This window comes from Diplotaxodon limnothrissa, linkage group LG11 (genome assembly GCF_057381915.1).
Source record: "Diplotaxodon limnothrissa isolate DT_005_m linkage group LG11, D_limnothrissa_male_GT1.1, whole genome shotgun sequence".
Classification (NCBI taxonomy): domain Eukaryota; kingdom Metazoa; phylum Chordata; class Actinopteri; order Cichliformes; family Cichlidae; genus Diplotaxodon; species Diplotaxodon limnothrissa.
In genome coordinates this window covers 11118547-11261363 of record NC_140606.1, presented here as the reverse complement: position 1 = coordinate 11261363, position 142817 = coordinate 11118547, and the positions used below count along the sequence as shown (strand labels likewise).

General features: G+C 41.1%; 7 protein-coding genes across 11 annotated transcripts; 4 read left to right on the top strand and 3 right to left on the bottom strand.

The window, feature by feature from the left end:
* Positions 1-33448: 33448 nt before the first annotated feature.
* On the bottom strand, positions 33449-38811 carry prdm13 (PR domain containing 13). Its single transcript, XM_085365093.1, has 4 exons — positions 38644-38811; positions 37091-37222; positions 36853-36973; positions 33449-34938 (listed from the first exon to the last, which is right to left on the bottom strand). The coding sequence occupies exons 1-4, from the start codon at positions 38809-38811 to the stop codon at positions 33449-33451; spliced, it is 1911 nt and encodes a 636-aa protein (XP_085221219.1).
* A 6143-nt stretch (positions 38812-44954) lies between these two features.
* Positions 44955-48618, bottom strand: LOC146622382 (desmin). Its single transcript, XM_085365092.1, has 11 exons — positions 48392-48618; positions 48087-48246; positions 47793-47942; positions 47275-47394; positions 47078-47173; positions 46849-46983; positions 46652-46762; positions 46459-46569; positions 46189-46313; positions 45227-46090; positions 44955-45048 (listed from the first exon to the last, which is right to left on the bottom strand). Exons 1-11 carry the CDS (start codon positions 48616-48618, stop codon positions 44955-44957), a joined length of 2193 nt encoding a protein of 730 aa, XP_085221218.1.
* A 3257-nt stretch (positions 48619-51875) lies between these two features.
* On the bottom strand, positions 51876-60762 carry tstd3 (thiosulfate sulfurtransferase like domain containing 3). The gene is made up of 4 exons (XM_085365091.1): positions 60484-60762; positions 60232-60393; positions 59656-59815; positions 51876-52307 (listed from the first exon to the last, which is right to left on the bottom strand). The coding sequence occupies exons 1-4, from the start codon at positions 60620-60622 to the stop codon at positions 52247-52249; spliced, it is 522 nt and encodes a 173-aa protein (XP_085221217.1). The 5' UTR covers positions 60623-60762; the 3' UTR covers positions 51876-52246.
* Positions 60763-61023: 261 nt separating this feature from the next.
* usp45 (ubiquitin specific peptidase 45) lies at positions 61024-97162 on the top strand. 2 transcript variants are annotated; one of them, XM_085366187.1, is made up of 18 exons: positions 61024-61333; positions 62716-62826; positions 63033-63202; positions 64282-64382; positions 65572-65672; positions 74521-74666; positions 77330-77425; positions 77638-77768; positions 86741-86828; positions 89934-90015; positions 90474-90565; positions 91268-91324; positions 91550-91681; positions 92811-93471; positions 94008-94105; positions 94220-94306; positions 94480-94624; positions 95752-97162. In XM_085366187.1, exons 2-18 carry the CDS (start codon positions 62724-62726, stop codon positions 95880-95882), a joined length of 2421 nt encoding a protein of 806 aa, XP_085222313.1. In that variant the 5' UTR covers positions 61024-61333; positions 62716-62723; the 3' UTR covers positions 95883-97162. The 2 variants fall into 2 exon arrangements, with proteins under 2 accessions (XP_085222313.1, XP_085222312.1); XM_085366186.1 differs by having other exon boundaries at positions 74518-74666.
* A 4116-nt stretch (positions 97163-101278) lies between these two features.
* On the top strand, positions 101279-108533 carry pnisr (PNN-interacting serine/arginine-rich protein). 4 transcript variants are annotated; one of them, XM_085366185.1, is made up of 12 exons: positions 101279-101340; positions 101818-101926; positions 102054-102230; positions 102333-102568; positions 102927-103092; positions 103458-103648; positions 103766-103906; positions 104156-104255; positions 104853-104906; positions 106325-106516; positions 106601-107684; positions 108204-108533. In XM_085366185.1, exons 2-12 carry the CDS (start codon positions 101839-101841, stop codon positions 108235-108237), a joined length of 2463 nt encoding a protein of 820 aa, XP_085222311.1. In that variant the 5' UTR covers positions 101279-101340; positions 101818-101838; the 3' UTR covers positions 108238-108533. The 4 variants fall into 4 exon arrangements, with proteins under 4 accessions (XP_085222311.1, XP_085222308.1, XP_085222310.1 ...); XM_085366182.1 differs by having other exon boundaries at positions 106598-107684; XM_085366184.1 differs by having other exon boundaries at positions 106325-106519.
* Positions 108534-110477: 1944 nt separating this feature from the next.
* Positions 110478-120595, top strand: coq3 (coenzyme Q3 methyltransferase). The gene is made up of 6 exons (XM_085365090.1): positions 110478-110756; positions 113237-113374; positions 115113-115212; positions 116865-117116; positions 118342-118501; positions 118814-120595. Exons 1-6 carry the CDS (start codon positions 110563-110565, stop codon positions 118984-118986), a joined length of 1017 nt encoding a protein of 338 aa, XP_085221216.1. The 5' UTR covers positions 110478-110562; the 3' UTR covers positions 118987-120595.
* Positions 120596-124853: 4258 nt separating this feature from the next.
* Positions 124854-137015, top strand: faxcb (failed axon connections homolog, metaxin like GST domain containing b). The gene is made up of 6 exons (XM_085365089.1): positions 124854-125113; positions 129146-129281; positions 129766-129962; positions 133869-134086; positions 136167-136283; positions 136696-137015. The coding sequence occupies exons 1-6, from the start codon at positions 124854-124856 to the stop codon at positions 137013-137015; spliced, it is 1248 nt and encodes a 415-aa protein (XP_085221215.1).
* The last annotated feature ends 5802 nt before the right edge of the window (positions 137016-142817 follow it).

Genomic DNA, 142817 nt, shown 5'->3' with positions numbered 1-142817 from the left:
GTTTCTTCAGTGTGCCCATTAAAACTGAAGGCATGCCACCCTGTCTCCAGCCGGCCAGGGCTGCCATTGGCTCCCTGCCTCATTATGTAGATGCCAAACGTAAATAAATTATTTGCTACCCCCACCATTCTCCCCTCACCTACTCTCACCCTGTCCCTCTTCCCAAACTCCGGTTTTCTCTCTTCTCCCAGAGAAGGAAAAGGAGGACAGGATGGAGGGAGGGAAGGAAGGGAAAAGAGGAAAACGCAAAACCATCCAGTAAGCACCAAAACAATTTGCCTCTGCAGAGCAAAATAAATAATGCAAAGGTAGTAATTATAATAAGACATGTCCCCGACTTGAAAACCTGACGAAGCGCATTGATGTTGTTACAGCTGTGTATGTCTCCTGGCTTTCAGGACCTATCAGAATCAAACAGGGCTCTGTGTAATGTGGAGAGACCAAGAGGCAAGATGCGTAAGCGGGCGCCGGGCAAGGATGAACCAGTGACTGTGGTCACACGCTCGTGGATATGAGGGGGAACATCTGTGCATATCAGCAGCCTACCCTATCCCTGCATGTCCACCATGCCTTCTTGGGCCAGTCGCAGAGTCACAGAGAAAATGCTTTTGGTCACAAAACATTGTTTGCCAAAATCCATCTTCCATAAAGAAATCTAGTTCCAGCACGCCACACCTTCCCCTCTCATGAAAGGACTCCTGCTCTAAGAGGTTCTTTTTGTAATCTAAAGTACATCTGTAAAGAACATGTATGCATTCTTCCAAAAAACAGACACTACAGTATGTTATTCAAATAACTTAATAAATCAATAATATTAATAATGATAAAATAAAGTGTGAGGGGACTTTCAGCTTTTTAACAGCATCTTTAATGACTGCTCTGCAGCTGCAAAAGATAAGAGAGCCCAGGCTCTTTTAGAAAGCAGACAAAGATGTTGAATACTTGTTATTGCTTGAGTAACTTTATTGTTTTGCAGTGAAATACTTGGGAAACATGTAACATCTGCTAATCTGACAAACAGGAACAAGAAAAAAAAGAGCGTGCCATTATTACCTGAGAAGTTACAATAGATCTTCAGCATGTAGCCTGAATAAATCCAGTCCTTTGAGAAACATTACATGAAGCCGTGCGTGCTGTGTACACAATAGAGCTCAATTTTCAGATATGATAGAAACAGATATGATTAAAATTTGAATGCAAATTACATTTTTAAAAACTGCGCAATTGCGGTTTTTGGTGTGTTTAAATGGCCATTCGTGCTCTATATTAAACGAATTACCAGGGATGCACAGAAATGCACAGAAATGCTGAGCCTGTATTGATACCAATGTTTAAAATGAGCAAATGTCAGGTAAGGAATACTGATATTTTACCAACATTTTTTTTTAAGTTTATTGTGTTGTTTTTCTACTTTGTTCCAGGTTCCAGCTTCAGTAAAATAAATGACGTGTTTTAAAGTCACAGTAGTTTTTAATTTATAACAGGACAAAAAACTCAACTGATACACCTGAATAGTAGTGTAATATTGGCCAGTATATCAGTGTATCCTTAATTACTGATACACACTTAATTTAGTGTAATAGGGATCATTGCTGATTCTTTTTTCTTTTCTTTTCTTTTTTTTACAAGCGATTAACACATGATCAGCTTCTGCATGTCATTTTATCATCTGTATAAAATGTTCATATTTGTCATTTATTTACTGTTTTTTGTGCAGTTTTCTGCTCTATCCTAAGCCATGCCACAATATAAGCAGATGTACTGTTTTTGCTTGTGTGCATGTACTCAAGTTCAACTTGCATGACATGTAATACAATCGACAATCCAAAAGTTTCACATGGAATATTAGTTTTATTGATGTATGAATGACTGCAGATAGCAGAAGCCTCAAAGAGAACTGTACATGTTTTCAGCACGTAACCGAAAGAAAACGATCACAGCTGTCTACCTCCCGTCATATTTGCAGAAGGCTAACCAGCATCATTCTGTCATTTCTCCTTATTAGCACACATTAATGAGTTGACTGTGGCTGTGTTATGCACCCCCTGAAATTTAGTATTTTCTGATCAGCCTTCGTGTGATCGCGGCACTACCTCTGCCTTGACTCGGAGACATCATTATAATAATTACCACAAGCCCTAGTTGTTACAAGCAAATAATTCTGCTGGGTCCTTTTTTTTTTTTTATACCCCCACATTTTTCCTTCTTCATCCTTCCTTTTTTCTCCCCCCCTCTCTCTCTCTCTCTCTCTCTCTTTTTTTTTTTTTTTTGCTGCTGCTTCACAGTGGAGGGGAAAATTACATTTTTTTACCAAGCCTTTCTGTTGTCTGCATTGTGACAGCGGTCATACTCCATCACATAGCCCCTCTCTCAGCTACGAGTATCCCACAATCGGAGTAATGGTGAACACACACACACACACAATCCAAGCAGAGCAAACAGCGTATTAACCATGTAGTCTCATCCCACCTTTAGCTCGTGAATAGAAGAATGGGTTTAGTTCAATAGCTGCCTTTCATTTGCATTCATCTCAATGGTGATCATTTTTAATTAAATGAGTTTTGATTGAGGCGATCCAATTAATCTTTTGCAGGATTTTGCGTTGCCTCTTTTTCTTCGTCCCGGGAAGACAAAATCAGAATCTATCATTTGGCGATTTATGTTTAAAGCAGAAAATCTTGCTTTTGTGTCACACACTGCCCTCTGACCGGCACAGAAAACATGGTCGAAGCGTCTCTGGAGCTGCAGATCTTTTGACCTTTGAAGATGTGGTGCTGATGCGTGAACAGTTTGAGGTGCTGCAGGTATGAGGAGTTTGGAAATTCCAGTGGCTCACCTACATCAAGCTTCCTCCCAACCTCTAAGATCCTTAATGTTTTCTGAAAAATAACAACCAATGACAACAAAGGAAGAAGAAGAAAAAAGAAAGACTGCCAGCACTGCTTCAGCCTGCAAAGAATTTAAATGTAAATTATTTTTTCTTCCTCTCCTCCATGTCTCCGCTCTTACTGGTCAACATTATCATCTTTATTTATTAAATTTTTTTTCCCTCAGTGATCAGCGTGTCTGCACCAATTGATAGCAGTGCAATAACAAACCTAACTAGAAAGCGAAAATTTCTGAAGAAATTTTAAGTGTGCCTATGTGCGCTAATCAATATAGTTTGCCATTCAAACGGCTACAGAGAGCAAAACTCAGCAGAGCAGCCATTCTCCACCATGAACTATGGTAAAACCAAACACCGCTCGCGCCTCACAGATGACAGCTTACAGTTTTGTGTAAAGATGAGGTGACTTCGTACAGCCCCAATTTGTAGACGCTGTGCGCAGAGGTTCATAAGCAGACCCGACAATGTTTGCATGAACACACTTTGAAGCATTACGTTATGGACCACTTTTCACACATAGTTGCTGTACCCACACAGCCGGCTGTAGCTTTTCATCTCACAGCCCGACACATACACAAAAAAAAAAAAAAAAAAAAAGCAGAGAGAGCACAGACTTTACACCTGAGAGGCGTGATTGCAGATGCCGCTGAGGTGGGTCCACCTCCCCTGCAGCGGCACTGCAGACCACGCCCTGCCACACACATCAAACACGTAAAATAAATATTTATGCACTTTTCATTCACTTTTTGTTTTTTGTTATTTTTACACAGTGTTCTGAATGATTAACAATGGTCTACAGCCAATCTTGTGTATTATTATACAAACTTTGGTTGTAAGATTCAGATAACTATTTAATAAAAGCTAAATATTTTATATGAGAGTAAGAAAGAAAAGTATATCTTTGTCTCATACTCTCATCAGACAATACATGAACCTCTCAATAAACAAAATATATGCTCGGCTTAAATGACAAACCGCTATTTTACACAGTGGAACACTTATTTTTAAACAAAACCAATGCAGTTCGCCACTGACAGTGCTTACCTTTGCACATCACAGTAAACACTGAACCAAGATGGCGCCCACGCGAACGAGAAATCTGAACTACGGTGTCCTGCAGAGGACAAATGGTCAAAATTGCTAAAATTTACAACATATATGCAGCTCAACAGCGACACCTTGTGACTTATTCCAGTCACTACCTTACATATACATAACGTCTTACCTGACATTCAGTTCACCGGACACTCATACTGAATCACCAGCCCATATAAATGAAAAATAAGTCCAGCAGCCAACCAAGAGTCATCACGAAAGACTAGGGGTGACACGACAGCGTGAGCGGGCCTGGGTGTCAGCCAGCCCAGCCTGGGTGTCAGCCAGCCCGACCTGGGTGGCAGCCAAGCCGCGCTAGCCAGCTAGCCGGCTAGCTGCCATGCGGCGGTGAAACGTGAGCCGGCCTGGGTATCAGTCAGCCCGGCCTAGGTGTCAGCCAAGCCGCCCTAGCCAGCTAGCTGCCATGCGGCGCTAGCAGTAACATCGTGAGAGATATGGGACTTCTTGATAAAATATGGGACTTCTTGATAAAACGAGCAGATATTTGAAGTTTACACCCCTACATTCTCGCCTGAAAATAGGGGAGGCTGTCATAAAGTTCAACATCAGTAACTTAGCGCGCACAGCTGTATAGAAACTCCGTCGTGCTAGCTAGCAGCAGTACAGTTATTGTAACTGTCAGCACAACGAAAATAAACTACACCTAAACTCGGTTTATATCTGACCCAAATAGAGTGCAGTTAATAACGTCTTACCTGAAATTCAGTTCACCAGCCGCCTGCTTCTCCTGCATTGGGTTTCCCTTATCCACGATTGAGCTCCGCGTTAGCCACCACCGGTCGATCGGTGTTTCTTTCCCCGCATACGAGGGGAAGAGACATATACCGGTGGCTAACGCGGAGCTAGCTAGCCACCGGTATATGAACAACTCAGTTATTTTTTCCACATCGACCAGCATCATCGGCCCATATAAACGAAAAATAAGTCCAGCTAAGACAAAGACTGTTTGCGGAGCGATCGGGGGTGAAAGGAGTTAGAGACGCCTCACTGAAAGCCAAGCCTGGGTGCTTTTGAGCGAAGCGGCGCTAGCTAGCCAAGCTAGCTAGCCGGCTAGCCGGCCGGCCGAACTAGCTAGCCGGCTAGCAGCAACATCGTGAGAAATCTGTTGCTAATATGGGATGTTTTGACAAAACGAGCAGATATTTGACGTTTACACACCTACATTCTCACCTGAAAACCGGTCGATCGGCGGCCGCCTCACATGTTTCTTTCCCCACATATGAGGGGAAAGAGACACATACTGGTGGCTAGCTAGCTCCGCGTTAGCCACCACCAAACAACTCAGTTAGTTTTTCCTCATCGACCAGCATCATCGGCCCATATAAACGAAAAATAAGTCCAGCTAAGACAAAGACTGTTTGCGGAGCTATCGGGGATGAAAGGAGTTAGAGACGCCTCACTGAAAGCCAAGCCTGGGTGCTTTTGAGTGAAGCGGCGCTAGCCGGCTAGCTAGCCAACATCGTGAAAAATCTGTTGCCAATATGGGATGTTTTGACAAAACGAGCAGATATTTGACGTTTACACACCTACATTCTCACCTGAATATATCTTAAAAGTTTACTTTGTGACCTAGAAACACAAATAAGAGGAATATATTAAACCAAGTGGCAGCCGCCATTGTTTGACTGGTAGAGACGTGCTTTGAATTGTGGGATATGCAGTTTTCCACCAAGCATACACCCTTGCCGTTACCGTAACCATTCAATGCTTCGTGCAACCTTAAGAATTCCAATGGTTCCTGAAAGCACCGACGCTGTGCGCGCCGTTCATATTGTTGTCATTATGGTAATCCAAATACGGGGACATACCACTAGAGTGAGCCAACACACCACAAATTAAGTGAGTGAGCAAACACACCACAAAGTAAGTAAAGTTTCACTTTCGTTCGTTCCCATTCATTTGAATGGGCAAAAACTTGCATTAAAATATTCATATTTAAAAAACTATAGAAGTAATAAACACCAAAAGTCATAGCACACCATTCCTGATCCAGCCGCACAAAATGATATAACATATATGAAGCTTGTGTCAAAACTGTGGGATGAGTTACGCGCGGAAATTTCAGGCTGAAAAAGGAAAATAATAATAATAATAATAATAATAAGAATAATAAATCCGAGCAATAGTAATAAGTGTGCCTTTTGGCATAGGCACACTTAATTAACATAGCTTTTATTTTTCAAAATGATTTTTGATTAAGCACTAAAAACTGCACTTTGTCACTGTGCTGAAGTGTGCTTGAGTGTTAGCTTGCGTGCAACATTTCTGAAGTGCCATTGTCCTTCCTCACTTGTTGTGCGCCATACTAACTCTCTATTTAACGCGTGAACAATTAGGACAGATGCGATTAATGCAAAATGGATAAAGGAGAACTGGTGAAAAGAAAAGCATAAAGAAAACTGGGACAATAGTGGCATAATATTGGCTGATAAACACATTATATGGGCCTGAATATCAGCAACCACTTCACATACACACACACACACACACACACACACACACACACACAGCCATGGATCCATGACCACAGGAGACACTGAAGTGTATGTTTTCTGTCAAATGCATAAAACATACGAACTCTATGGTCCTACTCTTAATTTTTCAGCTGTAATTTTGGTGGGAGAGCCTGATTTTGGGGGTGGGCTAAAAAATGGAGAGTCATTTTTTTCCACTCTGTAATTAGGTATTCATCCTAAGACCACACTGGTCACTATCTGCATTCTTCTTCTCTAATTAGCACAAATTGAGCAATTTGTTTCTCCTTTTAAACCCCAAATCATCCTCTAATCTGCAAGTCATTTACATTCAGAGGAGTGATGGAAAATGACACCGATGGGCGTCCTTCTGCAGCTCTTCATTACACAAGTACATCTGAATTAAATTACAAAGTGCTGCTGATAATTGATGGAGAGGTAAAGGTGCTCACTGGGGCACTTTTTCATTCACGATAACAATACGTTCCCCAAATACCGTTTCTTTATGTTGATATTTGTTGCCTCTCTAACTACAAAATAAACGCTACATACTAATCCTAAATTCTCCATCAACACCGCACTTATAACTTATGTATGTATATGTATATTGTCACTTTGATTTCCAGGTTTTCCACCATGTTAAACAGATAATGTGATATGCTTCACAAAGTGAGCTGTTTCTCTCCTTTTCCACACTTTCAACTTGTTTTCATCTGTTGACAAAACTGTGCAGGTTCTATTAGAGGTTTTTCTGGCAAAGTGTCAAAGTGTCATCTGTCCTTTCAGTTTTTCAGTATAACCAGCTGTTAACATGGGCTGGAATGATCTGGAACAGCCTTTTGATTTTGTGTTATTCAACCTCTGCATGAAAATTATGGAGGTCTACTAAGCAGTGATGTAGCGTTTAAGTAAGCTAAACTGGTTAGTTTGCAGTATTGTGGTGAAATTTACAATAATGTACCATATTGGACTGGTTTACACCAAAGGTAGTAAGAATTCATTTACATTTAAGATGATGATGCTGATTAGATTCACTCACTGAATTCTATACTTATACTATCCTAATAGTGTCTAGGTGTAGGAAAATCAGCCATTCATATAATGCTTAGAAGACTTTATCTACCTACATCCAGGTTGGGCAGGGCTCAGGTCTTGACCAGGGTTGCCCCTGCCTCCTGTTCCAGCCAGCACACCTGTCTCTCATCAATTCATTACCCTTTGGCTGCATCAAGAATCCTTGACTGCAACCCAAGAAATCTCTGAGTTGTTTAATCTGAAAAGGAAGATCTTACCAGAAAAACTAAGCTGGCCATCGATCATAAAACCTGTGAATCCTCTGCCAATCTAATCTCCGATGTCACCACCACCTGGAAACTTCATCTGCCTTCTCCATCTGCAAGTTCCCAAGGAAAATAGATCCTCCAGTGTCCCCCCAGTTACAGGCAACAGTGTTAGCCACTCCACCACGATGCTGTCCAGCAGCTCTTTGGACCTTTTATTGTGAGTTTTCTGTGAACTTTCTAAACACAAATTCATCACTTGGAATTACTCCAGATTTTATGTCTGCTTAATTTGTCATGGAATAATGGAGGATCGTGCTCACCTGGAAATTAAATTTCTCTTTAGTCATTTGTCCAAATGTTTTTGAAAATGTCTATGTCTAAAAAAAGTTCTATAATTCCTAGAAAGTGCAAGTCTATTTCAAAAACCTTTGAATTAAAGCTGAAAGTCTGCTCTTTAATCACTCCTTAATTATTTGACTTAAAGTCCACTGTGGGTGTGTACACAAGTAAAACTACAAAAGCTGCATTTTGTCAACAAAACATATGAACATATCTTTAAGTATTACTACAGAATATGAAGTATATTTGTATAGAAATAGACATACTGAATGCTCTAGTTGTCAAGCTAACAGGCACAAGTCATTAGTGAGCTCCCTTTGGATTTCTCCTTCTTGATCCATGTATCCATCTAGGAACCATTAGATACACAGCTGCTCAGCGAACGTTAATAATCAAGTGTGTAGTTACTTTTGGACACTTGCAAGTCCATGACTATGTGTTAAAGGGCTGTAGCTTCCGCATAGTATTGCCTATCTTCATGGCAAAATGCTCAAATTAAAGCAAAAACTCAGCACTTCTAAGGTTCAATTTAATTAAGTTTTATTCATATAGCTCCAAATCACAAAAACAGTCACCCCGAGGTGCTGTATATTGCAAGATAAAAACCCTACAATAGCGCATTATCTCTTCTATTTCATTCAGAACAAAAAATGTGTGACTGGTTGGATTTCTGCATGGAGTGTCTGCAAACCCGAGATGAGCTGACTGTATGGAGGATAGCACCATGTTCAGACATCGCCATGGCACGGGTATGTACATATCGCCATTCAGAACCATTTAAACTGCAATCCAGCAGCAGAATCACCAAAACTTACGCAATGTGTGTTTAAAAAAGACAACTATCAGTATAATCCATTTACTTTACTCAAAAATGTATTTTTCATCATCCTTTAACTCTCACTCCTTTACATTCTTATATTTAACTAACAGCTAGCTACCTGGTATTTATACCTGTATAACTGGTATTTAACTTTTACCAACTCATTTCATTTTAAAGATTTTTAATGGAAGAAAAACATGGATGGCAGGTTATTGTTGGCACCAATCAAGTAACCTTGAGTACTGGGTTTTTCTGGCTTTTGTCTATCTAAGAAAGTATTATTCTGTTACTAAAAGGAATGATGAGTGCTGCCTCTTACCTCGATTTAACCATAACTCCATCCAAGTCTGTGGGCACTGAAAAACTGAGCCAAACTGAAGGTGACATAGTTGTTCATTTCCAAAGATGCAGTATATGAGTAAACCGAATGGAAGTGTGTGTGTGTGTGTGTGTGTGTGTGTGTGTGTGTGTGTGTGTGTGTGTGTGTGTGTGTGTGTGTGTGTGTGTGTGTGTGTGTGTGTGTGTGTGTGTGTGTGTGTGTGTGTGAGAGCGAGATAGTGACCTTTGCCCTGTTATTGACAACCACAGAATATTGCCACTGGTGCCTGTAATCACTATCTGTACTGTCCGGAAGGAAAGTGTGTGTCTGTTTCTCTTTGTGCATCTGTGTTAGTGTGTTTTCATTTGTGCACAGATTATAACTGAGGGAGTGCACGTGTCCTTGAGTGTGCGTGTGTGTAGGTAGTGTGTGAGCGGCAGCGTGTGTGGAACATGTGTTGGCGTTCTCAGAGGAACAGCAGGGCTCTAATAAGGACTAGTCCTGGATGGCAGCTGGTAAACTCTGTCCTCAGAATAGGTGTCCTTTATTCACGCACAAAGGAATGCAAATTAGTCCCAGCGCCGAGTGGACACTGAGAACTGATCCACATGGCGCGCACGATCGCTCTCGAACATGCATTGAGAATTGCACCGCAATGCAAGTTCCCGCAATCGAAAGACAAAACAGGCACAGCCAACGACAAGGCCCACCCGCACAGCTGTTTTGTTAGTTCGTGTGCAAATGCGTGTGTGTGAGAGAGAGAGTGTGCGCGACTGTGAGTCTAAGCACGTGCGGTGACCAGGGGTCACTTTCTGCTTTGGCAACAAAAAAGTCTGGTAGAAGTCTCAAGAGCTCAAACCACACCCACACACAATTAAAGCACTTCATTTTAAAACTCCACCTGAGAGATGAAGCTTGGAGTACCTACTGGTGACCCCCTCATTGCGCTCGTGTTATTTTTCAGATTCCTCTCAGTGCCTTTGTGTCACAACAGCGGCGCTAAGATGAATATCTTTTATCGGTTCAAACAATAAAGCTTTAGCCCTTCAGCTTGATTTTCAAGTTCATATCCATATGAGGTGTGCACCGTACTGGCAGGTCAAATGATGCCATTATTCCGGGAGCTTTCAAAAATTTTAATTTATACTAGAATTTGCCACTGTGTTGCAGTAATGTAAGTCCTCGTGGTGTATGTCAAGAAGCCAAGGCCTTGAAAACAAGTTCATTGGTTAAGAGGGAATGCATAGATATGTGCTTACATAATGGGAAATGAGCTCTTGAAACCACATACATTGTGTTATTGTACGAGTTGTGAGTGTACTTCAAGACTCATTATGAAAATATGAGGCGTCCATTCAGGAAACTGTATTAGATTTCAGAATGGCATATTACCAGAGCTTCAACAGGGCTATGTTATTGAGATGTGCTTAAACGTTTCCTTAAAGCTCCACTCACCCACATTTTATATAGATAATAGATAAAATCACCACGCATGCGATGAGCAGGATCACTTGGAAAGATTAACCCTTAGTTCCAGTACTGTGCAGAAGTCTTGAGTCACCCTTCATTTCTCTCGATTTTGCTTTGAATTTCTTGTCATTTTTTCAAGTGGTCCTTAGATGTGTTCCCTCATCTTTCAAAGTTTTTCTTTGGACATTGGTTGCTTTTTCACTCACTTTAAGTCAAAGGCTTATACTTCTGTATATTTACAATTTCTGTTATCTGTTTGTTGAGCCACTTATCACTACCCTATAAACAAGTCAACTCTAAATTGTATCTTTATGCACTGTGTTATTAGCAGCCCATTTCCTCAGTTGAATCTATAATCAATCAAAAGTAACATTTTTGTACCTACAAAATGATTCCCGAGGAGTGTTTTGCAACTTCCTAGGGCAATATTTTGGTCTTCAGCTCATATTAGCCCAAATTTTATTTCCCATTCATGTTTAAAAGTAAACGGCAATGATTGATAAGGTGCAGGCTAATAACAGTGTAAGCAGCGCTAGCCTTACAAATGTTTGGAGGGTTTGCAATTCTCAATAAAAAGGAATCCCCAAACCTACACTGCGTAAAACAATGAATTACTGAATATTAATGTGTCTACACGTCTGCTCCATATCAGCAACTTTAACATGTTAGCTTAATAACTTTAACCCACAACTTTTTATGACTTTTTTTTCAAAGAGTACTGTTCCAGGCCTGTTAGTCAGCAGCTTATTTCCTCAAAAAAGAAGTAATAAAGTCTCTTCCTCTGTGACGAATTATCCATCAACAATGGAAACAATAAACAGTTACCAGTTTTGGTGGGAGAACTCATCTTGATAGAATCTTTGATGTTGACCCATAGGCTAAAGTCAAAGTCACAGTCAAGGCAATTCTGTCATTTTGGTCCCTGCATGAGAACTATCACACTCCAGGTGTTAGGAAGCAGCACAGGAAGCCCATGATAAGAATTTCTATCATGGTGCCATACAGAAAATGATTTCAGCGTCCCAAGACTAGCTTGAATAGATACCCTGTCAGATGCAGCAGTGAAGGTGACCCAGTGAGCTGCCAGTCAGACATCAAAGGGTGCCAGCTGTTTTCTCAAACTGAGGGGGGTGGAAGAGAAGAACGAGTAGGACTGAAGAGGAAGATTGAGATGACACGTCGGATCTCCAGGAGTGTCACTTTGTGTAATGGGTGAGTGGCGGGTATTCATCTGCCTCGAGAGAAAGAGACGGAGAATACTCCACATGGACTTCAATGAGACTTCAGTAATTACTTATTACTGCACATATGGATGAGATGGGGCATGAGAGGACTTGAGGCGCGTGCAGCTCTTCCTCCATCTGAAAACCACCTCCGGGGTGACTTCAAGAACATCCCTATAATGCTCCAAGACAAAAGTCTCATTACAGGTAATTATGGATTGCCTATATCACCGCCTCTCTGCCCCCTCCTCTTTCTCCAAAAGCCTTCTGCCTCACCCTCACTACTTTTATCCTCTCATTCAACAGAAGTAGCAGCCTGGGAGAGGGAAGGAGTGATAGAAAGGGGGGAGGGAAAAGGCTATTACCTGGGAGCAGACGCTGATCATGGCCGCTGACGCTTTACTGCACTTCCATTCATGTGGAGTGGCTCACTTGTGGGCAGCAATTACCGACCAAATGATCCAAACTGGGCCTTGTAATGAAGGGGCTGGACTGACTGAGTGACTAGCTGCACTCTTCTGTGCTTGTGTGCAGAGTATCATCCTATGCTTTTAAACAGATTAGAGCTAGTGGGCTTGAAGGTATAGGTGTAAGCTTTATGCACACTTGTGCATCCTTTGCATGGACTAGCAGTAGTCTGAATTCCCTTTAAAAACACGTATCGGTCAAACTGAGCTCTGTTCTGCACACGTCCCTGCACGCTCGCCCCTGCTCCCCTCACACCATGCAATTGTCAATGTGGAGCTGGTGCAACAGGCAAGGCTGTCATCCACAGATCACAGACAACAACGGCGCCTTCCTCAGCCGCCTTTGAAAATGTCACTGTGGGAACAGCATAATCAACCCCATGTCACCACCAGCTGCTCCATTCGGACCACATTAGAATAAACAACAGGCAGGGAAGAAGCAGAGGTACAAAGAGTGGAGACAAGTGCGTACGGAAAGATGATGGTGCTCCATCTGTGGCCACTGGTGAACAAGGAGGCAGGAAGCACAACTTGAGCCAGTAACTGAAGGGTGGGAGGGGTATAAGGAACCTCTGAAATCCATCTGTGTGATGCATCACAGCCTTCAAGAGCAGAAACTGGTCATGCTATGCTCAGGGAAATCTTTAATTTTGTTTCTCTAATATTGTTCTCAAGATTACAGCACCTTGTGCTGCAGTGCAGGTTCTCCCTCACACTGCTGCCCTTAGTATTGGATACACTTTTTTTTTTTCATGTGCAAAAAATGTGTGGGAGCAGTTTACTTGCTACAGCGCCACATTTTCTTTACCAGTTTCTCCTTGGACCAAAAAGAACAAAGAAGCCAAGAGAAAGATGGATGAAAACAAAGAAAGTCCAAGTACCATGACCACAAGAGGTGTAATTGTTCTTTATAATGACAGATTTCAGGCAGGGATATAAAACAACAATGGAGCGTCCTTGGAAAACGCAGGCAGAATATGAATGGAGGTTTTGTCATCCTCTTTGACAAAAGACCAGTACAACCTGTACAGAGGAGGCTGTGCTTCCAATTTCTCCGAGGTCAAATGCATTTCATTGTCAAGCAGGCCAAAATGTAACATGCCGGGGTGATGATGGCTCCAAAAGCCCTAAAAGTCCCAAATTGTGCAAGTCATCCTAAACAAACACAGAGGGACAAAAAAAATCCCACCATCGTCTTCTATAGGCAGTAAATTACATTAAATATAGGTTGTGTAATGCATATACTGCTCCCTATTCATCCTGTTTGAAGTGCCCTCTCACTAGCCAAAATCTCTTCTCATCTCCAGTACCTGTGAATTATACAAAATGATGCGTTCGCCATTGATTTCATCAGTCCACTGTAGTCGCTAGTAATCCCATTATAACATGTCTGTTAGTACAATAGCTAGATATGGCCTGAATAAAGGAAGCCTTTCTTTGCCTTGTCAAAGGTAGGCTGTCTTCCAAATTACTTCTTCAGAAGTTAAAAGGCCCACTGCCTAATCAGTCTATTATACCAGACTAATAGATGACCAGTAATTGCAACTAATAACTTATTACTCATCTACACAAATATTCTAATAGCTTGTATTTAGAAGCCAATTTTTTTCAATGGACATAGTGAGAAGGAGGGGGTTCCTATTCAAAAGCCAGACACACAGAAACACAAAGAAATACTCCCACAAAGGAAGCTTAGAAAGCAACCTGTAGCATGTTTTTTCTTCTCTTAGCTGGATTAATATCTAACCTTATTCACAGGGATGTGAAACCTCAGCTCGTCTTCACCTCCAGAGATGTCTAGCACCAGGGCTTTGTTTGGTGCTCGGGCCCCTTTTGAGAGAGAGATAGAGATGGCGCATGGAATTATAAATAATGTCTTCTATCCTCTTCCCCTGCTAGCCTGCTAGGCCTCAGACACGGAGCTCAGTGGGGACTAGTGAGGCGGATGCACTGTACGTTATTTGAGCTTCGGAAGCCAGTAGTTCCAACAGGGCTCACGGGTGGAAACGCATTTACTCACAGCCAGGTGGCGAGGAGTTACCCGTGAGACGTAATAACAAAGTGGGTGCGCTACGTGGGACCCACGCTTCTTTTGTTACATTACATTTTGTTACAGGTCATTCTATAAGCAGAACTGAATGCATGAATTTGAAATGCACATTAAAACTAGAAATAAATGTCCACATCATTTATTTCCTGCTACATCAAATGGATGTAACTTAATTTTTGATGATGACCTTTTCTTTTCTTTTCTTTTTTTCTTTTCTTTTTTTTTTTCTTTTTTTTGAAGGAAAATATTGAACTTTCTGCACTCAGTCCTTTTTATCAGCTGGGGAAAACCTCCATGCTGAGCAATGTCCAATAATGTGTTTGACAGATAAGGGGTGATGCAAATCCAGAAAAGATTTGAGCACATCAAATGAATGAAACCTGCGTGAGCATTCAGATGACCTCTTGAAAACCAATGGTAAATGGCCTGCATTTGTATTGCGCTTTTCTAGTCCATAGGACCCCAAAGCGCTTTACACTACATTCAATCATCCATCCATTCACACACACATTCACACACTGGCGATAGCAAGCTACATTGTAGCCACAGCTGCCCTGGGGCACACTGACAGAGGCGAGGCTGCCGGACACAGGCGCCACCGGGCCCTCTGACCACCACCAATCCAACCTTTGGTTTTGCTGACCTCATTTTGTAGAAGTATGCAAATTTATTCAGAAATAATTCATAATTCCTTTGTAATCACTAATCATTAGTTGCTCAGCATGTAGGCATAGTAGTCGCTAGCTAAGTAAGCAGGTCTAGCTAATAAACAAATGACAGAGCAGACACTGTTCAAGTAACATCACATAAAAGATGCACTATTGTTTACCTTCTAAGGCATTGAAATACCTTTCAGAAACCAAACTAAGGGATAAAAAAAAATAATTTTACCGTAAAAATCTAAATTCATACCTTTTATTTTAGATACTGTCTTTCTAGCTTCATACCGTGTGGACTAAAAGGTCAAAGTATGAAAAAAACTATCTATTAATATAGCCAACTGAGTGTTTGGATCTCTATAAATGTGTTAGTACAGCAGACTACACATAGGCTTCACTTTAGATTTATTAATCTGAATGCTGCATTAGCCAAACTATTACACAGAATAAGAATGTAAGGTAGTGTCGATGTACTGCAAAGTATTTGACTCTTTTTGAATCATCTAACATTCATTAAAGTAGATTCTTTACTAATTACTGAAAAGCGCAAAAATGCAGTACTTGTTACTTTACTACATTAATCACCACATCTTAAAAAATATTTTAGCACCACATGTTACATCTTCATCTTATAATCAATGCTAATTGTCAGTAAAAAATAATACTTAACTAGGCCTTTAACCTTTTAATACTGTCACCTAGTCATGCGTCAGTGTAAACCTCTGCAATGGAAATGATTATTAGGTTGGTTTTTTAGAAACTTATATCTGTTGCCACTTTCTAATTCTTCATCAGACTATGTTAATGTAGCAACTATCTTCCTCTAACACCAACACAGAGAGAGAGAGAATTACTGGCTGTTTCTCCAAGCTGCATTTGTGTTTTACACCACATGACAAGCCTACAACACAAGCAGAGAAAGTAGCAAACTGCCAAGAATTAGCTCACAGACAGCTTCAGTTGGCTCTGTTGATCATGTGACTCTTGTCTTACAGGTTGTAGAAGTTCAAGATTCTCCCGTGATGTCTGTCCCCCCCGTCCTTGCAGCAGGCTGCCACTCTGTTAGCTGAGCACAGTGACATCAAGCCAGTATCAACTCTCCATTAAAATTCTATTGCGATTAAAAAGAAGTGTGAAAGACCACAGCATGCATCAGTTCCTTATCTATCAAAAGTTGCAGGTTTAACACGCGCACGATGAGTACATAAACACACACTCGACAGGATTTACGCCTGGGAGGAAGCATCATTAACAAATATGTTTATTAACCGCAACGCATTGAGGACACAATGGGCAGAGTACAATGGGAGTAGTTAAAGGGGCAGGACACACAAAAACCCACTGGGAGTATATAGCCCCCACTGATCAGTGACCTCATCCAGAGTCAGTTTCTCTTTCAAAGGCGGCGAGACCAAAGAGTAGTGGGGCCTTTTCAGCCGTGCAGATAACAAACCAACACCAGACACCCAATAAAGAGACTTCCACTTCATTTAAAAGCAATTAATATTCTTGGCTGGCCGGCGTGATCCCTTTGGTGTGGCAGGTCTGTACACGCCCCCTGCACTGTAATGGAGTTGACTGGTTAACTTTGAGTCTGTGGCCACAGTGCTGGCTGCCCGGGTGAGAGCGCTGATGCGCAGTGTGACACAGTGTTTAGATCGGACTGAATGGGCCTGTCTCACAGCCCAGTGCACTCCAAAGGAGCCTTCACTTCTCCATCTTTTTCTCTATACTATTCTCACTCTTTCCATCTTTAGCTTTTTCCGTCATTCCTTTCCTGTCCTCTTTCTCTTCTCCACGTTGTCTCCAAGTCTATATTGGCTATTGTTTCCTTTTTTCCTCCCTTTCTTCCTTTTTTTAAAAAACCTCTTCTTAAGTCGCTCTGAATTGGCTTTCAATAGGAGCAAGGGTTTAAATAGTTAGCTTTTGTAATGTTTGGTAATGATTGTCTCCTGGAGATGTGGAAAGAAAAAAAATGTTCATTTAAGCGCGCGCATATCCTAAATCCCTGCACCTAGTGGTACAATAGTTATGTTAAGCTATATTGCATATTTCCAACCATATCCATGATCACATACTGTGTATGGTACCGTTGTAAATAGTGTATTATCTTACTTTTTTTTTGAAAGTTAATTATACAGTGGGGCAAAAAAGTATTTAGTCAGCCACCGATTGTGCAAGTTCCCCCACCTAAAATGATGACAGAGGTCAGTAATTTGCACCAGAGGTACACTTCAACTGTGAGAGACAGAATGTGAAAAAAAAATCCATGAATCCACATGGTAGGATTTGTAAAGAATTTATTCGTAAATCAGGGTGGAAAATAAGTATTTGGTCAATAACAAAAATACAACTCAATACTTTGTAACATAACCTTTGTTGGCAATAACAGAGGTCAAACGTTTACTATAGGTCTTTACCAGGTTTGCACACACAGTAGCTGGTATTTTGGCCCATTCCTCCATGCAGATCTTCTCGAGAGCAGTGATGTTTTGGGGCTGTCGCCGAGCAACACGGACTTTCAACTCCCGCCACAGATTTTCTATGGGGTTGAGGTCTGGAGACTGGCTAGGCCACTCCAGGACTTTCAAATGCTTCTCACGGAGCCACTCCTTTGTTGCCCGGGCGGTGTGTTTTGGATCATTGTCATGTTGGAAGACCCAGCCTCGTTTCATCTTCAAAGTTCTCACTGATGGAAGGAGGTTTTGGCTCAAAATCTCACGATACATGGCCCCATTCATTCTGTCCTTAACACGGATCAGTCGTCCTGTCCCCTTGGCAGAAAAACAGCCCCATAGCATGATGTTTCCACCCCCATGCTTCACAGTAGGTATGGTGTTCTTGGGATGCAACTCAGTATTCTTCTTCCTCCAAACACGACGAGTTGAGTTTATACCAAAAAGTTCTACTTTGGTTTCATCTGACCACATGACATTCTCCCAATCCTCTGCTGTATCATCCATGTGCTCTCTGGCAAACTTCAGACGGGCCTGGACATGCACTGGCTTCAGCAGCGGAACACGTCTGGCACTGCGGGATTTGATTCCCTGCCGTTGTAGTGTGTTACTGATGGTGACCTTTGTTACTTTGGTCCCAGCTCTCTGCAGGTCATTCACCAGGTCCCCCCGTGTGGTTCTGGGATCTTTGCTCACCGTTCTCATGATCATTTTGACCCCACGGGATGAGATCTTGCGTGGAGCCCCAGATCGAGGGAGATTATCAGTGGTCATGTATGTCTTCCATTTTCTGATGATTGCTCCCACAGTTGATTTTTTTCACACCAAGCTGCTTGCCTATTGTAGATTCACTCTTCCCAGTCTGGTGCAGGTCTACAATACTTTTCCTGGTGTCCTTCGAAAGCTCTTTGGTCTTGGCCATGGCGGAGTTTGGAGTCTGACTGTTTGAGGTTGTGGACAGGTGTCTTTTATACAGATGATGAGTTCAAACAGGTGCCATTCATACAGGTAACGAGTGGGGGACAGAAAAGCTTCTTACAGAAGACGTTACAGGTCTGTGAGAGCCAGAGATTTTCCTTGTTTGAGGTGACCAAATACTTATTTTCCACCCTAATTTACGAATAAATTCTTTACAAATCCTACCATGTGGATTCATGGATTTTTTTTTCACATTCTGTCTCTCACAGTTGAAGTGTACCTCTGGTGCAAATTACTGACCTCTGTCATCATTTTAGGTGGGGGAACTTGCACAATCGGTGGCTGACTAAATACTTTTTTGCCCCACTGTATATTGGTGAAGTTTCAATCCATCAGTTTTCTATAACAATTAATCTGTTATGAATCACAGGGAACCTGGATTTTAGAAACTTGTTTCTATTCCCATTTCCTAGTTCTACCTAGTAAAGAGCTGTTTGAAACTGAGAGTTAGCAGATTGCACATTTTCATATTAGTGAGATATTTAATGGTGTGTAAAGGGAAAAACTCCTAAACAGGAAACGACTACAGCATCACAAAGAGGGCAAAAAATGTATTAAATGTAATCAGTCATTTGCAACTTTAGTATGTATGTTTGTTTTTTTTATCTAACTATGCATATAAGGAGAAATAAGCATCATTCTTAACTTGCGCAATGTCAGATGAGTGGGAAATATCAGGTTATGTTAGCAGGCATGACTACGGGATTTATTAAAATGTTCTTTACACTTTCACAGATATACAAGCCCACAGATGATGAAAAGTTTGGCTGTTTTGTAACTCATGGTGTGAATACAGCATTAGTCTAAATAGGAAATATTTTCACAAACTAATAAAGTGTACTTGTGCTAGTTTGATGTACTGCTTTACTGGCTTTTTTGACTCGAGTCAGAGTTCATTAGCACATTTCTTCTTCTTTTTTTAGTTCTATTTCTAATTTTAACCAGAACTTGAATCAGAACTATCTACAATGGCATCGGGGCATCTTTACTTAATTAGTACTTAAATCTGTTTGGCAGTTTTATCCAAAATACTGTCAAGCGAGTCCATTTTTCACGTGTTGCATCGTGGCATTGCTTTTAGCAGACAACATGGAGATGTTTGCTCAGTACTGAGAATTGCTGAGGGCTCTGGGTGGCACTATAGAATATGAGCAAGCATAGGGGGAGTAACATGCATGATTTACAGGTAATTTCAAATGTAACCCTAACCCAGGGGTCGGCAACCTGCGGCTCCGGAGCCGCATGTGGCTCTTTAGTCCTTATAGTGCGGCTCCGCGTGGTTTGGGAAAATAAATTTGTTTTTTTAAGTATTTAGCTGAAGTGTATTTTATTTATGTTTATTTATGTTCTTTTTAACTTGTAGTTCTAAATTGGAAGATTATTGTGATATTGAAATACAAAAAAATATATATTCTATTATTTTTTTCATCGCTCAAAATAAGCGTCACACTCGCGGAAGCCGGTATACCCGCCAAAACGCCATGCATTTACCAAGACTTTCAACCCCAGATAGGCCAATTATGGATCTTCGGATCCACATTATGTCAGCAGCTGTTCTCCACCGTGAACTATGTTAAAAACAAACACCGCTCACGCCTCACAGATGACAGCTTACAGTCCTGCGTAAAGATGAAAGTGACTTCGTACAGCCCTGATTTGCAGACGCTGTGCGCAGAGGTTCAGGAGCAGAAGTCCCATTGTAAACATATCACGGCAGACCCGACGATGTTTCCATGAACATGCTTTTCAGCATCTACCACTTTTCACACACGATTGCTGTACGCATACAGCCGGCTACAGCTTTTCAGCTCACAGCCCGACACCCACCAACACAACAGCATAGATGGCACAGACGTTAAGGCGGCGAGGCGTGTTTGCGGGTGCCGCTCAGGCGCGTCCACCCTGCACCCCACCACACACATTAACCAGGTAAAATACATATTTAGGCAGAATTTTGCAAATATCTATTTTTCATTTTTTTTGCAGCATAGTGCTTTTTTTCCCAATCATTTTGTTAAAAGTCAGGTCAAGGCTCCTAAAGCCCAAAGGCGATATAAGGGTGGCGGCTCACAGCAGTTTTTGTTTGCTACATGGATCATTTTAGTTCCTTTTGTTATATTTCTTTAAGAGTTCAAAATGTGTTAATTACATAAATCAAATGTAATTTTCTCTGTAGGACTTCATGGATTTCACAAGCAACACACCTTAGTTGTTCACACAAAGCATAAAGGTAAAAAACAATATATACAGTGTTATCTTCATTTTAGATGTCAAAAAGTATTTGCGGCTCCCAGAGTTTTCTTTTGTGTGGAAATCGCGTCCTAATGGCTCTTTGGGTGTTAAAGGTTGCTGACCCCTGACCTAACCCCTTTTGCCAGTAATGAAAATTACTTAATAATTATGTCAGTTGTCTCAGTTACTAATTACCTTCTATTGTTTTGGTAGCATTTGCATGCGTGTCATTCTGTCGGTAAACACAAGAGCACAAAATGTTTACTTGAACTCTGATAAAACTGTGTAGGGGTGTAGAGTGGTTTTATATTAACAATCCATTAAAATTTGTCTTACATCCAACAAGGTCTCCAAGGTCAACTCAACGATTTATTGGTTGGAAACTGACCCAAAAAAATCCTTAAAACTTAGAAACAAATTATGGTTATTGAAAGTGTAGTGCGTGTTGTCAACATAAAAAATGTACTGCATAAAAATTTAAAATGTGTCACATTTGACCTCTGACCTCTACCTCAAGGTTGATACATTATTTGGAAGGTTAAAATGATAGATACAGATATTTAAAACTAGCTTTGTCACTCTCACTTCCATTGTTTGCACTGACAATATATAGGCATACAGGAAATGATATGGGGAATCTAAAGATTATGTGACATTGGACCTTTGACCTCTTCTTCAAGGTCAATAGGGTCAAAGTTTCATAAAGTGTCTTTTATGTATTAAAACTGTGCTTAAAATTCTGCTGTCTTTGTTTTAATTGGCAACATTTATGAAACGATCCTGGTGTTCCTGGATTCTAAATATCACTTTATTGGTCACATTTGACCTCTGCTCTCATTTTCACATTTCACATATACTTTTCTTTCAAGTCAACCCAAACAGGCATTATTTTACTGCACCACAAACTTCTTTACATACATACATACATTAACAAAGAACAAAGAAAACAACTAACAATTAATATGTAGGTAAGAGATCGTGGAGTGAGCTGGCTTGGTGGAAGTTTGAGCTCTCTGAGTGCTTCTTGTTAGTTTATAAAACACACAAATGAAAACCAAATAAACGGAGTAATGCATATCTTTTCACAAGTTAAAGTCTGAATTTTGAAAGAGCTGCTGGAGCAGCGTGCTGAATATGAGCTTATCAAGACATAGCTTGGCGCTGCAAATGCAAACCCATTGACAAGAGTTTACTGTACCGGGAAGACAATATGTTTGAACACTGAGCTCTGAGGAATGTGTTTACTAGGTTTGCTATTTTTTGTGACTACTTGCCTGTAATGTCTTAGGCAGCAGTGTGTTGAACTGCCAGGGCCACCACACAATGTAGCATGGTTTTCAATGCAGAACAGCCAAAGAAATGCAAAACGAAACAAAAGGTCTCCTGCAGCAGTTTACTGTTATTTTCAGTCTGTAAAGTAAACTTGGCACTCACTGGGTACACAACAACACAGCAATGAATGCCCTTGAGGATCGAAGAGAAAGGTTTGCCTTCTGAGACCTTGGCCAGTATTCTAAATGGTAATGACTAGTGCATTAGCAGTCGCCTGGTTGTTTAGTAGGCTGAGGGTAATGAGGAAATCAATGGACCACATTCAACAAATATTTAGAGTCTTTTTTAGGAGTAGAACTTATTCACCCTCAGCTCAGTGAACATTGCCTCGGCAGTCAAATACCATTCACATAAGATTAGTTTGAGCACATTGATATAGCCATGACTTACCACAGATGTTAGATAATATGTTAACTCGTAGTCTCTTATGGACATAAACAGTCTATCGATAGTAACTTGTAGCAGCCTGTGGGCTTCAATTAAATCCAACTATTCACCCGCCAGTTAGTCGATGAGAGCTAGACCTGCTACTTTTGTGGCTCACACTTGTTCCCTGTCTGTTCGATCCATCTTCTTCCACAGCGCAGTCCAGATTGTCACGGTTCAGCCCCATTATTTCCAAAATGTCTTCACTTTGTTTTGGTATAACAGAACTCATTTAGGAGAAGATTTTTTTCTCAGTCAGAATTCACTGAAGAGTTGCTTTATTGTCACAGCATTGACTTTAATGTAGTAATGTAATGCATTACATTTATTAGTTTTTTTATTTGTCTTAAAAACCTTCAGTTATCTGCAAGATGAGCAGGTGGAAAGAAAAAAACTCACACAAGCATTTTTCCTGCACACTTATGCTAGCATCACCTGACTTCAGTTCATGTGCAGGAAGGAGTGGTCGAGCAGTTTACCACTGTTGAGGAGTGGCGATGTGGACATTACATTTTTCTCTGTAACATGAAAGGACAAGAGCACAATGGTAAGGTCCAATCTGTGCACTAGCAGAAAACAGCTATCCACTGCTGGCGACACAAGATTGAGTCTCTGCAAGCATCTGCGCAGACAGCATGCTAGCACAAAGCTAGCAAGAACCAGTGAAAAAGCTAAGTGTTTGCTGACACTAGTGGCACTGTAGACTCAATTTCTGCCTCTACCTTTTTCCGACACTGCATCACACACCATGTCAGTGTAATGAGTAGTGCAACAAATAACTTTTCCTGGGTAGTTTTAAAGTAGTGTATAGCATTATTTTTTTAAAGTACCAAGTAGTGTGTAATATCTTATTTATTTTAAATTTAAAATTGGTATTTATTTTAAATTTTAAATACCAATTTTTAATTTTAAATACCAATGCCAACAGTGGTCCACTCACAAATGTGTATATTCAGTTGGGGTCTTGCTCCAAAGTCAGGGCTTAAATCTAGAGGTGACCTCAGAGTTTGGACCTAGATACCATGGTATCTGTGACCTAGATGGACACAGAAACCATGACATCACCCACTGGTTTGCAGAAGTCTCACATGGAAAGCCTCAATTTCAGTGCTTTCACTATTTTATTGGGGGGTCAGAATCAGAATCAGGAGTGGATATGGCTATAAAGATGCTGCTTCATTGGCTGAGGACTTATCCACAAATCCTTATCCATTCAGGATACAACACGTTCTCACTCCCATAGCGTAACATTTTACACCAGGTGACAAATCGTCAACATATTACGTTTTCGGGCACCCAACACGTTCCTACATTACGACATCGGAAAACTGAGGACAGGCTAATCTTCCTTTTTGACACTTAGAACAACCACAATTTGCAAAATGGACTTTTTTAGTATCATCTTAAATAAAACTGAGCCTGTGTACTCAGTGGGAAAGTAATTACTGAGTTCGGGCCCAAAATACTTTTTTGCAAGTTTTTTTGCAACCACAGTGATGGTGACAGTCATTTAAAAAAAGGGCAGGTTTCATTTTAATATTGGATTCACTTTTCAGACCCGAGAACTACTCTATGTCCGTCTTTTATGCTGTCTGTGTTTGGAACATTCCTTTATATCTATTATTACTGTTACACTATCTCTTACCGTACATTACCAAATCTCCATTTGCACTATTTGCCCATTTGCACTACTCTGCCTGGTTTGCACTCAATGTCATTTACTCATTATATTGTATATTGTATAGCTTTCTTGTTATATGTAAAAATTGTATTGTATTTATTTATTTAAATTTTACTTTTTAATTATTTTACTTGCATTTTTAATCACTCTTATATTTAAATGTTCATTTGCTATTTTATCTAGGGATTGAGAGTAACGTAGTTTCTATTCTCTGTATGTCCTGTACATGTGGCAGAATTGACAATAAAGCTGACTTTGACTTTGACTTTGACTTATTATAACACATTTGTCATTTTACCAATAGTAATTTTAGTTTTTAAGACTTGTGTATTCTCTCTCTTCTGAGACATTCAGGTTTGTGGGTGTGTGCGTATACCAGCAGCTAGTACACTAACAGCAACCTTAGTTTTTTGTGAGCTTGGTGTTCTTCCTACATGCTCTTTATAATCACGTGTGTACGTCTCCTAAGTTTAGTTCATCTGCTCAGGGAGAGAAGGCTGCCAGCAGGACTTCACATCCACTTCATCAGATGTCCATCATGTCAAGGAGGAGCCTTGTGTGTGCACTGATGCTTAACATGCTGAGCATCAAAAGAAGACCACAGTTTATTTGACTTGGTAGCACAGTCAGTCTCACGTAGCCACAATATCTTCACTAAAACCTGTCATTAATGTGTATTTGAAACTTGCACATAAACAGACTCCCGAGCTCACAGAGCTGACTGCTTGATGTGAGAAGACTAAACAATAGGCATTATAGTTTTCAGAAACCTGCGCAAATGAAAATTCATCCTCATTATTCATGACATCAAACGGGGCTGGGGGCCCTGAGCAGGCTCATTTGCAGCTGAATGTGGGAGCCGGTGGAGACAGTGCCCTGTTTAGCATGTGTTTGTGTTGCAGAAGTGGTGGAGGGACAGAGGAGGAGAGGGTACCAGTGGGCCACAGCTGGTGTGCCACAGTCTAAACCTTCTACCTGCTGATATCACAACTGACAAGCTGGGCCGTGATCAGGGATTAATAGTCTCTCTCTGACTTAAGTTGAGGAAGTGGACTCCCACACAGCAGTCTGCCTGCTTGACCGACTGAGCCAAAGTTGTCAGCTTGTTTCACTGGCTGTACATCTCATGCTCGTCCATCTGTCCATTTTTCTGATTACAATTTGTGTCCCTCCTTTTACCTCTTTGTGCAACTCCCTACAGATATGTGCGTGCATGTCAACATGCATCATTTTCTTTCTGCGCTCCTTTATGTATGTCTTCTCACATGTGTGTATTTCTTCTCTCTCTGCAGCTCTGTGAAACCAGCTGTGTGTGTTTACTCTACCTGGTTTACCTGCTCCAGGAGAGCAAGCTGCCTGCAGCCACTCTGTCACTTGACATGCCGGCTGACAGACTCCCGTCATGGCTATGAGGCCTGCTCGTCTGCTACATGATTTTGCAGACATCATTTGTACAGCTAGGTGGTGTGCACACACGATTCTATTTGTTTGATCTCTTTCAAGCTCTGTCTGACCAGTTGTGCATGCTGGCTCTACCTGCTTTCATTTCCTGGTCTACCTGCTCCAGGAGAGCCAGCTGCCAGCAGTAGAGCAGTCAGGCAACATCAGCTCTGTCATGTTGAGAGACTGAGACAAACATTCGCTGTGTCCTTTTCAGAGACATGATTTGTTTTAGCAGCCATGCTTGACAACAAAAAATAACAGTATGCTGAAATATTCAGCTGTGCAGAAAACACACTTCTATTGCTACATGCTTTTTTTTTAAAAAAGTCTCAGCAGTGGATTTTTCCCTTTACAGACTGGTGAACATTAAAAAAAACGTGGGCCGTGGCCTTGAAATAACAAAACAGCAACATCACATTATGCTAGTATTTCTTTTTGCCTGTCTGTGCTTGTGGGAAAGGCAGGTGCTTCAGTAAAATAAAATAAATAAAACATTAATGGTATTGAAGAAAAACCTATTTCTTAATATTCGGTAATGAAAGCTGTTGTATGCTTCATCCAGTGGCTCCTGGAGACCAGGTTGCTCTTTGGTGTCTGTGCTGATTCTGACCCAGTTCCTTGCAGGTTTTATTCGTGCTATTGATTCTCTTTTACACATAACTGAGTGGCTGCCATCATGGAGCTGGATTTGAATGCCATTTGTGTAGGTGTTCCAAGACTACGTGCGTCTAGCGGGGATTTACTTTGTCCTCGATCTGAGCAGAACAGCTACTCAGATCAGATCTTCCGTCGAGAAATCAATAGATGTGTTTTTAAACCGACCTAAAATGTTCAGGGCCAAATTTTGAAACTGCCTCAGATTTTTGAGGCGGACTTCTTGGAGAGGAGTCCTTTATAAACGACACCTGGATTGTGCATCTCTCTCTATTGCCTCCATTATTGTAGGGTTTTTACAATACAATATAAAGCACCTAGAGGCAACCGTTGTTGTGATTTGGCGCTGTATAAATGAAGCCGAACTGAACTGTGATGTTGATGTTGGGATACACATGAAACCACTGGTTCAACGATACTGCACAAAAACTTTGTGTTGATCTGAGTGCCTGCTACAACCCCCGTATGTTGGAAAGGGATGGAATTTCATTCATGATGACTAAAGAATTGAAGAAAAAAACTTTAAAATATAAATGAAAGGTCTGCCCTGTGAAAATCTTCCAATTACCTTCTCGTGAACAGTATTCATCGGAACTTTTTACTTACTTGAAAATTCCAAAAGTGTTTTCAGAGTTCTGCAATTGTGAATCCACTGAATTGGGATTTAGGCAGACATCGCAAGAAACAATTTTTCAAAACCTGGTCAAATAAAACCAGACATTAGAGAAGGAAAGCTGTATTTTGGGTGTCCTGACACATTAATGAAGGCACACTCACTCAGCCCAATGCTTTGATCGAGCTACCACCTGATAGAGTTATCCTAAAACACTGCACTTTCCACTGTGACAATAAAAATCTGAAATACACTTAGCATCAAGTCGTTTACGCATCTGTCAGGTCTTACACTGTAGCAAGATTTTGCATGGTGTTTTCAGGGCTTAACACACCCAAGGTGTTCCGGCAGACAGGAAGGCAGGGCAGGTGTGAACAGCTGGTCTTGAGAGACATGATAACAGACCAAAGGAACGCAACAACCGGGGTGAGAGAACGCATAAACCCATTAAAAAAAACACAAAACTGCGAGAGAGATGTTTGTGATTTGAAGAGAAATTTTTAAAAATTCCTTTGCTATTCTCCAAAAAAAATAAGGCAGCCTTGAGATTTTTTAAACTTTATTTTGTTTTTGCCAGTAGGAAAAATCGGGCTCTTCAGTATTGTGTGGGCAAGTTGAACCTGTTATGGTGTGCAACACTGAATATAAGGAAAGGTCAAATAACACACAACAATTTTATTTTTGTAAACTGCTGAAATCATGAATCATAAAAGGGTCAAAGCATAATTTCTGTCTTTCTTTCTACTCGTTTTACTTCTTTCACTCTTATTATTTTTATCTTTAAGAATTATCAGATGCAGTGAAGGACTAGAATTGGTCACATCACATTACCACGTAAGCATACATGTTCAAATTTTATATTGACGCTTCAATGCAAGGCATGTTAGTATTGGGGTTGGCTGTAGCTCTGGTGGTAGAGCAGATCACCAACTAATCAGAAGGTTGGAGCTTTGATCCCCATCTGTTCCCACCTGCATGGCCAAGATACTAACCCCAAGTTCTCTGTCAGAGTGGGAATGTTGGATAGAAAGCACTTACATAGAAAGAGCATAGAGAGCAACTTGTGTAAAGTGCTTTGATACACATAAGAACCAACCCATTTACCATAGTTTTGCATTACGGCCATGTGGAAGCAACGTAGCTAAAAAAAAAAATTAAAGTTATGTGATCATGAGACATATTAGAGTTCCTTTTTGTTCAGAATAAACCCAATAATGGTAGATTGAGGGGAAAATAGGGGAAGGGGGATTCATCGTGTGGTGATTGTGAACATTCTGGTCAGCCAGTGTAATAGTTGCTGAGATAATTCACATTAAAGACTGTGGCGGTCTGACTGACAGACACTGCTGTCCATAGGGCCCAGTAGTGGCATAGCTAAACATCGTGTGAATTGTTCTTTCAAGAAAACGTCTAGCTCTTGATTAAAATGGTGTGATCTTTTAGTTCTTAAGGCGTTAAAGACTTTATTTTAGTACGTTTTACTTTTTTTTACTACAAGTAACAACAGATGTTTGACTGTTTGTTTGTTACTTGTAGTGTAGCTCTGTAACCTCATGCTAAAAGAGTGCCCTGTAGTTTCTTATTGACTCCAACTTTGACAGTGCTACAGCATAAACTATTAACCAGCTAATAGCCAACCTACTCTTCAGTTCAGTAACGTCCTCTAACATGACTGGAAAGAGGGCACGATCATGGACTGTGGAAAACAGAAGTATGACCTCTGGGCAGCGCTTGTGTCTTACAAATGTTTTTTTTCATGCAAGGATATGAGATGATGCTAGCACGATAGCATGCTAAACGTCAGCAGATATCTCAGCAACTGTTTATTCTTCATAATTATCTGGTGTTCAGTTCATTGTGCTTTTAACTTCCTTTAAACTAGCAGTCTTAAATGTCTATGCAAACTCCTGACAGGCCTGTTAGTTGCCAGGGTGGATGGTCATTTTTAGATAGCCTTCATCCTGGTATTTGCAATCACACTGTATTAACAATTCTCTGGCCTTCGATTGTCAGAAGCTGTTGAATAAAAGTGAAATTAATTCAGTCATTCCTGTAAGGGAAAAGCAAAGATAAAGGCACGGAACTTTAAGCTGTTTCAAATTTGTTATCACTGATGCTTTTTAAAGCATTTAAACGCTGCATTTATTTTGAAAATCCAAAAACAGGTGAGAAATAGACCCTCAAACTTATAATTGAAGATCTCCTCCAAGCAGTGCAGCTAGAGATTTCATTCAACTATCCATTCCAGTCCCTACTTAATAAATATATCCAGTCCAACATCACTTTTATTTCTCTTATGAAAGCGATGGATGGACACAGTCTTTGTGTCCTTGTTGTAATCATACTCTTTTTTTTCTGTACACTTGCCAAGAACGTTCTGTTTGTGTTATGGATGATAACCGGTGCTGAGTTTTGCATTGCTTTATATTCATCCTTTTGCAATGAGAGGGTGCAAAAAAAAAAACAATGCACTTCCATTTGAAATGATTAAAGATATTTAGATCACTTTTAAATCCATGAGTTTAAAATTGCATGTGTAACTTATTAATGCACAAAACTGCATGTTTAGAAGTTTAGATCAACAACATGGTTGTCGGCAGAGGTAAGCAGTTTAAAAAGGATTCCTAAAATTGGAAGAATGGACTGATGTAATCGAGGACATATATATAATGGAGAAAATGACCTACACTTTGAGACTGAAATCTGATAAACACCGAAAACAGTGGACAAAATGGATAGCCTATAAGACTCACTCAGCCCCATAGGGCAGGGACCTCTCCTCATTGTTGTTGTTTTTTTTTGTTTTGTTTTGTTTTTTCCCCCTTTTCCCCTCTTCCACAGATTGGGTGTCCTTTATTTTTTTTGGTTTGTTTCTTTTGTGTTCTTTTTTTTTTCGTGTTTTTTGTTTGCATGTACTATAAAATTGGAAAAAGCACAAAATAAAAAGTTAAAAAACAAAAAAAGGATTCCTGTGATCGAGGATACCTGCACCAAGCCTCTAGAAGAGGCTTAGCTGTAGCCTGGAAACAAGTCTGTCTGGAGTGGTGGTCAGCTTCCCAATGAAGGCGAGTTTTGGATCAAATTCTAGGCTGGGAGTCAAACCCCCCAGTCAAACTCTTTTTTTCCCTCACCGGTGTTCCCACTAATGAACGGCACTAATTGATTGAAAACGCTGGTGGGAGGGGATGAGCAAGCGGGGTTTGAGAGAGTGGGGTGGGGGGTGGATTGCAAACAGTGTCTGGATCAGATCCAGACTTATGCGGGGGCCCACAGTAATGAGCCCTGAGTATTGTGGGCTTAAACGGAGGAGGGACAATAATACAGGGTACAGTGAGCACAAGTGAACAGACACATAAAGGGGACATGTGATCCCTCCAGAAGCTGCAGCCCTGCTGAGTTTATTTTTAATTACATTAATTCCTGGAGGTCAAATCATGGTGTGCATTTGTGGCTAAATATAATGAGATTACATGTTCAGTATACATTCTGCTGAGAGTTTCATGTGCCTCACGCTGCCCCGTTGTTCTTCTTGTCTTAAACTATGCAAGTCCCAAGGAACGTAACTGCATCCAAAATAAAATCAGCAGCACAACGCTATGTCTTTATTTTAAAGATAATACACTGCAGCCAAGGGAGCTTTGGTATGCAATCACTAGGATTACAAGAGAAGCGAGTCACCTTCCCCCTTGGAAAAAAAATCTAATTGTATCTCTTGTATGTGCAATAGAATTCTTTCCGCCACTATCCAGGGCTCGTGACCAGCAGGTGAACCAAGATCAAGCACAAATCAAAAGCTTCTCTTTGTTGTTCATTTGTACCTTTACCGTCACGGAGGCCTGACTCACACTCAACCCCACCATCCATTTCACCTCACTAATGGAAAACTCTCCAGAAGCCTAGCACTGCTCCACTTTGGGCAGTTATTAGGTGGATGGAAAGAGTCACAGCTTTCACTCATATCCATTAAAGCATAACACATGGTGCTTGGATTGGAATAGTACTCGCTGATATGGAGTTTTCCTGTGTGCTGTGTGCTAAGACAAACAGTGTTGGGTTCACACTTCCACAGGTGTGATTGTGGAAGTGTGTGGTTGTCGCTCTGTGTTATGCCTGTGACGGATTGGCAACTTGTTCAGGGTGTACCCGGGATGTGATCTGGAACGGGTTTCAACCCCACTGCAACCTTCCGGGCCATGCTTTAATTTCAAAATGATGGGATGGACTCCAATCAACGGTGCTCATTTAAAATTAGCAGGAGGAAGTTGGTAAATTAACACGTAGCTCATGACGCATTTTTAAATACCGTGATTTATAAAAGAAAGCCACAACAAATGGATTTTATGTATTACTGAATTTCTGATTGTGATTGCTCTTATACTGGACACTGTCGCTCCTTAACCGAGGGGGACTGTGTGCAGAACAAAGGGGTGTAGCAATGTCCGCCCTGCTAGCAGGAAAAAAACAAACAACAAAAAAAGCTTGCCTCCGTCCAGAGCATCCACACGGGATGAAACCTTCACCCACTCTATGCAGTCGTGGGCCGGAGCAGACCTTTGGCTTTCGTTTAATTTTCGCGAAAAAAAATCCTCCAATTTATTCAATTTTGGTTTTTTTATGTTTAATTAATTTTACTCGATTTTATTTTCATTTAAATATTGTACGGTTATAAACCATTTCATTAGACGACAGCTACTTTAGAAAATGTCTTTATTGTGGCGCATATACAGAAACAAAATGCCTTCTTTAATGCAGCAAAGAGAATAAAATGCTGCTGACGCATGAATGCAACCGCTTTAACGATCTGCTAATACAATATGTAAAAGTGTGACAAATACAGGGGTCCGCTTTTTTGCTATTTTAATTGTAAATATTTCTAACATACCTTAGCTTACAAAGACGCGGGCCTACTGTCTTCCACCACGCAGGAGACGTCTTTAAACAAGTCCTTTTGGGAAGCCGGGTTTACCCAGTTGAAGTTGAGTGGCATTTTCTCTTCCGCTAGCTACTTGTTTGTTAATTTTTTTATTTATGTATATTTTAAAAAGAAATCCTGCTTTATTGTCACATATATTCTGCTTGTTTTAAGGGCAATATAGGGGCGACTCACTGCGCAGAGGAATTTACGCCCACTTTGAACGCCTCCAAAATCTGAGTAAATACAATAAAATAGATTAATAAATAAAAATGTATTTATTACCGTGTATTAGCTGAAGTTTTATGTCTGAAGTAGCAGATGATTATAAGACACACACACACAGCTTGTTTAAGAAAAAAAATTAAATTAAATTTATTTAAAAAGCAACCGACTCAATGACAGGAGTAAAACATTGTCCGTCGTGGACAAGATCACTTTGAAACGAACGTATACATCACTTCTCCACTGAAATTTGAAATATCATACTTTACAACTTCTTTACATAGGCTATAACTGCACTCAATACATACTCTTTGTCTAGACGTGATTCCTTAAATAAACTGGACGCTATCGGGTGCCTCAGCGAGAGGCGCGCGCCTCGGCAAGAAAGTGCAAGTTTAAGAACAGTGCGCGAGGCGCCGGTGTGTGTGTGTGTGTGAGTGAGTGAGTGAGTGAGTGAGTGAGTGAGTGAGTGAGAGAGAGAGTGGGAAGGAGGAGGAGGGTGCGGGTGAGGCTATAGATACAATATTCAAATCAATAATCAGCAGCTAATTAAGCAGCCGTGTCCTGGAGATGAAATGCCCATTGCTGTTTTTTTGTTTGCTTGTTTGTTAAAGTGCAACTGACAGTCCGAGGGAGGGGAAATACAACAATGATCATGTGTCTACATCCCGTGTTAGTGAATGTAACGCTAACCCCTCCTCTGGTGGGCCTTTAGTTAAGAACCAGTTCCAAACATGAAATTAATTGGCGAGGAGGGGGATGTGGGGGATTTTACAAGAGATAGTTTTACACTGCAAACCAAATCAAGGAGATGTGTTTTAGCGTCATATTCAGTCTTGTGAGCTTTTGTTTTTCTTGTGTGACTGAGGTTTGCTTGTTTTGCGCTGCTGCCTTCACGGTTTTGCTGAAATGTGAATATTTTTATTTATTTATTTTTTGAATCGCTGGCAGATGTGTTTTCGTCGGCATCAAAAGGAATGTGGAAAAGAGCGAGGATTGAAATAAAATTCGAAAGCTTCCTCGTTTGTTTTTCACTTTTGTTGTGGTTTGGTTTGCATGGCAAAAAACGCAACGATCATCTTTTTCTTTTTTCTTTATTTGTTTTTTGTTTTTCTTAAAGGGTTTTTAGGGGTCCGAAGTAGCCGGGAAACGTGAGAAAACTGAATACTAAGCCTAGCTCCCCACTTATTACTGAGATTAACAGCTAGGCTGTGGATTGTGACGTTTATTTCGAGGCCAGAAACATGTTTTCTTCATGTTTGTAGTTCGCGAGCCTTCCAGGCATCTAAAATATAAAAATGCAAGACTTCATACAAGACTAAATGACACGTGTTGCTGTGTACAATATTTAAAGACAATGCCAGTCTTTATGTGGCCGTGAAAACCATCTCAGTCGTTGTTTTTGCTCGACTCCTGGTCGCTCTGGTCATCGGTGAAGCACACGTCCACGTCGCTGTCATTGTCGCTCTTTTGCTCGGCTTCCTCGAACAGACCGCCCGGTTTGTCCTCCAGTTTCTTGACGGTCTGTCCGGGGTGTCTGGACTTGACGTGCCTCTCCAGGTCCCGCCTCCGCACCAGCACCTTTCCGCAGAAGTCACACCTGTAGGGCGTGTTTCCCTCAGCGTGGAGTCGGATGTGTTTGTTCAGGTTGCTGGGATCTCCGAAGGGCCTGAAGCACACCTTGCACTTGAGCGGCTTGTAGCCTGTGTGAGTCCTCATGTGGATTTTCAGGCCGTATTTCCTGGAGTACAGCTTGCCGCAGTAAAGACACAGATGTCCCTTTTTAGGCTTGCCAGAAGTGGTGTTGCTCGTGCTTCCAGCGGGGATGGAATCCAGCCGTGTCCGGTTCTTCTCTGCTGTGATCTCTGACAGCTGTTGTGTGTGCATGGCGATCTCCCGGTCAATGTTCGTGATCGACCCCAGGTCGTGGCTCAGCGAGGGTGCACCAAAGTATGACATGGATTCTGGGTACTTGAGGAGGTTGCTGAAGTGGAATTTCAGCGGATAGTAGGGGGAGCTGTATAAAAGCTCCCCGTTGTAGACAGTGAAGGGCATCAGGGGGATGTTACAGTCTCCACCGTAAGTCTTGACACCGTCGAAGTGAGGGAGGGAGAGTCTTTCAAAATGGAGACCAGGGGGCATTTGTGGGTAACGGGACGGGGACAGGCCGGAGTGGAAACTACTTTCTACGTGCTTGAAAGCTGAGGTCTCCTCCATGTGAGGCAGCAGCGGGAAACCTCGGATTGCGTTTGTGCACGGCACCATCGGAGATGTGGAGTCCATAATTGCAGGTGGGCACTTGGGAGGGTGGTTCCCTCCTGCGTTTAGACCCTCGCCCACGTTGCGGATTGGTTTCATGTTCCCAATGAGTTTGCTGAATCCCATAGAGCTCAGCTTTCCGTTGGCCTCCTCTCTGGAGCTCTCCGCTCCCGGGACTTTTGAGACACCAGTTGGCTTAAAGGCTGAGCGCACACCAGGATGGAAGCCCATGCTGCTTAGCATTGAAGTGGTGGCGCCCAGGCTGAGGAGATGCCCCTGGTTTCTGCCTGAAGTGACGCTCATGTCGAGGGCCCTGTCCTGCTCCTCGGAGCTGCTTTTCTTTGACAGTCCCGTTTTGTTCAAAAACGGGGACGAGGACACCGCCCGCCGACCCGAGTCTGTGATGGAGGAGTTACTGTGAGCGCTCCTCGGTGAGGCGGAGTTGTTGGGAATGTCTCCAGATTTTGGTGACCTGCTGAAGGTCTCTGTGCCCCTGGCCTGTTCGCTGCTCACAAACCCTCGCCCGTTGCTCAGTGCGCAGTGGAAGTGAACGTGAGCCTTGAGTGTGTTCGGGTATTTGAATATCCTCCAACAGTACCAGCAGATATAACGCTCCTCACCTACAGAGACAACACATACGACAACAACAGAGACATTAATGTGGAGCGTTAGACCCCGTGCGTAAAATGGCAATAACAGCCACTGTAACTTGTAAAAAAACAACAACAACAACAACAACTGTACATGTAACCACACACACACACACACAAAGTCAAACAAACATAAGCTTGGGCTGAAAGGATTGAAAAATCAGAAAATACACGTTTCCCATTCCCAACTACATTATCGCAAAAAAAAACCAACCTATAACATTAAAACCTATTTAAATATCCCATTTACTCTGACAGATTTTTATCAGTCACTGCTACACATCACCTGAAATTTCAATTCAAGCCTAATGGATATGATCCGGTTTCTAAGATCTGGTGCCAAATGGTAATAGACACATGGAGCCATCATAATGACCCCCAGTCCAGCACTCTGAGGTTAGGCCTAATATAGATGTAATGATTTTGTAATCCTCATACGGGCCATTGTTTATGATCACCATCAAAAGGGCAAACGCCCAGCCCAATCTGGCGCTCAGAAAACGACGCATTGAATGCGGGACTTTTCCTCTCTGTGCTCTTTCCCGTGGAAGTGACAGCAGCTGTTGCTTGAAATCGCAAGTCCCCGGAAACAATGGCGGCGGCCCATCTGTTGACGCCTCATAATGGAGGAGAGCGTATGTCCAGGAGCGCACACGGTGTGTTGGGCCGGAGAATCAGGGCAATATACACCCCACATAAAAGTTAGCATTCATTAGCCCACAATACCTTAACGCACCCACCTAATTTACCGTGAAGCACTTGTTTTTGAATTTATTTGCTTTTGAATACATGAATATTAATGGCGCGATGACATTTGTTAACCTCCAGTCTCGCGACTGAATCACCAGCCTCTTCTTTCTCCATGGTCGCCGAGGCGCGTCAGTTTCTGCTTTTAATTGCTTTTTTATTCTGTGTTTCAAGAACCGCAACTACTTTGTGGCAGAGTAAGAGCTTTAAAAAACATCTTGAATCAAGTTTGATATCATTTAAAGCTTCGCCGCTGTGCTTTTGGGAAGTATTCAAGAGGCCCTTCCAGCTCGAAATTAAATGTGCAAGATAAAATAATCGCCTGTTGATGGAATTTCCAATGAAGTATCGGTGGATAATCTTTTTTAAACCGATTAAATTCTTCTGAGCTTTTTTTTTTTTTAACCAAGATTAAGTGTTTAATCCCCGACGCGCAAACGCCTACTTTGCACCAATTTGGCCCGCACAAATTGATTATAAATTCGAAGACGGGCTGATGAAAAATCTTAACCCATCGAGAAATTATCTTTCACAAAACTGAAATCCTCTTGTGTTCTGTATTTTAATCTTAGCAAATCGAATCATTTCATCCTAGCATTTTATTCCAAAAAATGATTTGCGTTGATGACCTGTTATCCACTGTATCGTCTTCATCCGCCCACAAGAACTAGTTTTTAATAATTAAACACCACCCAAAATACAGCTAAAAGTTCAGTTTTCTCTCCCTTCACGAATCTTTTTATTCCAGTAGGCTATATTATTCTTCACTTGATTTCTTAACCACGATATTTTATTTAACGCGCGACATGAAGAATTGCAAATGAATAAATAATCCGCCTGCAGGGAAGCAAAAAACATCCAATTGATTTCCATCTCTGAGCGATAAAGCAGTCACATTATGGGGTATTGGCAGTCATTTAACTGCACGGTGATAAAAACCCTCAACATGTCGATGTGTCAGATCTGTAAATCGGAGGCCATGGCCACAGAAGGTAGTGTTCACGTGAAAACGACACACGCGTCCTTAGAAGGGAAAAAAAAGTCACAGATTTTTTATGATATTGTTATTATTGTTGTTGGATTAAAAATCGTTCAACTGTCCACGTTAGCAGCACCACTCTCTGCAGACTCGTTTACCTTTCTCGTCGTGCGTGGGAGTGGCCGTGGTGGGGATGTCGTACCACTGGGCCAGAGCGTTGGAGTACCACACACTAAGCTCCTCTCCTGCGGGGATTTCTCTCAGCACGCGGTAGAAAATCTCAAGAAAAAACAAAAGCAGTGTTAACTTAAGAGTCCATATAGAGGGGCAAGGAATTTGCTCATGAGAAACTTCACGAGGCCGTTAACTGTGATGTCACGGGCTTAAAATATTCACCTGTCCGCCAGGCAGGTCCGACAAAGCCTCCAGGTTCTGCTCTTGGCTGTTCCTGGCGGCGCGGATTAATCCGATCCAGTCCGGGACGGGACATCCTGACTCATCTACGAACTCCCCCCTTACCAAGCGGATCTGAGCCAGGGGGAAAAAGAGAAACACGATGAAGACAAACGTGAGCAGTGAGGGCCATTTTTGACCATCAGAAAAAGGAACATTTTTAAAAGAAAGGTCGCTGCCTTCTTTAAAAAAAAATGCAGTTTTGCTATTTTAGTCTTTTTTCACATTACAAAAAACGAAATTGCCACAAACGACTGTCTTCCAAGTCGAGCTACCTGAAGGGTTCAGCGGCCACTAATAATATTCCTTAAAACGCGCTTAATGCGTCTTTTTCCGCTCTGCTGATAATTCATTAAAGAGGATGACACACGGGCCTAATTGAGTTGATATGGGAAACGAATTTGAGGAGTGTCAGAGCGTTTCTAAACTGTTCAAGGACATTAAAGATCGAAGCGTGACATTTGACACAGAGATTGCACCTGATGATCGCCGGCAGCCCGGGGCCACGCATTTAGACACATCAATCACCCCCGATGACAGCTTCAACAATAACACGGCGCAGTTCAGTTAAAGATGCTCACAGAGCCGCAAAGTCTTCACTACTGCGCGTGTAAAAAAAAAGGGGGGGCAGATATATTGGTTTGCCCCCCCCCCCATACTTCCAGTCCGAAGTACTTAAAAAGTGCAAAAATGCTGGTCTTTGAATGGGCATCATTTAACCCCCAAGCTTCACTTAATTTAAATAATTAATTGCTGATAACGTGGGTCTAATTCATGTTTCACTGTTTCAATCTAGTTGTTTATTTATGTTTTTTTTAATTAATTTTATTTTCCTTTATTTTTGCTGATTTGTTTTAGGATGTTGTCTCAGTGGCATCTTTCTGTGGCCGGATTAGATTAAAATTAAACGGCTCATCGGAATAACAGGCCCGCCAGGCAGAGAAATGTGAGGCGGCTGAGGGGTTGAAATCCCACACAGCAGACCCGGGTCGCCCATTAGGCCGGTTAAGTAGAAGCACAGACTGACAAGTCAGCCGCTAATGGAACTCAATTATTTCCAACTTGACAGGCCAAACCAATTAAAAGCCTAACTCAAGGCCCGATGGAGTTTGACAGAGCAAGTTTAAAAAAATATACATCTAATTTCTAGTGTTGCTGGAGCTACTTATGTTTAAAAACATAAGATAATATACATAATTCTAATCACGTGTAAAATATACTATATAAATATAGTAAAATGCTTTAATGTATATTATATCAGCGAAAGAATAAAGCAGTTCCGATACAAACTTGGAATAACGAAAATGATTTTGAATAAAGGCAAGCTTACAAAAATAAATCAATCTTTATATCTTCCAAATTAATTTAAAAATAAAACCGTTATTAATAAAAAAAAATATATAACAAAAAAAAACTCGAAAATGCAAAGTAAAAACAAGAACTTTCCAGAAAGAGACAATTATTCCACGTTTCTTCTTTTAATGCTCTAAACTTACCTTTTTCTTGGGCCGTACTTCCTTGCGGTCCGACACGTACTTCCCGAGTTTGAAGATGCCCGGTACCGGTCCAATCCGGAGCCCGGCCGGGATGCTGCAGTCCGCAAACACACTGACGGTGGTGGACGCCCGGGTGGCTTGCATGGCGTGGGGTGAGATCAGAACCATGAAGACTGATGGAGACGGAAGTATGGAGAGCGCGCAGGGAAGGGGGATGAAGCGAGAGGAGATGATGAGGACAGGCCGATGTCCGCCCTCAAAGTGACGCGGTGGCGTTATGCTCTCCGGCTTTTCTAGTGATGGAGCAGAGTAAGTTTACCCCCCACCCTACCCCCAGCCACGCACCCACCCACCCACTCCTGTATCTGGGGATGCAAGTGTGTGAGGGTGTTTCAGATTGGGGGGATTGTAGCAAAGAGGTGATGCTGTGCTGTAAGGTAGGAGGGAGAGAAGGAGGAGGACGTGGTGGTGGGGGGTGGGAGCGGTCCTGAGTTTGTAGCAGCAGCGGTGACTGTGTGGAAGTGAGTGTGAGAGAGTTGGGCTCACCCAGCAGCTGTGTGGAGAGAGAAAACGGGCCGGCCTGGTCACATGGAGACTTTCCCTCACCCCGCTGTATAATGAATTGCTCCAAAACGGTCAAGAGACACAAAGGGCCAGGCGACCTTCCCATCCCCGAAATCCAATTTGTCAAGGCCAGAGAAAAGAGGGTGCAGAATCAAAGGTCCAGAGCGGCCATTAATCCTCAGCATGTGGCTTTGTCCTCCAGACAGTTCCGATATTTTAACTGACAAATCCACTGTATAATTTCTCCATAAATCCTCACCCTTTTCCATTCTTCCCTTTCAAGGCAGGTTTTTGGAAATCAGTGGCTACTTTAAATCTACTTGGCTGGCATTCTTTAGGCTTTGCATACTTCAAAGGGCTTTATTCTGCCTCCGCCTTTGTGTCCTTAGATTAACAAAAGGCGCAGGAAAGTTTAGAGGACTTGTTAACTTCTATTGACTCTCGGCGTGTGCCGGGTTGAGATCAGGCAGGTACTGAAAAGAGAGAACCACCAGCAGGAGGAGAGAGAAAGAAACAACCATCATCATCATCTTCACGACGCTCACACTTTGTTTGTTTGTGGCTCTCTTGGCTCAAGATACAACAGATTTTTTTTTTCTTTTTGGTTGCTCAGGGACACGAAGATAATAGAATTATTGCAGAATATATTTATTTATACCTTCATAAAAATACCATATATATATATATGGTATTTTATGAATGTATATATATGTAAACATGGAAAATCGTTTGTACAAAAGGCTGTTTCTTTTAACAAAGAAATATATTCTCAAAAAATATATTGTCATTGTTATTAATATTTTTATTATTATGACAAAAAGAAAAAAATATGCTCAGTCTGTCTCTCTTATTAAAAAGGCTAGAAATAGAAACGCTGGATTCAAGGTGATTCTACTGGCTGCTTCCTGTGGCTGGACTGACATAGTAATTGAACCTGTTGGTTGATTGAATGATTAATTGATTGATTAAAATAAATAAATAAATAAATAAAGTCAAATAACCATGGTAACATCGCTGCCCTATGAAAGCCATGTATCTCCAAAACTTTGCATGAGCTCACACAGGCAGGTCTGGCTATACAGTGTACTTCTTTTTTTCTTTTTCTTTTTTTTTTTTTTTGCGATGTTAAGTCATTTGAGAATGGATGTTAATATATTTTAATTATTATTTCCATATTCTTTCCAAAACTGTTATTTCTAACAACATTTTTCTTGGATCTGTAGCTCTTATGTGATGCCCACCAAAACCCACTTGTTTGGCGAACACAGTGTCTGTGTACTGGCAGACTTAGAATCACATTCACAATGAGGCTCCGCGCAGCAGGTTGTTTAAAGATACGGATGCTTTTTGATGCTGTCTATGAGTCTGAACTGAAAAAACAACAACTGGGTGATCAGTTCAGACCATGAACAAGTTGACCTCTGACCTGTCCACTGTGCACGTCTCCCTGTGTCTCTCTCTTACACACACACGCAATTAATGTAAAACATGTGGTACTAAAACTATCTTGGAAGGGGATTAGAGTGAGGAAAGACTGTGGGTATGCGACATTAGAACCAAAAAGATGGTGATAAATAAAGAGACCCCTCCCCCCCCCCCCCCCAAAAAAAAACCCCCAAATAAATAAATAAATAAATAAATAAATAATTTAAAAAATAAAATGAAATAAAAGCACTTCATTAGTGCATTTCCGCTAGTTATCTCTCCACAAAATGAAAATAAACTATTTCACACAAAATGAAAATAAACTATTTCAGGTACTATTTTCCCCCTTCGCCCCCACCTCCCTGCGCTCCTCCACAGTCCTGAACTACACGCGAACAATCTCGTCAATGTTTTTGCGCCCGGCTGTGCGGGGGAGTTATTTATTAACGCCTCGCCATTTGCGACTGGTTCCCATCCACCCCTGCTTTGCTTTAAAGGCCCGCACTTCTCCACAGTGAAATTAATTATTCTCTGAGGAGGAGGTGGGGTGAATGAAAGGAGGAAAGAAAACGAAGAAAAAAGAGGGGAAGACGTTGCCTTTCTGTTAGCGGAAAAAGTCGCCGGGGTGAATCCCCGCTCCGCTGTGCGCTCTGAAGCCCTGAAGAGTGGTCAAAAGGCTCGGTGTCAGAGTGACGGCAGTGTTGGAGGCAAATGGGATGGAAAATTAAATGAAATTAAATGGCTGGAGCGGCCTTATTGTGCCTCCTCCTATTCTTTTTTTTCTATTTTTTTTAAGAAAAACATTAATTACATAGTTGGATCTTTATTCAGAAACTATTGCGGATTCTGCGAGTGCTCTTTCTTTTTAATGAACTCTTCTTCTCTTTAATAAACTTAAATAACGACCTGAGAAGAATTGGTGCTCGGAAGAGGTGGGAGTCGGGTTTTTTCTTCTTTTTTATGGCCCTCTCTGCCTGCCTCTTGCCAGCCTTTTTTGGATTAAAACTGTCTAAACGGTGGGGCTCTCTCTGATTTAACTGGTTGGCCATTAATGACCCATGAATATAGAGGAACAACCTGTCTGCAAAGCAACGCGGTAAATACGGAGAGCAATGCCCCACCAGGGATCTCCATTCATGCGCCCTGACTATACTTCAGGGGTGCCAAGGGTTCACCACCACCTCTCCTGGACTGGTTTCAATGGTCTAACCATTGAAGACCCCTCTGAGTGCAGAAGAAAACACATTTTTTATGTCGACCCATAAACTTTCTTTGGGTCTATTCAGGGGAGGGAGGGGGGAGAGAGCCCAATCATTGTCCCACTTAGCAATGTGGCCTATTTCTCACAGATTCCCACGTTTTAGAAATGACTTTGTTTTCCTCTAAATCCATTTATTTCTCCGCGTGTAAGCCAGCACATCTTGTGTAGCCCACCTCTCGCATTCAGTCGGTCACACTTAAATTTTGATTCAAGAAAAAAAAGGAGAAGACGAAAGAAAGAAAACTGAAATCCTCGCGCGTATGGCTCTCTGGCCCCTCCGAATCCCACCCAGCAAAACAATCATTATTATTCCTTTCAGATTCGTGCCTGCTCTCAGAGCAGACCGTCCATCTTCTCCGTGCTTTTCTTTGCTTTTGCAGAAACACCCTCCCCTGCTCATCTATGAGGTGTTTCACACTCTGAGAAACCTGGAGAAAGATGCAAGCTGCACCGTGGGCAGACCAGCTGCCTTGATGCGGGTGGGACATTTGAGACGCGTTTGAATAGTAATTGTGCTTGTATGGGACTCCCACCAGATGACATGATTGGGATTTTAACCCAGACTAATATTCAAAATCGCATTAGAGAGGAGCCGAATAAATGGCATCCGATTCAGCGCTGTTCATGCGTGATTGCATTCAAAAAAAATCCCTACTCAAAAGTGGGCTGCAGCGTTTTGGTATTCAAAGTCTCAACAAAGTTTTTTTTTTTTTTTTTGGAAGGCCACTTTTCCCTGACTTCAACTCACTTTGTCTCGCGTGAGAAGACGCGGATAAAGGCGCGTGAAGTTCCGTGAATTGATATGTTTCGGTGTACCTTATAAATTCATACCTTTTCTCACTCGACCGCCTCAGAAAGAAAGTGTCACTCAGGCCGATTTTCTCTGCTGTCCGGCGCATTTAGCAGCAGATCTATTTGAGGAGTTCATTCCTAGGCAAATGTATGCAGGCAGGGTCGCCCGTGAATAGAGCAGCGTGTCAGCCGACCCTAATTGGGATTTAGCTACCCAAAGCATATGCGCCGAAGTGACAGAGAATCACCGGCTTCAAAGAAAGTCGCAACTTTTGCCCTTCTCGGTGAATCTGAGGAGCTCTTTCCCTCGCCCCGAGCAAAAGCGCATTTTTTCTCCCAGGATGAAGGTTAGTGACCCACTTCGGCGGGTTTGTCTCTGCAAGCTGGCAATGTGAGACAAACAAATATAAAGGCAAAGAGCACGCTTAAAGACATGATACCTTGACTCGCCTGCATGGCTGAATATGGTTAGACATTTTTAGCGAACTTCACGGTTATTATCTCAACAAGGAGGTCAATATTTTCTAACATTTTTCTGCGACAAGTTAAACGTTAAAAGAATTTAAAAAAAACAACCCAACATTTAATTCAGTCTCGTATTTTTTTACATCCTAAAAGGAAATTGCAACTAATAATAAACATAAGCGATAAAAATATCAATGATCAGGTACACTGTCTTTGAGGGTTTTTTTAAAAATATATATTTTAAAGGAGCGCATTTTGCCTCTTTGTTTTATATGCTGTGGAATTCAGAATATTTATTTATTTATTTATTTATCATATTTAAATAAAAATGTACTCACTTTTTCCCCCAATGAGTTTTCTCAGTGTGAAGACGGAAGCACCATGGAGAGCTCCACACATTTAAAAAAAACACGTGAGGCTATCGATAATAAATGCTTTCCTGTTTCATTCTCACATGAGCGTCATATTTTCGACGGACAGCTTCGGGTTCAAACTAATTTCTCCTCCGTGTTTGAGTGGACTGAGCTCGTGAAAATGACGTGAGTTTAAAATGAAGTCAGTGCATATTATTCAGATAAATAATTTGTGCAGCAAGAAATACGGGGTTACACACTAAAATACTTGACTAAGTCTAATTTACTAATTTTCTTCTCTGTTCTTTTCCCCCTTTTTCTTTGTTTTGCTTTGACTGTTTTTGCTATTTTAAAATGTATTTATTGATCTTTTAATTAACTCACTCATATTTATCCCACGTGTATCACTGTTTCTGGTTTTCCTTTTTAAGTTATTTACTCAGAAAAAATAATAATAATTGTCTATTGACATATATCCACTCTAAAGCTGCCAATGAAACATCAAAAAATCTTCAATCAAACAACTAAAAGTTCCATTGAAGCCTTATTACGTTGAACTGAGGAAGCCTTTCTGGGTTTCCATCCACCGAGAATTATTTGTTTTATTTATTTACTTGCTATCTTTCCTGAGATGTGCCAAATTATAATAATAATGGTACAGTAATGTTACTGCTGCCATGACAGCACAGGACCACCGGTTCTACTCCAGTCTTTGTTGCGCTTTCTGTCTCTGATTGGTGTGTTGCATGTCTTCACTCTCTGCCCCTGAGCAGGACACTGAGCGTGTTTGGCATCTGCTGGCCACATCCAATCTCTCCCGATCAGCCGCAGTGGGAAAAGGTGTGGAAATGGATGGAATGAGGACAGGAAACGGCTGTGTGCAGTCACTCTGCTGCAGGACCGCATTTGAGTGACGGATTCCTCAGCCCTGCAGAAAGTGTCAGGGCAACCATCTCGACCCTCAGGTGACTCTGTCCATTTCCCCCTCTCTTTCTCTGTTTTGCTGTTCCCTCATGACTTCCTTTTCCCTTTTTCACTCTGCATCATTTCAAGCCAAAGCCAGGATTCTAAGGAGCATTTCTTTGTGCTAAGCAAAACATGAGGTTTAACCAGCATTGAATTATTGCTGAATGACGTTCTCTATCCTCATATAAACTCTTCAAAAGGACACAAAATAAAAGAGCAACAAGGTAATTCAATGCTGATAGCTTTATTTGTGGCATGTAGGAAAAAAAAGGGGGGGGGGGTCACAAAAGTTTAGAGAATATGTTGAGTTGTCTAGTGAGGCATAGTTAAAGCCCCTGATTTGAAGCAAAAGGGTCAGTCATGGTCTTCTTGTCTGGGGCAAAAGGGCAAAGGTCAGTGTCCAAACACGGGGCTTGGTCAGTGCAAAGCTCAGAGGGGCGTGGAGGTTTAAGGGTGAGAGGAGGTCACTTGGGAATTCGTGTTGCTCACTCGTTGTCCGACTCATCGGCCGCCCCGGTGATGGTGTAGGTCTGTTCTTGGTGGTCCATTTCCAGCACATCATCCTCATTTTTGACTGTTCTGTAGAGAGACAGAGAGACAAAGTGACTGAAACAAGCATGTTAAACCACACCCGACTCTGTCACAGACCAGGTTAAGTCATTGTTTCTTAATGAAGGGTAGTGTTTGGTTGTACTTTCTGGGTGTGAGTGCTTGTCCTGTTTGAAAGAACTGCAAAAACACCTGATGGTACCTTTACCTAATGAGCACCGTCCTCCTCTCCGTCAGCTCCACAGCCTGCTCTGCATAGGCCTCGATGTTCTTATCATGTCCATCTGAGCCATATGTAGTCCCGGTGCCACTAATGCCACCCTTTCCTCCACCTGTCTTCCCCATGCCACTAGCAGCTGACAGAGCAGCATCGTCACTACCCACACCCCCACTTCCTCCACTGCCTCCAACTCCACCACCCATTCCACGGGCTACACTACCCTCTTCACTTATTCCTCCAGCAAGTCCACCACTCTTTCCTACAACTACACCACCATTTCCTCCACCAAACCCAGTGCCAGTTCCACCCATCCCACCTGAACCTCCAGTTTTACCACCTCCACCCATTCCAGTCCCACCTATGCTGCTGTCACTCTTGCCTCCAGTACCGAATCCCAGGTTTCCCACACCTCCAGCACCAGAACCACTTGTTCCTCCAGTGCCCATTGCTCTGCTGCCATTGCCTTTGCCCACAACCCCACCATTAGCTTCAGTACCTACACCTACACCCCCAGCTCCTAATCCATGACTACCAGTAAAGTCTGCCCCAGCTGATGTACCAGCAGGACCTTTTTTACCACTGGCTCCCTCAGCACCCATTCTTCCACCTAAACCTGCAATTCCTGGACCTGTTCCCATGCCTCCTGCATCTATGCCCCCACCCATTCCTACTCTGCCCCCAATGTCTCCCCCACCACCACGTCCTATCAGTCCACCACCCATTCCACCTGCACCTCCCATGCCTCCTCCACTGATGCTCATCCCGGCACCAATGGCGCTCATGCTACAGCTAGTGAGAGATAAGGTTTGCATCATGCCAGAAAGCCGCAGGTCCTCGCCCTCGATCAATTTTCTGCAGAGGAAAAAAAAGACAAAAAATTACCAAATTTATTAATATTCACTCAAAGACACAACCCAAAAATCATTTTCAGGTGGCTATTTTTCACTTACCTGTAAGTTGTGATCTCAATCTCCAGAGCCATCTTGATATTCAGAAGCTCCTGGTACTCACGCAGGTGCAGCGCAATTTTCTCCTTGGTGGATTTCAGCTCGAGCTGCAGGGCCTCAATCCGAGCCTATCAGGAAATCGGGGTTATAAAATGAATGTGTTGTTGTAGTGGCTTTGTGTTTGCATGTATGAATGTGAGAGCATGTGTGTATTTATGACTGACTCTGGTGGGATCAGGTGTGCACCCTGGGACAACATGAGCCGACATTTACCTGCAGGTCTTCCAGTTCTTTTCTGTACTTCTCTTGTGTCTCACGGATCTGAGCTTCAAGAGCCTCGTTTCTGGTCCGCATGGCATCCAAATCTCGTTCTTTACTTTGGATCTAGGGACAGTTTCAGCCCAATTATAGACACTCAATATTAATAAACGGTTCTTACATATTAATTTTCACTTGTAATACTCACATCTTTTTTGGCACTGGCTATTTCTTCTCTAACGCTTCGAACTTTATCAACATGCCTCGACGTCTTCTGGGTTAGATCTTCAAATTTGCTTTTATACCACGAATCCATTTCCTAACAGTGGAGAATGATAACGTTACAGAAGACTCAACTGTGTACTTTTCATCATCTGGAAGCGGTTTTGTGTGATATTTTTGTACCTGGAGATTTTTGGCTGCGATATCGTCATACTGGGTTTGAATTTGTTTCAAAGCAGCAGCCAAGTCGGGCAGAGTGAACGCACTCTGGGCTGAGACGTGAGCGGCGTAGATCTGTTTCATGAGTTCATCAATTTCCTAAACCAAAAAAAAAAAAGAGAGGCCTTTAGGAATCATTAAAAATAAAAGGCAAACTTGGAATAGCTAATTCCTACGTAAAGATGTCACCCACCTGCTGATGGATTCGTTTAAGGAATTCAATTTCAACCTCTAACTGCTCCAGCTTCTTCTCCAAGGCAATGCGGGAGGAGGTGGCTTTGTCCACATCCTGAAAAATAAACAGAAGTGTTATCATGTATGTCTGCCCCTGAGAAATAATGTGTAGGCGACATTCACACCCAGGACAGTGGCTAATTTAATGTCACTCACTGGACGGAAGGCCTCAATGTCTAACTCGGCTTTCTTCCTCAGCTCCACCGCCTCCTCATATTTGACTTTGATTGCCTTTAGTTGAGCAGCTGCAGACTCTTTGGACGCCAAGGAAATGTCCTGAAAACCAAGAACGCATAAGTAAGACGCCTGTCTGCTAGATTTGAAGGTGAACACAAGGGTGTGCGCAAAATCTAGCTGAGCCTTTTGCATTTTATATTTCAGCTTCATTCTTGTGTGTGTGCCTGCCAGCACATTATCAAGTCATCTCATCTGTGCATAAAACACATCTGACAACAGCTGTAGTCTGACACCCAAATACGGTCAGGATCCCCCTCAAATTGCCTGCCAGAAATGAGCTTGTTACCAGGTAAAGAACTTTGAAAACACCAAGTTGACGTCTTGTATCGTTGTTTGGGTGGATCTTCTACAGATCGGTGAGGTGTAAACTTAATGCCCTCTTGAGTGTCTAAGCAAAGGAAGAGCAGAGGCAGGATCCGGGAGATTTCTCGTCTCACCCTCTGAACTCTCATTTGTTCAGCAATCTTCTTCAGCTCTTTCAGCTGTTCCTCATAGAGCAGGCGCAGACCCACAGGCTTCTCAAACCGGTTCTGATAGGCCTCAATCTCAGTTTCCAGTAGCTTGTTCTGCTGCTCGAGCGATCGCACCTGTAAGGACACGAAAACTCAGTCTAAACCACACTCCACAAGATGAGAATTACTCCTGTGCAACATGTTTGAGTTCAGTGTGATATCTGCTTTTCGCTGCGCCTATCAAAATAAGTAAAATCGAGTTGAAAAAGGTTGTTTCACCTTGTCGATGTATACGGCCAGTCTGTCGTTGAGAACGATCATCTCCTGTCTTTCGCTTGTCCGGGTGCTGAGGAATTCCTGGTTTTCAGCTGAAGCCACATCCAGGTCTATGGCAGGCTCTCCGCTCGGCCCAACGCACACCATGGCACCTGCACTCACACTGAAATGACTGATACAAGTTAACCTACAGCCACAGGCACCAAAATATGTTCCTTTAAGTGATTAAAATTATTCCTAAAGACAGCCTGTAGAAGAAGAATTTATTTTCGCGGCCTCGCCTGTAAAACAAAAATCCAATGGCTTACCCTGCTCCTACCATGCGAGACCTGCGTGCTGCAGACATGGTCCTTCGTCCCACTGAGTCCACACGCATGCTGCTGGCCCCGGCTCTAGAGGAGAAGCAGCCGGTGGAGGCACGACGGGCCTCTCTCCTGGTGGGGGATGGGCTCGACACCCTGATCTGGTAGGACGAGCTGCTGCTGTCCTCAAAGTGACGGCGGTAGGACGAGATCCTCTCTGGGCTGAAGCTCATGGCAGCGGTTTCTATGTGGCTTTGGTTCTGTGAAGGGAAACAGTCAGTGGTTTGCTGCACTTTACTGCTCCTGAACCTTCCTTTGTTGCACTCTCTGGTTGTCAGCACAGTCTGAGGTTTTATACTCCCCATTGACAGTCATGCTCCTGCTCTGTTCAAAACAGCCCAGGTCATGAGCCGACGCATGCGGAATCTTGAACCTCCGTACTAAAGCAGGCTTGACCTGCCTCTCAGATATGTATCAGCAGCTTGTGAGAAGCAGAAATGGGCTGGGATCATGGCTGTGGGCACAAGTCTCTCAGACTCCTTATTTTATCCAAATCATAATGGGTTTTTGCCTGGGTTACAACACATCCACCACCTTAATGTCCGGCATCAGAGGACAAGCAGGGAGACAGGCAGGCAGGCAATGAGGCAGGGTCCAGTAAGTCATTGCAGCCAGTAGGTGCATCTCTGATGTGATGTGCTCTGATGGGACGAGGGACTTTAATTGAATGCTGAGCAGAAGCTAGAGGGTGACCTGATGAGGCTGTGGCTGCAGAGGAACAAAAGAGCGCTGGCAAGATTTTGACGTAAATTAGTACTTATTAGTCTGCTCTGTTTTCAACATATTAAAACTGGAGTATGCAGAAAAAAGAAAATGGAATTAACTGCTTCAGCGGGAAGATGAGGAAGCGGAAGAAAAGGAGGGGGGAGATTACAGTCTGGAGTTTACGGATGACATGACACAGTGATAAAAGGGCATAAATGCCAGTCAGCCCTGTTCATGGTTTACATTGACACCTACAGAATCACATGGGCAGGGGTTGGACGATATTACAATGAGCTCAATTATAAAAAAGAAGGTACCACAGCAACATGGTAAACCACAAAAAAACTCAAAATATGCATAAAGCCGATGTTGGTTTAGTCCGCTTAGAACATTAAAATCCAACTTATGAGATGATTTATTCACAGTTCCATGTGAAAACTTGCCGTGATGGATTAAGTGAGCATCTATTCTCTCCTACTGACCTCACATCTTGCAGCCGCATGGGACTTTTGGGAAGAGCCGGAATGTTTCAGTCATGTGAATAGTCATCTCTCTACTAAGCTGCTTGTTTCACGTTCCACCAACCGTTGTTCACTATGATGATGCTTTCTGTTACAGTATTTATAAAACCTCACTTCATTTACTAAGACCACAAACTCTTATACATCATTGTGTGGTATTATAACTTTTTTTGCCTGATACTCATTTAAATATTTAATTATTACTTATTAAAATGGATGATAATATTGAACTAAAAATGCTTTGTTATTATCATTATTATTATTGGTGTTAAATGACAAATACCAGATAATTATATTATATTTAGAGGGTGGTGGCATTTGCTATGAAAGACGCCCTTGTGGCAGCAGAGAACGTTCAGCAAACTGATTGAATAAATGTATTATTTAATAATAAATTTAGTTAATAAATAAAGTTAAGACTACTTTAAGATACTCCTTTACTAGATGGAGTATCTCAAGGTAGTGGTTTTCTGTATGACATTATCAGTCCGTCAAATGTCAAACAGATGGCCTTATATTTGACTCTACAGTACTTTGGTATACAGAGTTCATTGTCAACTGAGTGACTGTAAGGTACCCAGGTCCTGTAGCTGCAAAACAAGCCCAGATCATCACCCATCCACCACCATGCTGGCAGCATGTTTGAGGTGTTTGTGTTGATATATTGTGTTTAGTTTTTACAAAATGTAGCACGGAGCATTATAGCCAAACATCTCCATGTTGGTGTTATCTGTTCAATGGACATTGTTCCAGAAATCTTGTGGTTTCTTCAGATGTAACTTTGTAAACATAATCTTCCATGTTCTTTCTCCTGGCAACCACTGCAAGCAAGACTGGTCTGTGTTTTTCTAACTGTCATGAACTTTAACATGCTAACTGAGCCTGTAGAGTCTGAGATGTTACCCTTGGGTTTTTTGCAGTTTTTGAGCGCAGTCTGACCTTGGGGTGGGGATTTGCTAGGATGTCCACTCCTGGAAAGCTTGTGGTATTGAATGCTCCAGACCAGCAAACTGCCAAAACGTCTCTTTTGATGGAGATGTTCACACATGCTGATGATCATTTGATCAAGTGCAATTACCAGTAACCATATGGATGCACATAGTTTTTCACAGAGCTATTAAGTCCTGTGAAAACTTAATTTTTTACAACGTTGTGTAAAGATTATTCTGTCTTGAATACCATGCAAAGCTTTGCTGTCAATTAATAGAATTTTTCACAAATTCTTGACAAATTTACCAATGGAACTGCTCATACAATATATATGCATCAATATATGGTATTAAATATGTTTAAGTGTTCATAAAACTATTTTTTCATATATATTTCTTAAATATTTTCTTATTTATTTAAAAACTGTATCAGAGAGGTGAAAACTCTAAAACAATCAAAATTAAATATTTATATAGATGTAAATCTTAAGTAAATATATTATTGCATCACAAAATTTTCTGATTCTCAAAAACTGTTTATTTTTATTTACAAGTCATTACTGTCAACACCAAGCTCAAATATAAAAGAAACAAAAATCCCTGTAAAGTGCTGAGGTGATACAACAATGTCAGGTATGTTTTAAAGCTATCAATTATGTCCCCAAAGAAAACCAATAAACACTTCTAGATAATTTACTAACGCATCTGAAAAGTCACCTAGAGGCCAGTTTCCTGTCACTCACAATGATTAAGCTGAATTTTAGGATAAACTAAAGTAACTTAAAACAATATTGTCCAAATTAAACAAGACAGTGAGATTAAAATTTGCTGATTCTGCAGGGACTTTCAGCTCAAGCTGTAAAAGAAGGAATAGGGAACAAGGTCCATGGCGGTGGTCAGCAAACTGTAGTGGAAACATTCTTCCCTGCTGAAAACAAACCCATTTATTATCACGGATGATGAAGGAACCTGTGGAGAGTTGGTGACAAATTCATACAGGATATTAGACAAGGACTTTCAATACAGTAAATCGTAGTACTTCCCCAGCAGCTGTCACCCCGGCAAGCCTCTCTATGCCTATTTATATCTGGAATTACTTAAACGAATGTCCTCTTAGGTCATCTACTAATCCTGCCCAATATATAAATAATAAAAATAATAATAAACACACACAGACTCAAGTTAAATATTAGTTTATTTAGCTTTGATAACTTTATTAAATAGTACATTTATTAATAAATGCATTAAGTATTGGCAAAGTCTGCACTGCCTGTTGAGCAATTTAATATTTACAATATGTCAACAGGAAATAATAAAATAGTTCACATTATGGAGTGGAAGACTTTATTTGCATAATTAATCTTTAGCACTTCAGAAGATTCTTTGAGCTTATTTCAAAAAGCTGTAAAGGGTTTAGAAGGAGGTTAAGCCTGAGAGAAATTAAAGAGGGGTTTCAAGAAATATTGTATGGCAGATGTGGATTTAAGCAAACTGGTTTCACCTCTTTGAGATTTTAACATTGAAATGAGGAGCCATGAAATTTTTTTAAGCCCTTTACAAGGCTGCGCCATCACTTCACATTCTAAACTCGAATAATTGCAAAAATAGCTTCAAATAGATATATAAATATCTTTCCAGTTCCATGATCACTGATTATGCTGCTCATGCTTCACCCAGTCTTGCCATCCTCCAGAGTAATGCTGAACACTGAAACAAGACACAAAAGAAAGAAAAAAGTGAACATTTGCTTTGACGAAATCACACTTTTCATAATTTAAGACTTTTAAACAAAATCATGCATTTGTATGTGACTTTACCATCACCAGACAATCACAGTGTTTTAATACTTGATGTTAGCGCCATTTATAGTTATTACATGTTTTATTTTGAAAAGCCTGAAAAGGATATGGTGCTTTTGTTGTGAAAGTTTTGTGAGAAATAAAGTAAGCGAATGGCGGAGCGACACGATGGTTTTACCGTCGTTGTTGCACAAACCGACGCGTAAAACAGCCTCTTGTCCATCCAGACTCTTATTTTAGATATAAGAGAAATAGAGAACTCCAAGAAGAAACAAAGATAGCCATTACATTAAGTAAAACCATCATGCTCCCGAGCAAGACGACTGCATCGCTATGAGATCGTGCAAAGTTTGATACAGCAAGTCAGTTAAGTGCACAGAGCTGTATGCATGAAGAATCTAAGAAAAGAAGAAATAAGCTTTCATGGATAAAGTTTTGGACTATGATATGCTGCTAAGCTACAAGTCGTGTTAAAACTGAACAATTGCGATTCTCAACTTCTTACAAATAAGTCAGTGACAGTGTTTTTGGTCTTAAGAAGATGACACTAACTACGAAAGCCTCAGCTTTGTGTCATAGACCATTTTGTTTCATGAACACTTGTTGAATAAGAAGTTGTGTAAAAGGGGCAGAGATGGCAGATAAAGACCCGCAAGGTTGCAGGCCCAGGGCACAGAGCTGCAGTAGCGGGACTGGCCACAAGAGGGCGCAAAAGTACACCGGAAGAGGTTTGGAAGAACAGCTCGGCAGGCACATAAACGCAAGAAGGTCCAAGCTGTCACAATTAACTTCAAAAATGAATAAAATTAGTGGACTGATGAAAGAGAATGAAAGCCTTGACATTGTTGATGAACATTTAAGTAACTTTTCAAAGCTGCATGAAGAATTCTTACGGGCAAATGATGATGTACTGTCACTGTTGCCAGAAGATGAAAGGAATGTGGACCAGATGCTCTGGTTCAATCCAAAAAAGGAGCAGTTCAGTGCGTTTATGACTGAAGTTGAGAAATGGATCATCGTAACAAGACATCAGCATCAAGACGACGTGAGCCCAGATGACAGCGTGTCAGTGACTGCTAGACTAATTGCAAAGAAATCAGGTACCAGCGTTGGAAGAAGCTCAGTCAGTAGCCGCTCATCAAGATCGTCCAGAGCTTCTTCGGTATCATCTGTACGGCAGAAAGAAGAAGCAGAGCGCGCTGCTCTGCTCGCACGAGCCGCATCCTTGAAACAGAGACAAGCCTTGGACATTGAAGAATGTAAGTTAAAAGCAAGAAGAGAACAGCTTGAGATCGAGACAGCTATTGCTGCTTCTACAGCCAAAATAAAAGTGTTAGAGGACTGTGAATATGACAGCTGTAAAAATGATGTGGAACAGTGTGAATCAGCTGTTAAGCACTTCAGCTTCCAAGAGCCAAAGGTACAAGGTGAACATGATGGGCATTCAAAGGTAAACAGTCACAGTGTAAAACAAGAAGATGACTTGCACCAAACTGATGCCAGTGTTATTCCAATGAATCTATGTGAAGTCATGTTGAAACAAAATGATATCACTGAGATGTTAGTCAAACAACATAGACTGTCACATTTGCCTCAAAGAGACATTCCCATTTTTAGTGGTGATCCACTTGAGTTCATACCATTTACAAGAGCCTTTGACCATACAATTCATGACAAAACTGACAGTGACAGTGACAGGTTATATTACCTTGAACAGTTCACCAGAGGTGAGCCCAGAGATTTGGTAAGAAGTTGTCAGCACATGAATCCTCAACAAGGCTACAGTGAGGCAAGGAAGTTGCTGTTTTGTCATTATGGTAATGAACTGAGAATTGCAACTGCCTACATGAACAGAGCATTCAATTGGCCACAAATCAAAACAGATGATGCAAAGGCTCTTCATAGCTATTCACTGTTTCTCACTGGTTGTAACAATGCAATGCAAGACATCAGTCAACTGCAAGAGATGGAGATCCCCACGAACCTCAGAGTTATTGTCTCTAAACTGCCATACAAAATGAGAGAAATGTGGAGAGTCTCTGCTTTTGACATTCAAGAAACAAGTGGAAGGAGAGCAAAGTTCTCAGATCTGGTTAGATTCATAAACAGACAAGCAAAAATAGCTGCAGATCCTTTGTATGGTGACATTAAGGATGCTGAAGACAAAGCAAAGTCATCTGCAAATGTGAGAATGACTAGATCATCCAGGCAAAGGGGAAGCACATTTGCTACAAGTGTAACACAAGTTGCAAATGAAAGGTCACCTGAAATTAATAAAAGTGCTTCTTGTCACACTAGCAATGCCTTCCAGAAACCATGCATATACTGTGAAAAACTCCATACACTGGCAGAATGTCAAAAGGTCAGAAACCAGCCTTACAAAGAAAGACTAGAGTTCCTTAAAGCAAAGGGTCTGTGCTTTGCATGTCTGACACAAGGTCATCTGAGTAAGGACTGTAAGAAAAGATCATTGTGTGAGTACTGCTCTAAGAGACATCCAAGTATGCTTCATTGGACAAAGGAGGAGGACAGTAAGGCAGACGATTGCATCCAGAGAAATGTCTCAGACATTCCCACAACAAGTGATGAAACACACACTTCAGGCAGAATTTGTGGAGCCACGGGGGCCGGAAAAGGCATTCATGTGTTATCGATCGTTCCTGTGTGGGTTAAGTTGAAGAAAGGCAATAAGTTGATTGAGACTTATGCATTCATGGACAATGGGAGCCAAGCCACGTTTTGTTCAGAAAAACTGATGAGACAACTGGGTGTAGAAGGTAAGAAGACAAAATTCATGCTTCGCACAATGGGACAAGAAAAGATGTGTGTGGTTTAAATGAGAACACCTATATAGATCTTCCTGACATTTACACTCATGCAGACATTCCAGTGTCTAGAGAGAACATCCCTACACAGGATGATTTAAAAAGGTGGCCACATCTTCGGCAAATCAAGTTCCCACATTCAGACGCAGACATTGGACTTTTGATAGGATGTGATGTGCACAAGGCTATGGAACCATGGGAGATTATTCATAGTAACGATAACGGTCCATATGCTGTTCGAACAGTCCTGGGTTGGGTTATCAATGGCCCTCTCAAGAGAGATTCTTGCTCTACTCCTTCTGACAGAGAGCTGAGTGTTTCAGTAAATCGCATCTCTATCACTAATGTTGAGAATCTTTTGATGCAACAGCTCAACTATGATTTTCCAGAGAAAGCTTCTGAGGAAAAACAGGAAATGTCACGAGAAGACATCATGTTTATGGATTCTGTCAGTGGCACAGCTGAAAGGATTAATGGTCATTATCGCATAGGTCTTCCTTTGAGAAACAAAGCTGTCAAAATGCCAAACAACCGCAGTGCAGTAATGCAGAGGGCAGAGAATCTGAAAAGAAAATTAATCAGAAACACAGAGTTTCACGAGGAGTATCAGAGCTTCATGTCTGACTTGCTGAATAAAGGCTACGCAGTTCAGGTACCAAACACAAAGACTACCCCTGAAAATGAGAGTTTGGTACATACCACACCATGGGGTGTACCACCCCCAGAAAAGAAAACTCCGTGTAGTTTTTGACTGTGCAGCATCCTTTCAAGGGAAATCACTGAACGAAGAACTCTTGCAAGGGCCAGACCTAACGAACACACTGATTGGGGTACTAACAAGGTTTAGGTGGGATCACATTGCCTTGATGTCAGACATAGAAGCTATGTATCACCAGGTGCGAGTACCTCCAGAGGACAGTGATCTTTTGCGTTTTCTCTGGTGGCCAAATGGGAACTTGAATGAACCTCTGCAAGAATACAAAATGATGGTGCACTTGTTTGGGGCAACATCCTCCCCAAGCTGTGCAAACTATGCACTAAAAAAGGCAGCAGAAGATGCTAAAGAAAAAATGCCACTAGCAGCAGTTAATGCTGTTCTGAACAATTTTTATGTAGATGATTGTCTTCTGTCAGTTTCAGATGAAACAGAGGCATGTACTATGGTCAGGGACCTGACTGCATTGTGTGAGAGTGGAGGATTTCACTTAACAAAGTGGATGAGCAACAGCAGAGTTGTCCTTGCTTCCATTCCTGAAAAGGAAAGAGCAAAAGAGATGAAAGATTTGGATTTGAGACATAATGCACTACCAGATGAAAGAGTCCTAGGAGTGAACTGGTGCACAGAGACAGATGTATTCAAGATCAGGATAACTGAAAAATCTGTGCCAAAGACTAGGCGAGGCATCCTCTCATTTGTAAGTGCAATATATGACCCATTGGGCTTTTTGTCTCCTGTCATTCTGACAGCAAAAATCATCCTGCGAGAGCTATGTGGCAGGAAGATTTCATGGGATGAGGAAATCCCAGCTGAACTGGCTCAAAGGTCACAAGTTTGGCATTCAGAGCTTTCAAAACTTCATGGCTTTACCGTCAACAGGTGTTTGAAACCTGCTGGATTTGGAGTGGTCATATCTACACAATTGCACCACTTCGCTGATGCCAGTGAGAGAGGTTACGGAGTCGTTACTTACCTCCGTATCACAAACCAGAAAAGAGAAACTCACTGCTCATTCATTATGGGCAAGTCCAGAGTGTCTCCTCTGAAGCAGATAACAATTCCACATCTGGAGTTGACAGCAGCTGCAGTTGCTGTAAAAATGGACAAGCTCATGAGAAAGGAGCTGCAAATGCCACAAGAAGAATCTGTGTTTTGGTCTGACAGTAGCACTGTTTTGAAGTACATTTCCAGCGAGAACATCAGATTTAAGACATTTGTAGCAAATAGAGTGTCACTTATTAGAGACAACACAAAACCAAGTCAGTGGATGTATGTAAACTCTGAATTAAACCCTGCTGACCACGCTTCAAGAGGAATGAACACAGAGACATTCATGAAGTGTTCAAACTGGATTGCTGGGCCAGAGTTTTTGACAAAAGATAAGAAAAACTGGCCAATTCCACCGGACATTAAAGAAATACCAAAAAATGATGTCGAAGTCAAAGAGGTGATGAGTGTGGATGTTACAAAATTACATGAAAATCCAGTGAACAAACTGATCTCTCACTATTCAGACTGGTACCGTCTAAAAAAGGCAGTTTCCTGGATACTTACGTTCAAGCAGCTGCTTGGCAGGTTAAGTGCGCATCGGAAGCTTCTCACGTCACAAGCAAGTGGCTGTGACAGCAGTAAAAGGAAATCTGAAAGGGTTGCAGGTCAAATGCAGCAGTTCAAAACATGTATTAAGGGATCTTCACTTACCACTGCAGATGTTGCAAAGGGAGAAACTGAGATTGTTAAGTTTTGTCAAAATCAAAGCTTCGCAGAAGAAATTGCAAGTCTTCAAAAGGGTGACAAGCTTAAAAGGAGCAGTCACATTGTGAAGCTGGATCCTTTTGTCCAGGATGGAGTTTTAAGGGTTGGCGGTAGGTTGCATGAGTCTGCACTACCAGCCGATGTTAAGCATCAAGTGATTCTCCCTAAAAGTCATCATGTTTCTACTTTGATTCTGAGACACATTCACCAAGAAACAGGCCATGGAGGAAGGAATTACATATTATCCAGGCTGAGAGAAAGATTCTGGATTCCACAGGCAGATTCAGCAATAAGAAAGATCCTGTCAAAGTGTGTAACATGTAGAAGGACATCTGCGAAACCTGGTGAACAAAGAATGGCAAACTTGCCACAAGATCGCCTGATTCCTGACAAACCTCCATTCACAAATGTGGGCGTAGACTATTTTGGACCTTTTGAGGTCAAGCATGGGCGCAGCAGAGTTAAGCGATATGGTGTATTGTTTACATGTCTTGCTGTTAGAGCAATACACATAGAAGTTGCCCACTCACTTGAGACTGATTCTTGCATAAATGCATTCAGGAGGTTTATTGCAAGACGAGGTCAAGTGTCTGTCATGAGATCAGACAATGGCACTAACCTTGTGGGTGCAGAAAGGGAAATGCGTGAAGCAATCAAGGGATGGAATCATTCAAAAATCTCAGAAATGCTCATGCAAAAGGGCATCACCTGGATATTTAACCCCCCAGCAGGGTCACATTTTGGAGGAATCTGGGAGAGACAAATTCGCTCAGTTAGAAGAATTCTTAACCAGATCCTAAAGCAGCAACCTCTGGATGATGAATGCTTGCGGACATTGCTATGTGAAGTTGAAGCAATTGTCAACGGCAGGCCAATAACAAGAGCGTCTAATGACCCCAATGATTTAGACGCACTTACACCTAATCATCTACTTCTTCTTAAAGGGCAGCCAGTACTGCCACCTGGATTGTTTCAAAGAGAGGACTTGTATGCAAAAAAAAGGTGGAGACAGGTGCGGTACCTGTCAGACATTTTTTGGAAGCGTTGGACTAAAGAGTATTTGCTGCTTCTACAAGAAAGACAGAAGTGGTTAGTGACTAGGAGAAATCTGAGACCAGGAGATGTTGTTCTCATAGTTGATGACAGTGCACCAAGAAGTTCCTGGTTAATGGGAAAGGTTGAGAGAACAGTTCCAGACTCACATGGACTTGTCAGACGTGTGTTTGTCAAAACCAAAACTAGCGTTTTGGAGAGGCCTATCGACAAGTTATGTTTGTTGCTTGAAATGGAGGCAACAGTTTGAATATCAGCCTCATGTGTAACAGATATATGTTCAACACATATGACTTATGTTTCATATAATGTTTGGTTAAGCCAGTTAGATTATGAGTGTTGATATTAAATGACGCTCTATTGTGTTAATATGTAATTGTTATGCCTTAGCAGTAACAATTAGGGGCCGGAATGTTAGCGCCATTTATAGTTATTACATGTTTTATTTTGAAAAGCCTGAAAAGGATATGGTGCTTTTGTTGTGAAAGTTTTGTGAGAAATAAAGTAAGCGAATGGCGGAGCGACACGATGGTTTTACCGTCGTTGTTGCACAAACCGACGCGTAAAACAGCCTCTTGTCCATCCAGACTCTTATTTTAGATATAAGAGAAATAGAGAACTCCAAGAAGAAACAAAGATAGCCATTACACTTGACACATAGACATAGAAAATGTGATGTGGGACATGTGGTATCCTTCCGAGGAGGAACAGCATTGTGTAACTACAAGGCAATAACCTCAACTATAGTAAATGCTGTCTCATGGTGGTAACTATAAAAGTCTAAGTTTAACCACAATACTGATAACTTTTCTCGTGACTGAAAATGGCCAAGTCTAGTAAGAAACATAATGACGAGGTGGAAACCAGTGACGGTGACAGACATAAGCCAAGGACACATATCTCACTCTTTGTATCCCAGTGTGATGGCCGTGTTCAGCGCAGTCTTGCTCCTGATTCCCGCCAAACAAGTAAACACAACGTTATCTGTCTGGTGAGGTAATTCACCACCATACTTTTCTTTGAAGTCTTCTGGACCCAGCTGGAGTGCAGTGTTCACTTGCGCCACTGTAAAGTCAAAAACACAAAGGTTAAGGAAGTATGATGGGTTTGGTGCTCTGGAGAACAGTTGGTTGGAAGCATTGTAGTAATATTTTAGAATAATGCCCTCCTTCGTACCATATAATATGAAGTGGCTCATATTGCTTGCGTTTTACTCCATTTAGAATTGTATGTCAAATTGAGCACATTTCAAACCTAATTAAACTTGCCATTATGAAGCCACGGGGACAAAGCACACCTTCAAATGTTTGTTTTATGAACAATATAAAAACTGTGTATGAGTTTGCTTCATTTTGGACATTTACGATTTGTTATTTACCCCCAACCCACACAAACTGCAGTATACTACACTAGTATACAAGTCTACAGCCCTGGCAGCCCAGCCGGACAACAATGTTGCAGGTAGAGAGAGCAGTACTCACGGGGGACGTTAATGGAGCCGGGGATGAAGCCGTATTCTCGGAGCTCCCAGGGCTCTCGCACATCTATAACTACCGCTTTCCGCCCAACCAGGAGCTCCTTCAGCTGCTCATAACTCACGACTGTGCTCGCTGGCGTTGAACTGAATGTGCGGAACAGCAACTCTGCGTTTAAAAACAAGACAGACAATATACTTAATGCAGTATATGAGCTCCTTCAAAACATGACAGTGAGTCACTCATGTTAAACCTCACTTTTGTAACCGGGGCGAGTGCTGACACTGCTGGACACAGAGCCTTGTCCTCTCGGGACGCAAGCTTCAAACTGGACGGTATTATTCCATAAAAGCCGCGGGACAACACCGGCAAGTCTCCAACAACTTCTCAAGGCCATGTGTGATTATCAAAGCCAGATACTGCACTCTAAATTATCACTGCTCTTCAACACAAACCCTCACTTAAGCGTATCTGCGTGGGACAACTAAAAAAAGTCACAATGCCGACAATTATCTGCGCTTGCGCAGACGTACGGATATCCTAATGGGCCAAAATTCTTTCCCCACAAATGCCTTAGTGATAGTTTCAAACAAGTAATAACTAACTATTTATCAACACAAATTAGCATCATGTCCCCTAATTAGATCAAACAAGTGCATCAAGTAAAAACAAAAAACATTATTTATGTTGCATTCGCCGCCATGGGAAACTGGGAAACGCATAAAGATGGGAAACAAGCTTTTATTTACCTCTAGTAAAAAAGAGATTTTCCCACTCAACTTGAATGCAGCATTGGGCCAACCTGAGCTGCCGTAGTGCGTCACACATAACCAGTGCTGCCTGTAAATGCTAACGAAAGCTTGACACATGTTTTAAAAGTCAAGGGTGGAAACAAAAAGATATTGAGATAACTGTTGACGGTATTGCGCGTTTTTTCTTTGAATAGCCATAATGTCTGCGTGTAATTTTGGATAAAACACACCAGTTCAGTTTTTATCCTACCAAGCTAATGTAGCTGGCCTTTTTTTTGCAACCCAGGAAGAGCTGACATCTCAGTGTTGGCTTCATATTAGCTGACAAAGTCAACATAGGAGCCTAACTTTAAGAGGTGAGTTAATACATATTCCATTTTCGCTAAATCTAGTATGAAAAAGATAAACTAATTTTTAAAATTTCCGTAATAAATGGGTTAGGCGCCTCTTATTCTCACCCAAACCGGGCTGCCGGGGTTGTTAAGGCCTCTTAATCATGGTGTTGTCCATTAATAGAGTTATCTGTCGTAAAAACTCTGATTTTCTCCTACTGCCTTTATTTAGCAGTGGCATATCATGTAGCCGTAGGTATTGTGACCGTTCGCTTCCAGATTTCTTGCAGTTTAGAAAACGTTTAGGTCAGTAGCATGTTAGGCGAAGGGTGTAAAAATTATTTCAAAAGGAGTCCACCAGGAAAATCAGCTTAAACCTACAAGCAGTGGAAAGTTTTTGATTGGTTAAATCAGTCACCTGATTTAATCGCCCCGAACACACCAGCTTGAGAGTAGCGTCAAACACACCAACTTATAACAGCCAAACCACATATTGCATTTACCGTTTAATTATTTAAATAATCTTCAGCAGAGGCTATTCTGGTATGGCAAAAAAAAAAAAAAAAAGAATTTTTGTTGTTGTTGTTTTTAGTGCTGTTGTCTTGAAAGTGGATTTCGTTGAGTCGGAGCCCAGCAAGGAGAAGTTGGCTTGGGCTTTTGAATGAAGGAGAGAAAAAACAACTGCTTTAATGAAAAGTAGTTTACTGAATATATATAAAATATGAGAAAGCAAGAGTGTAATTGTGCAAACATAATTAGTTATTCTATCCTAATATATATTTTTTCACTATTGTTGGAAGCAAAGTAGTGCTTGACGATTCAATGTTTATTTGTTTATTTATAAGGAACCCCATTAGCTTCCACAACAGTGGTTGCTAGTCTTCCTGGGGCCCAAGCCATCAAATATCTCCAAATAAAATGTTACAACAATTAGATCTACAGTAAAGTTTTACAATACTGAAATGTAAACATGTGAATATTAAAAATTATATAAAAGCAGAAAACCAAAACAAAACACTCAAACAAAATACACAATTTCCATTACAAGTGATATTACCCTCTACAATTTTTACAAATACATTAAAAACTGCCTAAATAGGCTTTTAGGTGATATGTATGCATAGCTATTTGAATGTAAACACATGCTGTCATAAAGTTTTGATTTGGCACATTTCTGTAGGACTGTGCTGTAGTACAATGACAACACAATAAATGTGTGTGAGTGTGTGCATTTAACAATTCCTGATATAAACTGTAGGGTTTTTTTTTTTTGCTATTTTGAAAGTACCTCATTCTGTTGTGAAGAAAATAATAATAGCAGTTGTGTAGTACCTGGATAAACAAAATTATGTGTGGGTGTCCTAAATGTGTAAAACTAAACCAGTGTTGTCCCTTCTTGCTTTCAGAGCACCAGATGCGGCTGAAGGACCCCTTCTCCTTGAAAGCCGCCGACATGACTAAGCGGACTAATAAACCAAGAAAACCTCGAGATGAGGAATCATCAGATGAAGTCAGCGGTAAGTCACCGTAACAGTACATGCCACCGGACTGTTACGGTTAAGACTATGAATTTTGACTTGGTAGAGTCCTATAGACTATTCTTGAGTATTTTTTGTCAATGTTGAAAAGTCTGTGAGGTTTCATTCATTATTCTTATGGGATCAGTGCAATTCACCTTCAATTAAAAGGATCCTTGCTTACAAGACACCTTGTCTGTTAACAGGACTGACTTGCCAGCATGTGAGTAGAGCAGTGGACCTGAACTCAGTAAAGAAATCAGTCCTCTCGAGTGTGTGGTCGGTATGCTCAGAGTGCCTAAAGGAAAGGACAATGATTGATGGCGAGCCAGCAGCCTCTCAGGACATTCTGGTGTGTCTAAAGTGTGGTTTTCAGGTAAGTTTTTTTTTTTTGTTTTTTTTTTAAATGATAAATAAAGCAAAATGTGATGCAGCAGAGTTTAAACTAAATTGAAATAAACAACAGAGTAAGAACGTCATTATCATATTCAAGAGTCTTTAATTCTTATTTGTGTATGAACTTGACTGCTTCTTTACTTTCATGTGTACACTCACTGGACACTTTATTAAATGTGCCTTAATAGTGCCGGGTTGGACTGCATTTTGCCTCTAGAACTGCCATAATTCTCCACAGTATAGGTTCAACAAGGTGCTGGAAACATTACTTGGAAACTTTAGTCGTTGTTGATTTGATAGTATCATACAGTTGCTGCTTGCATGTCCAAAATGCTAATTTTACATTCTGCCCTGCTCTGTTGCATCGAGATCTGGTAACTGTGGAGGCCATTTGAATACAATGAACTCATTGTCATGCTCAACAAACCAATTTTTTAAAAATTATTTATTTACTTTTATGTTGTTGTTCAATTTTGGTGAGCCCGTGTAAATTGTGGCTTCATTTTTCTGCAGACACAGTCTTCTGCTGCTGTAACGCAGCTGCTTCTAGGTTTGATGTGTTCTATGTTCAGAGATGCTCTTCTGCATTCCTCTGTTGTAACAAGTGGTTATTTGAGTTACTGTTGCCTTGGCTTTGTGGGGGAAATCATAGATCAGCAGTTTCTAAAATATTCAGCCCTTCTACCACCAACAGCCAAGCTATGCCCAAAGTCACTTATATCATCATTCTGATGCTCAGTTATTGCCCCTCCCCTTGAGGTTGAAGGTATTTTTGAGACTTAAAATGTGGTTTTAGTTTCAGGGTTACAATTAGGTCATGGTTAGGTTTGGGCTTGGGGTTAGGCATTCAGGTTTGTTTGTTAGGGTACGTGGCTAGTGAAGAAAATGTCCATAATGAAGTGGTTAGGCCTGTTGGAACTTTCAAGAAAAGAGGAAGTCTAAACATGACCCTGAATAAAGATTTTCACCCTACTGTGCTCTTGAAGATTTGTTGCACCTTAAATGTTGTGAGCCCAGAGTGTATTTTATGGTTGCCAACAAAGATTTCTGTTTTTACAGGGCTGTAACCAGTCAGGGATCCAGCATGTTGTGAAGCATCAACAGGCTTTCCACCCAGAGTCACACTGCATCACCATCAGTTTGAGCACATGGAAGGCCTGGTGAGAAACCCAGGAAGTTAATTGTGAACTGTCATGAAAAGAAGCAAAGGCTGCACACAATGGTGCCCTGTTTGTCACCTTGCGATGGCATGTGTCAGAATGCTGCCAGCATGTGAGCTCAAATAGAAAACAACAGGCACCTGCAGTCTTTTTGATCCTGGCTACCACAATTCTAAGACCAGTTTGTTTATTTGTAAATTATTTTACATCATTTTAGGCTCATAAATAATAAAATAAAATTTGTTTTCCACCATTATAATTAGGAATGGGAATCGAGAACCAGCTCCCAGTAGTCCAATCCATTGGAACCATTAGTCTGCCTGCTTATCGATCCTGCTTATCAGATCTTGAGCTCTTGCTGCAATCAGCTGATTTCAGTTTGTGTGTCAGGGGAGGAAAAAAGTGTCACAGTTTACAGCATGGATATGGACATTACTTTTATTTTTATTGCATAAAAGGATGAGAGCACGATAATGAAGTGGAGACTGCTCCAAGACAGAAACAACTGCATTATATTGTTAACACAACTTTGGCTCTTTACAAGCACTTTCACCGACACTGTGCTAAGCTAGATGGGATGTTAAAGCTGAGTAAATGCTGACACCAGAACAGCACCGTGATAAAGTAAGCAGTTATTCGCGGTGAAGCCGCTGCTTAAATTCAACAGGTAACAGAGCCTGAGCGGTCTGGCTGCAGCCTCCGTGTCTACCTGTTCATGTTTCTACAGTAAAATCACTGTGACGATCAGTTTAAAGTCTCTTTTCTGGTTTTCATCTTTGATTTGTGTTCATACATCAATACTAAGAGAAAGATCACGTGTGTTCTTATTAGGATAGGGATTTGTGCTGGTGTGTGGGGCTGTAGCCTGTAGGTTTATGTAGTTAAATGGTAATTATGAGACGTTGCGTTTCAGATCATTTTACAGAGTAACATGAAAGTAACGTAATGAGTAGTTTTTAGTAGAAGTAATTAAGTAGAAGAACACTTTAAGAAAGGTGTTCTGTGTAATATATGTAATATATTTTTGAGTAATGACCCCAACACTGATTCATTTTTATCAATTCCCATCCCTAATCATGATTTCTAAACTGCTTTCCACTCTAGCCAAGCAATTCGGATGTTAAATACTGTCTTATTAGTTTCTAAAGTAAAATGAACCCGGTCTTATTAACCTCTCTCTTTGTGACAGGTGTTTCGAATGCAGTGAAGAGCTCTCGACTCATTGCAACAAGAAGGCCTTGGCTCAGAGCCTGGACTTTTTACAAAAGCACTCTGTCAAGGCAACATCAGGTAAGGTGTTTTCTGGCCATCCACTGTTGTCAAATTAAGCCTCAGTTATACAAAACGTACATGCTTACTGCAGTTTCAGCAGGGCCAAATGACAGTGTAGCTCAAGATTTATCATTCCTTTAAACTGGTGATCCTTTCTTTAGTTGAATACATCTCATGTTACATAATTTGCTTAATATTCTGGTCAGTCTAGGTTTTGTGTCTATGAGTAGAAGGCAAAAGCACAATAACAGTATATGAGCCAGTTAGCGGCTGCGTTGTGGCCAGATCCACAAATAAGACGGGCTCCTATCAGAAAAGTTATTCTTCTAAGTGAAGGGCTGACATTCCAGCAGTCGGCTGCAGTACACCTGCTCCCCCTGGTGGCAATGGTCATGTGAAGTTTGACCTACTGTTCTTCATGCAGAGACACCCCACACTATTCAAATGGGTGAAATGGTTGTCTGATTTTTTTGTTTTGTTTTGTTTTGCTTTTCTATGCTGCTAAGTGCTTGAAGAATATTCTTTCTACCCTTCTGTCGGTCTAAAATTGAATTAGAGCAGCAAACTTGTCATTAAAAGCAATAAAACTTACTAGAAATACTAAGAACTAGATGTAGAATAGAGTTGGATTTTAGTTGCAGCATTTTCAGCATTACTTACTACCTTCAGACTTGTCCTTTTCCCTCACTTAGACCACCTGAGCCCCCCACCCCACACTGAGTCAGTCATCCATATAGACATCAACTCCCATTCTCAATACTTACATGTACCTACACCTTCAGCTCAGTGTGCATCTCTTGCTTTGTGCTGGCGTGCTGAAAGACCTCCTAGCAGACTGTAGTTGATCAGGGTGGTGGGCATCATCACTTTCAGTCTCTCAGGCCGTCTCTGCATCGCCCGCTGCATGCTGCCCAGTTGCCAGTGGCCAGAGGCCAGCCACTGAGGCCCAGGCAAGCTGGTCCCCAATCTAAGCCATGGCTGTGGAAGTTGCAAGATTGATTCTGCAGCTATCTCTCCCCTCACTCCCTCCCTTGCCCCCACCTTGCATATTGCATGACTGCACATATTTGTGGAATTAAGCGCTTGAGCGCTGCTTCCCCGGCTGGGTTCCCTGAAGAACAAGCGCAGCTGCGCAGGGTTCAGCCCTGTGATCTGTCGTTCTTTGTCTTTCCATCGCTATCCGTTTCTGTCCCTAGCTTCCTCTGTTAAGTTGCTGTATGTCTCACCACCTCTGGGCCTGTGTGCTGCACTAGTGGGAGCCAGGGTCCTCAACAAGTCTGAGCAACTGGATCCTAACAGCTGGAGCGCGTTAACTCTCAGTGGACATGCACACACATTCACAGATACACATAACGCCGAATGTTAAAAATAACTTTCAAGTCAAGCAGATACCCTATTTTCTTCCAGCTCATACTATACACTTGGCCTCTACAAAGAGCTTTAAGTTTCAGTAATACACTTAACTGAATTCTCACTGGCACAAAGTGTTCTTTGCAGCACAGAGTACAAGCTCTTCCTGGCACAATAAATCTGAATATCTTTTCTCCTCTAAGTACATTACATACCTGAAAAATTCAGATTATTTGAAGTGTTTTAAAAGTGTCTACATAGTGTGTGTTACACACAGACTCTAAAAGAAATGTACAGAGAATTCATAAGTTAGACATGTGGTGGGTTGACAAATTTACATAGGTATACACTTTTGATTTTGTGTTGTTCATTTTTAAAGACTATAGGTGAGCAGTGTTGCGTGTTTTGTTTTATATACCTATGTCTGTGGAATAGCCTTTTTTTGTGCACAGTGCCAGGCCACAGTCCGTTGTTGGTGGGGATTGATCTGCCGAGCTGGACTGTAGCTACCAACAGCTCTGCTTCTTTAAATTATGTGTCACCTTTTTGTCACCTTTCTTGCCACTTGATTGTTTCACACCGGTCGGCCAAATGGGTATAGAAGCGGACAGCCATTGTTGCAGCAAAATAGATGGTCGTTGCTTGTTGAGGAGCTTGTGAAATTGCATTTCAGTGGAGGCCAGGGTTTCTCAAGAAGCTGCTGTTGTACTCTGTTTTTTTTTTCTTTCTCTTTCCTATAGTCCCTAAGCACAAAAGAGCCCCAGCAAGGATTTTTTTCCAAATCTATAATAATTTTATACAACAACAGCTTCAGGAAGAAAGAAAGTCGATTAACTGTGGTCTCTCACCATCAAGGCCTTCAGCTCAAGTGCCAGAGTCCCGGGTAAAAAAGCGACTTGACCTCAGGGGGGCTAGAATGCAGCATGTGAGACAGCTGGGGAGTCTTTGTGGAGCAAATTAAAATGTTGGTTGTGAATCGAGTCATTCTTTGCATTATAATTGTAAGAAAATCTGAGTGTTAATATACAGTATCACTGGACTGCATGTGTGTATTAATGTATTCAAGCAATTTTCTTTAAATATCTTTGAAAATGATTCAGGGTTGCTTTACAATTTTTTTTCTTTTTTTTTTAACATAGCCAAATCATCATAAACATCCTTGTATTAAACATTAATTTTAACATTAATTAAAGCCCACCCTGTGCACATGAACTTGCACCAGTAAAGCCTTATCCACATATAATGTGCTTCATTGGTTGTGTCATTGCTGTGTGTTTGACAGCTTGCTATAGTCGACATTCCTAAGTTTTGGATGTGAAGGTAACCTTGTTGCATGTTTCCAGAAACATTCTAAATGGAGGACTTTGACCTGATGTCAGATTGCGATATCCTTCCCTCTCATAGGTTGTTGCTTCGGTCACTCTCCTCTAAAAGCGCCAGACCAGTTCACACAGTTTTAGTTGATATCCAGCCACGTTGCCCTGTGTGTACGCCCAACATTTTCTGCATTCCCAATAGGAGGCATGCAGTAAAGAACTGTACAGACTGCAGCATCACTACTACTGACCTGAATACAGTGCACAGTCGTGTCAGACAAATGTAGCTGCACAACTTATATATGTGCTCTGCCTTTGTTTCTTTTCCTATTGTAAGAAGTTTCATGTTCTCATATCTGCTGACACAGACACGGACCCCTAGGTAAGAGTCAGCACATCAAAGCTGCATTAAGTGGCTGACTCTGAATGTTGCTGGATCAGAAATAACATGGATTTATCTCTCATTTCCCTTTTATAATTTTTTTTTCTCCAATTCTCAAAGGCCAAAACTGTTTTGTTTGCAAAAAGTTTATTGCTGTGTGGTGTTGGTCACACTCACATTAAATCCTTTTCTAAATAGGTTGCTGTCATGGTGGGAAATTTATCACATGTTTATATGAGGAATATTTACATATTGTTTGCACCAGGGCTGTTTGTCTCTGTTGTACTCAGAATTGCACTTCTAGCCTCCAGTTTTGAGACCGTGGCTTAAGTCAGAGATATTCTGTAGTTGGATTACGGCACTTTTATTCACCTGATTTCCTCACCCTGGTTGTTAATTTTGTAAGCCATAATTCTTAGTTTACTGTCAGTTTAGCTTTGCCGAGTCAGTAGCCAGTAAGAGGCTTGTCCCATGGTGGTGCTTTCATGGAGGTAATCAAGAGTGCTTCTGTCTTTATTCCCACCACCGCACATGAAAGTAGGCCAGATAGTGGGTAGTAAAATCTGTGTGCTTAAATGTGTGTGTGTCTGTAAGTAACATGGCACTGGGTTCTCTTGGCCTCAGATGGCAAGGAAACGGGCTTTTCATGCCCTGCAGTCACAACAAATTAGCAAATTAATAAGACATTTGGTGTTGCCTGGCCTTCCTCTTGACTGGCTGCTCTGCATGAAGTGAGCCGGCCTTGGCCCTCTGCACTGCTGCACTGTAAGTGAACGTGGATGACGCCCACTGGCCTTTGCATTTGACAGTCTCCCAGCCCTGTGAACTGCATTAAGAAGGCAGAGTAAAGGCCTTTTGAAAATAGACTTTTGCAGACTCCTGTGTTTTGTCTTGATGATATCAGTATAAATTTACATTAAGTTTCTCTTAGATATAAAAAAAAAAAAGTCTTTGTGGTGCGCTACTGCTAAAAATAAAGTTGAAAATATTAATTTTTAACAAAACTGGTTATGTTTTGTTTTGTGAGCTTGAATTTTAGTCTGATGTTAGCCTTGCTTCAGCTTGATAATGTCGAACATGTAAGGCAGTTCGTTGTTTTTTTCTCTTTCTCTTTTGCAAGTACTTTTAGTAATATTCCCTGCCAAAGTAAGCATGTTTCTTTGTATTTCCGTTGTGTGAAAAAGAGCAGGGAGTACAGGAGGTGTTGGTGTATATGCATGCATGTGGGTGAGCTCGAGCACCACGATGCTTTCCTCTGCCCTGGGGAAAGGCTCCACAGTGTCACTGCTGCCCATACTCGGTGGCTGAGCAAGGAGAGCCAGGTGGTGGTGCCGAGTGCAGCACAGTCAAGCGTGGATGCAGCTCATGCTGACATTTGCCTGCGCTGACTGCTGCGGGGAGAGGAAAAATCTGCTTTTCCATATGCTTGTGCTCGTCGCAACCCTTCCCTCCACGCTCTACTCCCCCACACTGCCCTCTTCTGCCCATCGCTCCCCCACACCCTCCTCCGCCTCCAGTCTCAGCCAGATGGCTCCCTGAACATTGTTTACCTTGGGTGACGGTCCCAGATGCAGTGTGTGTCCATCGGCATCCCCATTCCATCCATTTCATTCCCTCATTCCTCTGCTTCTCTCTTAGCTCAAGTGCAGGTCTCGGCTCTCGCACTCAAGTTGCACTTTGTTGATTTTTGTGTCTCTCAAATACCACAACAAGTAGACATGCTCATTTACACACTCTTACTCCCACTCAACTATCTCTTCTGCTCAATTGTCCATACTTGCGTAAATGTCTCTTTTCACACCTTCTCAGTCTCACACCAAAACTCCAAAAATACACCGATTTTTTTTTTCCCTTCGATCAGGCCATGGCCTTTCCTCATCCCCACTTGTTTTCCATGCATTGTATGTGATGACATATGGGAGCTCCCTTATGGCTGCATATTGAAATTGAAAATAGGCCTCCAGATGTTGCCAGCACAGAGAGCCAGATGCATTTAGCACCACTGGGTGGAGCGTCTCAGCAGCATGTTGTCCCGACAAGCTGAACCTCGCCCCTGCCTTCTTGATCCCAAATCTAGAGGACAAGCTTAAATACGCTTGCTTCATTTCTCATCAGCGCTAAATATTTTCTGTTAAAGCAATATAATTTAAGGCAGCAGCATTGGTGCAGGCAAGAAAATACAACGGAGAAAAAAAAACTATGCACTGTGCATTGTGACAGAGTTGTTGTGGTATTTCTTCTCAAATCTATGTAAAAGAAAAGCTGACCTTTTTTTTTAGACACTGTTTAGTGGAATTTGATTTAGTATAAAATGCAAATTTTTAAGGCCACAAATAAAAGTCCAAGGCTCACATTCCACCGACTGTGACCAGGACGGTCGTTTTAATGCCCTTGGCCTTGGGGAGGGAAAGCTTGCTTGGTAGCGGCCAAGAGTGGGCTTACCTATCGCTGTATGTTGAATAGCTTTTTCAGTAAACATGCACAAAGAGTGATTCTATAAATTCAATATGTGCAAATGCAGGGCCATTTTGTTTTGAGGAAGAGAATGGCAAGAGCAAAGGTGCAGGTTCTTTTAAAGGTTTACTGTTGTATTGAATTTCTCGGTTTGGACATAAGCAGGTTCAGGCTAGTGACCTCGCTGCTAGCTTGCTCTCTTGACTCGCTTATATGTATAAAGTGTTCATGGACCAAACTCTCTTTGTGTTTCTCTGCAATTATTGGATTTCTCAACAGCCTTTGGACCTGAAAGTGCTTCCATCAGTCCCTGCAAGAATTTGCCATTTTGTAATGAAATGTCTTATTATCAGCTCAGAAGAGAGGTTATATTTTCTATGCAGTAGGAAACTCATTGAATTTTTTTTTTTTTTACGTCAACTGTTGTAACTTCTGTTCAGCAATATTTTTTAAATACGATTAAAATGACATGAAAATCCTTTGACTCTGAATTTTTTTAATACTACAATAACAAACTATTAGATTTTTTTTTTTTTTAAATCATGCTGGCGTATTCACAAATTCTTTACACTGAGGACTGACTACTGCTAAGAAGAATTCAGTTCTCAATGTTAATAGAATAGAATAGAATAATCCTTTAATTGTCCCACAAGGGGAAATTTGGTTGTAACAGCAGCCAAAAAGACATATACAAACAAACAGGACACAGGACACGGAACAGAAACATACACAATTGGATAATATGGATGCCATTCAGAGCGTATTGCAAATGGCATATTTCAATTGTCCTGTACTGCATCAAAGAATATATTTTAGCTTTTTACAAACCCAGCTTGAAAGATTGCTGCAGTCTTGGTCATAACAGGGATTGTCCGTGTTCACTTCTATCACTTGTGCCTTACTCTGACCACAGGGGGGGGGGGGATCATCTACAAGATGATCTGCCTCACTATAGCGTACTGGGCTAAAGACTTTGGCCACTATTTCTATATATACTACTAATTTTCTAGAAAATGGAAAATGGTTGTTGTGGTTTATTTAAATGGTAAATGGCCTGTATTTGTATAGCGCTTTACTTAGTCTCTATGGACCCCAAAGTACTTTACACTACATTCAATCATCCATCCATTCACACACACATTCACACACTGGTGATGGCAAGCTATATTGTAGCCACAGCTGCCCTGGGGCGCACTGACAGAGGCGAGGCTGCCGGACACTGGCGCCACCGGGCCCTCTGACCATTTAAACATATGCAAACATAAAGGAAAGTACAGGATACAAATCAAAAACTGGGTTTGTACAATTCTAACAAGTTCATGTGCTCATTATTTTTTAAGAAGCACTCCAACACAATCCTCTGAAATTTAGCATTAAACCATGGCAGAGCCTCCAGCGTGCTTTTAAGACGGCTGTAGACACTGTGGTAAATCTTTCCTGACCTCTGTAAATACTGAAAAGATTTTGACTAATAATTTCACATATTGATTCATCACTCCATCAGTACTGTTGCCACTGATCTTCAGTCCAGTTCTTGTATAAGCCTTTTCTCCCTGTTTCCGTTCCTTAAGAATGGCTAACTGCCAGCAACACTTCCAGTGAGACCATTTCTGATGAGGCTTTAGTGAACAGTAGAACTGAAGGGTCAGATGCATCATATTTCTTTTTGAGCTATGATGACTTCTTAGGTGCATCATACCTAGATATTTTATACCAAGTTTTCAGCTAATAGCTCTTTGGTAATCACCTTGCTGGTGCAAAAAGGTTATTATATACCTGTCAAAACTGTGATTCTGACATTATTCACACATTCTAGTGAAGAAAAGGAAACAAATTGTGTATTGCAACAGGCTGCTATTACAGTTATCTGTTATGTATGGATACAACACTGGTTCATCCTTAATTTAGGTGCATTTTTTTTCTTTTTAAGTGGATTAACAAAGAAATAAACAAAAACAAGAAAATATTCCTCTAAAAAAATGAGTGAAAAAAGAGCTTCAGAAGAGTTTCAGAAAGCCTGGAGAACTATTGCTCAAGACCAGTTTAAAAGATTACAAGAAAGTCTGGTTGCTGGGAAGCAAAATATAAAGAAATGAACGGTGGCTCAATGCTTTTGCCCTTTACTGTTTAAGGCAGAAAAACAGATCCTGTTAATGAAAATCCCAAAGTACTAGGACTAAATAGACAAAAATATGATGAACATCAAGTTTCCAGATCATTAGAGAAATTAAAGAAAAGCTTTCTCCTGACAGACAAACAAATAAATCTTTCAAAATATTCATGAATTAATTTGACAAATGAAATGCACTCTGACTGAAATATCTTCTCATTCTTCACTGCAAATAGGTAATGTTAATTAAAGAGTAGTACATTTTTGAGTTGCTTGTGTGTCTCATTCCTGGCTTGGTTATTGTTTAGCATTTAAAATAGTCTATTTTCTTCTTTAATACCAAACAGAACACATTCATTGTTTCTCATTTCAGTATTCAGCTGTGTACAGTGATCGTTTTAGGGAGTTGATAATGGCTACATTGGTATTCTCATTACTGCTGGTTCACTGCGTAGACCTCTTTCTGTGCCTAAGGCTGCTAAATTAAAAAAGCCAATCTGTAGAGGATTATGGTGTGTTCCCACATCGGCGTTTGTTTCTGAACAACAGCTGCGTTTTACCTGAAGAAGCTGCAACTGTCACATATTTATGTTTTTTATTTATTTCATGATTTTTTACCATGATAAACTCCAAAAGTAAGATGTCATGTTAAGAACAATAAGTTAACTAGTGAAGAAGACTAGCATGTGTCAGTAACGTGTTATTGTTGACCCATCATGGTTTTAGCTATATTGCTAGCTGCTGGCACGCCATCAGCCCACACTGCTCCAGTACTAACTCTAGTCTGTCCCCAGCAAGCTGTATGCCACTGTTAGATTCTGACCATCTGTGTCTTACTTTCTGTGGAAGGTTAGTTTTCATTGGTGATCAGGAGTAACAGCTGGCTCTGGAGAGCCATCTCTCCAACCCCAGCCCCCACTCCTCCACCACTAACCAGCGGAAACTTCTACAGCTGTCATCTGCTTTCCCAAATGACCCAGCTCTCCTTCCAGCTGCCATCCCAATACCTTACTCCCAGTCCCAGTTTTGGTGCAAGGCAAAGTCTTTTTTTTTTCTTTCTTTTTTTTGGCCAGTATTCCAGGACAATGGAAATTTGTTCAAGACCCCCACTTCACTTGGTGCATCTTGACTTCAGTCTTGTTATGAAAAATAATATTAAGGTTTAATTCAAAACCACATGCACACTATAATCCTGCCATTTAACTCTAACTTATAGCCTTTTACTGTACCTCTTTGTTTTATGTGTTCCAGCAGTATCACCCAAGATCATAAAACTCAGAGAAGAACCACCAGATTATGCTGACCTACCAAAAGGCAAGAGCTCAGTCAGCAGTGCTTTGGTCCCTGTTAAGGGAATCAATAACCTTGGTAACACCTGCTTCTTCAATGCTGTTATGCAGGTTGGTATTGCTATTCTGTTTCTGTTACTCGTCCTTGATGATTTTGTTTTTACTTGAATCTTACTCTTTTTATAATATTGGGTCAGAACTCAAGAACTGAGAAACTTTTGCCATTAACAGAACACTAAAATATTCAGAAGCATTGTTTTTGGCATACAGCTCCCAAGGAAAGTGACACCAGTGGCATCCTTTAAAAAGAAAGAAGCCATAGATAGTAAATGTGCATGAACTCTTGGACATCTGTGGAAGACAAGAGTGGTGGATGATCATAGTATCCTTTCTATGGTAAAGAAGAACTGCTTGAGAACATGCAGCCAGGTGAAGAACACTGTGAAGGAGGGAAAAAACACAGGGTGTTCACCACGAGTTGCAAACAAGTGATCTGTGGCCTGAAGCATACTATGATCTGAAAGACAGTAAAACTCGTATCAACTATATTGTCAGCTCGCTTTCAACAGTGTTGACTGGTTGGTGTTTGCAACTCAAAGATAAGTTAAAACATATTCTGAAAGCAATCCAGACACTTTTGAAGGTAATGAAGTGAACTACTGCAATGGCCAAGTCTATCACTTACTTGCAATACTGGAAAGCCAGAAAGACCTTCAAACAACTGGAGACCACTACAGCATAAAGGCCTGGAAAAGCATCACAAAGTATCAAGCTCCTCCTTTAGGGAGGTGCACGGATTCTAAACATCAGGGAGTCATTGCTTTCAAAGGATACTCAACGTATTTAAAATGGACATTTTATTTTAGACCTTACATTGGAGACCTTGAAAATGGATGACTCTGGACAAAAAATAGTTGTGATTCCTCTGTGGTTGATGTGATATTGGCATTCAAAGCCAAGATTTATGTAATTTGAATCACTGTACAAATATTTCCAGACTTTACTGTACACAACTGGCACTCGGTTGGTGCAGAGCACGTTCACAGCACAGCACAGCTATAGAGCCCTCCTCAGTTTTTCCATGGTCATGTCATGGTGACTGCAAACTGACATGCCTCTTCAACAATGAAGCTGTTTTTTTTCCCGCCATTTTGTTAATCACCCTCAGGGTCTCCCTCGTTGATTGAAATTCGAGTGAGCGTGCTTTACGTGCTTTTCCCTCCCTCTCCCTGTCTGTTTGTATTGTCTCCTTGAAAATTGCAATCTTTCTGGTGAAAACACATAATTGTCAGAGGATGAGCTGTGTCTGTGTTCACAATGCCAGCTCCATTGTGTGTTTTCCATAGCAACAGTCTTTATTGCCAGGATGTGACAAAACAAATATCTCTTGAAAAGGGAGGAAAAGATGCTTCTCTAACATGAAGGGACAATGACTGCTTCAAGCAATCTCCTCGCCAAGGATCTTCTCTGCATTTAATTCATACAGATCATAGATAATTTTGCCTTTTTCAGTGATAAACTCGACACAAGTTTCTAAATCATACTAAAATGGAGAAAACATTGTTGCGCAGCTATTTTAGTTGACTACATGATATTGCCACAAGCTAAGTGCAGAAACATTTTTATATCTCTAAAACATTATTGCTTTTCTTGTTTCTTTGCCTTATGAAAGAAAATGTTAGAATCTGTGGTTTTGATCAGTTGGAGCCACTTCTTTAATGTACAATATTCTCTAGTTAAAACCAGTTGATCTAATGCACCTGATGAATCAGAGGCAGAGTGTCAGATATGGTGGGGGAAATCAACACAGCTTGGTATTGTGTTATTTTGTATGGATATAAAGACACCAAATATCAATATTTTATTAAATAAATTCTAATACTTAGAAAAAAAGAGGGCCCACCTCATTTACCTCATCTGAGATAATGTTAGCTAATTAAAATTAACCGAAAAACCATCCAACACTGGACACACTTGGTTTGACAAAGCTACCTTCAGTCACACAACTACAAAATAGGATCTTCAGTACATTTTTAAAAATTGCCCTTTTTTCACATTCTGCATCTTGTGGTGAGTAAATGGTTGCTTAGACCTTGAGAGTGTTAGATCCTCACAACAACTTTTGATTGCAAGAGGCAATGTTTCCGCAAACAGTTCCAGTCTGACTTGGACCGACTGCAATCCCTCTGAAAGATTGTCAAAAGTGTGAAAATAATTTCTGTTTAATTCATAAATACAGACAGATTGTCTGCATGTTGCCATCAGTCTGAATGAGTCTTTGTCACTGAGGACAACTCCATAGGATTCAACTGGCTGCCAAATGGTTGTATACTGGTTATATAAAGCAGGAATGTTGCTAAGTCCAAATGTAATGGTTAAATGTGAATTTCACATGTGAGTTTTAATGAGTTATCACAGTTAATTGCTGTACTGTCATAAATGATTGCAAGTAATTGCCAACTTGACCCAAATTTAAATTGCAGACTGATAGCAGACTTACTGGCAACATTTATGGCAGGTTTTAGTGACAGTGTTGGTGTGCTTGACCATTATTTACAACAAAACCATAACATGAATGAAACAGATACTGACAAAGTCTAACTTTGAGGACATAATTTGCAGTTGGGGAAAGGTGACAAATCACAATAGATGTTATTGCAGTACTCAGTATATTGCAAAATGTTAAACTGCATTAATATTGTATAAGCGAGTCCCACCTTTAGAAAACGATGACCCCGCTTAACAGTCTTAACATGATTCTGTTTTCCTCACAGAACCTGTCCCAGACACACATGCTCATTGACCTTATCCAAGAGGTGAAGGAGAAGGGGTACAAATTGAGGATCTGCCCCCCTCCAGAGACAAATCTGGTACAGCTTATTATTCTCATTAATAAAGGAGAATTATGCATATTTTAATATGCATAATTACAGAAATTTTTGAATGCTGTTAGAACTTAGTAGTAGTTAAAATTGAAGTATTTTCATGTTTTCTGTATTTCTGGCCTTATTTCATAAACAAGATACTAATTACTTCAAATAAGAACAACATGTTTTACTTTCATGTGTTCTTCCTATTCCAGAGTCCACTAACAGTAGTGCTGCCCAGTCCAGAACCCTTGACTGCCGCCATGTTTGCCTTCCTCCACAACATGAAGGATCCAGGGAAAGGCTGTGTCAATCCCAAAATCCTCTTCAACCAACTCTGCCAAAAGTAAGGCACAACCTTTCATATCACCTGCTACTTCCTGTGAACCCAGAGCCTCTGCTTTATGTGTCCCCTCATCTGTGGGGAACATGAGAAGTAATGTAAGCTAGTGAAGCTGGAGCAGAGGCTATGTTGATTTGAATATTTTCATTCTGAAGCAAGCAGAGTTGGCAAAAGCAAAGGCATTCTGTACTTAAGTAGAAGTACAAATACTACTGGTAACAAATACTCCAGTAAAAGTTGAAGTACTGATACAACTTCTATACTCAAGTAAAAAAGCACAGGCTCAGAAATGCACTTAAAGTAAGAAACTTCTGTGGAGGATGCTTCTATTTTTATGCAAGGCTAACTGAACCTTGTGCTATATTAACGTAATGATAACATAATCTCAGTAGATTGAAATCACTTTCACTTTCGTCTAACTTTTTTCATTCTAATGATACTCATCTTGAATCAGAAGACAAAGAAGGAAAATAAAAAATGTGTATCTATTTTCTGTTGCCTACACTGTAGAGGGTCCTGCAGAGTATGTGGCAGTCTGAAGTCTAATCACTACCATCTATTCTGGTCCTGCCCAAAAATTAGGGTTAGGCAAGATATCCACAAATGTTTGAAAAAGATTTTCTGCACACAAATCCCCTTTGATTTCTTATATATGTACTTAGGCCTCCCAAATATAACTAATCCAGCAGATAAATATCTACTGAGAATTATGTTAATGTCAGCTAAGAAAACCCTGACAAGAAAATGGCTCCAAGCATTGGAAGGAATACAAGAACTGCACCATACTGTCTACCAAATATTTATAATGGTGAGGCTCACTATGTCTTTGCAGCTTTAAAGAGAGAAATTCAACAAACCCTGGTTTAAGTGGAGCCAGTATATTAAAGAGATAAGAAGTAATTTTGTCTAAATAGCTTACCTTACCTAGTAAAACAACTATGAGGTGGAAAATGCCATCAAGACTGGGCCAGCTGTTTCCACCGGTCCTACTGTTCGGTTTGTTGGTTTCTTTCTTGTTTTTTTTGTGTGTGTGTGTGTGTTTTGTTTTGTTTGCGGTTTTTTTGGTTTTCTTTTCTTTTTTTGCCTACAATTAAAATCACAACCAGATATTTATTTAAAAAAAAACATTTTACATAAAAAACATCTGGAAAATTCAATCGGGACATACCACTTCCATCTTGCTACAACTTTGAGGAGTTGAAATTGTTTGTCATATGTTTGTCTCCAATGTTTAGCAAAATTGCGTATGGACAAATACTATACATATAAATGCCAGGTTTCTTATTTTCAGGAATGTTATAACGCTCCTAATGTAAATACTTTGTGCAAGATAATCAATAAAAACTTACAAATATTTAAAAAATGTAGGGAGTAAAAGCAAAAAGTAGGCAGAAAAAAAAACCAACTTGCATATATCTGAAAATAGTACGTAAGCACAGTAAAAAAGTATCTGTACTTTGAGTACACAGATTTTATTGACAAACCTTTCAGACATTTTGAACTCTGGTTGTGTAATTGCGGACCTAAAATCACCAATCATCATACACCAGCTTCAGACTCCTGCCAATGTTTGGTTTCAGGGTCAGTGAAGTCTCTGCTGAATGCCTTTCACACACACTAACCTTGACGTACACGGAACATGCACTCAAATCACTGTACCGCTGTAGCTAGCCATTTGTAGTTCTCCTGCTTCTCTCCACATGGCTGTGCCACCTGTGTCGCATTTGATCCAAGGTCTGACAGACTGTGTGACAGGCAGACCTTGCTCTTACATGAAAAGTGTGGGTGTCTGGTTGGCTGACTTATTGGTTGAGCTTGGTACCCTGCTGGTTGGGTCCACCGTGTTTGTGTGTATGGAGGGGGCTGGGGCCTCACACTGTTTAGTAGTGCAGGTGGATGACCAGAGCATTTGACGTTGGATGACTGGATCGTTCTCTGGTGCGGCTTTTACAGTTATTCTGGTACCTAGCTTTTATCAGACAGACCTCTGTGGGTGTTTGTGTAGTGTGTGTTTGTGGGATGCCACCTCACCTGGCACCACCTCGCCCTGCAACGCATGCAGGCAATTGTGCATTCAGACAGCAAGCACTGCACACTCTTATGCACTCATACATGTCTAATTTCAAGTAGAACTAATCTATTCCACTAAAATACATTTGAATAGACAGATTTGACTTTAAGCTTCACCACACTTTATGCTACTCTTTGTTTAAACTGTATCAAATGATTAATCTATTCATTTTTCCATACAGCTTTATTGTAGTACAGTAAAATGACAGATTTAATACATTGTTTTTATGCTTCAAATGGCAAAGAGGTGGGAAACAGGGGATATGTTATTTTATTTTATTGCTCAATTACAGCGTTCATGTTTATTCCCAATGACAATAATATTTGATGCACTTTATTATCAATGTTTTGTTTTTATAACTTTTTTTTTTTTTTTTTAGGTAAATTCAACTCACATAATCTAATACAGCGGTCTCCAACCTTTTTTGCGCCACGGACCGGTTTATGCCCGACAATATTTTCACGGACCGGCCTTTAAGGTGTCGCGGATAAATACAACAAAATAAAACTAGTACCGGTACCGAAAAAAAGAAGATTTATTCATAACACGCGTGAAAAGACCCAGGAAAACAGAGTTAACGATCAAAACGATAACAAAATAACGCTGAAAACCGATAAAAACCCTGAAAACCATACATTGCACACCTGAGCCTCAACTCTCGCAGCCCAGTACCAAACGACTCACGGACCGGTACCGGTCCGAGGCCCGGGGGTCGGGGACCGCTGATCTAATGGATAGAGATATAAGCATTCAAGTTATTGTATGTTGTAGCCTTTTACAGGTATGAAGTTTATGTAGACTTTTTGCATCCCATGGTGTAGTGGTTAACACATTCACTTGGCAGGTGAAAAGTTGCTGGTTTGCTCCAGCCAGAGACATAAATCCCCTTCATGGTTGCGTCAAACCAAACGTGCAGAGCTATTCGTTTTGGTGAACCCCTTGTTTATGGCAAGGAAGCAGGGATGACTGTTTTTGGTATCGCCATCTTGATGTCTTGAAGCCAAATTATCCAATTCAAAAAGTGAGGAACACTGAAGTAACGCATTCATCACACATCGCTTTGAAGCTGACGGACGGTTGTTTGTGGATAGCCAGGTTCCAGTGGTCTGGGCGAGCCTCTAATGTATGTACTATCACCTGGAATTGAGAGAAATTTTTCTTGGGTGTCGCCCACTTCCCATCGCCAGCAGTTATTTTGCTTGTAGTCACTTGTCTCTGGTCACAATTGCTGCAGATTCCTTTCAGGCTGTATGTAGTGTTCAATATATATTTATTTTTAATGAGGGGTTTTGTTTTGTCTGGGTTGTTGTTTTTTTTTTGGGGGGGGGGGTGGGGGGGGGGTTGTTTTGGGTTTTGTTTTTGTTTTTTGTTTGTTGCTTTTTTGTTAGTGTTGTGATTGGCAACTTAACTTTTTTTTAATTTACTTATACGCCACAGAACATGCATGATTCTGAGCCTGATGATAGCCTGCGCTATCACCTGTTTTTAGACGACTCCTCACAGCAGCCTATCTACATTTACTCAGGCCTAAAGCCTTTGATCTGAAAGGCCAAGGCCAAGAACTGCTTGTTTACTGGGACATTTTTCTTTCTGTTGCAGCGACCTTTACAGTACCTGTACTCTGAAAATGTCCTGCCATCCTCTGCAAGTTCTTCTCACTCAAAGAGGATTGGGTCTGCCCTTGGCCTGTGAGGGCTAACAGCGCTTTTATCATTTCTTTATCAGTCTTTCCCTGTATGTTTGTGTTAGCACACTGCATAATGGGGCCTTCAGTCTGTGATCAGCACAGTTTAAATGGTTTTTTTCTACTTAGCAGGGGTTAATGATTATAGCCATGGCTGATCCAGTGTTTTACAGTATTCCCACGCAGAGCAGACTCTGATTTAGGCTTTACTCTCGGTAAAGGGAAGTAAATCTGCAGGCTGGAGCTGTTGTGCTTTGAAAATAAGGTAGAAGTTGGAATAAACAGCACTAATCTTCTGAATTATAATGACAAACACAGTCTGTTTCCGACACCTTGAAACAGCCATATGAGTCAACCTACTCTACTCAGCTCATCCTGAAGTCGAGCCCATTTTTGTGTTAAATGTGCGTGTGTTCACATGGATTTGACCTTAACCAGCTGAGTACCCCACAGCTTGCTTCCTCATCCTCCTGCCAACAGCATGGGGTCTGGTCTGTGCTCAGACCAGTGCCAAGCAGTGTGTGTCGGACGGCCAGCACCACACTCTGTATCTGGTGCCAGTGAGGGTCCCAGCTTGTACCCAGTGTACTACAAAGCCAGTCAGTGGCACAACCGGGAAAAAAAAAATTACAGACACAACTGTTTGTCTGTTTTCCTTTTTGGACCTGGACTTGAAATGTCTTAAGTATTAAAAATGACAATTTTTTGAGAATTTTCATCATTAATGTCCATCACTTTATCTGGATGCATTCGCTACACATGTGTAATGCACAATCTGGAGGAAAAAAGGCCACACAGAGGGCATTCATCAACACCTGCTTCTTTCAAGGACTGATTCCATTTTCAGGACAGCCACTGGACACTCTTGTGGTGCACAAAAATGAAAAGTATGCTGGCTCTCTTCTCTGTCCGTGTACTGTGTCCACATACTCACATCTTTCAAAAATTGTTCATAAATAAGCCTTGTGAGAAGCCTTTCATCCCTGATAGAAATAGCACATGACAACAATGGATCCCATCTAGTGCTGGCATCCAGGTCACTTGCACATACAGCACACACCACATTAAAAGAAGAGAGACAGATTCAGAGTTGGTATAAAAATAAGAATAATAATTTTGACATGTGCACATATTCAAAGCTGGCATTGAAACTTTACATCCTTTCCCTCAGCTCTGCTGCTCTCTATCTGGTTTGTGAACACAGGACACCTTCGAATAATGATGTTGAGAGCTTCATGATCAAAACCAGAAAAATATGAATTAAAAGTACAAAGCCAATCTTTGATGGCGGTTCAGTGATTTTTTTTTTCTTTGTATTTTTTCCCTGTTGCACTAGAATTTTTGTGCGTTTTTATGGAATATTTCAATAGGCATAAAATCTTTTTATATTACAGTTTCAAACATTGTGCCATTTCTCATTGACGAATCAACCTTTAAATACGTTACTGTGTCATGATATATGAGTTTTCTTTCTCTTATACAGCACTAGTATGTCAGCATCAGTGAGGGTGCAGACCAATCCATGTAGTCAGAATGAATGTTTTTGGGGGGTTTGTCTCTCAATTTCCCATTAGTGAAGTCAGTAGTTAAACTAACAATGTTCTCAGAGTGACAACAAATGTTTATTATTTTTAATTTGAAATTATTCATAGTGTTTAAATGCTGCAGTGAATGCAAACATTGAACTGCAATGTTTTAAAGCCGTCTAAGAGTAAAGGACTAATAATAATAAACGTGTGTGTGTGTGTGTGTGTGTGTGTGTGTGTGTGTGTGTGTGTGTGTGTGTGTGTGTGTGTGTGTGTGTGTTCGACTTGGGGGGAGCTTGTGTGGCCTTGTGTCTGGTACTAACTCATCCGGCTATTAATTGTGTTAGCACCGCAGCTGTTTGTATTGGCCAGATTGAGAGCAGGGCTACAGGGCCCTTCTGCTTTGTCTCCACTGGGATGAACTTCCAGACCTCCTCATTCCCACTGATACCAACCATGTGCATTCATTTTTTTTTCTTTTTCATTGCCTCTCTTTCCCCCCCTTTTTTTTCTGTCTCACGCATTCTCCTCTCTGTTTTGTCTTCATATTTCTCTCTTTTAGTTGATCAACAAATTCAGTTGGCAAAGCTAGATGGAGGCATTCCTTTACTTGCTGCTCTTCCTGGAGGCTCGCCAGTAAATAACATATGTTCTCTGTACCATCTTCACCCCTGCACGTTGCCTTCTGTTTGCACAAAAAGAGGCATGAAAGACAGAGATTAGGATAAGATGCGAGTATGTGGGGCAACTTTGATCTCCTCCAGATTTACAGGTTCTGACCTGTGTTGAAGAGAGGTGCTTGGCCATTTCTCTCCTGGACATCCATTTGTTCATGGCAATGTGTCAAGGGTGTAAAAAGCTGTTTTGGTCTGAGTGATCTTCCCACATAAGTAGGATTAGGAATGTCATTAGGAGAATGTATTGGTCAGAATTTATATTTGACACACTGCATTCCTTTTTAATAATTATAATAGGATTAACTGCTTTCATCAGACAGGAACAGGTGTGCAGCATTCCTATTCAGAACATTTTGGCAAACAAAGAAACTTAACATACAAAGATCATAGCATAGCAAAAGATCCACAATGGCTTGAAAGGAGTTAACCCACTACTACGCACTGCCCACCTCTGACCACCCTCAATGTTGTCTAATCAGGAATGTGGCCTCTCAGTATGTGTTATCCCTGTTGAACCAACCTGTCCTTTGGTTATGTGGTTGCCTCGGCCCAACAGGTTGCAGTAGCTCCAACCTTGGCTACCCATCTGCCCCTGGCATCTGTCCTCACATCTGCTTCACCGTGGACAGCCAGGGGTCGGAGCCAAGGAGAGCCTCCCCTCTAACCACTCTAATGGTGTCCATTCGCTTTACCAAGAAGATTTGTGCACAGCAGAAAGTCTGTTTTGTGGAAGTATCCAACATAGAGGAGTGGTGACTTGCCTATGAACCTCTTCTTATATTGCTTAGAGAGCTTCATTGTATTTATTTTTTACTTTTTTATGGATGGAAGAATGGTATTTAATAAGACTTATTTAAATCTTTTTTTTTTCATCCAGTATAATTTTTTTTTTTTATAATAAAGTATAATGAATTTATAATTTATTGAAGTTCAGTGTAATAAGCAACTGCTTTCACAAAAAGAAGATGTTTAATTTTATCTGAGGGGGACCTGCTTTCACACAGTTCATTTGCTAGTAGCAAATAGGTGTTCATCCTGGTAATGGGGTTACTCAGATGGAGCTAGAGCTCATCTGGTGGTCTGTTCACATTAGGGCTGCCACAAACGATTATTTTGATAGTCGACTAGTCACCGATTATTTTTGCGATTAGTCGACTAATCAGATCATCATCCATTAGACGTAAAACTACAGCTTATTGCACCAGCAGCATCTGCTCTTATATAACTATCATTAGCTTACAGCTTTAAGTGTTTAAGGTCTGTGCTAACTAAAAATAAAGACAAGATGATAGTTTATTGAATTTTAATGAAATTTGCAGATTGTTTCGGTGAAGATTAATAAACTCCTTGCTATCTAAAATATAACAGGACACTGGAGTATATTCTGGAGCATCTCACACTTCTGATAATCAGCTGTCTGCTTGACGTTTATTCAGCTGTGTAAAAACTATAACTTTAATCTCAGACAAACTGATTTACTCAGGAACAAATAAAATACTAAAAAAAAAAAGCCAAACAATAACATTTTAAGTTATCTAAGTGACTCATATATATTTAACCTGAGTAGCGAAAGACGGCGGTGGGTTTGAAAACGATTTGCGGGGAGTCCGGTGTTCTCACGGCGCTAGTGAGCCTAGCCCCCGGCTCGCTAACGAGCTAGTCGGTAACAGATGTCTCCGAAAACGTCGGAGCGCTTTTGAAAATATGTGGTGTCCTGATAAACTGAGCAGATATTTGAGGTTTACACAGCTACATTCTCGCCTGAAAATATGTTAAACGTTTATTTTGTGACCCAGAAAGAATAATAAGAGTAACATTAAAACTAACTAGCTGCCGCCATTGTTGGAAACTGCGCTGGGCCGCGCTATGAATTCTGGGACACAGCTGCTTCTTCTTCTTCGGGGTTTAACGGTAGCTGACATCCTTGTACATGCAATGCTGCCATCTTCTGTTTCAGTCCGTTATTACACTCTTAAATCCTGCCACTTATTCCTGCGTCTTTTGTGATCGTACAAAGTTTCAAACGACGCGTCGACTATTAAATCAGTCGTCGACGATTTTGATAGTCGACGTAATCGTGACTAGTCGACAAATCGTGGCAGCCCTAGTTCACATTCACTAAAATTGCTCCTCCTCCTACAGTTTTGGTCAGAATATAATCAAACATGTGATCACTGTGTGTGAGTTCACCCAACCTGTGCTCAAGCTCAAGGTTGTTTTTGTGGTTTTATGAGCACCCAATTATGATGTACTGAACAATATTCTATTCAGGCCATTTAGTGAAGTTGTTAACCTAAGATCCTGGATATGACTGTTTGCAAGCGTCCTCGACTTCTCGGTGGATTTTAATTCTCATTATATTGCGCATTAGAGCCAACCAACGACAAGTGGACTTGCAGCTTTCTTTCTGCCCTGCACAAACATTTAAAATCTGTGATTTGTCTTGGGTCATGAGCCTAATGAGCTACTCTGTCATTGATGTTCTGGTTTTAAATCATATCTAGGGACAATTCAAAATGTCTTGTTTGGGTTTCTGCTAACATGACTGTATGAAGAAAATATTCTGTCCACCAAAATAACTTTAACAAATTGTTTGTTGGTCCTTTAAGTGTATAAGTTTTATACTGCGTCCACCTGGATTGTGAAAGGAGGAGTTATAGTGGCAGATAGGATTTCACAGATCCAGCAGTGAAAACTCTTGAGAGACCTTGACGCACGGTTTCTTCTTTTTGCGTGTTTTGCCATGGATTCTAATTGCTTTGTGTTCAGTGGTTTTCTTCTAGACTCGATAACGTGTTCAGTTTTTGTGCACAAACAACAGACTCTTTTGAGTCAGATTCACTCCCACGTTTGATGTTGTCACTGTTTTCACAAACATCCATCCTTCAGTTAGTCTTAACTTTGTTTTCTGGGTGTTTTTTTTGTTTTTTTTTTGTTGTTTGTTTATTTTGTTTTTGGGTTTTTTTGTTGTGGGTTTTTTTTTTCTAAAAAAAATATATGTTTCTGTTTTTCTCCAGAGCTCCATGCTTCAAGGGCTACCAACAACAAGACAGCCAGGAGCTTCTGCACTACTTACTGGACTCCATACGAGTAGAAGAAACTAAAGTACGCCTTCATACATAATAGGCTTTCATGTATTTCAATAATCCATACGATTTTTCTAAGCCCAGAACAAGAATTGGGCGATGTTTTGTTAGATTATGTTCTTCAATCAAGCACAAAGTGTTTGTGGTTTATTTTTGTCGTCTTCATTCAGGTGCATTTAGAACATTTTGTATGAGATAAATTTGCAGAAAATATGAACAACATGAATACATATTAAGGTTATAGCAAACATTAAGGCAATAGATTTATGTGTTTTAGTTTCAATGTGCTTAGGTATAGTTTTCTGCTGACTAGGAAATATGTGATACAAAAACAAGATTTAATTTCCGTCTAGATTCCTTCAGCCTCCTCTGTTTCGAGATTATCTGCTGTTTTTAGCTCACTTTGTGGAAGTCCCTTTCTGTCCTCTTACATTTATGCTTTGCAATGGGTGTTGAATCACCTGCAGTATGTCCAAAAATTGACCTTTTAACCTAAATTTAAATTCTGGGGAAGTGAGAATTTTGTTCTTTTTGCCACACAAAACTTGTGTGTGCTGGATCAAAGTTGCTGGCACTGCAGTTCAAGTTTTCACCAAACTCTTGTCTTAAAAACATCAAAGTCTTACAAAGGGAGCTCTGTCTTGACAGTCTGAGCCTGCTGGATGAATTTATGGTACACCCTTTTAATGTCTGGAAAAAACCTAACATAAGCTTGCTTCTGGTCATGCTGCTGCTGCCTTCAGTCTTGGATGCTGCAGACTCTTTCAGTGAAGAGTGCTGTTTGGTCTCTGGGTCATGGCCACAGACTCAGCTCTTATTGCCAGTGAGAAAAAACATCGGGTCAGTTAGACACAGAAGTTGATATTTACTTGTGGAAATTATCAGAATAGGACTTCCATGACTGAAAACGAACAGCTAAAGGTGGTGATCAGGGAGTCGACCTTGAAGGGGAAAGTAGACAAATTTAATGGATTTTATCTATTGACTTATTTTTTGTATGAGCAGAGTGACAAACATGATCACACCTCATGTCAACATATAAATATCCAAACCTAAATTGGATGGATAACACAAAGTACAACCTCACAGAGGTGCTTGATTTTTAAAGTTTGCTCAAACACTCAGCTCGATTGCTTTAAAAAAAATGCACATTAGTAACTTGGTGATGATAGTTCAATCTCACATGCTAATAATTAAGTTAAAAAATGCATCGGAATAATTCAGATGGTTGATTTTTAGCTCCAGCGGTATTACAACTGTGTTTATTTCAAAAGCCATGAGGAGCTAATCATTGTCGTACTTGTTGTTAGTCCTATCAACTGCTCCACATATGCATTGTGCTGTAATTCAGTAAAGATCTTATCTTATCCTAGATGGCTATCACCATAAGACATTCATCTGTGTTTTTGTGGGTGGCTTTGTTCGCTCACATAAACCCATGTCATCTTTAGCCAGCAGTTGTGGTCAAAGCTTATGGTGCCATGTTTTTGGCAAGTACAGAGAACCCCTGCCCCCACAACCCTTCATGGGGCAATTAGGAGACCCCACAACAGCCCATTGGAGGGCTTAGCTGGCCCCTGTGATCCCACCAGTGGCTGTGTGAAACCAAGGAGGAGAAGTTAGCGGGTGTGTTTAGTGGTCAGCCCCGGGCCCACGAAAGGGCCACGGGCTCGGCTCCCCTGTTCCCATTCAAACTTGTGAACAGTAACAGTTGTGCCACTTAGGGGACTTGCAAGTGGCATAACCGGCATCATTGTGTGATCTTGGGAAACCCACAGCTGCTGAATGAGCTCCAGGGCCGTCCCATTGTGCTTGAGGGTCGCCCACAGCCTCCTCCCAAACACACATGCACACACACTCATCAGCCCGTCTCCCAATCCAATCAAGGAGGTAAAGAGGGAGGGGGGGTATGGCCTCCGCTATTCATTGACTCAGAAACTCATTTATGCAGCACATTCAGAGATTCAGTGGCATTTTAATCCTACATTAGCGAATGCCTTTTTTAAAACTCATAAGTCATACCAGTTACTAATGTTTCTTGTAAAAATCAAAGCATTATTATTATCCCGTGTTCTCAAACAGAAAAACAGGATGCACACATCAATTCATGAAACGTTGATTCATTCATAACTGGAATAAACCCATTTGCTTCTTATTTGTATGAACACACAAATTGAATATTAGTGATAGTACATCCACATCATTGTGTGTGTGTGTGTGTGTGTGTGTGTGTGTGTGTATAAGAGAGCGGGAGAGCCACGATATTGTGTTCCTCTGTGTGTAGCCAACCTTTTAGAGGCCCTAAGTGTTTGTGTTTAATGGCCATTAGTATCAGAGATCTGAATATGCTAATTTAGACCCAGTCAATTATCACCAATTAGCTGAGATGGGAGGTATTACCCTCCCAGGGCATGGACTGTCCTTCTTTGCCCTGTCTTCATTTTAGTTTCCACCCCTGCACACTTGTACCAACTCTCTTCACGCCCCCCGACCAGATTCCCCTCCCTTTGGCCCATCCTGTGTGAGACAGTGCATGCTGTTACTTTTGGGGGAGAGAGATAGAGAGCATGGGGGTTACTGGTAATTAATTAGTAGGAGAGCCACATCCTGGTTTGACCACGCTCTCTGAATGAGGTGCAGACTGGCCGGGCTGGGATTAACAGGGTTTTTTGACCTAAATAGCCAGTGCAGTGTGTGGGTCCCGGGACAATGGGGGCCGACTGGTCTCGACTCAGACATGGACCATGGCCAATTATCTATTGATTGGTGCTTTACTGTGGCTGTGCCTCTTCACAGCTCTCTCACAACACACTCACTGACCATGTCACCTCCAATAAGACAACGACACACACACGAACATGCACATTTAATTAAGTGATTTACATGATAACATTTTTGGACAAGCACAATAATTATTTTACACTAATGATGCTTATAATGGGTATACCTGTCAGGCTCAGCTGCAGGCGAGATTGTGATATGTCACTAATGGATGTAATAAAGAGAATTCAAGAAATATCCCCCCAAAAATGCATTTTATTTGCATCATTTATATAATTAATTTGATTTATGAATATTACCTCAAATGTGACTTCTAGTATTTTTCTGGTTTTGTTATATGCAGAGGGTGAAAGCAGGCATTTTAAAGGCGTTCAACAATCCTACAGAGAAGACAGCAGACGAGGAGACCAAACGCCAAGTCAAAGGTTCGTATGGAGGCGGCACACGGCAGAGATCAATAGTTCCATCTTGTGGCATTTGGAGGAAATGCAGTTAATTTACTCCTGAAGCAGAGGACAGTTTCATGAAGAGAAGAATAAACATCCTCATGTTTTAGCGCACCCTTCCAGTTGTGTATCCAAAATTGATTGTGTATAATCAGTTATTTATACAGCAGCTAATAAATTTAAATAGTTAATTATGATCTGTGTCACTTGTTTTTTATTGACCCATGTTCTTCCTTTGTCTCAGCAGTGAAAGTAGTCCTTTATTTGCACTTTTTGATCTCATTAATTCTCAATAGTGATTGTAAATTGTGATGCTTAATAGTGTTTAAAATGGAAATTATAGTGTTGAAAATTTTGAAGGTAATCTTGTAACAGCAATAATCACAATTTTCATGCATAAATAATAAAAGAAAACCTTTTGTCTTTTTCTCCATCAGCATACGGGAAAGAAGGTGTGAAGATGAACTTTGTCGACCGCATCTTTGTCGGCGAGCTCACAAACACAATCATGTGTGAAGAGTGCGAGCACGTAAGCGAGTGAAATAAAGCAAAGGACCTGAATAGTCGGGAAGAACCAATCAGGCACTGCTCTGTAGGGTTTTTTCCCCTCTGTAGAATTAGAACGTATGAAGCACATGAGGGTTGACAAGCTGGCATTTCTTAAACCAACCAGCTCTGACACGAGTCGCTTTTTAATAGCCGTGTAACCTAGTTAGGACTCATTGTGAGACATTTCATGCCTTAATTATTTGATTTTTTTTTGCTTTGAATGATTGTCACAGGAGCAGCACTGGTATTTTTCAGTTAGTCAGAAATTGGCAGACATTTATCTCTAACCAGAAATGAAAAGACAACAAAACTAAGCAACAAGATTTCTTTACCAGCTGTGACGTCCAGGAAACATTCCAGAATTAATCAGAGGTAACAAATGGAAGTCAGTGGAAAAACAAACATAAATCATTTCAAGGACCAGCTCGAATACCAACTGTTTACAGCAGGCATTTACAGTAAATTGTGGAAGCTTAGAGTGGTTAACAAAGCACATGCCTCTATGCAAACTAAAGAGTATCATTGAAGATGGAGAGCAGCAGGTGTGGAGCTAAGAAAGAGGAGAGGAAATGAAAGCATTTTCAGTCATCTTCTCTTAGACTGCAGCAGAACTATGATTTTAACTGTTGAAGAGATTAAAAGTTTATATCATGACACTGACTTGCAGTTATTTATCTTTCAGATATCCACAGTAAAGGAAGCCTTCATTGACATCTCTTTGCCCATTATAGAGGAGAGGGTGAGCTGCTGTAAATTACATTCATTGTGGATCATTTAAAGGATACAAATTAACTCTCTGAGACAGTTTGAGCTGGTAGTTATCTCACAGATTGCTGGGTTAGTGGTGCATTTCTCTGTTTTATGTTTTGTTTTGTTTTTTACTGGCCAACCCCATCTGCTGAAATCAGTTCAAAGTCCTTGTTGAAACTTTTTCTTTGCACCTTCATGTTTTTGTTGTGCTCAGATATCAAAACCTTCCAACCCTGGTAGGCTGGGGAAGGGCACCCGGGAGCAGGAGAGCCACACAGCTCACAGTGAGCAGGTTCCTTCTGCAACACACTCTGTCAACAGAAATACCAGGAAGCTGAGTGGACAGGTGAGACTGTTGTACAGGTCTATTCTGCTCCTTTTCTTGAGCATCATCATTATTATTATTATTATTATTATTATTATTATTACCGCTGCCAAGAAGGTTATGTTTTTGGTAGTGTTTGTGTGCATGTTGTTCTGTCTAGAAATGCAATCGTATGGACAGTTTTGAATGAATTCTCCTAAAACTTTTTCTGGGTGTAGATATGTGTTAGCAATCCATTGAAATTTGACCATGAATGGCAACCACCAAGATCTGCAAGACCAACTTATTATCTGCAAATTAACAAAAAGCCTTAGAACTTAGGAACTATGATTCTTACAAGTATGGTGTGTATTGTCAACATATAGAAAGTACTATAAAAATATTACAATTTATTGACCTCAGGGTCAAAGTGATTAATAATGCTATTTAAAGAGCTAGAGCTATTTAATACATTTTGAGTATAGTTGATTTTCTTCTGACTTTATATGCATTACAGTAACAGTTATAACAATTCAAATACACGGCATTAATTGTTTTGGGGTTTTTGTTTGTTTTTTTAGGAAAAGAAAATAATAACGTTTTTTTTTCTTCTAACTAAAGATTGAAACAATGTCCACATAAATAAAGAAAACTAAAGAATAATTGTACTCATCATCGAGTACATTATAATGGGGTTCACCAGGATAAATAACAAAACCAAACTACAAACTTCTCAAAGTACCTTTAAAAAGAACAAAGGAAACAAACTGAATATATAGAAAATGCAATGCTGTTCTCTGAAAAGTAAATACTGCCCAGAGAGTGAGCTGCCTTGGCAGAGGTTTTCTCTCTCAGAGTGCTTCTGGTTGTCCTTGTTATGATCTTGGTCTTTTCTCTTTCCTTTATATGAAAACTGCTGTAGGTATTTGGTTTCTCTGACATTGGTTTCTGTTTTTCTAATGCATGATTATGCATTAGATGGACTGTTGTGGTTTTTAGTTTTGGTGAGAGTTCCTTTAGAAAGACTCTTAGAATGCTTGTGTACAGATATGAGAATTGTATTTTATTTTTTTTAATGAATGAGAATTTAAAATAAAAATGCAGTATCCTGTGTGCATCCAGTCTTCAGTGTGCATGATAATGATAATGTACTTGTTCTCCCTTTCCACAGAAGCAACAGAGCAGGAGGTCTTCCAGCTCTGTGGAGGAGAAAGGAGCAGGCTTTAGTGGGGACCGACCAGAGGACGAAGGTGTTGCAGGTGGATCAAGCCACTGCGTCTCAGTTTGTAAGATGGCGGCTGCCGGCAGCCTGTCGGACGGCAGCGAGAGAGACTCGGGCGCTCAAGACAGCAGCAATGACGCCGACAGCGAGGCCTCTGAGAGCGAGTGGACGCCACGTTCCTCCAACCAGAGCCACAGGCACATGTCTACCCCATCATCCACCTCCACCCTCACTCCGTCCCCTACGCCTGTCTCCGCCTCATCTCCTTCTTCATCGTCTTCCACAAGGCAAGGCGGCGCTGTGGAACAGCTAGTTAGCGCCGTCTCTAAAGTCAACCTGAGCTTCAGCTCTGGGGACTGCTCTCCATCTGCACACTGTTCTCCAGAGGAGCACGGAGAAACACAGAGCCGAGACAATCTCCACCATCAGCACCACCAGGGGGCCTTCCAGGCTCTGTCCCACAGTTACACACCCAGTTCCAAGGAGTGCTCCATCCAGTCCTGCCTCCACCAGTTCACCTCTGTGGAGCTGTTGATGGGCAACAACAGGCTGCTCTGTGAGAGCTGCACTGAACGTAGGATGAAGCAGCTGCGCAAGAGCAGCTCAGCAGGTAAAAGAAAACAAGCATCTGGAAGCAGAGTACAATGCTTTGAGGATGAGGAACCAGCATTTTCTTTACAAGCATATTTTAAATTATTTCCAGATTATTGTACATTTGAATCCCAGACCACAGGTTGTCTGTATGCTACACGCAAAATCTTCCATCGGAGTATTCTTCACATTCTTTACAGTTGGTTGTGTGGAGTTGGTATTTTTGTCGTTGTGGGTGGGAAAGAATAAAAACATACACAGAAAATTGTCTGTCCAATCCTGTAGCGGTCCACTTCTTTGTAGTGTGAGTCATAACATACACAGAGCTGAAATCTCAGGCCTTGGATCTGGGGACTCACTCTCATGAGCTGCTGCATGTCTTCACATATCAGGCTGCTGCTCTAAAACGACCGCTCAAGTTTGAACAGACGTCCAGGAATCCATACTGCCCATACTGAGTGGCTGATATTATTTTGGCTTGCTTCTGTGTTTGTCTAAATTACTCAAGTAGTTAATAGTTGTAGCTGACATTACTGTGTTTTTGTGTTTGCATAGATAAGAAAGTGGAGAAGGTTTACACCAGCGCTAGGAAGCAGATGCTCATATCCTCACTGCCTCCTGTCATCACATTGCACCTGAAACGCTTCCACCAGGTAGGCAGCCATAACTCTGTTTTCTTCAGCAAAATCATCAGTAAGTTTGAGAGCCTAATTGTTGATTGGTGTGTGTACGTGTGTGATTTTGTTGGTTTTTTTCTCTCCTTTAAGGCAGGGATGAACCTCCGTAAGGTGAACCGCCATGTTGACTTTCCTCTGATCCTGGATCTGGCTCCTTTCTGCTCTGCGTCCTGCAAGGTTTTACAGTTTAAATTTTCTGAAAACTTTCCTGCACCTTCAGATTTTTTCCGTGACTACATCACTTTGTTGGTTCAGCTTGTAATGAAAGTCCTTGGTTGGTGGTAGTTTTTTTTTTTTTAAAGTTTAGTTTTAGTTTTTGCTAATCTTTCTTTCTTTTTTTTTCCCACTAGAACCTGGCAGTCGGTGAGCGTGTCCTCTACAGCCTGTACGGGATTGTCGAACACAGTGGCTCAATGCGTGGAGGCCACTACACTGCATATGTAAAAGTGCGCGCTCCACAGAGGAAAACAGAACAACAGCACAAGAACCTGTCAGGTCAGGGGCCAGCTCTCCTGAGCTCTTTCAAGACCTTCTATCTGTTATTTTCTTTCTGTGTTTTTGTAAGCTTAGTCAGTGTTTTGGCAATAAAACCCTGACTCCCCTGTAACCTCAAAGATGTCCTCCACAAAGAGCAGGTTGAATGGAAGTTTTTTGTGTTCTTTGGAGCCATGTTTTTCTCTTTCCCTCTTTCATTTTCTTTTTATATCGTGTCCAGGTTTGCAGAAAAGCTGAAAAATAGCTGAAAACCTCAAGGAAGAAGTTTTCCTTGCTGCTTCCAAAATAATGTTAAGAAATTATGTCTTACAATAGGAGCTTTTAGTTGGCGATGACACACAGGTCTCACATCTCTACAATGAATGCTGACAGACTGGTGAATCGAGCAATTTCTTATCTCAAGGCCTTGTGACATCTCTATTAAATGAAAGTTTGTCTTCCTCAACATTTCTTCTTCCTGCTATAGCTGCTCAATGTAAAAGTATTAAAGTAACTTACTACAATAATTTCATTTTAACTCAGCTAAGCTTGAAAGTATTATTTTGTATATATAATCATGCTTTGCTTTTTTTCATGTGAGAGTAGTTGGTAAAAAAATTTATCTTATTGCCAACATGTCTGCAGGTCCTTTTTAAAAATGTGTTTTAATTAAAGACTTTAAAAAGTATTCAGGTTTTTTTAATTTATGCAGTCTTGTTGCTATAACACGCAGGTAATAGCAGTGAGTTAGCCTGTTGTAATCTGTGACCTTGTTATTTGAGGCTTTCTGTCTGTTTACTTGATGGCCCTGGTCTTACCACTTAGTTACCATAAATCGAGTGTTGTCAGCTCTCAGAACAGAGTTTAAAATGCCCCTTGTGACATTTTGAGGGTTATATAAAGTTTCATCCATTGTAACATATAGAAAATAAGAAGAGCACAATGAGTCCACTTTGAGCTAGTTTCAGCACTCCTTACTGGCTAGCATTATTTTAGCTTTGTTGCTATGGAAGCATGAAGTGACAGCTTGTCCCAATATTTACTCCCAGTAACCCAGTATCTCCTTGTATTTCCACCCCCCGACTCCAGGAGGAGCCTTTATGCCTCACGATGTTGACACTGTGGGTTTTGTTTTTGTTTTTTCCCAGGTGCCAGGGACACCTGCAGCAGCTCCCAGGGCCAGTGGGTGTATGTCAGCGATACCACAGTTCAGATGGTACCAGAGTCAAGGGTACTCAACTCTCAGGCATATCTGCTCTTCTATGAGGAAATCCTCTAACATGACAGAAGAAAGTATTTATCTCTAGAAAACCTCCTTTTGCTTTGTGTTGTTTTTGCAGAAGCCTGTAAACTCCTCTTACTGTATCTTTGGGTGTTTTGGAGGCAAGAAAAGGGAAGGATTTCACTGTATACACCTTTGTATTACTTAAATTGGCACCTTTAAATATTGTAGATGTATAAAGGATAAAAGGATTTTATTTTGTGGCTTAGAGATTTTCATTCATGTTCTGTTTTTTATTATTATTAATATCATCATTACTATGAAAAGCCTGCTCTTTAAAAAGAGGCTAGGTGAAAACCAGAGTGTTATTGAACCTGAGCTGTAACACAAATGTTACGGTCTGTCTCAGCCACAGTCACGTGCCTGAGATGTAAAATGCATGATAGTTTACAACTATAACTAACTGGAAGTGGCAGAATTTTACTGCATGCTAACCTGTACCCGGCGCCTATGAGTTGGTGTCGGTTGCGTGTATTTGTGTGGGTGAGTGAGCGAGAGACCAGTGAATGTAGTTTGAAGGTGCTGTGTACCATTTTCACATCAGTAAATGATCGCCAGCTTAAATCAGACTTGGCAGTCTGGTTGTGTTATGAATGTAAATGCTCCACACAAAATATTTGAATTGTGAGGCAATGGCTTCAGTGAGAGCGTGATCATTAGTGACAGTAAAGACGAATATAGACGAGGAGGAGCCGAGAAGCAGCATTCTGTGGAGTTCACTGGAATCTGTGTTTGTACATTTGAGACACCCAGTCTGAAAAATCAGCCTTGGCTCTGTTGACGCAGGATACACACTGGCTTAACATACTGACTGAAGTTGCCACACAGCACCTTTAAAGAAGTAGCACAACATTATTCTACTTCGGCCTTTTTCAAAAGGATTGTTTTCTTAAAATCAGAATGTATAAATGTCTGACTATCAGTGAATTGAATTTGCCAAAGACAAGTTTGTTTGGTTTTTTATTTCTGCGGCAAGTTTGAGCTGAGTTTCTTTAACATACTCTCCCTCAAGGTCATCGGTGTAGTTCTCCCCCCCCGCAGGCAGGCGCACTTGATGTTTATCGCATCAACAAAGCACTTCTTCTGCCTTCATTGTATTTCAGCTCCACCCGAACACACGAAAGTGTCAGACAGTCAGCACCACAACAGACTTGCTCTTCATTCTCTAATGCCATGAATAAGCTTGAGCATAAAAGAAGAAAAAAATGAGAGAAACATGTTAGAAAACAGTTTAAAGGCTTAAAAAAAGGCTAATAAGAAAAACCTCTTTCTGTAATGTGCATGGGTTGATGTTCTAATGAATGTATTGCCTATTCTTCAAATGTCCATGACAAATGACCTGTTTTTTGTTTTTCTATGAAAATATTTTAGATTCAACTACTTTTATTTCTCCTGCTTTGCCAAACGATTAGACAGAAAAGAGTTCAACGTATGCATCCGAGTTTATGAATTATGTTCGACTGCGACAGAAAAAATACAAAATCTGTGCCTCTCTTCACGGTTAAGAAACCCGTGGATGGTGAGAAGACAACTTGCAATCATATAAAGAGGGATATGCGTGGGTTATTTATGTACAGTATTGCTTACTGTAAGCAAAAACAGTACTGAGTGTATGTAATTGTACATATAGGACAATACAAAACTCATGGTGCTCCAGGCGTGCAGGGTTTCCTTCCTCAAGACAAATTCTTGCTCCCAGAAAAATATTTAAATTTGCTTATGGAATGAACATAAAACATAATGTATAAAAATAAACCTAATTTATGAACAGTATATTCAACGATATTCTTTTTTTTTTCTTTAAGCTTCTCTTGTGCAACAGCTCTAGTAGTAGAAAAGAAATCACAATAGATTTAATGTTTTCTGCTGCTAAATTGGTGTCACGCTGGGTTTTGTTTTTTGGGTTGTTGTTGTTTTTTTTTTTTTTTACTGCAAGCAAGATGTCGTCGACAGTCTCCCTCTTCCGATCTCGGCTGTCACTGCGGATCCCGCCGTGCCACATTCAGCCAGTCTTCGCCCGTTATCGGCCGTGACGGGTGCAAAGCAGCACTGCTTCAGAACATGTCGGGAGCTGGTGAAAAGGAGGTGGGTGTGGAATCAGGAAAAAGGGCAACGTCCAAAGACATTCGCCCCGCGCGTTCTCTCACTCCCACACGCTGTGACATCCCGGCTGTGCGGCTGGAACATAGAACATGTTGTCAAACCGCCACCAAACAAGACGAGTAAATCTTTTCTGAAGTGCGTTTGTCTATTTTTAAAGGGGAGCTTTTGGCTGGAGGACATGCTGCTGAGGCATTTGATGTGATTTAATCTTGTGTAATGAAAAGCGCCCTCCCTCTGCATGAGACAGTTTTAAGAAACTAATAAGGTGCTGCTGTGGAGCTCGTCTACCAGCAGTGAAGGTTAAATTTTTACTGCTCTCACTGTCAGCCTGGCCCAGCTGCACACCACGCTGCACATGCACTCGCTAATGTATAACACGCTCAACACGTTTTCACATGGAAGCATTCACACACTTGGACTGCACACGCCTCAGGCTTTGTTCTTCACAGGGAAAATGCACCAACACTATACCAACAGAGTACACGATGGTATTAAATCACACCTGCACACGACCTCTTCAAACACACGACATGTTCTCATAAAGTGCTTCAGTTCTGTTTTAGGAAAAATAGTGGGCTCCATCCAGTCTGTTTAATGCTGGAATCCTGCTGATTATGGCTTAATTTATACATGCCAATAAATAAGTCTTAAATTATGCAGTTTGAACCTCCAGAATGACACTAGCACCTGTTTATGCTCAGCAAATGGCTCGATTCCCAAATGGACACAGCAGGTGAAATAAGTATTGAAAGCATCACAGATTTTAGGTAAAAGGAAAAAACATTTCTAAAGGTGCTATTGACATGAAAGTCTTACCAGATGTTGGTAACAATTCACACAGGGAAAAAGTTTTGAATGCAAAGAAAGGTACAGAAAAACCAGAATCAGCAAGTGTTTCAAAGGGGGGGGGGGGGGGGGGGGGGGGGGGGTTTAGCAAGGTGATGATCCCAAACACCATCAGGGAAACGCAAATGGTTTCAGAGAAAGAAAATAGTGCTGCTAAAATGACGCAGCCAATCACCTGACCTGAATCCAACTGAAAGAATGAAACCTCTTGTGTGTGCTCCAATTGTGGGAATTTTGGAAAAACTGTGGTGCATTTGATGGCACCATAACATCACATCAACAAGGTCATGGGTTTGAATCTCCTGTGTGGAGTCTGCATGCTCTCCATTTAATGCCTGGGTTCTTGCCAGGTGCTCCAACTTCCTCCCACAGTCCAAAGACATGATTGGGGTTAACTGGTGATTCTAACTTGGCTGTAGGTGTGAGCTTGAATGGCTGTCTGTGCAGCTGGGATAGGTTCCAGCCCAACTGTGACCTTGAAATGGTTAAGCAGGTGAAAATGAATGGAAGAATTTTCAGAATATAAATATGTCTGAGTTATTTATTTTTAATGTGAACACCAACATTGCTTCATTCTTCTGTTACTCAATATCATAAACCTTAAACTGGTGCTGTTTGCTATTAAACCTATGATATTCCCCATGATACTGATGCTAAAAGTTAGTTATTAATAAAGCTTTGTGAAACAAAAGCTCTGCCACTTGGTTTGGGTGTAAGATTGATTTGTTTGCCATTTGTACCAGCGTTTTACAGCTGTGCGAATTTCATGTGGGTATCTCCTGTACTTAAGAAAGTAATGAAGGTGAAAAATACTCAAAAAGAGAACACAAATTAGGAAGAACCAAATTTCGACCCAGCATCTTGAACAATAATAAAATATTAAAATGTGACATGCACAATCTGTGGCTGCATACAAATCAAGTGTTTGACAATGAAGTGTTTCATTTTAAATGTGTTATTGGAAAAAAAAAATTCAAGCTAAGAAGCCTTTGATGTTAAATGGCTGTGGCTGCTTTTTGTGCAAAATATTCATTCATTACAAATGAATTATTTTCTGCAGTTTTTTTTTAAACTAGTTAAAATGATAATAATAACTGATGATCTATACTTTGGAAACTATTTAAATAAAAATGTGCAAGAAACATCTTCAGTTCTAGTCTTTGTCAGATTACCTCTAAGCCTCATGAGCTGCTACACAGACATAACCTCCACAGGAATGAAGCATACAGGACTGATATTAGGCTAACCTGCTTACAGCCTTATACTGTTTTCCAGCCGTTTTGGTGCTGAGGCACGTGATCCAACCAGATCGCCAAAGTCACCATAATGATTGTAAATAATAGAGATGATCTGATATGTTTGAGTGTTGGGCTTCATGTTATCAAAATGAATACGGAAGCGCGATGGTCGTTCAGATATGTTGGGTTATTTAGTAATAAAAACAGGTATGCTGATGTACATGGTACAAGGAGAAAAAGACACATGAACACATCCATCACTATGAAGTAACTACTTACACTATCTATAACAACTGCTGATATCTAAACCATCCTTAATCTGTTAGTTGTGCTCTTCCCACCTTTCTTTTGAAAGAAAATTAACTACTGACGTCCCACGGTTTGCTTTCTTTCAATTTCCTTTATTATTTTACTTTAGGCTGTTTCATTTTTTTCTATTCTAATTTTGGAAGTTCGCTCACTCAGCTGAGTTTTGTCAGGGAGCTTGATGATAACAAGAAGAAGAAGAACTGCAGAGAAACGAGCAGTCGAAAACAAAAAATAGACGTTTCATTACAGGCTTAGAAGGGTCCCTACAAACAGGAAGGCCCTGGGTAGATTTGTTGTTTCAAATCCAAATGGCTGTGGTTCTGAATGCACATTGCGGCACATGCTCTATACCCTCTATGAGGGCGTACGTTGAAAGGCATTTCGGCATTCCAGTTACATGAAAACTACGCAAGCTATAAATGGGTGCTAAAATCACACTGACATCACCATCTGAAGCCTTTGGCGTGCTGCCTTCACTTGCTGCTCGTACAGAAAAGTTTCAAGTGGAAAGACTTTTTTTTCCTTCCGTTTCATTTTCAGTTTAATCCCATTTATTCAAGGTTTGACAACAAAACTATTATTTGAGGTTAGGAAATGCACCCGTCATAGCTACAAAATTTTAAAATTAATTAAATGTATTTAATAGCTCAAATTAGAACAACAAATTCAACTTTTTTGACATAGGACAAATGAATGTCCAGTTCACAAGCACTGTATTGCACATACAGTCAGAGACTAGATTGAGTATCTCTTCGACCTTTCAAATAATCTTCCAGCAAACTTATACTAACCATGGATACTGAATGATTTGTAACTTTCCTATTTAGTTTTGAATGATTTGTAACTTTCCTATTTAGTTTGAAGGCAGCAGTTCTTCTTTCGTACTTCCTCCGAGCAGCTCGCCTGTACAGCCATTTTGATTTGCGACCGCATCGCCGGAACGAACCCGTCAGGCAAAGGTGGGAATTCTGTAAACTCAAAGCACAGCTTCAGTGTAAATTTCAGCCACTCTTCTTTCCCATTATGGCCTAATTTAAATGAGTGAACCTTTGCTTGGTTGTTGAGAAAAATGTGGTGCTAACTGCTGGTTTTCAGACACAGCCTAGCTAATATTAGCTCACGTTAGCATGGCTAAGCTTTCTTAGCTAAAAAAAAAATTAATTAAAAAAAACAAAAAAGAACCAATGCACAATTCCCGAATTAATTTCAGTATCCTATGTAAGTAACGACACAATGTCTCACATTAGGTAGCATCCTAACGTTAAGAGGGAAGTGTCTCCCAACGTACAGCTAGCCGGTCAGTTTGAAGTAGCGTTAGCACTTTATTGCAGCTTGCAATTTCCATTGCCATTTGGCAAGTGTAATTCTACACTGACACACCTCTCCATGTTGAGAGTGCACAATACAATTAAATGTAGCTGATCTGGGTGTTTCAGGTGTAAATCGTGAAAGGAGCAATGTGGGACCAGGGAGGACAGCCCTGGCCGCAATGGCCTCTTAGCCAGCAGCAGTGGATGCAATCTTTTCAGCATCAGCATGATCCAGGTTAGTGAGTGATGCTCATGCACCACAAATGGCATTTTTGCTCCCTCAATAAAAAAAAAAAATCTAAATATTTTACAATGGATTCAAAAACTGCACTGGCAACTAGTCTTAATGCACTTTTTTCCAGGTCAAGTGGACTGGGCAGCCCTGGCGCAAGCATGGATAGCCCAAAAAGAGTCTACAGGAGGAGAGCAGCAGAACATCCAGCCCAATGGTCAGGACATCCCAGGCCTCGAATCTGTTGGACAGAATAATCACAGCAACTTTCAGGGTGACCCAGCATTTGGCAGAATGTGGCAACCAGGTACACAATTAAGCCTTTGAGCCATGGCTCTCCCCCTGGGAAAAAAAAACAAAAAACTGGAGATTTCTCTTGTGGCTTGTTTAAGTATTTTGTGTTTAACAGAATGGGGAATGCATGGCCAGCCCCCTCCTCCTCCACCCCCTGACCAGGCCTGGATCCCTCCAGGGTCAGGACCAATGGATGTGGTGAACCCCAGCGAGGACAGCAACAGCCAGGACAGCGTGGAATTCAACTCTGAAGCCCACCATGGGGTTTACCCCCAGAACAGCCATGGGTATGGGGCACAGCCCGACAGCTACGCCATGGCCCCCATGGCCATGAACCAGTTTGATTATCAGGTATGCAGATGCTACGGTAGAAACTGTTGAAGCGTTTTGGTTTTAGTGTGACAGCCAAGTAGCACGAGAAGGAGCAATCCATAGACACTCTGCCGGGTCCGAGCATCTAGGCGTATCAGTCGTTTGCTTTCTTGATGCTGTGCAGAGGAAGTGTTGGCTTGTTGAGGATCCAGCATGGTTTGTTATTACTTTATTTGTTGAGTTTTTTTTCTTTTCCCCTTTTAACCCAAGTATACCTTTTAGCTCAGTAAGGAGTGGGGAAAGACAACAGCAACCCCATACCTAGTGACTGCCAAAACAGAGGACCTTAAGTACTTAGAACTGACTTTAATTTTGAGTTTGTGCTGTCTCTCAACAGCATGGAGCTGCCTCATCATTTGCTCCGACACCAGCAAGCTTCCACTCCCCGTACTGGCAGGGTCCTCCTCAGAACAGACGAGATGCCAGACCGCCTGGGTTTCGAGACAGGCCAAGATCCCCTATCCAGCTCCCTGTCAAACCTGAGGCCCCAGCAGCACCATTAGGTGAGTCCTGATGTCTGAATTTTTTATTATTTTTTTTAGTTTTTTTAGTTAATTTATTTAAATTCCTGAACTTTCTAGAAACATTTCAAGAAAATGGTATTGAGGTATGAGATAAATATCAGTAGATGACTATATGTTTAAATAATCGAAGTCCTTATTCCACCTGTGTTGGCTTCATTTTATATGCATACAAAAGGTATTTATAAAAATTTGGTTGTTTAAAAAAAGAGTCAAATTTAAATAGGTGATAGCTGTAGAAACCGATGCACCATTATTAATACAACAACTTCTTTGTGTACATGGATTTGTACTGGAATAGTTTAATCGTTTGTAAAATATATGTGGATAACACGTTTGATCTCCAGATGCTGTAAAGAGACGCACACTACCTGCATGGATCAGAGAAGGTCTTGAAAAGATGGACAGGGAGAAGCAAAAGAAGCTGGAGCGCGAGCGGATGGAGAAGGAGCGTGCAGAAATGGCAAAAGATGACGTTAAAGGCCATGAGGCTGATGAGGGTGGTGATGGCCCACGTCTGCCCCGCAAGAGTAAATTTGTAAGGAACTCATTTAAGACCCATACTGCAAATAGTTTTGTTTTCCCTCTTCATCTGTAGCAATGATTGGCTATGTTTTCTTGATTGAAACTCATTCTTCTCTTCTGTTTGCATCAGGACAGTGATGATGAGGGCAATGATGATAATGACAACGAAGAAAAGATTTCACTAAAGAAAGCATTTTCTGCGCGGAGTCCCTCGCCCCCTGCAGAAGACAGTGAACCTGAAATGACTGAGGAGGAAAAGGAATTCCAGCTGGTCAGTTTGAACTTTCAAATTACATTCAAGTAGTCAGATTTGAGTGTGATTGTGTAGGTTCTCAGTCCGGGTCATGGCAGTTTTGAGTGTTCGAAAAGGAGGCAACTGGACTTCTTTTCTGATTTGTAGAGGTGAAATGTGTTTACAAACCAAAAATGTCCAGTTGACTCCTTTTTGAGCGCTTGATTTTAATCTAATTGTTGAAATTGATAAAATATTGAGATGTTTGTTAATTTGTCCTTGTTTTAGATGGTGATGACAAAAACACTCCTGACAGAGATCCTTCTTGAGGTCACAAATGAAGAGATCCTGCATGTGGCTAGAGATACTCACAGGAAAGCCACTCGAGGTCTGGTCTTATATTTTCCTCTTTTTGCATTATCTCTGCTTGTCACAAAAACATTATGTTTAAATCTGGACAGAATTCGTTACGTGCCTCTTAAAATTACTCCGTAACACCCTGTAAGTGAGGGTGACTGAGCAGCATACATCAGAGTATGTCTGTCTGATATGCATTTCCAACCATTCTCTGCTAATGCATCAGGACACAGCAGAGCAGTGTTTGTCACAGACAGTATTGAAAACCTGTCATGGTATTGGAGGTGCTGCTGAATGGCTGTAAGACTGAATAAAGTCTCAGCGCTGACTCACCTGTAGATACAAGAGACTTCCTCCAGTGAAGTGACTGTGCATTAGTACAGATTGGTTCTTTCGCTCCTGTCCGACTGTTTGACTTGGATGTGTGACAGAAGTTTGTTTGTTAACCCTCTCTCTTTTCTCCATTTCTTTTGTTTTATTTTATTATTTTTTTCTCTTGTTACCAATGGCAGCTCTTGTGAATAGTGCTTTATCTGTGGCCCCATCCCTTTCTCTAGCGACTCTTGCCTTTGAGAAAATGGCAGTATGTGTTTTAACATGTTGTTCCTGTTGTTGATGTGAATCAAAGCTCCTGCAAAACAGCTGGCACAGTCAAGTGCACTGGCTTCTCTGACCGGTCTCAGTGAGTATCCCTTTTTCTGTCACTGGTGGGGAGGGAAGGGAAGTTTCTTTGATTTATAGTCGGGGTTATTAGTCGGAACGTGGGAAAAGCTGTTGGCACAAAGCGTGACACCCAATATTTCACTGCTACTATTTAAGGCAAAAGTGGCATCTGACTTGCTTTTTAGATCTGTGCTTTGAAATTAGAAGCATGCTCTCAAAGACATTACAGACTGTTGAAAGTGTTTAAGAGCTGTATGTGTACTCTTTGTTAATAAGAGGTTTACTGGTGTGAAGTATAAAGTTAAACAAGATTAAGTGCCTTTCATGGGGACTAGGGCTGCCACAAACGATTATTTTGATAGTCGACTAGTCACCGATTATTTTTGCGATTAGTCGACTAATCAGATCATCATCCATTGGACGTACAGCTTATTGCACCAGCAGCATCTGGTCTTATATAACTATCATTAGCTTACAGCTTGAAGTGTTTGTGCTAACTAAAAATAAAGACAATATGGTAGTTTATTAATTTTTAATGAAATTTGCAGATTGTTTCGGTGAAGTTTAATAAACTCCTTGCTTTCTAAAATATAACAGGACACCGGAGTATATTCTCCAGCGTCTCACACTTCTGATAATCAGCTGTCTGCTTGACAGTTTTAGCTGTGCAAAAACTATAACTTTAATCTCAGCCAAACCGATTTACTCAGGAACAAATAAAATACTAAAGAAAGCCAAACAATAACATTTTTAAGTTATCTAAGTGACTTATATATATGTTTAACCTGACTAGCGAAAGACGGCGGTGGGTTTGAAAACGATTTGCCGGGAGTCCGGTGTTCTCACGGCTCTAGTTAGCCTTGCCCCCGCCTAGCTAACGAGCTAGTGGGTAACAGACGTCTCCGAAAACGTCGGAGCGCTTTTGAAAATATGTGGTGTCTTGATAAACTGAGCAGATATTTGAGGTTTACACAGCTACATTCTCGCCTGAAAATGTGTTAAACGTTTATTTTGTGACCAAGAAAGAATAATAAGAATAACATTAAAACTAACTAGCTGCCGCCATTGTTGACAACTGCGCTGGGCTGCGCTATGAATTCTGGGACACAGCTTCTTCTTCTTCGGGGTTTAACGGCAGCTGGCATCCTTGTACATGCAGTGCTGCCATCTTCTGTTTCAGTCCGTTATTACACTCTTAAATCCTACTACTCATTCCTGCGTCCTTTGTGATCTTACAAAGCTTCAAACGATGCGTTGACTATTAAATTAGTCGTCGACGATTTTAATAGTCGACATAATCGTGACTAGTCGACTAATCGTGGCAGCCCTAATGGGGACCTTGAGTTTGGATTGAGTGGTTTCATAAGTGGAACCTGATTTGAGAGCGGATCTTAACAGTTTCCAACACTCAACAACCTGGGGGCTCTGTTGTGGCAGGCGGGCTCGGTGACTATGGTTCAGATGAGAGCGAGGATGAGGATGGCCATAGCGTCCGAGGATCCGAATCCTCAGACACAGATGAGGAAGAATTACGTCACCGCATCCGGGAGAAGCAGGACGCGTTCCGCCGCAAAGAGCGGGAGATGCAGCTGCTGCAAGAGAAACAAGCTCAGGAGGCGCTGCTAGCACGTGGTAAATATTAAATGTCATTTGTGCAATGTGTGTTACTAGTTCACTTTTAACCTGAGTCTTTGTTTTCTGTTTGTACAGAAGAGATGGCAAAGGAGAGATTAAGTAAAGAAAGGGGGGAATATGATGAGAGTCAGTCAGAATATCCACACAAACAGGACATGAAAGAGAGGGAGGCAGAGCCCTTGGCAGACAGGCGCAGGTCCCGTAGTGAGAGGGAGGGTAGTGAGGGAAAGCATTCAGGCAGAGGGAAGGAACGCTCAGGGAGAGGCAGCAGCGATTCTCCCACCAATGGTCACAGCAGCAGCTCCCGCTCCACCTCCAGCCACAGCAGCAGTCGATCTTCCTCCTCCTCATCTTCTTCCTCGGTATCTTCCCGTAGCTCCTCTCGATCTTCCTCCCCGCGAAGGAAAAGGAGACGTAGTCGCTCCTCATCCCACAAAACCCGGCAGCGCAGCCGCAGCCACAGCTCACACAGGCATCGTAGTGATCGCAGTGAGAAGGGCAGGGACAGGAGGAGGAGCAGTGCAGAGCGATCAGGCCGCCACAAGAAAGATCGGAGTGATTCCAGGGAGCGCAGGAGTCGAAGGAGTAGATCTAGGTCCAGAGACAGGGCCAGAGAGAGGGCCAGAGGAAGTCGCAGTCGCAGCAGAGACAGGGAGAGGGATAGAGAGAGGAAAAGGAGTCGGGAACGCAGGGACAGCAGTCATAGTCGCAGCAGCAAACATAAACAAAAGGCCTCTAGTAAAGACAGAGAGAGGAGGAGGGAAAGGAGTCGTAGTCATGAGAAAGACAAGAAAAAGAAGGATAAAGATAGAGACAAAGAGGTGGATAAAAAGAAGGAAAAGCCAAAGACCAAAGAGAAGGAAAAAGGGAGCTCTGTAGTTAGTGAAGAGAATGGCAAATCTAAGAAAAGGAAAGAGAGCGAGTTAGGAACCGATTCTCAAACTGACAAGCACTCGCGACATGATAGTAAAGCCAGCAAGAAGGGCTCGGCCAAAGCTAGCAAGAGGCACTCAGACTCTGACTCAAGTAGATCCCCCTCCCCTGAAGTTAGCAAGGAAAAAAAATATAAGAAATCCAAACGTAGTCGCTCAAGATCGACGGAAAAATCTCACAAGTCTGGTAAGAAGGCAAGCCGCAAACACAAGTCTAAGTCGCGATCAAGGTAGTATTCGTTTTTTTCTCTTTCAAAATACTTTATAATACTGTTTTCATTGTGATTTCTCTCGAGTCTTTGATCTGTTGTAGTAGCTGAGAGGAAAATGTTGGCTGTTATGAAAATTTAATGTTTAATACAGCTACACGTGCCTGACTGTGTAAAGTCAGGTCTCATGAATTAAAGGCTTAAATCTTTCACAACGGTTTTCTATGTCAAATGCAAATATGCCATGACTGAATACTAGCAAGTACCGCTTCCCTAGAGCATCTGCCTGATTTGTCTGGTTCCTGGCCAAAATAGAGCGCGAAAATGTCAAATTGAGCCAAACAAACAAATTTGTCTTTTCGCCATGTTCTGCAGTTTAATTTGCATCTGTAGAATTTGTATAACATCAGTTTTTATGGAAGTTTTCTGCCATATTTATAGTCTTGACAGTATTTTTGGTGAAACGTGTTTTGTTCTGTTGTGCACTGCAATCAGTGTCATTAGTGCAGGAATAATGTCGTGTTCATAACTTTCTTTCAGGTCGACGTCTCCCTCCCGTCGTAGCAGACGCTGAGGAGCACAGTCACTGCCCTGATCTGTGCACTTTGCCATTTTAAATTCCATGAGTTGAACAGGCTTGTCTCATTATAGAGGCAGTTGTGTAGGTGAAAACCCCCTCATACTTTTCTTTTACTGTAAATATGTTCTTTTTAAAGTGTGCCTGAAGAACAAGTTTGAATGGTAGGAGTTTCCATTATCATGCACAGTTTAATTACACACTAAAAAACTCAAGTGAAACTGTGTATATTTTAAAAAAAGATTAACTTTTTCTCCAATTATTGTAAGATGTCTAATAAACTGTTTCTTGTCTTGCCTCACTACCTCTCTGACCTTAATTCAGTATTTACTAACACAGTATTTAATGATGCGTGTTGCAATTGCATTAAACTTAACCATACAAAGCAGGATCCTGCTACTTCCCAGAGATTACAATAATTCCCACTTTAAGGCTGCATGTGTTCAGCTGTCAGTGCTGCTGGATGGAAGTAGTGTTGCAAAAACCGTGCATTGATAGAATGAATGGTAGAAAGTAACTTAAAACATTTTCTCAGTTTTCTGAAGAACGGTTGCTTTGTCCATAAGTATTTACAAGTTGTGCTACTTCTGTTCCACTAGGTACTGCAAATGGTGCACTTTGTATTCCTTACCATATTTTATATAAGTTTTAGAGTGTCACTTTTTAAGCTAAATCTACAAGTTTGTTGCTGTTTTGTTATAGATAAAGCAATGCAGCAATATTTAAGTGATTAAATAAGTTATTTTAATCAAATCAATTTAGATCTACAACATCAAAATGTAATTTAGAAATCTAAAAGGTTGTTTTGTATAAGAACTTTTACTTTAGGAAAAAAATATTTTTTGATGCTGTAGTTAGGATAATGGTTTCTGTTTAAAGCATCAAATTGCTTGTTTGTTCATACTGAAAAACAGTTATTCAATATAAAATATTAACACTTCAATAGTTTCACTTCTTACATAGCACATCGTTAAAGGCTCTCAGCTGCAGGTGAGCCTGAAAATTGTGCTCAGTGTTTGGTACACCATTGTTTCTGATCTTTTTTTTTCTTTTTTTTAAATCCTGGAACATAAAAATATAACATGAGCACATCCAGACAGTTTTCTGAAAGGTGATGCTTGGATTTGGCCTTGGAAAAAAACAAAAAAAAACCAACTCTTCATGTCATGCATCCGAACACTGAGTCCAAGCGCTGATGAGGGAGCACAGGTTAGTGTACCACATGAGTACTTGAAGCCTGTGCAGGTTAAATGCTTAATCACATTTAGAATTTGGAGACAACAGTCAACACAAAAATCTTCATCTCATGTCCCTCAAACCATTCAGATGTTTCCACTGTGCCAGAAACGCTCTTGTCATAGGTGATCTTACTGTTTTGTTCCACATGTGAACATAATACAAGTTATCACAAATTACACCCTAGTAGTAAAAAAATAGTCATCAGTAACATATGATTGGCCAGTGAAGTTATCATTTTTGGTTTTTCCCCAATGAGTAAACTTTTTTTTCTGTTTGTACAGAGATGATTGGCACTTTAAAAAAATGAAACTAGTTAAATGTTTGATCAGGCATCACAACTGAGAGCATGACTCCCACGAATCCATTTTAAAACATAAATTAAAAAAAAACTGGGAACAAATAAAGCTGTCGAACTTTCATTTCCTACTGTGCAAACACTGATTTTTAGTGAGTGGTTTGCAATATCCGATTTCTTTACTGATGGATCCTATTAACCTGCAAGTGATTACTGGGTAAAGTGTATTGGACAAATGAAACTAACCAAAGTCATTAGACTCTACTTTGTCCAGTTGGTCAGGTCTCAACTGGGACTTTTTAATTTTTAAACAATCAAGGAAGAACTTGGCATACTTTTACTGCTCATATTTATTCTTTCGAATACCATAGAGCAGACACAAGCAGTCAAAAAAGAAAACTGGCATAGCATAAAATTAAATACATAAAATATAAATAGATGAAGAGTGGCAGAGGCACTGGGTCCTTAGCAGCTCAAGAGGACATGGGGAATAATTGAAAAAGATAGTCAACGTCAATGATGACGAAACTGAAAATAGTAACTGTAATCTGGAAGCAGGCTTTACAGGGGAGCATCTCGCTGGTTTTACCTGAGAGGCCCGAGAAACTAGAGTGGAGAAGTGGGCTCATCTCCAAAGGCAGAGGAGGGCAGCAGTGCAACGGCGACGGTGAGAGCTGCGCTTAAATCTCAGCGTAGAAGAAGAAGGAAACCCAGCGACGCTGAACTCCAAAGACGAAGAAGACTGTTTATTATGAACTTCACAGCTAGTACCTCGATGGTTTTATGACATGTACTCCAACAAGTTTCGCCGCCTCATGTTAGGGCTGCACTGCCTTAAAACGACCGCTGTTTGTGGCCTGGTCCAGAGGGCCGCTGGTCGAAGCGGGTTCGGCTGGACTGCGGTGTGTAAACAGCGGACACTGTGGCTGCAGAGGAGCGCCTGTCGGGAGATAGAACGACGTGCTGTGCTCCGTCAAAACGGGTATTTAGCAGACACACTCGTGTGGTGACACCTTCCTTTCCAGTGCCACACTGTATAAGAATATTTGGAGGACCGGAAGCAGGGCTAGAAATCAGTATTTTTTTTTTTCAAAAGAAAAAAAGAAACTAAAACTCAGTGAAATTTAGCAGCATACAGCTACTGCTTAGACTAAGAGGTCCGACGAGGCTCACCCTGGTAGCTCTACGACTCTGGACAGCTGATACATAGTGCATCATAAATATGTTACGGAAACAATTCTAATTACTACTCTGAAATTTAATACAAGCATCCTTTTGCATCCAGAAAGATAGTCAGGTTTGTCATTTTGTTAAATGAACTGGACTGATTTGTGAAATGTGTGATGCTCCTCCAATACTCCGATACTTTATAGTCAAAGTATCTTAAAGTTGAGTACCTTTGTGGATGGCTATCATATTAGAAAGGCTTCCAAGCAGATTATCTCTGCACAAACCGATTCATTGCTTACAGACACGATTTTCAGTGTCTTGATGTGTCCTGTGGCTGAACACTTTTCACCATTTTTTTTAGAACACTAAAAATGCTGCCTTTTTCTTTTACTCAAGTGATAGCATTTTGAGCATGTGACTTATGCATGAACTAAAAAAACAAAATTTGGCACAATTCAGCATTTGTAAAAATTTGCACGTCACCAGAGATTGCATCATTACCGAACCATTTTACACGGTTTTTTTTTTACATGTCTTTACTTGGTTTTAGCAAGATGAACTGAATGAAATGGGTACTGAGGGTTAAATACCAGCACAACCTTTTGTTTTAGAATTTGCATTTGCGATTTGCATCTTCAGAAACTATATGTTTGATGTCAGTAGCAAAAGGGCTTGGTATTTTGCTTGTTAGATTAACTCATTTTCTTCAGTTTTACTGCACTCAGTGTGTCCAAAGTATGATGAGCACAGCAGAATGCAAAATACTGGATAGGATAAGAAAAACAGTAAGCTCACATATGAGAGCCAATGATACTGATATTGGTACATAGCCCAACACAGTGCATCCAGAAAGTACACGACTGCTGGTGTTTCATCATGTTACATCCTCATTCCAAAATGATTAAATTCATTATTTACCTAAAAAGATCCACACAATACCCCATAGTGACACGGTTAATAAAAGGTTTGCTTTAAATTCTTTTAAATTTACTAAAAATAGCAACCAAATATGTTCATATATGTATTCAAAGCCCCCGCTATGACACTCAAAATCATGTACATCCTGGTTCCACTGGTCATCTGATGATTCTATAACTTGATTGGAGTCCACCTGTCTAAATAAGGCCCCACAGTTAACAGTGTATGTTGGAGCACAAACAAAGCAAGGAATTGTCTGCAGACCTCTGACACAGGATTTTATTGAGGCACAAATCTGGAGAAGGTTACAGAAAAATTACTCTTCATCAAAAATATCACCATCATCTGTAAATAGAAGTTCTGCCTGAGTCAGGTAGGTGACCAAGAAAGCGATTGTCAGTCTGACAGCTCCAGCGTGGAGAGAGGAGAAACTTCCAGAAGGATCATCTTTTCTCCAGCATTACGCCAATCAGGCCTGTATGGGAGAGGGTCAGACAGAAGCCAATTCTCAATAAAAGGCACAAGACAGCCCACCTGGAGTTTACCAAAAGTCACTTGAAGGACTCTCAGACCATGAGAAACAAAGATTGAACTAAATGCTAAACATCATGTCTGGTGGAAACAAGGTATCGCTCATCACCTGGCCAATACCATCCCTACAGTGAAGCTTGGTGGTGGTAGAATCATGCTGGGAGATGTTTTTTTTGGCAGCAGGAACTGGGAGACTAGTCAGCCTTAGCTTGGATCGCAGACTGGGGCGAAGGTTCATCTTCCAACAGGACAACAACACTAAGCACACAGCCAAAATAACAAAGGAGTGACTTTAGCCAGAGCCCAGACTTGAACATGATTGAAGTTTGAGATCTGAAAATGGCTGTGTACCAACTCCCACTCTGTCCAACCTGATGGAGCTTGAGAGTTTCTGCAAAGAAGAATGAGAGAAACTGCCCAAAGATAGGTGTGCAAAGCGAGTAGCATCAAACTGAGCAAAGACTTTGAATACTTACATGGCATATTTTTTTTCTATTTTTAATAAAATTGCAAGAATTTCAAGCAAACCTTTTTACTCATTATGAAGTGATAATCAAGTCCATGTTGGAATAAAGCTTTAACATGACAAAATGTGGAACAAGTGAAGTGCTGTGTATACTTTTTGGAATATGTGTGCAAACAGCTCGACTCCACACACTCAACACAGCTGTCGGGCTACTCAGCTGCAGGTTCTGGAGAAGAATTTTGAATCAAAAAGTATAGTGAGGTTTTTATTATTTATTATCGACACTATAGAACAGTCTTTTGTTGGTTCCTTGTTTATTTGGCTTGGTTGTTTCTACTTTAATGGCTGTTTTTTGTTTGTTTTTTTTCCACATGCAGCGTTCGGTCAGCTTCTCACAGCACCGTGGACCCTGATGAACTGAGGAAGTTCCAGTCGTTGGCAAACAAGTGGTGGGATGAACAGGGAGAATTTGCAGCTCTTCACGCCATGAACGACCTGAGGGTGCCTTTTATACGGTACACAATCCGCCCGTCAATCTTCATCAGAGGCGCCAACAGATGGTGTCAACGTAACATAACCCAAAGGAAAGCCGGGCGGCCTCGTGGTATCTGAAAGCAACTTGTGAGGATACAAGGAAAAATAAGAGAAATTGAAAGTGACAGGGTTCTTCCAAATATCAGTACATTTTCAGCCAATAGTGTTTCAGCTGCTTTGGCTCTACACGTGTGCATGTTTTGGGGGTCGGCTGGGGCTGTTTTGATTGATAAGATCTGTTGTTCAGGACCCTTTGCTGTAATCATGACAGCCATCCAGCCAAGAGCCCAGTGCTGTGTTCCCCTCCCCCACCCTGGGATCTTCTTGGTGGTGGTGGTGATGATGATGTGTGCTTATGGTGACAGTATGACAGATCTAGTGTTAGTGATGTCTGAGTGGGGATGATTTGCCCAATAAGATTTTACCCTCAGGGCAAGTTGAAATGAGAGACAGCAGCAGTGCTGCCACTGTTGCTGCTGGAGCTCTGCGACTCTGATAGTTCATCCTGCCAGGGTGCCTTATTTTCTTCATTGTTTCAGTGTGTGCTTTAGTTCTGTAATACATGGTGTTGTACACAGACTCAGGATCTGTGCAGATACCCCGTGTAGTAACCAAATGCAATGTCTTTAACAAAACAGGGTTTAGTGTTTGATTTGCCTTAGTTATTAGCAAAATGGTCTATTTTGTCCTCAAAATGTTACACTGACAGCAATACAGTGAATCATAACTATACATGCAATGGTGACAAATTAAAGGAAAAAAATCTGCCCTTTATTGTGAGGAATTCAGAGTTTCCATCATACTTGTCCTCTTATCAAAGGATACAGATTTATGTCCTGATGGGAGTGGTCTTTTCCAATATGGCAGTTGTAACCTTCTGTAGGACATGAGTGGGTCACTGAAAGGTTTGATTATTATGAAAATGATGCGAACCATATGCTACAGTTTTCACAGTCAGCTGATCTCAACGAAGTTGAACACGGAGATATTTGGATCCATATGATAGATGGCTTACTCTACCAGCATCACCAAAGTGAGGGAACACAGTATGATAGGGAAAAAATGTAGAGGTCATTATTTGACTTTTTATTCATTGTGTATGCAAATTTACCTGTGTGACAAAATGTTTACCCACAGTTTCTAAAATATAAAGTTGGAAAACACTCAGAAATACTTCAGGTTTGAGACTGAATTTCTTTTTGGGGTTTTTGGTTCATTAAGTCAAAGTAAATTTTATGAAAATAATCACTGAGTTCATGCTGACGGTAATGGTTTATCATGTGCTGATAGTTCAGCAGTAGCTTTTGTCTGGCTCTGTCTGGGTGGTGGTAGTGCGAGGAGGTAGTTAGATGGATGTAAGTATATTTTGGCACCTTAGCAGAGCTTTAATGACGAGCATGATGTGCAGTCAGGTCTCAGCCTGTTCCCATGTTTCGGGCCTCAGGCAGGAGGCTGTCGGACTGTATATCAGGGAAGGAAGTGAGGATGCTTGTTTGCTGGCTGACACTGTTGCTCGGAGCGATTTGAGAGAAGATGGTGTAATACACCATGGAGTTACCCCTACACTTCCTCATGCTAAGCGGCTTCTCATAGACTTTGGAGGTTCACAATTTCATATCTGCCCACTGTTCTTTTACTTTTAAGCGTTAGGTCTGTTGTAGAGTATTCTGAAATATCTTGAAGACTTGGGAATGGGAGATATATTTTTACCTTGCACAGGGATAACCTGCTGAATGTGCACAGAGCGCGCCATCCCGGGAAGCCACTCGCAGGACTGAAGATCCTGGACGTCGGTTGTGGAGGAGGCCTGCTCACAGAGGTAAAAAGCGTCCGAAAGCTGCAGACTCAGAGCAAACAACAGCGCCAAAGAAAAGCGTCTTTCCTGCTACATATTATCTGTCTGGGCGCAATTGTTTCAATTGCTACCTTTCACGTCACATTGAGTCTTTTCTTCCCTCGTGCAGCGTAAATATGTGCCTTCGATGTGCTTCAGTGCCAGGCTTCTCGCATGCATACGCAGCAGAGCCCGGATAAACATTTCAACGTCAGCCCGGTGCTCGTTCTGCTTTGATCTGACTGGTCACGGCGTGGTGGATCGGACAGTCGGTCGTTTACAGTTGTTTATCTGTTTGTTAGCACTGATAGCTGCATGACTGGGACGGAGCTTTGATGTGAGCTGAGGACTCACCAGCTGTGCTGTGTGATCTCTGAAGACAAAATCAGGTCCTGTTCTTATACAGCTCCGTCACACAGGTTGTCTTATTGAGACACAGACACACATGATAAGAGCGCCTGTTAAGGCTGTGACTGTTATTGTGTGTCTGACCGTCTCTTAGCTAACAGTCCTACCATCACACGGGATCAGCAGCGGAAGGATGGATAACAGGCCCCTGGGCGAAAAAGCTCTTCAGTCAGACTTGGATGTTTAGCTTTTGTCCACAGGAGGGCACCGTTCACACCAAACCCTTATTTAGTGCATGTTCCTGCATATCGCTGCTATGTTTTTCCCCACTCTATTTACAGTGCCAGCACAGCGTCTTGTGGAGATGAAATGATGCTTTACTACCATGATTGATATTGTTTTAAATTTCATGAGTTGTTGTTGTTGTTGTTGTTGTTGTTGTTTTGGGTTTCTTTTACTCAACAACCACAAAATCTCTTGTATTAATTGACATGTTTTAGATATATTATAAAAGCCTAACATTGAATTCAAATAACTCTCATTAGACCTACACTGTGCTGTATTTACCTGCATGTAAAACAACAATCCCCATTTACTAGTTCTTCTTCTTATGAAGATGGACAGGTTATGGATGAGTGTGGATGAAGTGAATGATGGAAGTCAGGAAATTTTCTTTCTCTCATTAAATTTTGTATTCCAGAATTTAATAGTTCATGCAAATCGGTGCCTATTACCCCCCCAGTGAATATATTACTGTAGATAAACATAAGGCTTGTGGAAATGTGAGTTCCAACACATAATCAGTGACTTCACAGTCAAATGAGCACAGCATCCTGAAGAAGACAGGTTAGATAACAAAGCAGTAACATTTCAAGTTTGTTAGTACAACATTATTTGTGTGTAAGAGTCAAGTTTTTCTACTAAGACTAAGTAAAATATGAGTTATTGTGATACAGATATATATTTTTTTTTATAATGCAAGACAAATGTTGCTCATATTGTTAGCTGTTGTGGTTGAACAGTGACTTATTTTTTAAGTATTTAGCATAGTTAATATGATTGATGTATAATGTTATATTTGTCATCCAAAGAGGACAATGAAAAATCGTATTCTTATTCCTCAAAGCTAATGCAACTAATATATTATTCATTTAAAATGTGTGCTTTGTCTACTTTTATCATTTTTAATATGGTTTTGTACTGTCTGTTCTTTTAAGTGAATCGTATTCGGCTCTGCTTTTTTAAAAAAAAGTTTGACGTGCAGTTCTCTGCTCCTCATCCTCCTCCAGCCCCTGGGTCGTCTGGGAGCTAAAGTTTTGGGTATAGATCCAGTGGAAAACAGCATTGGCACCGCCCAGCTGCATTCGTCCTTTGACCCGGACCTATGTGAGCGGGTGTCCTACCAGGTGTGCACCCTGGAAGAGCTCTCAGGAGGAGAGGATGAAGGAGCGGGACACTTTGATGCTGTGGTGGCGTCTGAGGTTGTGGAACATCTGGCTGACCTGGAAACGTTCGCCTTCTGCTGCAGCCAAGTGCTAAAGGTGCTGTTTGTTGTTTTATTGTTTCGTTTTGTTTTTTAATACTTTGACTCTGATATTTGTGTGTTAATACTGCACTTGTGTTTGCATATCAGGTAGAGGTTCCCTCTCTCTGAATTAGACAGTTATGGGTGCCCGAGTCAGCACCGGGCTGGACGGGGTCTGTGGATGACCTGCTGTGTTTTTCTGTGTGTGCCTTGTACTTATCATTGAAAAGTTTCAGTGAAAGCCGTGGTCCATACTGCAGCCTGGGGGTCAGAATCTCCTAGGTTAGTGGGCCAAAAGTAGCTGAGAGGGGGGGGAAAAAAAAGCTTAATACAGGAGGTTAAGTCATGACTGGAATTCTTTCTCTCTCTCTGGTCTAAATCTTTCTTCTGCACTTTCATTAAAAAAAACCCCAAACACAATAATGTTTAATATTTAGTATTTACTGTTATATTTCCATATATCATCGTGATGTTGTTTATTGTATTGCTCTCGTTTTCTTCTGCTTGTTTTCTTTTTTCTTTCTCAACAGGTGATCCAGGTGATTGGTATATGTATTTTTTTAATTTTTTTTTGTCTGCTTATTTAGTTGGTTTTTTTTTTTTTTTTTCCCCTTTATCCCCGTCCCTCTTCTCCGCTGTTTTTTTTTCACCCTCTTCCTTTCTCCCTTTTCTTTTCTTCATTCAAGTCTGTCCCATATCTAGCAAGTGAAAATAAAAAAATAAATTAAATAAACAATAAAAGGTGAATCAAATAGACCATTACGGCAAGGCTGGGATGGTCAGTTTGGTAAAGTAAATCCGTTGGGCATCTTTCCTCGCCTTTAGACAATAATTCTGATGGCAAAAGAGCCAAACGGGACAGGCGAAAAGAAAAAAAAAAAAAAAAGAAAGGAAAAAAAAAAACCCCCAAACATTTAAATGTACTTTTCTTGACCACGCATACATATATTTTTTTGATGCTCATGCTTTTATTTATTTTTTCTCTCCCCCCCCTGTTCAACCTATTTTTCTTGGCCTTGTTGAACTTTGAGGTTTGGCATCCTTCCAGATCTCGCGCGCTGGATTTTGTCCTCTGAAAGCCTTAAATCCATTCTATAAATACCCTGCTGCATCTCGTAGAAGAGCTCCTCCCTTGTATATCACCTGCAGAGGTGTCATGAAATGTGTTTCCAGAAGTAACGCAGTCTATTTAACTTATATTTCATGAATCAAACCTTTCCATTTTTGCTCCCTGTGTGCAGCCAGGTGGCTCACTATTCATCACGACTATAAATAAAACCAACCTGTCCTACGTGCTGGGCATTGTTGTAGCGGAGCAGCTGCTGCGCATCGTGCCCGACGGGACCCACGACTGGGAGAAGTTTGTCAGCCCAGTAGACCTGGAACGCCTCCTGGAGTCTCGTAAGTCCCTTTGGAGGGAGGAAAAAAAAAGAAGCTCCCACTGATTATAGAAAACAGACTAAAAATGCAAAGGTTTTTTTTTTTTTAATAATTAAGTGGGCAAATCTATGTGGAACTAAGTAAATATACCATATTACAAAAGGTCGCTACAAGATGTAAAAGTTTTTTTTTAAACAGCAGTAAATTTTGAGGATTTCTGTGTCCATAAATTGTCTGCAAAGCTCATTTTATAATTCGTGTTCAGGAGTAGTGCAAAAATAAAAATCTAATTTTGCCTTTTGTGTTGACATCAGTGTCTTCCTTCTTTGTTAGATGGTTTCTCGGTGCAGTCTGTCAAAGGAATGCTGTACAACCCCCTGTCGGGAGCCTGGAGCTGGACCGACAGCACTGCCATCAACTACGCCCTCCACGCCGTCAAACTGAGAAAACAGGCTGAGGACAGCAGCCTCCACCCAGAGGACCACACCATAGAAAGTAGCAGCTGAGCCACGCCACTTGAGAAGAAATCCAAAAATGAGAAATAATAACTCAGACGCGAGCGGCCCTGACATCCTGTCGGCCAGCTGTGACGCAGCACATGAGACTGAGTTTATTCAAGGAAAGGGACAAACTCCCTGCAGATAGAATTAGAGATGTGCTGCATTTGGCAGACCCATTGATGCTGTGCTGTGCTGCGTGAGCGCTGAATACATGTCTAGTGTTTGATAAGCTGTGTAAAGCAACGGTGCATCCTTTAATTGTGTAATCATTTTCAGCATATGCTGTCCTGCGTCAGTGTGGTGTTTGAGGCTGAATAGTTAAAGGTTTGCAACATCCTCCATTAAAACTGACCTCACATCAGTTTGATTTCTCAAGAATGAACGCATGAGAGTGAAAAATGTGATTATTTGGAATGCTAACAAAAAACAAACAAACATGATTTCGGGTTTTTAGATGTTAATATTAATTTATATTTTGTGTCCACAGAGGGGAGGGGCAACCATTTCCTGTGGGATTATAAGGGGTCTGGTCTCATGTGGAAGTATTACATAATACAGATCTCCCTCGTGCAGAGAATAAGTCATGCTTGCATGATGGTCTTAAAGAGACCAGAAATATGACTGTAGAACATGTGCAGAAGCTAACAGAGCACGCTGTGAGGACTGAGCACTACACCTATTTCAATTTCAGATATGTTGACATTTCACCGGTTTAAAAAAAATAAATGCTCTTTGTATATACATATTTTAAAAAGAACTCTCCCTCTCACCCTCTGGGGGGTGGTATGTGTGTGCTCCTCACGTTCAGGTCCTCTACCAGAGGCCTGGAAGTTAGAGTGCTCTGTGCAGTGTCTTAGCTGGTCCTTGGACTGCACTCTCCTGGATGGAGACCTTTGATGTTGTGCCTGGAATCTGCTCAAGCTAATTTTCCAGCTCCTTTATGCTTCTATTACCACTAGGACCACTTTGGATTTTACCTTCCACATCTGCTCCAGATGTTTCTTCAGCACCTGGTTCTCCATTTTCTTGTGCTCCTTCTTCCCGATGTTGCTGTCCGGTAGGATTACAACATCTATGACAACTGCGGTCTTCTGTTCCTTGTCAACAATCACTACAATACTGCTTGGTTTGCCAGCAGCTTCTATGTGGAAGTGGAAGTCCCACATGACCTTACTCCTGTTGTTCTCAACCACCTTTTGTGATTGAGGACTTGGGGACTTCTAGTCCATATGCAGCACAGATGTTCCTGTATGCTATCACAGCCACTTGGTTGTGCCTCTACATCTATGCAGTTCCAGCTTGCTTCTTACATCCTATTACTATATGTTGGATAGTCTCTGGGGCACCTTTGCACACTGTTCAACTTTGTTCCCTTTGTAGACTCAACCCTCTATCTGATGCCTAGAGCCTGTTCTTGTGCTGCTGTGTTAGAGACTCTGCGCTGTGCTTTAAGTCTGTGTTGTGCCAGAAAAATGATTTCAGGAATTTGCCCCAAAATGATTGTCTATATTTAAACTGTTTTAAATGACTTGTCAACCCACAGTCTGTCAAACACATGACAAGCATGTCTCTTAAGAATGATATCAAGCCATTTTGAGCCAGAAATAAAACAGTCCTGTCACAAGGTAAGAAGCTGCAGTCGGTTTTTGGCAAAGTGACTTTTATGTATCCTATATTTATCTAGGTAAAGAGCGTCATTGACATCAAAAATGTCTTTTTCACGAGCGATCTGGCCAAAAGTGCCATTTCAAAAAACAAAAAGTGTCATAAAGATGCTTCCTGGTGTCAAAGTCGTTTCCTCTATCTGCCGACAGTATCTCTATGTGTGTGTGTTTACTAAATGCCTTGCTCCAGCAGTGCCTGCTGTGTCATATTCCCAGGCTGGTTCAGCAGTAAACACCAATACACGCTCCTGCTGTAATGCGCGCTCCCGAGAGCCACGAGGCCGCGCGTTTAACTTGCCGTAGCCATGGCTGCGGTAAGCACTCACCCTCCTTCACTGACCTGACGGGGTCAGACAGCAGCAGGCAGGTAATTGGCACCAGGATGATACCGGCGGACACGTAACTACTGGATGTTCTTTTGTCCGAGTTGTCTACATCCTGTTCTCGGCATGCTCGACAAACAGATCTGGAACTCACCTGCTGGATTAAAGCGTCAGGATAAACGAAGTCTTCCACTTCCAAAGTTGCTCCAGAGTGAGTACTCCTTCCTATTAGTGCATTTACCACTAAGTTATACAGTTAGACTGTAAGTAGAGTCTATACCCACAGCACACCGCGGTCACAGCACAGTTGGCATAGTGGATTTGCAATCCGTGTCTTACTTTTCTCGTTTGCGTAATGTGCTTCAGTGTGATTGCACAAACACACTGCACTCCATAGAATTAGCAGTCTGTAGTAGCTGAAGCGGAGCAGTCAGTCGGTTGGAGGCCGCTTAAAATGTAGAAGCGGAGCAGAAGGGCTTATCATCATGTTTGGCTGCTGTTGGCCAATAGTTTGTTTTCGTGGTGGTGAGTGAGTCTCTGCGTTCAGGGGCTCGCCAGGGCGGGGTGGCTCCGATCCTCCACCGGAGAAAGACAATAGGTCGGCTGCATGAAGTAACCGGCATTTGATTAGACAGCAACGGAAGTTGCCCAACTTTGCCACAAAAATAAAAGGACTGGGTAATTCTTTTTTTGCGTTTCTAGCCCTCTTTTTACCTTGATCTGATGATCAAAATGTACACTCCACTACACGTAATATGTGCTGTGAAAGTTATTAAGTTCTACAGGTGTTAATCACATAAGTTTCTTAGCAGCTCTATGCAGAACTTAATTAGATCAATTGCTTCTCTTTCTTGTAAACTCTCGTTTCTATGGTGGGGATTGGACAACATCTTTTTGCAAACCAAGTGTATCTGACTAAAGCTCTTTGAGAGACTCAAAAAAACCCCAACAACCTGGAACTAAACATGTAGACGTAGCTTTGCACAATTCACAGTTCAGATCAGGGGCGGAGCGGGTGGGTGGCTTACGGGGCTTAAGCCCGGGTTGTTTTGTCAGAAGCCCGGGGTATTTTGGAGTGTAATTTTTTCATAGTTAGATGCCTGGCTGACAACTGTATAAAACAAAAAGTACACACAATATTCGAAGCACATAGTGCACACTGTGGGAATTTACGACTGTGCGTGAATCCCCCCCTGATATTGGTATGATCCAAGCTCAGGCACTAAGCGACTGAGCGAGGGGGCGGGGCAGCTGCTGCCCGTGAGTGCGCTGTTGGAGAGACGGAGCCAGCCATACTAAGGAGAGCTTAAGTTTGACAAGGTACCAAAGCAAATCATTCATACCGTACAAATAATGTAAATATGACGGTGCATCACGAAAGATTGATATGAAACTGATCACTTGACCAATATTATTTTACTTGCTCTTCAAGTGAATCAACAAATGGCGAAATGAAAATCCGAACAAATGCTATTTTTTTTAGAGAGTCTTAGCTTACGTGTGTTTATTTCATATTTTCAGTTCTTACCCTCCCCGACTAAATCGGTTTCAGTTATGTACTGAAATATAAGAATGGACATTCGAGGCTTCTTTCAAAGAAAAAACTCAGGTAAATGTTATTTTATATATTATGCTTTGTATGTTGTTCAGTATATTTCTATGCAAAACAAGAGGGATTTCAGTACACAGCAGGATATTCACATTTGTAACCAGATATTTACATACACTTTAGGGAGAAAACATAAAACATTTTTACTGTACAACATCAATTTAGATTAAACTTTTGTTTTAGATAAATATTGAAATATATTTTGAATTAGTTAAATGTCAGAATAAAGAGAGACAGAGCTGTCTATTTTTTTATCACTTTCATCAAATTTAGGAGTACATGTACACTAAGTTTATTGTTAAATAATAAGAAAACTCCAGACGATTCCATTCTGAGCTGAAGAAGCTTCTGATAGGTTAGTAGAGTCCATGTGAGTAAATTGGTGGCACAGCTGTGGATGCATATAAGGCAAAACACAGAGCCTGTTTCTTTGACATGGGAAAATCAAGAGATGTCAACCAAAACACCAGGAAAAGAACTGTGGAGCTCCATAAATGTGGCTCAGTTTGAATACAATTTGGTGCCATTTGCAATTAAGAAATACAGATAGTTTCTCTCTTTACTCTCAAAGTTAACAAATATGTTTTTTATATTTATCAATCTAAAAAAATAAACATTTAGTCTGATTTGATCTTACAATTAAAAAAGTGTTTGTGTTTTGATCTGAAGAGTTTGTAAATATCTGGTTTCAACTGTATATTTGATGATTGTCAGCACAAAGAGGGAGAGAGAGGAACAGAGAGGGAGAGAGAGGAACAGAGAGGGAGAGAGAGGAACAAAGAGGGAGAGAGAGGAACAGAGAGGGAGAGAGAGGAACAAAGAGGGAGAGAGAGGAACAGAGAGGGAGGGAGAGAGAGGGAGATGGAGAATGAGGACAGAACAGAGATGAACAAGAGCAGGTGAGACACACATGTTAGTCAAATGGTTGTTTACCAAAAGTATCACTGTATCACAGGTCCTCATGTATCTCGTACCTAGTGTTTCTTTTTAGGTTTGCTATTTTTCAAATTCTATATTTATTATGTTTTGCAGGCTTGTTTGCACAACAAGGCTAAATAATTATATAAACTTTTCTCAATCTAAATATTGTACTTTGGTAGAATTAAAAAAATAAGTGTAGTGCAGGTCTATGATGATTTTTAGTGCTACTATCATCTAGTTCTGATTCTGGTTCTGTCTTGGTTAAGTCCTCAGTAGTCCTGGTTTTGAACTGTTGTAGTCCTGTTTTAATTCCGGATCAGTTCTGGGTCTGGTTGAATTGGGGTTTAGTCCTCGTGTCTTGATACAGCCCTGACCTTGTTCTGCCTCGCTGCTTAATTAAAAAACTAGTTTAAGGTGTCTTGCACATGTGATAAATATTTTTCCCTATATGAAGTCATTCTTTTTTGAACAAAAGTCAAAAAAGAGCCTATTAATCTTTCAGTCATTTCTACCCCCCCCCCCCCCCCCCCCCCCCAAAAAAAAAAAAAAATCCCACATGCATACTACCCTTTAGGGCTAAGCCCCGGGTGTTTCAAATGTCTGGCTCCGCCTCTGGTTCAGATTAATTCATGTTTATCTTAGTCTGTCCCTTGAGAAAAAAGGAAGCACCCATTAGTACCTCGAAACTTTGGTCAGATGGGGATCTGCCATATAAACAGAAAATAAGGGAATACATGATGGGCCTGCTTTAAGCTTTTTCCATTATTTGGAAGCAAAACAGCCAAATAATCTTTGGTCCCAGCTACTTTAATTTGTTTTTGCTAATAATAAATTAAACCTATTTATTTGGTCAGACAAATCAGATAATGATTCGACTACTTTTAAACGATTAAAACATTTCATGAACAAAAATGAATAATTTAGTTTATATCATGTTCAGATTTACGATAGAATTCCATTCACATGATATGTGATGAAAACTAGCAATAACTAACAGCCACTGTGTACGGTTATTAAGAGCAGAAAATGTTATTTTGCAAGTAAAATATTAGGTGCAAAAAAATGTAATTGTAACAGTGTGGACACTGACATTTATTTTGAAATTAGGGACCGGAAGTCGCGGTGTTGCCATTGTTATTCGCGCGATAATGCTGGGCAGATCCTGCGAAGGAAAGCGAGCTGGCTGCCGAGCCTCATCTCAGGGAGTGATGTTCCAGATATTTACCTTTTCCGCTTTCCTGGATCAATATTAGCCACACCGCCGCCATGCCGTAGACACAGCGCCGGGGGTCTCGATGAAGCCTAACGGGGACTGCAGCAGGGAGGACGCGGGGCGGCTGTAACCGAGGGAAGAGGATGTACTGGGCTGCTGGTTTCGCCTCTTCCCGGCCGTGTGTTGTTGAACTGGGGCGGAATCACAGCCTGCCCATCGGGCTGTGCGGCTCCGAGCAGCAGCAGTCGTTGTATGGCTATATCATCGCCTTTCCTCTGCAGGATTACGGAGGCATCATGTCGGTTTTGGGCTCGGACTCCTGGTGGAAGAAGACCCTGTACATCACCGGGGGGGCCCTGCTGGCTGCTGCAGCCTACCTACTGCATGAGCTGCTCGCCATCAGGTAGGGACGCGCAACATTCCTGCGCTCTTTATCATCTTTATCACCACCAGGTTTCTGTTTGTTTGTTTGTTTAGTATTTCTTTTGCCTCCCGGGGCTCACGTTTTGATCGCACCCACCCCCGCTGACAGTGACTGATGAGTGACACCGCATAAAGCATTATGGATACAGGAGTGTGTACATGGGGATGTGGTTCCTCTGCAGCTCTCGCGGGAAGAGGCTCTTGCTGAGGTTGCCGTCCCTCGTTTTCTCCTTCAAAGGACACGACACTAGGTGGAGACTTAAAAAAATAATTAATAAGCGAGTCACGCGTCCGCTCGTGTGCCAGTTCCCGTGCAGAACACATCGGCACCTGAGCGTGTCTAAACGAAGCGCTCCTCGGACGCTGCGGAATCAGCCTGACCTTTAATGAGCTGAGACACAGCAGCTGTCCGCGTCATTTACAGTTGTTTTCTACAATGAAAGCTGGTGATCAGTATGCGGTCACTGTAAGAGAGATTAACACGGGACTATTGTCAGAGCACAGACCGCCTGGCTGTGAATGGACGGATTATTTATTTTTTTCGGCCAGGCCAGTGCCAGGAAGTAAGAACATCCTGTTACAGTGGCCTGGTAGTTTCTGCTTTCACTCCCCCCTCCTCGATCCACAAGCTGCGTGAACCGTGCATTTCGTGCAGAAACTCTGAATCACGTGCAGGCCGCTGAGGCTGGCCCCGCAGCCTGCCGGCGTCATCTGTCCGTGCCATGTGATGTATTGTTGGCAGAGCTGCTGCTACGACTAGTCAGCTTTTGTTCTCCTTTTCCCAGCTGAGAGATCTTTGAGAAGTTCTTTAAGTGGTTCCTCTGAGAGACGAAGCACCACAACGTGCATGGAAGAAGGACGGCATGCGTAGATCAGGCGTAATAATATGATGTCAGTTTCTCTGCAGATTTAGAATATTTTCAGCACCATGTAACTGTGGACAGCTACCAAGGAGACCTGCGAGGTTTCAGCACCACAGTCAGCTCAAGTTTATTTATTTAGCATCACAACCAACAACTCCTAGCCACCACTGTGACAATAGAGAGGAAGAGCTCCCTTTAAACAGGAAGGAATCTCCAGCAGAGCAAAGTTTAGGAAAATCAAAAATATTTGCTCTGATCTCAGCCGCAAACAGGTCAAACCACAAGCTATGGGAGAGACTAGACAAAAGTTAATGGCATGCACTAGATTTATTTAAAAAAAACAAAAACATGGGGAGTGAAAAAAGGTGAGTGTAGTTTGTAGCTGCCTCCACCAGTGTATGAATGTGAGAGTGAATGAATAGTGGTATTGTAAAGCGCTTTGGGTGCCTTGAAAAGCGCTACATAAATCCAATCCATTATTATTATTATTAGTAGAAATGTTTAGTGCATCATGGGAAGTCCCCACTGCAGCCTTAGCCTGCCTTAGCCCTAACTACAAACGTTATGAAAAAAATAAGAATTTGTCATCATGCAAGCATGAATTTATATTTTCTGCAGAATGTGGTTTACTGAAAATAAGCAAGGCCTTCCCTGAGAGAAAATAAAAGGCTTGTTTGGATGGCAGCATACGTTGCCTCAAAGCACACAATGCACACAACCACAGATGCTGGCACTGAAATATGGACTGATAGTAGATTGAGGGATTGCTCTTTTCTTTATATTTTAGGATGGAGCATCCATGACAGTTTAATCTCATAAGTTGTGAAACACTCAACCAGCTGTGTGTTGTTGTTGTTTTTTTTTAAACAATCTTTTGTTGACTTGGGGTTTTTGAAACATGTTGCTGATATTAAATTAGAAATGAACATATTATTTTTTAGAATATAATAAAATATAAACTCTGTACTATCCTGTAAAACAGATTTGTATTTAGTTTTTGTTTAGATAACATCCAGCCTGGAATGGGGTCAAGTTGCCAATTACATGGAATCAGTTTCTGATAATACGGTAATTAACTGTGATCAAGTGTTACAGTGATAAATTGTTCACAGTCAAATATCTGTTGTTACAAATGAATTCGTGTGACTTAGTGATTCGCTTGCTTAGCATCGTCAAGCTAACTGTGTCCAGTATTGGATGGTTTTTCGTTTTGTTTTGTTTTTTAACGATGTATTTATTGAGTTGTTTTATATTGCAAAAGTTCAGCTGATTTCATGTGAATTTGCTCCGCTAACCTTATCTAATGCTGGTGCTACATGATATGAGCTCTCTTATTGTAGTGTTTCCAGAGTATTTTAATTTATTTAATAAAATATAGATATTTGGTGTCCCTTTATTGATACAATAGTGCCATGCAAAATATTGCTCTATCATTTTTTTTCTGTCACTCTAAAAGTGGCCTGGGTAAAAAATTTTATTTTACTTATTTTTGTCTTAATGTACAGAAATACGTTTTTTTCCCCTCTGAATAATTAAAAAACGACATCATGTTGTAATGTGATCGTAAAATAGGATAGAACTCAAAAGCAACCATAATCTATAATATAATTTCCACAAACCTAACTCTAAAAAAGGATGGTTAAAAGTGGAGTAAGTGTTGTCAGACCGCTTTGCAGTTACACAAATTTATTCAAATATAGGGAGCAGTGGTCAGTGATAAAAGAGATGCTAAACGGAGCAGATGGGGTCTGTGTGTGTGTGTGTACCTGAGATGATGCCTAAAAGCTTCTTCAGGAATAGAAATAGATGCCCAGATGAATGTGTAACGTGATTAGGAAAGCGGTGTAGTAAAATCAGATTAGATGTAGTTTTTTTTCCCTGTGCTGATGTGTTAGGTGTAGTTTTATTTCTCTGGTTGCAAAAAAGGTCTTAACTCTAATTGCCATATTAGATAGCATTGAGACACTCCTCAACTACAATTTTAGCACGGTAATAGCAGTGTAGGAATACCACCAACATCCTCCCTGCACAATTGCATTCTAGCTTATTATTATCTTAAGTGTCTTTAGACAGCAGGCCTACAGTACAGTGGGAGGAGAGATGACTCATTTAGTCAATATTCTGACTTATAACTGAAGCTCTTAATACCCCTCGGCTAATACAGTGGAGCAGTGTAAATACAACTTTGTGGATTTTAAGCCTTAGGTAGCTCAGCTGCTCCTTGTTTCACAGAACGATCTATCAAAGTGGAAATAAAATTTCTAGTCTTGACAATCACTTAAAGAGTTTTAATGGAGTATAATAACAGCTAGTGATGCCAGTATATCTCAAAACACTTAAAGTCACTTGAAGTACAGACTCATTATGTAAAAGTTAGTGACCTCAGTGTGAATAAAGAAAGTGTTGTTTTTTTGGTTCCTTTTAATACTTATTTTCATTTATTGTTAGTTTTATTTCTTGTATATGTTATTGTTTATTTTAGTTATAGTTTTCCATGTTTTACTGTGATTTATATTATTTTTTTCCTTTTTGTTTAATATGTTTGTTTAAATCTTGATGTTGTCTTTTAACAGGAAAGCACTTTGGTCAGCTGTGTTGTTTTTCTGAAGTGCTCTATAAATAAAGTTGGATTGGGATTCATTGGAATTGTTTAACATAATAAAATTTTTTTTTAAACTTGCAAAGAAAACAGAACTCGGCACGAATAGTGTGTCACCGTGCTAGAAAGAAACTGCAGGTGTGACCTACTCCTCACAGGGAGGTTGGCCAGAGCCTGAAGCTGAACTCAAAGTCCTGTTTTCTGTCCAGATGCTGAGTTACGTTTGGTTTTATCTCACTGGCCCCACTGCACCAATTGACCCTGAAAACAGGTGGAAAAACCGGTTGATTTCGGCTCGCTGGGTTAAAATGAAACATTTTTAGGCAGTTTTTCCTCTTGGTATCTATGCATAGTTGGAAAGGCTCGAGACACCAAAGCATACTTTCATCCACACAGAATAGATGAAAGTATGCTGTTAACGTTAACACTGGCACAAAATGTACAAAATGAGACAATGTTAGCGAGTTTAAGACTGGTCTTTAAAGAGGTATAACGTTTACAGGTACAACATTTATTCATTGAGTTTCCCCCACCTTTGGTTTCTATGTAGGAAGGAGCAGGAGTTGGACTCCAAAGACGCCATCATCCTCCATCAGTTTTCCAGGCCAAAGAATGGTGTGCCCAGCCTCTCGCCCTTCTGCCTCAAAATAGAGACGTATCTGCGGATGGCGGATCTGCCCTACCAGGTGATAACAGAGAGGGGAGGGGGGTGTTTCTGCCTCTGAAGAGTTGAAGTTGTTTTTCTCTTCAGCCATTAATAGCTACTTCTGTTGCACAGCCTTAATGTCTCTCTTCCATCAGCATCAACACTGGGTAGCACAAGCTAATGGCAGCTTAGAAATGGGGTCCCATTTGTCAACAGCTTCCATATAAGGACAAAAACAATGAAAGCTGTTGGACGTGACGGAGTTGAAGATCTTAAGATTTTAGTTGTTAATGACCATCTTGGTTGCAAAAAATGGATGCAATGAGGAAGACTGGGTCTGACTTTGAAACCACATGCTTATTATGGATGATGACTTGTGATTTACAGCTTGTTAGTCAATGATTGTGTAGTTTCATGCCACAAATAAGTCTCCATTTTCACATAGGTCTACAGTCTCTTTGTTTTGTTAATAAAATGTACACACAGCCCAGGAAATTCATGTGCAAAGTTGTTTCCCTTTGCAGAACTACTTTGATGGCAGGCTATCTCCGCAAGGTAAGATGCCCTGGATCGAGTACAACCACGAACAGGTGTCGGGGTCAGAGTTTATAGTGGACTTCCTGGAGGAGAAGCTGGGTGTGAACCTCAACAAGAACCTCACCCCACAGGAGATAGCTGTGTCCCGCGCTGTCACCAAAATGGTTGAGGAACACCTCTACTGGTAAGTAAGTCGTATAGGTATACAGTGCTTTAGCTGTGCCTTTGAAAGGCTTTTAAGAGCTAAGACTTCAGGCACTTTAAATGGAAAAGCCACTGTCAGATCATTTTAAAGACCAAAAGCAGTTCTCTGTTTCTACAGTTTGATTTAATTATTGCACTTGAGGGGTGAAATTATGTGGTGCTGAGTTGATTATGTAATTTTGTGTGTATGCATTCATATTTAAATGCACACTTTAATGTGCTCAGTGCTAAACCATATGAGGAACCGCCTACACGGATCCTCCCGGGAAAAAAGGTCCAATTTATTTTAGCAGCAAGAAAAAAAAAAGACGCACTGCAGATTTATTCTAAAAACAAAAAAGTAAGATTATTTGTGCATTGTTTGTGCAGCTTTTCAGCCCAGGCTGTGATATCTGCCATCCTTCGCAGCAGTGAGTCACTCCAGGATCACTGGGGGAGAGACATGCTGCTAGGAAATCGTTTTCCACACTCCATCTACACCGAGAGGAGTGTTTTCCATTACCTAAAAGCTCTATCTCTCTTTCTCTATCCATCCCCCTCACAAAGGCGCACGCACATACACACACTAACTCGGTTTGATCCATGTGGTATGGCCTATTGCTCTCTATATAATAATTTTAGAACACAATTTGAACTACTCATTGGTTTTAGTTCACTTATAAAAAAGGAACAACGGATGGAACAATTTGCTGGCTTTGTGTTATAAACTGAATCTGCTCCATTTCTCAAAAAGCAGCAGAGGTCATTCATGTAATCTACATTCACGCTCCCTCCCGTCTTGTCTCCTTGTGTCACCTCCCTGCTCCTCTTCCTCTGCTTGTCCATGCACCCTGCACCAAGTTTGGACCCACATATAGACCTATTGAGTGAATTATTTATTTCAGGGAAGGGCAGCATGACAGCGTGCTGCTCTTTGTGTACTGAGACACAGCCTAGAGATAGATTTGGTTAGATCGTGCACACAGAGAGTTGCCTTCCTGATTCATAGTGGCATGGTTATAGAGCAGAAAATGTTCTCAAAGCTAGCTTTACTATTATATACTCATTTATTTTGCTGTGCTTTTTAAAAATACAAATCTGTTAATAACTCTGTAATACCAGAAAAGGATCACTCAACTATACTTTAAAGTAGACATACACAGACAACTAGTGTTAGCAGCTGTGATCCAGTGAATGTCAAAGAGGAATTTCAAGAGTAAAACTGGGCATAAATACAACTTTAAATTGAGATTAACCTTATGCTGGATATTTAAATGTCCAACTGTTTGCAAACACAGCAGGTATAACCGCGGATTAAAGGGGGATTCGGCAGGAGGAGGAACTCTAAGATGGGCTGTAACACATCTATGGTGAAAAGAATGAGTTAGAAATAAGTCACGCAGTAAAATGATTTGTTTCGTGAGCTCCATTGGACTTTTCTTTGTGTGCAGGCTGTGATTGGCTGACTTGGGCTGCTGCTCTGATATTCACTGCTCTTTGTGGATTTAGCCAGCAAAGTTCACTAAAATACTGTATAAGTAGATGTTTCATAAGCTTTATGGCTAAATGGCCCCAACTCCTAGACACTATAAAGCTAGTATAAAAGCCATAGTTCACAGAGTGAATCTAATCGGCATCATTACCCATCATTACCATCATTACCAAAATGATCCCTGCCACCCTCGGTGTAACCAGTCCGATGTACTGTTTAGCCTGCACTAAACCGCCAGGTATTCCCATGCAACCCTTGAATAACACTGTTTGTTTGACAAGAGGTTTCAAAAAATGTAATTTAGTACAGCATCAGACATGTATCTGATTATAAAACTCTAAAATCAATGAGGGCATTACATGTAAGATTTAAATTTCCTGTATGGAAACTTTCTTGTATTGAGCAGCCAGAACTTTTGAAAACAGTCATCCTTCATCCATCCATCTTCCTCTCTTTCTTGCATCCTTCTCCATCTGTCAGGATCACACATTAGCATTTTTTTCTCTCCCTGGGAAATACTGCAACTGCAGCTTTATCTTGAAAATGCAGTTTGTGGCGAACTGCACAGAAACATTTGCAAAGGTTGCATTTGAAATTACCTGGGGATTAAAAATACTCTATTTATGCTTGCTCCTCTTCTGGTTTGTTTGTTTGTTTGTTTGTTTGTTTGTTTGTTTGTTTAAAGAATACAGACACTTTGGACATCAGATAATATAACAGGAAGTAGCATTTGGCCAATGGATAGTCCCCACTCTGAAAATTAATATAACCCAGATTCTTTAATTCAGTTTCTATTGAGCAACCAGTCACATACAGCAGAAAAATGACAGAGGCCAGGCACTGGCCTTTAGATGAACTGAGGGGTGAAAGCTCTAACCCATGTAGGTAGAAACATGTAGGTCTCCCCTGCACTTGTACTATTATCAACAAACAGCTTGGCTGTCATTGAGTTCTGTTGTTGAGCCAAAAAAAAAAAGAAAAAAGCACCAAGCCCAACTTCTTCACTTCTTCAGACTTTTTCAGATCATAAACAGAAAGAAAAAAAAGTCCTACAGTGTGAAAAGTCCAAGTGTGTAAGAATGTAACAGCTTAATCATAGTATCTGGATACACAGACAACTTATGCAGAACAGAAGCAACAAATGTATGAAATACCAGAGTTGCTGTTTTCATTGTCTTTGTTTTATGGAGTGAATTCATGTGAAACATTTGTCCTTTGGTGGTTTCACAAGGGATTTTGAGGGTTTGAGTTGGGTTTGTTTGCTTGTAAATAAACAGGATTTGTTGGACCACAGTGTGAGAAAAATCTCAATATAGAGATACACTATATGCTGCCATTTCTGCAGCATTGCTTTCTTTTCATGAGTAACTGTAAGTTGCCGGTGCTTTGCAGCAGTAGGCGTCTATATTTTATCACGAGCAGCAGGAACGGATTCCAGGCATTTCTTTCAACCCTCAGGCCGACAGTTTGAAGGGCTGAATATACGATGTTGTGTTCTGGCAGCAAGTGAATGGGTGGAGCACTTTTATTGATTAAGTTGAGGCTAATCATTGTCATTAGACATAAAGCTTTACGATGCAGTGGCTGGACCTTTCATTAAACACTTTTATTGGAATCCCACTCTAATTCACTTTGACTCAGCATCATAGAGTAAAATATTACTGTTGGTCCTTTGTAAAATTCTGGTTTGCCACCATATTCAGTTTTAAAAATACAGCACTAGACTGGAGAGATGAATAAACATGGCTCTTCTTTCTTGTATTAGTGTAGTTTTTGGTTTTACTTGAAACGGATCTAATGATTTACAGATCTTTAATACAACACAACATGACAATGTTTCTGCAAAGCAGGGGTGAAAATGCCAAAGTGAACACAGACACGCAGTCACTGAACTAACTAAATAAGATTTAAGCATTAAGGCATTAAAGCTGTTTTTCCTTGTTTTTGCTTTATTTATCTCCTTTAAAAACAGCAGTATGAACAAAAACATGCTTTTGGAGAACTGTTATATCCCTAACCTTTTGTATGTGATAATTTTATGTTTAAATATGTGTGCTAATATTGATGGTGTTATACCTTCTAGCATGTTCTTGGTACATGAATTGTATGCTGAGTGGGATAAGGTTTTTTGGCTGTGTAGAAATCATTTTGTATGTTCAACTATAAATGATACAAATGAACTGATGGCTCAAAGACTCAGTTTCAAATGCGGTTTGTTCTTTTTTGAAAAGACCACGATGATTTTAGACCAACATTTGGAATACTTTTTGATCTTGAGCTAAGTAAGTACAGGAAGAGTGTAAGAAACTGACAGACTGTAGGTGTAGCTGAGGCTCACTTTTGATTTAGAGGAGTAGCTTTTTGCCAGCCAGTGTAATCGTAACACAGTGTTGTCTACATTGTGTTTTCCTTCAGGACAATAGCCTACTGCCAGTGGGTGGATAACCTGGAGGAAACACAGAAGCTGCTGGCGATGAGTGGGCCTCTGAGTGACACGCTGAAATGGATACTTAGCCACCTGAATGGTGGCATGGTGCGGCGGGAGATGTACGGCCACGGCATCGGACGCTTCTCCAAGGAGGAGGTCTACACACTGATGGAGAAGGACATGAGGACACTGGCCACTCTACTGGGTACGGACGCCTGTTCAGTAGAACTAAGACTAACCTCATCAGGACTGTGGTTATAGAGCGATACGCTAATGCTGTTATGCAAGCTGATAATGGAGCTAGTGTTATTTCTTTTTTCCATTGGCTGCAATGAAAATACATGAATTTGTTACTGTGAGCTGATATTTCTCAAAATATTCACAAGCTCCTCTTAATTGGTTTATATTTATCAGAACAAAATGTCATTTATCTGCATTTTTGCACTTGAATTTTATTGAGGTACAGACAGTAATAAATGAAAACAGAGAACGTTCTGGATGTTAGCTGGAGGGATGCAATATAAGTGTGTTTAGAATAGTGCTTTGCATCGATCTGCTTGTGTCATTACAGCGAACAACAGCTTGTATAAAATGGAAAAGTCATTCCCAAGTGAAAACATTGGTACACTCCACAACCATCTGGCTTCCGTCTTTTAATGTTTGTTACACACAAATACCAGAAGTGTTTATCTAAAATCTGGCATTTTAACCAGAAGAGCTGATTTCCCAACTTCAAAATGAAATTAGTTTACTTTGAAGTTTGCTCTCTGAAGGGCAAGAAAAGCACACAAATACTTAGCAACCTTTCATTAACCTGCCTTCCTGTAGTGTTTTGGTTTCCCTCTGCATTACTGGAAGTGTTTACAGGTTACATTAAAAACATCTCTAATGGCATTGATGATGATGTGTATAAGAGCAGGGATTCCCAACCAGGAGAGATGTCAGCAGCTGCCTGGGGTACTCAAAGATCACAGAGTATTTCCACTTATTTGAAAAATGTATGAATAAATTGAACAAATTTAAAAACAAAAGTAAAAAGAAGTTCATTTCAGTTTTATTTATATAGCACTAAATGACAAGTTTCAAGGCGTTTTATATTAAAGTAAAGACCCAACGATAATAAAGAGAAAACCCCAACAATCAGACAACCCCCTATGAGCAAGCACTTGGCAGAGTTGGGGGGAAAAAAAACATCCAGCAGAACCAGGACAAGTTGGGGGTGAGGGGAGGGAGACGAGACAAAAGACACACTGTGGAAGACAGGCAGAGATGAATAATAACCGATGAAGAGAAGGCAGTATGGGAGAAATATGCTCTGTCTTTCTAGTCAGTGTTAGCACTCTCTGCAGCAGTTCAAAATGTGCTCGGTGAAATGTGTTTAGGTGGGGGGAAAAGTATCCAAAAACAACCGTGAACTAAGATTTAGTGCTAGTGATAGATCATTTTGTATTGTAATCTTAAAATAAAGCCGTTCACACACCTGATGCATCAAATTTGTACTGATATTTCATACATTAAGATGGATATTGAAATGGTAAAATAATACTATTTTACCTCAGGCACACAGCTAGACACTGCTCTGGCTCTTTGAAATGATTTCTGTCTCCTCAGATGTGATACTGACTCTGCTAACAAGAGCTTAAACTGCCCCACTGACATCCTATATGTATAAACATTACATGACCAGCTCATATCCCAAGAATTCGGAATATAACATTTTTTTCCCAGCACACTCAGTGTGCAAAGGTCTTAATGATAAACATCTCAAAAAGTGAGCTAAAGGTAGTTCATGAAGTCAGTTAGTGCATCAAAAAAGCTCAAAGTAAAGCGAAAACTGTTGGTTTACAAACACCTTCTGCCAGTACAAGTGGAATGAAAATCATCTGTAGCAAGAAAGCTTTCAACAACACAGATGGAATGAGTTGCAGAGTTGAAAAAGGAGTACTTTAATTTGGTTTTTGATATCTATTATGTGTCTGTGTGTGTGTGTTTGGTTACTTTGTTTCTGTTATTGATTTGCAGCAGGTAAATCATCACTGTAAAAACTGATTTGTTTTAAAGTCTTCTCAGCTCTGCATTAACATGCCACAGCAGATTACTAACAGCCAACATGCCAGTACTGGTGAACAGGGACAGTATCAGCTGGCCAACTTGTTACTTCATCGCTGCTTATTAATGTTACTAATAGTTTTAATTTAACCATCTTTAGCTGCACAGTGCTGTGGAAGTTCTCGTATATTCCCTTTATCGTTGCTTGAAATTGCTGTTTGTTTTCTGTCTTGCAGGAGATAAGAAATACTTCATGGGGTCTAAGATGTCAACATTAGATGCTACAGTGTTTGGGCATCTAGCTCAAGCCATGTGGACTTTACCTGGAACACGACCAGAGCAACTTATCAAAGGTCAGAGGATCTATTCAGTAATTGCAAATCAACACATACATGCTGTATTTTATCACAAGTTTTTGTATATTACCTTGTCCTTGCAAAATTTAAGCATACTTGTGAGATGTTTTCACTGGTGCATTTTTATGTGTAGTCCACTAGATGGCAGTGCTGTTCTGCTGCAGTGCAGTGCTGCTTACACAAGCTCAGAGAGCAGCTTTAAAGTCTCACACAGGGAACACTGAAGTCTTTTTATCTTTTCAGAGAACAGCATCAGAGCTTGATTCTGTGTTTTAATCCATAATTTGTGATCAAGGTGATTGTGGGAAGAAAACCGGACACAAGAAAAGACTAACAAAGGCAGTAAGCACCTGTGATACCACCTGCTGGTTTCTTCTCTGTCTTCAAAAAGATTTACATGTCTCCACAGGAGAGCTGATCAACTTGGCCATGTTCTGCGAGCGGATGCGGAGGAGGTTCTGGCCCGAGTGGTTTGTTGAGGTGGAGGATTTTTACTACGACGGAGACAGCGAGAGCAGCAGCGGGGGCACCCCCACGGGCCTGCTGGACTTCGGCCTCTTCTCCAGGACTGACACGCTGGACGACAGCGATGGCAGCAGCCACTCAGCCGGACGCACGCACACACATTCCCCCGACTCTGACCGCTCGCTATTTGATTCGGACGTGGGCACAGGGTCTGACAATGATGCTCAGTTTAAAGAGGAGTCAATGCCAGACCTGGAAGTTTGACCTAGGCAGACTGAGACTGACCGAAGGCTAGAACAGTCGGTGCTACAGGCTGCTGTATGGTTTTGCTTAAATAAATCTGGCTGGAACGATGTGTCCAAGCAGCAGCTCGCACACAGCTGAAAGAACTATTCCAGCTCCTCCACCTGTAATGCCCAGCATGTTACAACTTCCCAATGGGCAGACTGGGCGTTTGTATGCGGACGATGCAAAATAAACCTTACAAAACATGCAACTGTACAGTCAGTTCCCTCCCGTAACGTCAGAACTGTCCCTGTGACAGTTCCTCTTTGCCTTATTTGTCTCATCCTAAGATGCAGAAGCTAGCGCGAAAGGTTAACACACAAAGGAACCATCTCATGAAGAGCGCGTTGGCAACAGAAGAGTGCTACAGACATGACAGGTGGCACTTCACTTGCTATGAAATGATGCAACTAATCACCACTCTGCCGTGTGTCATAACGCACAAAACCACTGAAACAGGTGGAGATTGAAAAAGGAACAGCTGCCATGTCTCTGCTGTTAGCCATCCGTGTGCTGAGGAGTAAACACAGATGACATTGAGCATCAGTCCGTGCATTAAGTTGACCCTAAAGTCATTTTCCTCATGCTCCCTCATGCTTCTGTACGTGGTGAAAAAAAGTAATTCAATCATTTTGTCTAAAAGCCCAGATACACTTACTGTATAGGCCTGTTGAACAGAAATCAGGAGGTAAGGTTTGTGCCTATTTCTTCTGCAAGCTTCATCCTATTTTCTGCCCAGTAAGTAATTATCTGCCTGCACTTTGTTATTGTTGAACTTGGAGAGTTGGGGGGGGGGTGTTGTTGCTGTCGGGTCTTTTTTTTTTTTTGGTTTTTTTTTTGTAGTTTCTTCCAAACTTCTTGTGGTCTTATCGAAGAGCTGCAGTTCTTGTATTTGACCACTAGATGGAGTCAGCAGTCCGCCTGTTGCCTTCTACATCAAGGTCACTCCAGACTAAGGACGTGCAGTACATTTAACACAAGAAATGTCCACTTCTTTGCTAAATCTCCCATTCATACGTAGCGCGCGCGTGTGTGCGTGTGCGTGCGTGTGTGTGTGTGTGAGTGTGTGTGAGAGAGAGAGAGAGAGAGAGAAAGATACTGCATCCTACAACTTAGCGCAGCAACAACTCACCCTCAGCGCTCAGAACATTGAGACAAATGGGTGAAACTCCTTTGCCACATTTTTTTGTTATGATATAATTTATTATCAGTGCCACTTGATATTATTCTTTCTACAATAATTTATTTTTTGTTAAATATATACATATATTTAATGTTATTTCTTTTTCTTATTGCTCTCAAAGAGAGATCTTAATTTGCACTAGTGGAAATTTAATTTTCACCTCATTTCAGTCGGAGGAGTCAGCTGTGAAGGCACAGAATGGAGACTGAATGACGCTGATAAAGATCAAGCTGCAGTGGACTGTGCTGCTCATGTCGGCTGCGCATATGCGAATGTTACCGGGTGTGAATGTCATCAGTGAAGCAGCTGATAAAGTGTTTGCAGACCGGACTGAGTCAGAATACCAAATGAAAAGGAAGCGACTATAGCTTGGTGGAAAATCTTGATTAAAATGTGGACCAAAGTGTCTGGGCCGGGGGGAGCGTTCGTTTTTGTCTGTCACGTTAAGCTCGCTGGAAGTGCTCGTAATGAAAATGTGATGGCTTTTAAAAACTGACTATGGTACATAAAAAGTAAGTGTGACTTGCATTAAAGGGTCTACAAACCCTGATTATAAACTCTTTTTTTTTTTCTCCTCACGAGTGGCACTAAACCGTGCAGATAGTTTTGTTTTGAATTCTCCAGGCTCGGAGTCTCTTTTCTTATTTCGCTCCACGAGATTAATGGAGTTTCATTTTAATTCCTGGAAAAATTAAAAAAAAATCTTCATTCAGCTGGCTGGATAGATGGTCAGAGTTGCCAGATTCATTAGTTTTTATTTCACAGAAAGAGGAATAAATGAAAAGTAAATGAACAAAATATGAGATGGTTAACTTAAACACTTATTAGCCTAGAATCTTACAGTGCAAACAGGTTTCATAGGTTATATTCACGTGCTGGCAAAAAAAAGGGCCCAAATCAGATTCCTTTGCTTAAATACCACTCGTGTTTCTTCACAAAAGCACAAATCACAGAAATCTGCTTTCTTTTTTTCAATTCTTTCATATGGAGCCCTGAAATACAGAGTTTTTTATTCAGTGAAAATCAGAATCCAACCACTCCGGGCTCCAACACTGCCTCCACGCCTCAATATGAAGCTAGGAGTTACTGTACCACAAAAAGCCACGATCTTTCTCTTCGTCCTCTCTGATTAGCCGGCCACTTCTGCACATCAACTTAAAAGTGAACCGGTAAACGCATTTTTTCGGCCTCTTGTCGCTTCTGTGTAAAAGTACGATGCACGGGACGCTGTTACACATGCGTCTCACTGTTTTTCTGATATTGGCTAAGAGAGGAATGCAAAAAAAAAAAAAAAAAAAAAGTGCCAAACAAACTCATCGGAGGATTAAACCAGAATTTCTGCATAGGGCCTTGGAGTGTGAACCCAGCCTTCAGATGTCTGTCACAAAAATCAATTGACTTGTAAATCATTCAAATTAAATATTAAAGCTAATAAGATGACCTTTGATTTTTGCATGTTTTCGAAACATTTTTGAACATATTTTACCTGTCACCAAAAAAAGTTTTTTTGAGCAACTATCAGACATTTCTGCAGAATTATTTAAAGCTGTTGGTAACTTCTTCTTTTTTTTTCCAGAAAAGGATCCATTTATTTTTCTAATGCAAACAGAGTCGTGTTGCATTTTTCCCTCAGATCTACAAAGAGGCACAGCACCTCTCCGGTGATTGTTTTGGTCGCGCAGGCTGCAACTTAACTGCTTTTTGTTAAGTCTCACTGCTCTCATTAGTGTCATTCTAAGAAGCAGCTGGCAGCTTTTTAGCTCTAGACAAACTGCTTAGCACCATATGACACTAATAATGACAGCAACTTGCTGGTGATCATAATTGAGCTTATTTAGCAAGTAAAGAGCTAAAATTTCCTTCAGAAGCTGGAGACCAAACCACTGATAAATTTGAGTGAGTACTGTAGTTATATCAGACAGCCAGGAATGCCAATTGAACAACAATGCTCTAAATCTCTCTAATGAGCAAGTGTAGATAGATAGATAGATAGATAGATATTGTTAGCTTACTGGATTAATATTAAACATGTCCACCTTTCTAATAATGAGTTTATGTTGGTAATCTCTGTGAGCCAAAGCTCAGGGTTCAGACTGCTCTTAATGCTCCGTTTTAGACATTTTTTCCACTCTTGGCTCTCACTGCGATCAATGAGGGGTTATCCCTAATAGCTTTGGCAGTGGGAACAGAAGCCGACCCACCAGCTGTTCAAACCTGTTGTTTGTGAGAGGCACCCAATCAGAAGAAATTTGTTTTTAATGTATGAGAGGTAAAAGAGCTTGTTTCAGACAGAGGCCGGACTGAGGGAGGCACTGTAGAAGATACCTAAGGTTTATTTTTAAAACTATGAAGTGGAAGTGAGAGTGGCAGTTCACTTTAAATAAGGGGGAAAAAATCCATCCATTTCCATCCTTATGAAGTAAAAGTGGATATCTCAAAACCTGGCCAGGGAAAACCAAAAATGTCTGCATGTCTATGTATCATCTGAGGAGATGACTTTTATGTTTTGTTTTTTTATTGTTTTGGGGAACAATCCTAGGTAGCTGCCCAAAGGCCAGAAATGAACTGAGACTCAGGTTGTAGAAACAACCTTCTTCAATCATGTCAACCTGTGGTTTGCATTCCGACCTGATCCGCACCAGTCTTGGTTGTGTGCTTCTCAGTCGCTTCATCCAGTCTGGGCATGATATTACAGTACAGTTGGACTGCATTAATCAAGCCATATTAAAACTAGATGTCTTGTTATTGGAACCACGTCATAGCGTTTGCTGCTGGTGTAATGTAAATATTGTATGTGTGACAAAGTGTATCATACTGTATGTAGAGCTGACTGACTGATCAAACTACCTGTGGCAGTCATACAAGCTGGAGTGACTGGATGATTTCAATAAAGACTAGCTGTGACAATTTTAACCACACCCTGGTTTCGTGTTCACTCTGCTTGTGCATCTCAGCTTAACGGAAAGGGGCCGAAGTCATGACGCAGCTTTATTGACACGCACACTGTGCTGTCGTATCCCTAACTGCATATCGTGCATGTGGTGGTGTGTTTTCAATCATGCTAAACCAGCCACAATCACTCATGTGCAGAGGGGGGCTGATTAAGAGTGTGCCATGACTCTGTAGGCAAGACGAGAGGAGAGGAGCAGGAGCAGGAGGAGGAAAAAAAAGATCATTAGGTGAAAAGAGAGAGTTGAACCAGGGCGAAGAGGAAGTAACCAGGAGCAAGTAAAGGGAAAGGAGGAATGAGAACGAACTAGAGGAGCAGGTGGTGGAGAGGAGAGAAGAGGTGAAGAGGCCAGGACTGAGGAGTGAAGGGATAAAGGGAAGTCACTGGAGGAAAGAGAAAAGGAGCATCAGGAGTTTTTTTGGAGGGGAAGAATTGGAAAAGACAGGGGTAGAAGGAGAGGAGAGAGAAAGAAAGCAAAAAGTCAGAGTGGAGTGGAGAGAAAAGGAGGGGATGAGGCGGCTGGGCTAGGGGCCCGGGGAGGAGAAGCTAGGGCCACGGATCAGGAACCAAGTTCCCCGGGGACGGAGCAGGTGCAGGCTGCGAGCAAGGCCTTTGGGCCTGAAGGGGCTGCCAGAGCTTAAAACAATCTGCACTGCTCCTTTTTTAATTTGGCTCTGCGAACAGCCCACCCTCCGCACTGACTGTCTCTCCCTCGCTCTGTGCTTAACAGATCAGCGATCCACAAAGAGGGGTAAACACACACAGAGCAAAATTAAAATCGGAACTCCCTTGGCACAGCAAAACAAATTAGAGCAAACAAATTACAGAGAGTCAACACACAAACAGTGGAGCATCTGGACTACCAGAGCCGGTGGCTACCTACCACACCACCACCACCAGAATCAACCTATAGTACAAGTTCACTACAATCTGCGTATCAGTCCCACACAAACACACTCACACAAGATATCCTTTGAAATCACCCAGCCCCACGTTTGAAACCGTCCTCTGCATTGTGCTGGTTTAGGCTTGTTTTTTGTCTTCAGCATGTGTTGAAGCAGCTGCGGAGGGTTTAAAAGAGACTTCATAATCGTCTTTATGAACATCGGTGTGTAAGACGTGTACACTTACAGCAGTCTAGCCTCATTTGAGCAACATTAAAAGTATGGAAGAGAGCAACATTTTCTCTGATGGTCAATAATGATAAATGATCAGTTTTCAGTCATTCACCCCTTTAGCTCCAGACAGGTTCTGAAAACAATGACTGGTTGAATTTCTGACACATTTGCTGTATTTTCTTAGGATACACTGCAATAACTATGGTGATCATCATCTAGTACTTTGCTTATATAGTTATATATAAAAACTAACTAGTACAAATTTACTATTTGCTCATGGATGTGGATCCATTAATAAATTAAGTCTTCCAATTTACATGTATTAAGTCTGTTATTGTAGGTTAGCTGTTTTTGTTCTTTTTTTTATTTGTTGGGAGGGGGGTCTTTTTGATGTTTTTTCCATGCGTGTGAGCTCTGTCGGGCTTGGCTGGCCCTGTCCCTTGGCCCTGTGGTCCCTCTGGCCCTCTGGCAGTGACTGTGGCCTGCCCATCTGCCTCCTACTGCCTGGGTCTGGTGGGAGAACGGCCATG

What these genes read in the sequence shown, in the direction of transcription:
- usp45 (XM_085366186.1), top strand. Translation starts at nt 62,724, where the DNA reads ATGCGGCTGAAGGACCCCTTCTCCTTGAAAGCCGCCGACATGACTAAG. An exon ending in CTCTGTCAAGGCAACATCAG is followed by an intron (nt 65,673 to 74,517) that starts GTAAGGTGTTTT and finishes TATGTGTTCCAG; the next exon opens with CAGTATCACCCAAGATCATA. An exon ending in TACGAGTAGAAGAAACTAAA is followed by an intron (nt 86,829 to 89,933) that starts GTACGCCTTCAT and finishes TGTTATATGCAG; the next exon opens with AGGGTGAAAGCAGGCATTTT.
- LOC146622382 (XM_085365092.1), bottom strand. Translation starts at nt 48,618, where the DNA reads ATGAGCTTCAGCCCAGAGAGGATCTCGTCCTACCGCCGTCACTTTGAG. An exon ending in ACATTGAGGCCTTCCGTCCA is followed by an intron (nt 47,174 to 47,274) that starts GTGAGTGACATT and finishes TTTATTTTTCAG; the next exon opens with GATGTGGACAAAGCCACCTC. An exon ending in TCGCAGCCAAAAATCTCCAG is followed by an intron (nt 46,763 to 46,848) that starts GTACAAAAATAT and finishes CTCCACTGTTAG; the next exon opens with GAAATGGATTCGTGGTATAA.
- tstd3 (XM_085365091.1), bottom strand. Translation starts at nt 60,622, where the DNA reads ATGGCCTTGAGAAGTTGTTGGAGACTTGCCGGTGTTGTCCCGCGGCTT. An exon ending in CACTCGCCCCGGTTACAAAA is followed by an intron (nt 60,394 to 60,483) that starts GTGAGGTTTAAC and finishes TTTTAAACGCAG; the next exon opens with AGTTGCTGTTCCGCACATTC. An exon ending in CGGCTCCATTAACGTCCCCC is followed by an intron (nt 59,816 to 60,231) that starts GTGAGTACTGCT and finishes TTGACTTTACAG; the next exon opens with TGGCGCAAGTGAACACTGCA.
- faxcb (XM_085365089.1), top strand. Translation starts at nt 124,854, where the DNA reads ATGTACTGGGCTGCTGGTTTCGCCTCTTCCCGGCCGTGTGTTGTTGAA. An exon ending in CATGAGCTGCTCGCCATCAG is followed by an intron (nt 125,114 to 129,145) that starts GTAGGGACGCGC and finishes GTTTCTATGTAG; the next exon opens with GAAGGAGCAGGAGTTGGACT. An exon ending in GTTGAGGAACACCTCTACTG is followed by an intron (nt 129,963 to 133,868) that starts GTAAGTAAGTCG and finishes GTTTTCCTTCAG; the next exon opens with GACAATAGCCTACTGCCAGT.
- coq3 (XM_085365090.1), top strand. Translation starts at nt 110,563, where the DNA reads ATGTACTCCAACAAGTTTCGCCGCCTCATGTTAGGGCTGCACTGCCTT. An exon ending in GAGGAGGCCTGCTCACAGAG is followed by an intron (nt 115,213 to 116,864) that starts GTAAAAAGCGTC and finishes ATCCTCCTCCAG; the next exon opens with CCCCTGGGTCGTCTGGGAGC. An exon ending in GCTGCAGCCAAGTGCTAAAG is followed by an intron (nt 117,117 to 118,341) that starts GTGCTGTTTGTT and finishes CCCTGTGTGCAG; the next exon opens with CCAGGTGGCTCACTATTCAT.
- prdm13 (XM_085365093.1), bottom strand. Translation starts at nt 38,811, where the DNA reads ATGGTTCTGATCTCACCCCACGCCATGCAAGCCACCCGGGCGTCCACC. An exon ending in CGGACCTGCCTGGCGGACAG is followed by an intron (nt 36,974 to 37,090) that starts GTGAATATTTTA and finishes TTTTTTCTTGAG; the next exon opens with ATTTTCTACCGCGTGCTGAG. An exon ending in TCCCACGCACGACGAGAAAG is followed by an intron (nt 34,939 to 36,852) that starts GTAAACGAGTCT and finishes TTGTCTCTGTAG; the next exon opens with GTGAGGAGCGTTATATCTGC.
- pnisr (XM_085366181.1), top strand. Translation starts at nt 101,839, where the DNA reads ATGTGGGACCAGGGAGGACAGCCCTGGCCGCAATGGCCTCTTAGCCAG. An exon ending in TGCCCCGCAAGAGTAAATTT is followed by an intron (nt 103,649 to 103,765) that starts GTAAGGAACTCA and finishes TGTTTGCATCAG; the next exon opens with GACAGTGATGATGAGGGCAA. An exon ending in AAGTCTAAGTCGCGATCAAG is followed by an intron (nt 107,685 to 108,203) that starts GTAGTATTCGTT and finishes ACTTTCTTTCAG; the next exon opens with GTCGACGTCTCCCTCCCGTC.